The sequence below is a fragment of the Carcharodon carcharias genome, chromosome 15 (assembly GCF_017639515.1).
Source record: "Carcharodon carcharias isolate sCarCar2 chromosome 15, sCarCar2.pri, whole genome shotgun sequence".
NCBI classification, from domain to species: Eukaryota; Metazoa; Chordata; class Chondrichthyes; order Lamniformes; family Lamnidae; genus Carcharodon; species Carcharodon carcharias.
In genome coordinates this window covers 23,417,286-23,553,893 of record NC_054481.1, presented here as the reverse complement: position 1 = coordinate 23,553,893, position 136,608 = coordinate 23,417,286, and the positions used below count along the sequence as shown (strand labels likewise).

General features: G+C 40.8%; 2 protein-coding genes across 13 annotated transcripts; both read left to right on the top strand.

Moving 5' to 3' along the window:
- The first annotated feature begins 15,147 nt into the window (after positions 1-15,147).
- Positions 15,148-85,667, top strand: LOC121287889 (SUN domain-containing protein 1-like). 11 transcript variants are annotated; one of them, XM_041205909.1, is made up of 23 exons: positions 30,406-30,681; positions 37,797-37,887; positions 48,323-48,523; positions 50,208-50,404; positions 53,608-53,637; positions 53,749-53,943; positions 56,206-56,325; positions 56,840-56,923; positions 57,055-57,171; positions 57,373-57,471; positions 57,839-57,932; positions 58,063-58,121; positions 60,219-60,367; positions 60,453-60,758; positions 63,595-63,681; positions 68,319-68,362; positions 68,444-68,585; positions 68,769-69,020; positions 70,753-70,837; positions 78,463-78,578; positions 83,419-83,586; positions 84,099-84,191; positions 84,812-85,667. In XM_041205909.1, exons 1-23 carry the CDS (start codon positions 30,678-30,680, stop codon positions 84,926-84,928), a joined length of 2,850 nt encoding a protein of 949 aa, XP_041061843.1. In that variant the 5' UTR covers positions 30,406-30,677; the 3' UTR covers positions 84,929-85,667. The 11 variants fall into 11 exon arrangements, with proteins under 11 accessions (XP_041061847.1, XP_041061837.1, XP_041061843.1 ...); XM_041205912.1 differs by having other exon boundaries at positions 30,407-30,681; positions 60,453-60,713; XM_041205903.1 differs by having other exon boundaries at positions 30,405-30,681; positions 68,319-68,585.
- A 13,702-nt stretch (positions 85,668-99,369) lies between these two features.
- Positions 99,370-130,779, top strand: get4 (guided entry of tail-anchored proteins factor 4). Of its 2 annotated transcripts, none has more exons than XM_041207102.1 (9): positions 99,370-99,541; positions 109,223-109,301; positions 110,530-110,611; positions 113,398-113,547; positions 114,298-114,436; positions 116,560-116,700; positions 116,801-116,876; positions 123,028-123,100; positions 129,524-130,779. In XM_041207102.1, exons 1-9 carry the CDS (start codon positions 99,408-99,410, stop codon positions 129,613-129,615), a joined length of 966 nt encoding a protein of 321 aa, XP_041063036.1. In that variant the 5' UTR covers positions 99,370-99,407; the 3' UTR covers positions 129,616-130,779. The 2 variants fall into 2 exon arrangements, with proteins under 2 accessions (XP_041063036.1, XP_041063037.1); XM_041207103.1 differs by having other exon boundaries at positions 129,504-130,779.
- Positions 130,780-136,608: the final 5,829 nt, after the last annotated feature.

The following is a 136,608-nucleotide window of genomic DNA, read 5'->3' as shown; positions in this document are numbered from 1 at the left end:
GAGTGGGATATTAGGTAAATAGACAAAAGGACAAGATTGAAGTCAATGGAAAAGATTCTGAGAATCAAGTGCAGGATAAAATGGGTTACTGATTCAATAGGAGCCCATTACTCACTCCTATCTTGCCAATTTCACCCCACAAAACCTGGTTACAGTGAACTTCCATCAGCAACAAAATAAACAGAACTCCAGCCATGATTCAACCCTTTGTTCACAAGATAACTGTGGATGACAAAGGCCATCTAGTCCAGCTCATCTTACCTAATGCCTAATAGGAGCATGAGTAAGCCATTTGGCTACTTGAGCCTGCTGAGCCATTTGATAACGTTGCCTACATTATACCAGTAACTACAACTCAAAAATATTTAATTGGCTGCAAAGCAATGTGAGACATTGTGAAAGGTGCTGTGTATATGTAGGCTTTGCCTTTCTTTCATTACATCTGCATACAGTAGGTAGAGTAACTATGGCAATGGTGAAATTGGAGGTCCAATGCTCATTCTCTAAGGATAATTAATCACAGATCACTGAACTGATTTTAGGAAAGTGACTACAAAGAAATCACTACATTGACAAAACAATTAACTCTATAGCTAATATAACCTTACCATTCTGACATTTCTAGCGCAAACCCACAATACACCATAAATAGCACTTGCCTCTTTTATGCTAGTGACACTATCCCCAGGATTTTTCAATCAGACATTTACCAGCAGCTTCGGAAAAATGTAGATTGAATTGTTGACCTGAATTTTTCAGAGAAGATTTGTACTTAGGACATTAATTCAGTGCAGCCTTAACTCAAGAACTGGATTGTTTCCCCTTCCCCCAGAAACTGTCATACGAATTTGTGTGAATTTACACCCTGAAGTGGAAAAATGTAATGAATAAACAAGAAACTCCAACAGCAGAAAAAGTGACACCCTTACCCCACACCCAACCCCTCTAACATCCTTCAACCAATCCCCTACACCCCCAACCTTCCACCCGCCCCTCCAACGGCCCCCAGGCACCCCGACCCCTCCCCAACCTCCTCCACCTCTGCAACAGCCTCCAAAATCCCCCCACCCCTCCAACAGTCCCCAACCTCCGCCACCCCCCAATAGCCCCAGCCTTCCCCCATTTCTTCAATAGCCCTCAACCTCCTCCCCCCAATTTCTCCAATAGCCCTCAACCTCCCCCCCACCATTTCTCCAATGGCCCTCAACCTCCCTCCCCCTCCATTTCTTCAATAGCCCTCAACCTCCTCCCCCAACCCCACCATTTCTCCAGCAGCCCTCAACCTCCCCCCCCCCCCCACCATTTTTCCAGCAGCCCTCAACCTCCCCCGACCACCACCCCCGCCAACCCCCAGTATCCAGTTGACTCTTCAAAAAGAGATTTCACTTGCTATTTTTCAAGCAAGAACACTCTCAGTTGCTGCACTGCTGTTGTTGACTTTTGAGAAGATTCGTGGTTTTCTGGCGGGTTTTTCAAAAACAACCAGAACCACCAAAGCGGCCCTGAAGTTGGAAGCAGCAGCGCAGCGATTCAGTGACATTGACACCGAAGCTTTTAAAAAAGATCGGACGTCTCAGGATGACATTCAGAACGACAAGCCCGAGCCCCCTCCACAACCCCGCCTCTCCTGGGCACTGGCCCCGGGTTACAGCTCCCTTTCCAGTGACTTGAGTTCCTAATCCAAGCTAACACTTTAGTGCAGCACTGTTGGAGTTGTTCGGATCAAACAATAAACTACATCTGCACTCTGGTGGGTATGTGACAATATCTGAAGGACAGTAGAGTCCTGTCCGACCAATATTTATTTCTTTTGCTTGTTGAAGAACTGGACATTCTTTGGCTGTGCACAAAGGTTTTGTGTGTTTAAAGGGTGGAAACCTAATTTAACAACAGCTGCTTTTTGGCGAAGGGAAAATTGTGCTTCTCCCTCCAGCTTTTTCCCCTTCCCTTCCAAGGGTGCAGAGTGATGATGGCCACTAGCTGCCCTTTAACATGTCCCCTTCCACAGCCAGTAGTGTGGAGAGTCCTAAAAAGCAGGGATTGTTCTCCACAGAGCAGGGAAGGTCAAGGGGAGTTTTGATAGGCGTGCTCAGAATTATGAGGGGTTTTGATACAATAAATAAGGTGGAACTTTCCATTGGCTGAAGGGTCTGTAACTAGAGGGGACAGATTTAAAATAATTGGCAAAAATGACAGAGGTGAGGTGAGATTTTTTAATATAGTGTTGTGATCTCAAGGAGAACAGTAACTTTTAAAAAGACAATCCAACTCCCAGTTATTAACTGAAGAAATTACGCCACAGGGTTTCACATTTTAAAGAAAAAACTTTTACTGTAGAAGAGTTAAACAGAACAAGAGCTACTGTACTAATAGTACTATTGGCTGGATTTTACAGCCCCTTGCCAAAGGTGAGGGGGCTCGTAAAATAAAACAGGTAGCTTGCCCACACCCTTCCTGCCCACCCCCAACCTGTGTCTCATATTATGAACATACGAACATTGAGCAGCAGTAGGCCACTCGGCCTCTCAAGCCTGCTCCATCATTCAGTCAGATTGTGGCTGATCTGATTGTAACCTCCCACCCACCCCTGATAACCTTTCACCCCCTTGTTAATCAAGGATCTGTCTAGTTCTGCCTTAAAAATATTCAAAGACCCTGCTTCTACTGCCATTTTAGGAAGAGAGTTCCAAAGACACATGAACCTCTGAGAGAAAAAATTTCTCTCATCTCAGTCTTAAATGAGCGACCCCTTATTTTTAAACCATGACCCCTAGTTCTAGATTCTCCCACAAGAGGAAACATCCTCTCCAAATCCACCGTCTCAAGATCCCTCAGGATCTTAAAGGTTTCAATCAAGTCACCTCTTACTCTTTTAAACACCAGTGAATACAAGTTTAACCTGCCCAGCCTTTCCTTGTAAGACAACCCGCCCATTCCTGGTATTAGTCTAGTAAACCTTCTCTGAACTGCTAAGACATTTGCATCTTTCCTTAAATAAGGAGACCAATACTGTGCACAATACTCCAGATCTGGTCTCATCAATGCCTTGTACAACTGAAGTATAACCTCCCTACTTTAATATTCAATTCCCCTCACAATAAACGATAACATTCTATTAGCTTTCCTAATTACTTTCTATACCTGCAGACTAGCCTTTTGTGATTCATGCACTAGAACACCCAGATCCCTCTGAATCTCAGAGCTCTGCAATCCCACATCATTTAGATAAGGTGGAAGCAAGGCGGGTAGCCCAGCAGCTTTGACTGCATAGGGTGATTTTGGGCAGGAAGGGGGCCATACCTCTTTAGGTGGAGGGTGTCCCCTGTACCCATTGGAGGCACCACCTGCAAGATCATAGACCCCCTTTAAGCTTCCCCCTGCCCTCTGAAACACAGCACACCAAGCCCCTCTTCCCCATTTCCCTTGTTATGGTCTGCCAGGCAGGCCTGTCCAAGAATCCCAGATTTACCTGAAGCCCAGGATTCATGACATTTCTTCTCAGTGACTGCTTGTAATGTGGCGATTACTAAATTCTGGTGCTGCTGGGACTGTAGGGCTGCCAGCCAACAGATTGGCCTGACAACTGTCTAGGGCGGGACTTCCTCATGGGTGGGGGCTGAAGTCCCACTCTGGCTCAAAGCCAAGAAAGGACCACCTATTGTTTTTACACCTCTAACTCTAAACCCTTTAGGTAAACAGAGACCTTTCTTGGAATTGTATTTATCTTAGAGGTTTTTACTGGTGTCCCAAACCGTTGTCTCACATTGAAAACTGCAATCCCTAAACTAAAAGTTGTATTCCTACAAAATATGAACCGTGAAATTAGACATATTTGCAACAATAATGAGCTGTTATGATCTGAAATATGCTGCCCGAAAGGGTGGTGAAAGCAAGTTCAATCATAACTTTCAAGAGGGAATTGGATAAATACTTGAAAAGGGGGAAAAAATGCAGATCTTTGGGGAAAGAGCAAAGAGTGTATACGTAATTGAAGAGCTCTTTCAAAGAGTCAGCATATAGGTACAAAGGGCTGAGTGGCCTCCTTCTGTCCTATAAGATTCTATATTTGAGTTTCTATAGTGACAAACTGATATGGGAACATCTCAACTGATCTCAATATTGTCCTTATCCATCCAGAGTCATTGGATTAGCCATAAGCAGAGGGAACTTTGCCCATCTTTGCCCTCCCAGTCAGAAAGGCTAATTTGGGCATCTCGCCTACCACTCTGAGATCTGATCATTTATCAAATAGCAGGAGCTTTGCTACTCTGTACAAAACCAATCCACATTAGCCTAAGCAGTGAATTTAACAACTGAGTGAATGGGAAGTGAAAATATTTAATTTGACTGGAATCTGAAACTGTGGGAAATGTAATAAGATTACTAATTCAGGAATACAAATAGTCATTTGGTATTACAGAACTTGAGTATTGCTGAAAAAAGACATTTTGTCAAAGCTTTTTGTCTTGCACTCATCAGGCCAATCACAAGAATACCAATGTCAGGGGAAGCAACAACTTTATATTGTATGAAAAGAAGGTGCTGATTGGTTGGCAAGTGGACTCTGATTGGTAGTGGCATTGCCATGGAGAATGCACCATTTAATGGTGACTGACAGTTAACACCAAGAATTGTTTGAAATTTAAACCAGGCAGCTTAACTCTGGTCAAGGCATTGCCCAGAGGAACGAACCAGTGAATGGCTGTCACTTATTTTGTTTAGCTGAAACAGATGCAATGTGTGCACATGTTCTTTCTGTTTACAAAAAACAGGGCCCTAAGTACACGCAAATGCCCCACACTGTCAGCCTGACTTACAATCTTAAATTGGCTGTCAGCGTAATTTTTAGCACAATGAGCATTATTTAGCAAATGTCCAATGACAGAATCACATCTAATGTTGGATGCTATGTTTTGAGTTTTGCAAGCACGAGCTGGTTGGGTAAGGTCAGTACCCTGCCTGTTGCGAACAGCAGCTGGGACATGCTGTTTGATACAATCTGTCTGTCTTTGGGACATACAGCCTACATACCTAGCATCACACTGGCACTGAAATTCACATACCACATTACTCATTTGTGTGATAGGCAGAACATCTTTTTTGGCTTGACAGCAGCATCCTGTTAGTGGCAAATAACACTCATGTTCCTACTGCAGAGTAGCAGCGTGAAACAGGTAACTTCAACTGTTGCTCAAATTTTTGAGATACCAGGGTAATTTGAGGTAGACTGGGCACTTTTCAGGGCCAAAATTAACAGCCTTACGCCCGTTCATGAGTTTGCGAGATATGCAGCATGAAATGATCTGATCAGGGTAGCCATTATCCTGCAGGATGCCTTTGATGCGCCTTATTTCAGCGTCATCATTTGCATGGTGAGCAAATGGCTTGGGCCCTATTTATGAGGTTGCTGATAAGACTAATTTTATAGCCTGTGGAACCGTCAGAATCCCCAGCGTGTATATTGACCAGTGAAGGTAGGCTTGCGGTAGAGAACCCCCTGACAGATTTCTCAACTAGTACGTCAAGGAAGGGGAGTTCATTTGACTGCTCCATTTCAACGGTGAATTTAAGTGCAGGATGGAGCCCATTAAGACATGCAAGGAAAATATTACAAGCTGCTATGGATCTAAATATAGCAAATGTATCATCCACATATTGAAAATATGCAAGGGGGTAGGAGAATAGGTGTCATTCCATCAAAGACATGTTTCTCATAGAATCCAACAAAGATGCTTGCAAGAGCTGGGTCTGGAGGGGATCCCATGGCAACACCATCTATTTGGGCATTCATAGTGTCGTTAAAGCTGAACTCAACTGTGCGAATCGCCGAGTTCATACTTTCAATGAATCCTAATTCACACAATGGTGGCGGATTTAGATCACCTTGATATAGTGCTGCAGCGCAAATATCTATGGCTTCCTTAAGTGGAACATTGGTAAATAGGCTAGCAATGTCGAATGAGCACATGGACAGAGCATTGTTATCGATATGTAAGTCCTGTGTGGTCATTGTAAATGTGAAGGAATCCTTTACTGTATATTAGGAAAAGTTGCTGAAAACTGGCTATAACAGTTCACCCAGCTATTTGGCTAATTTGTACAAAACTGGTCATAGATAAGAAAGGGTGTAAAGGGGCATCACTTTTGTGTGCCTTGTGCAGTCCATTCATACATGGACGCAGTGAGCCGTGAGGACAAACTGTGTCATACACATCACGCAGCAGCTCATCGCCCTGACACAAGTCCAGTACATCTCATGCCAGCAAGACCTGGACAACATCCAGGCTTGGGCTGATAAGTGGCAAGTAACATTCATGCCACACAAGTGCCAGGCAATGACCATCTCTAAGAAGAGAGAATCTAACCATCACCCATGACATTCAATGGCATTACCATCACTGAATCCCCCAGTATCAATATCCTGGAGGTTACCATTGACCAGAAACTGAACTGGAATAGCCATATAAATACTGTGGCTACAGGAGCAGATCAGAGGCTAGGGATCCTGTGGTGAGTAACTCACCTGCTGCCTCCTCAAATTCTGTCCATCATCTGCAAAGCACAAGTCAGGAGTGTGATGGAATATTCCCCACTTTCCTGGATGAGTGCAGCTCCAACAAAACTCAAGAAGCTCAACACCATCCAGGACAAAGCAGCTCACTTCATTGGCACCCCCTCCACAAACATTCACTCACTCCACTGTCGAACAGTGGCAGCAGTGTGTACCATCTACAAGGTGCACTGCAAAAATTCACCAAGGCTCCTTAGGCAGCACCTTCCAAACCCATGACCACTACCATCTAGAAGGACAAGGTTAGCAGATTCATGGAACCACCACCTGGAAGTTCCCCTCCAAGTCACTCACCATCCTGACTTGGAAATATATCGCCATTCCTTCACTATTGCTGGGTCAAAATCCCGCAATCCCTCCCTAAAGCACTGTGGGTATACCTGCACCACAAGGACAGCAGTTCAAGAAGGCAGCTCACCACCATCTTCTCAAGGGCAATTAGAGATGGGCAATAAATGCTGGCCTAACCAGCAATGCCTACATCCCGTAAATTAATGAAAAAAAGCTCCTCTGACATTGGTATTCTTGCGATTGTCCTGACGAGTGCAAGACAAAAAGCTTTGACAAAATGTCTTATTTCAGCAATAATGTAAATATGTCGTTCCTATGCATAACATCAGACTCCCAAACCAACTACTCCACTCAGAGTCTGGTTGTGACAGGAGACTCCCAGGAGGACAGTGGAAACGCTTTAAGGATGTCCTCAAAGCATGCCTGAAGAGATCAAACATCCCACCTGACTAATCAGAGTCCCTAGCTTGTGACCAACCAAAATAGAGAAGTTTCATTCAGGAAGGCAGCGAACATATCCAGAGACTTTGTTGAGAACATGCAGAGGCAGATTCTGCAGACCAGGCATTGGACTTGTCAGCTATACTGGAGTCCATTGAACCGGAATGGAAGCAAGTCTTCCTTGATCCCTAGGGATTGCCTAAGAAGAAGGAGGTGATATGATTATAACTATCTAATTTAATCAGAAATATTTGTGATTTATGAAGTAATTGCAATTTAATTTTGTCACATACAATTTCCATTGCATACCCAATGATATAAAAAGTCCGATTCTGACATGAGGTTAAGTTTTGATTTGCATTGGTAACTGAATATTGCTTTGACTGTTTGTAAAAAGTGCTGGAATATAGCCCAGATGATGACAGGCTTGTCTGGAGGACAATGCAACAGTTGATTCAATTGTTGGCAAGTTTCTCTTTCCCGCCAGTGGTAGGTTCCAGATTTTTTGTTGTTGTAGATTGATTTGACTTGAAGTGTTATTCTCTCATGTAATTTGAACACTGGCGCTTATTGTTCAAAGACATGTCACAGGGGTAGTGTATCACATGTGAAAGGCAGAAAAACATTAAGGAGTTGAAAGAACAAGAGCCGTTGGCCATATGTAATTAGCTTGCTTTCCCGTCCGCAGCCACACCCTGTTCCCTTACAATTTACTGCTTACTCCTCGGATTAAAGTATCTAAGAGCAGCCCCGGCTGACTCAACCTCTAATGGAGCCCCGCCTTCTATTTTTGGCATCTTTGCCTGATGGTGCTGTGGAATCAGGAACTCAGTGTGAGTAATCAGAAGTTCAGCCTCCTAACAGCAGCCCTTCTAACGTTGCGTTGTCTGGGCCTGGTCACATTTTAAACTGTCAGTCTAATTCCATGGAGTGTGTTGCTATTTCCTAACTGCTAAAGATCAGTTTCCCTCAACTAAAAATGACTTTTGTTTCCTTTTTTGGAGGCTCAGATAGAAAGCTGCTGCTTTTAATTTCAAAGTTATCAATAGTTGTGATGAAGGATCCATAGATGCTGCCTGACATGCAGCGTGTTTCCAGCATTTTCTTTCTGCTACCATCCAATCATGTAATCAAAAGCAGTGATATTCCCTCCCCCGCATTCTTTGGCTATCTAGATAACTATGCAATTTGTTTTTTTTCTCCCCGTTTATCTTCATCTTCTTATATTTTCATCTTTCTTATCTAATCCAGACTAATATTCCCAGTGCACCACTGAGGGAGTGCTGCACTGTCAAGTGCCATCTGTCAGATGAGACACTAAATTTAGGCCCCATCTGCCCTTTCAGGTGAATGTAACCGATCCCACAGAACAATTTAAAAGAAGAGCCGGGGAGTTATCCCTGGTGTCTGGGCCAATATTTATCCCACAACCAACATCACAAAAGCAGATTATTTGGTCATTATGACTTTGCTGTTTGTGGGAGCTTGCTGTGCAATAACTGATTGCCGCATTTCCCACATTGCAACCGTGAAAACCATTTTAAAAAGTACCTCAGAGGCTTTTAAAAATATTTGTTCATGGGATGTGGGAATCGCTGGCTAGGCCAGCATTTATTGCCCATCCATAATTGCTCTTGAGAAGCAGTTTGCCTTGAGAAGCTGCAAAGCACTTTGGCAAGTCCTCACGTTGTCAAAGGTGCTACACATTAGCAAAGTGACGAAAGATGTTATTGGTGGGGCTTTCAAAAGGGCCTATCACTAACCTGCTCACCAGCTCTCAGTTTGGGTTCTGCCAGGGTTACTCTGCTCCAGACCTCATTGCAGCCTTGGTCCAAAGAAGGACAAAAGAGTTAAACTCAAGAGTTGAGGTGACTGCCCTTGACATCAAGGCAGCATTTTTCAAGTGTGGCATTAAGGAGCCCTAATAAAATTGAAATCAGTGGGAATCATGGAGAAATTCGCCACTGACTGGAGTCATACCTACCACAATGGAAGTTGGTTGTGGTTGTTGGAGGTCAGTCATCTCAGTCCCAGAACATTGCTGCAGGAGTTCCTCAGGATAGAGCCCTAGGCCCAACCATCTTCAGCTGCTTCATCAATGACCTTCCCTCACTATAATGTCAGAAGTGGAGATGTTCGCTGATAGTTGCACACTGTTGGGTTCCATTTGCAACTCCTCAGATACTGAAGCAGTCCATGTCCACATGCAGCAAAACCTTCAAGCAGCTTTCAGGCTTGAGCTGATAATTGGCAAGTAACATTGGCTTCCATCTTTGGGACAGTGTATAAAATTATGAGGGGCATAGATAGGGTAGACAGGTATCCTTGGTGGAGGGATCAATAACCAGGGGGCATAGATTTAAGGTAAGGGGCAGAAGGTTTAGAGGGGATGTGAGGAAGAATTTTTTTCACCCAGAGGGTGGTGGGAATCTGGAACTCACCGCCTGAAAGGGTGACAGAGGCAGAAACCCTCATAACATTTAAGAAGTATTTGGATGTGCACTTGCAGTGCCATGGCATACAAGGCTATGACCTAGTGTTGGAAAATGGGATTAGAACAGTTAGGTACTTGTTTGACTGGCACAGACTTGATGGGCTGAAAGGCCTTTTTCTGTGCTGTAGGCCTCTATGACTCTAACATTGCCTGACGCTTATGTGGCATTAATGACCATTGCTAACAAGATAGGATCTAATCATTTCCCTTTGACATTCAACAGCGTTATTGTTCCAAGATTAGTATTATCATTATCATTATTATCTAGAACATGGGGACGCAGTCTCAGAATAAGAGGCAGGCAATTTAGGACTGACAGAGGAGGAATTCATTCAGAGGGTGGTGAATCTTTGGAATTAAACAACCCAGAGAGCTGTGGAGGCTCAGTCATTGAGAATATTTAAGACAGAGATTGATAGATTTCTAGAAACTAAAGATATCAAGGGATATGGTGGTAGTGCATGAAATTGGCGGTGAGGTAGAAGATTGTCCATGGTCTAGTTGAATGGTGGAGCAGACTGGAGGGCCCGAATGGTTTACTTCTGCTCCTATTTTGTTTGGCTCTATGTTCCTATCCCACACCATCAATATCCTGAGGGGGTTACCATCGAACAGAAACTTAACTGAGCCAGCCACATAAATACTGTGGCTGCAACAGCAGGTCAGAGTCTGAGAATTTTGTGGCGAGTAACTCACCTCTGGACTCCCCAAAGCCTGTCCACCATCTACAAGGCACGAATCAGGAGTGTGATGGAATATTCTCCACTTGCCTGTTTAGCTGCAGCTCCAACAATATTCGACACCATCCAGGACAAAACAGCCCCCTTGATTGGCACCCCATCCACAAACATTCACTGCCTCCACCACCGATGCACAGTGGCAGCAGGATGCACCATCAACAAGATGCACTGCAGCAACTTGCAAGGTAGTTTTGACAACACCTTCCAAACCTGTAACCTCTAGCACCTAAAAGAACAAAAGTAGCAGGTACATTGGAATACTTTCACCTGCAAGTTCCCCTCCAAGTTGTACACCATCCTGTCTTGCAACTATATTGTTGTTCCTCCACTATCATTGGATCAAAACCCTGGAACTCCCTCTCTAACAGTTCTGTGGATGTACCTATACCACATGGCCTGCAGCAATTCAAGAAGGGCAGCTCCACCACCACCTTCTCAGGGGGAATTAGGAATAGGCAATAAATGCTGGGTTTGCCAGCAATGACCACATTCTATGAATGAATAAATATATACATGAATACATGTTCTTTCTTTCTGTCGCTTGGTAGTACAGAACTTGAATATTGCTGAAAAGAGAGACATGTTGCTGAAGCTTTTCATCCTGTACTCATTAAGACAAATGCACGAATGCCAAATTTCAAATGTTCACAGCAATTTATACTGCAGGAGAAAAGGGTGCTGATTGGTTGGCAAGTTGTCTCAGTTTGGCCGAGGTGTTACCATTACGAAAGTAATGGGGAAATATAGGCTTCTGGAGAGCTTAGCAGTGGGTAGCATTCTAACGACTTGAGTTCGAAGGTCCCACTCCAGGGACTTGAGCACAAAAATCTAGGTTTACACTCCACAGTAGTCCTGAGGGAGTGCTCCAGTGTCAGGGGGTGCTGTTTTGGATGAGCTGTTACACTGTCACACAACAGACGTGTGAGCAAAGTTCTAGCTCATGGAATAAAAGGTAGAGTAGGCACTTGGATAAGAAATTGGCTGAGTAACAGAAAACAAAGAGTAGTGGTTAATGGATGTTTTTCAGATTGGAGGGAGGTTTGTAGTGGAGTTCCCCAGGGGTCAGTGTTGGGAACCTTACTCCTCCTGATATATATTAATGCCCTAGTGTTCAGGACATGATTTCAAAATTTGCAGATGATACGAAGATTTGAAACATTGTAATCTGTGATGAGGATCATCTTGAACTTCAAAAGGACATAGATGTGTTGGTGGATCGGGCAGACAAATGGCAGAAGAAGTTCAGTGCACAGAAGTGTGAGGTGATTCATTTTGGCAGGGAGAATATGGAGAGACAGTATAAAGTAAAGTGAAAAACTCTAAAGGAGGTGCAGGAACAGAGGGACCTTGGTATATATGTACATAAGTCATTGAAGATGCCAGGGCATATTAAGAGAGAAGTTAATAAAGCATATAGTATCTTAGGCTTTATTAATAGGGACATTGAGTACTGTAAGGAACATAACTTTTTATTTCTGTTGGACTGTTGTAAAGAACATACCTTTTTATTTTCTGTTGGATTGTGGATGAAAATTACAATGGCTGCAGTTTGAAAGGCATGTTCACTGGAACAGGATGAGCAATATATACAATACTGCAGTCCTGGAACAGTGTGCCATGAAAGACAGGCTGGTGCTGGAAAGGAGTCCTGGACCTGACAACAACATTTTAATTGGTTCCTGACCAGGTGACTAGGGTTTGTGTGAGAAGCAGTGCAGCAGAAAGCTCCTAGCCTGAAAGGAACAAGATCTACAACCTCTTTTTCCTGTGTGTGGAAGATTCTAGTAATTCCACAATAATAGCTAACTGAATTTTTCTCCTCATTTATCTATAACCTGCTCTTTGAAAACCCTTGTCAAGAAGCAAAGGGGAAAATCACTGTTAGAGACATTGAAAGGCAGGTGCTCAACCAGTGAACTAAATACTGAAAGTGCTAGAAGACCACCTCATGTCATGATCAAGAACTGAAAGGAATTTGGAAGACATTGATCAAAATCAACCCATTGAATCCTGTACTCTGGAATTGGTGCTATTGAACTGTTTTATCCCATCCTTAAAATCCATGATTTGTGTATCTTATGTGTTGTGTGTGTGTGTGTATAGGGATTTAAGAAGGGGGTAGAATTTAAGTTATAATGTTAGAAATTAGCAGTTCATATTTCTTTCTTTTGCCACTAGTTAATGACCGTTTGTTCAATAAACAGTCATTTACTTATTAGGTTTACAAACCTGGTGCTTGTATTCTGTTACCCTAAACTAAAGAGTTAGGTAGAATTGAGGCAATCTGGTAGTTTGATCAAACTTTTGTTGCAGCTCGGGGAACAGTGGGGCTTGATATTACAGCGCACTATCCCCAGTCAGTTGTGACAGTACGAGAGTAAGGGTAATGTTGAACTTGTATAAGACGCTAGTTAGGCCTCATCTGGAGTACTGTGTCCTGTTCTGGGCACCATACTTGAGGATGGATGTGAAGACATTGGAGAGAGTACGCAGGAGATTCACAAGAATGGTTCCAGGGATAAAGAACTGTAGCTGTGAGGATAGATTGGAGAGGTTAGGACTGTTTTCCTTGGAGAAAAGAGAGGAGACTTGATAGAGGTACTCATATTCTGAGGGGCATTGACAGGGTAAATAGTAAGAAACAGTTCCCACTCAAGGAAGCATCAAGAACTAGAGGGCACAGATTCAAAGTAATTGGCAAAAGAAGTAAATGTAATGTGAGAGAAAAAAACTCACTCAGAGTGGTTGGAATCTGGAACAAACTTTCTGAGAGGGTGGTGGAGGTAGGTTCTATTGAGGTATTCAAAAGGCAATTGGATGGCCATCTGAAAAGAGAGAATGTACAAGGTTATAGGGATAAGGCAGCGGAGTCGGACTAGGTGGAATGGTCTTTCAGAGAGCCAGTGCAGACTCGATGGGCCAAATGACCTTCAGCACTGTAAAGATTCTGTGATTCTGTGACCCTCTACCCTCTCAAGTGGATGTTAAAGACTCCATGGTGTTATTTTGAAGAAGGGTGGGGTAGGGGCGGTGGGCTTGGGTTATCTTAGTCCAATATATCCCTCAATCAACATCACAACAAATGATCTGGTTCTTATCACATTGCTGCTTGTAGAAGTTCGCTGTGCGCAAATTGTTTGTTGTGCTTCCTACATAAAACTGCAACATTTCAAAAGTACTTAATTGGCTGTAAAGCACTTTGGGACGCCCTGAGGTTGTAAAACGTGAAAGATTTAAGGCCAACCTTCATTCCCTACCCGCAGTAGAAATCTCAGTGCATGCACTAGTCTAACCGCAGACCAAAAAAGCCTCTCACATGTTGACCTGAATTCAGCCGCCTGATCTTTCTATTTTGGGTGAGAGAATCTCACGGTCATAAAAAAACCGAAATTCCTCAATAAATGTTATGATGTGTGCGTTTTTTTAACAAAAAGGGGAACACTCTTAACATCTGCACAATGACTAAAACATTTAAAAATAAACCATTTTGAGACAGCAACCACTGAACTGGTGTCAGTAGGTTGCTGGGCAACAGAATATTTCGCCAATGAGGTTGAAGCTGTGTTTGCTGATTTGATGCTGATTTAAGATCGTGTCTCTGAGCCCGTTGCGTTTGATTGATAATCTATAACGAGGGCGGGGTGGAGAAGAAGTTGCTGTCAGTCAGCAATCAGCATTTTTTTTACAACTTTCCATTGCAACTTTGCACTAAATGGAGTAAATATATAAATTTGCAGATCATTGTGTTGTCAAATCAGCTCCCCGAGCATTATAATGAACGTTTTCCGCCTGAAAAATATTCTATTCTAGTTAAAGGCAAACGTACTGCAGAAAATGTAACAATTAAAAATTACCCCCAAAAGGAGTAAATATTGCTAAATTCTGCCTTTGTTTTGTCTGAAGCATTCAACCTTTTCCAGTATGTAGTGAAACGTCATGCTTTATGTCCTGGAGTTGCAGAAACCAATTTTCTCCCTCCGGCAAGTTTGCAGCAACATCTGTAAATACTGGAAACTGCAGCTCCCCGCAGCAACATCTGCAAACTGCAAAGAGGGGGTGGGATTTCTGCAACTTCCCCGCAGCAACATCTGCAAATACCGGGGGAGGGGGAGGAAGCGGATGCTGCAAATCCCTACAGCAACATCTGTAAGCGCCGGAAACTTGTAACACCCTCGACAACATCTGTAATTGCAGCTCCCCGCAGCAACATCTGCAAATTGCAAAGAAAGGGGTGGGATTTCGGCAACTTCCCCGCAGCAACATATGCAAATACCGGGGGGGGGGGGAGAGAGGATGCTGCAAATCCCTACAGCAACATCTGTAAGCGCCGGAAACTTGCAGCACCCTCGGCAACATCTGTAACTGCAGCTCCCCGCAGCAACATTTGTAAAAGCCGCGGTGGCTCTGTTATCGTTGCTACCTCCCGGGGAGTCTATTTCCATATCCGTCCTGTCTCTCGATGGTTGGCATGTCGCTGCTGTTCCCGGGCTCCGATGATTGACAGCTGCCGCCCCCTCCCCCTCCCCCTCCCACCCCCACCCCTCCGCCGCATCCTCCCGGCGGGCTCCGAGGGTTGGTAACTGGTCCCGCCCTCGCCACGTGCGCGCGCGACCACGTGAGCGACGTGAGGGCTCGAGCGGGAACTTTTCAAGCGGGGCGACCGAGCCGGAGGGACAGGGGCTGGCGGTGAGCAGTGAGTGAAGCTACTCCTCGGGCAGGTAGGGCCCAGGGATGGAGGGAGTTGGTGTGGGCGGCTCGCTCTCATCTGCAGTCGGGTGTCAGCGGACACTGGATGCGGTCTGCGCGGTGGCGGGGGGCGTCAAGAAGCGGAGCGGCAGCTTCTTGGGATTGGGGGGGGGGGGGGTGCGGTCAGTGACTCCGGCCCCGGGGCCTCGGTGGTTGTCAGCGCCCCCCGCCCTCCCCCCCCTCCCATCTCCCCAACCCCCAGCATCCCGCCGGGGAAGAGCAGGACTGCGGTCTCTCCTCTTCCCCACGATCGGTCCTTCCATCCATCCCCCCGGTTAGTTTGACAGTGAGTGAGATACTGGGCACTCGACTCATATTAACCATCTTTATAACGTGTTCAAAAATGCCTTTTCACAGCTTAGCCCTCTGTCGTTTTTTAACTTGGTCTTCTGCAACTTTGGTTTAATGTGCTGTTGTCAATGGGGAATTGCTTTGCGGGTGGGCACTGCCAGCTACTGGGTATGTAAACTCCAGCAGATTATTGTGGCTGATCAATAGTTGCCAAAAAGCTACTTTAGCAAAGTTTTTTTTAAAAACTTGTTTGCCATTGTGTGAACTGTAAACACGTACTTATTTCAGATTTCCAGGACTCCGCTCTTGCATTTATACAGAGTGCCTTTCACAGCCTCTGGACTTTCCAAGAGCTTCACAGCCAGTGAAATACTTCTGAAGTTACTGATGTAATATAACACTTGACTTTAAAGTATTCCTTGTAGACAACTTGCCAGCCCATTCTTGGGATTTAGCTGAAACTTGCCACTTGTACCTTGTTTCTTGATTGCCCCTCACTATTTTTCTATACTCCTTGCTGCTTAGCATGCAGCTTGAATTGTGGCTCAGTTGAAATTGGGGTTTGTCTCTTCTGCCATTGCATTTCTGCAGCATCTGCCTGGAGGGTTATTGAGTAACCGCTCTTTATTGTCAAAGATGACTCTGAATGTAAGTGTTAAATATGTTTCTACATTGGGTTGCAAAGACCAGTGTAAGATTGGCAGTGGCTTCTGATGAATAATTAAATTTGAAATTAAAAGGGATGGATAGTGACTAGTCTGATTTGTGTGTGTGTTTTTTTAAAAATCAATATCTAAGATCAATACTGTACTGGAATTGCACTGAAGAGGAGACCACCACTATGGTTGTGGTTCCTTTGGGAATTGATGCTGATTAATTGTGAACGGAAGTTCTGTTTAATGCACCCACTACTTAAAAATGTTTTAAATTTGTGAATATTCTTTGGAATGACCTACATAAAGCCAATCAAACTTATGGGGAAAATGTTGCCAGTGCTCTGTGAAGCAGCCCTCATCCAAATTTTCTCTGTGGGAGGCTGGTAGAATTTAGGATCATAACAGCAAGCTTTGTTTTCATTGCTTTGAGTTAAATTTGTGGAATAATCCATTGAATCAGTGTGCTGTGCAAATGGTTATGTGATATATAAGTGAAAAGAAATGTGTTGAAGTGGATGGTATAATGTATACAGGGTATAGTTGTTATATTGCAAGCTAATTTCTCCATGTTTGTTGTGAAGTGCAGACCTAAAGTGTTGTAGCTAATGGAAATTTCTCAATCAAATAAAGCTGTTCCTAATGCTTGGAAGGGCAGTACTGTAAGTGATCTAAGTAGTTTAAACCTTCTATATATTATATATCCAGTGATGTTCCAGATTATTTATTGTTAAACTTGCAAGTTAAGTGGACTAGTTGTCCTAGTGGTTTAGAAACCTTTTTTTATGATTCCAGGCCAGAGTTTTATTCCAGCCTAGACTGTCAGGAGGAACATCTCCCTCTACCCTCAGCCAGCTGTTAGTGTCTTTCAAGAAATAATTTTGGAGCAGCCTGACCAAGTTCTTAGACCCCAAGCTAGAAAACACACTGACATAATAAAGATAGCTATTGTGGACAATGGTAAATCTGGCACTAACATGTTTGTGGCAGCAAACATGCTAAACATCCAAAAAAATTGACACACAGCCAAACAAAAGATGTCAGAAGCAATAATCAAAAACCCGGCTCTGAGCAGCAAAGGGATTTATTGGATCCTTGCTTTTCCTGATTATATATTGATGTTCTAGATTTTGGTGTATAGTTTCAAAGTTTGCAGATGATACAAAACTTGGAAGCATTGTGAACTGTGAGGAGGACAGTAGAATTTCAAAAAGACATAGACAAGTTGTTGGACTGGGCATATAGGTAGCAGATGAAGTTCAGTGCAGAGAAGTGTGAGGTTACTTATTTTGTTAGAAAGAACATGGAAAGACACTATTAAAAAAAAAAGGGGGACAATTCTTAAGGGTGTGCAGGAGCAGAGAGACCTGGTGTATATCTGTATAGATCATTAAAAGTAGCAGGATAGGTGGAGAGAGCAGTTAATAAAGCATACGGTATCCTAAGTTTTATTAATAGGGGCACAGAGTACAAGTGCAAGGAGATTATGCTGAACTTGTATAGGACACGAGTTAGACCTCAGCTGGAGTATTGTGTACAGTTCTGGGTGCCACACGTTAGGAAGGATGTGAATGCATTGGAGTGCAAAAGAGCTTTACAAAATGATCCCAGGGATGAGAAATTTCAATTATGAAGATAAATTGGAGAGGTTGGACTGTCCTCCTTGGAGAGGAGAAGGCTCAGAGGAGATTTGAGTGAGATATTCAAAATCATGAGGGGGCTGGATCGAGTAAATAGGGAGAAACTGTTCCTGCTCGTAAAAGGATCGAGAACGAGAGGGCACAGAGTTAGTGATTTGCCTAAGAAGCAAGTGCAATGTGAGGAAAAAGTTTTTTCACACAGCAAGTGGTTTGGGCCTGGAAGCACTGCTGGAAGTGTGGCGGAAGCAGGTTCAATCAAGGCTTTTCAAGAGGGCATCAGGCGATTGTTTCTATTCAAATAATGTGCAGGGTTACAGGGAAAAGACAGGAGAATGGCACAGTCATAATGGTCATTCGGAGAGCTGCTGCAGACATGATGGGCTGAATGGCTTTCTTCTGCACTTAACAATTCTGTGATTTTGGAAATTCCAGAGCATGGGATCTGGGTAGCTGAAGACAAGGCTGCTGATAGGAGGGGGTGGAGATGGATTAATGATGAGCAGGAACATCATAACATCCGGATCTGCCTCTTCCCCACCTCACTTTATCTGCAGCTGAAATCCTCAGCCATGCTCTTGTCATTTCTAAACTTGACTATTTCGATGATCTCCAGGATGACCCCTCATCTTGCACCATCCAAAAACTTGAGCTCATCCAAAACTTTGTCTGTATTATGACTCTCAATATATCCCATTCACCTGCTGGTCTTCATTAGATCCCAATCTTGGCAATGGCTCAATCTTAGTATTCTTATCCTTGTGTTCAGATCCCTCTGTGGCATCAGCCCTCCTCATCCCTGTAACCTCCTCCAGCCCTAAAACCCTCCAAGATCTCTGTACTCCTCCAATTTTCCACATCTTGATTACGTAACTCCATTGTTGGTGGCCATGCCATCAGGTGTCTGGGCCCTAAATTCTGCAATTCCCTTGTTAAGCTTCTCTGCCTCTCTCCTTTAAGATGCTCCTTAAAACATACCTCAAGGATTAAGTTTTTGGTGGCCACTCCTGATAAATCCTTTTGTGGCTTGGTGTCAAATTTTGTTAATGCTCCAGTGAATTGCCGTAGGATATTTGAATATGTTAAATGTGTAATATAAATGCAAGTTGTTCCAAAATTGGTTGAAAGTTATTGCTGTTAATGCTTTTTTTTGTTCTGTTCTGTGCTTGATGTTTGGACATTGTTGTTTGGATGGCAGGTGCTGATGAATGTATTATGATTAATCTGCTTTGTAAGTAGAACCCAATGAGATGTTTGCGTGTTGCTTGTTAATGTTGCTCCAGTATTGGAGTCAGTAAGCAAGATGGACAATTGCAGGGCCTACCAATAAATAGGGGAGAAAACTAGAAATTCTGTAAATCTGAAACGAGCAATGGTGGAAATGCACAGTAGAGCCATATACATCTGGAAAGAAAAGAGTGGTTAACACTTTGGGTGCATGTACTCTCCCTGTATACCTTAGAATGGATCACTGTTGGGCGAGCCTGCTGTAAGCTGTGAGTTGCTGATGACAGTGAATCATGCCTTTTGCTGTTGTGACCACTCTGGGTGTATGAGTTCTGCTCCACCCATGTAAATTTTTAAAGCTCTAAGTGTGCAGACAGGACTGTTAATTTGCTCAAATCATTTCCAGAAAAAATGTAAGGACTCTTTTTGTGTAGTCTTTAAACATGTCCCCCATTTTAGTTTGCTTTTATTTTTAAGAAAGGGATTTCTGATGGCGTAATTCCAGCCTTAAACAATCCTGGTTTGGTTTCAGGAAATTAATTTTGATGATTTCTGAACTGAAGCAGTGTAGTACCAGATGTATGTAATGCCAAGTTGCTTCATTTGCATGTGCAATGTAATGGGCCATCCTTGAGGGAGTGTAGTTTAGCTGGAGGGTCAGATGATAACTGACTTGAAATAACAAACATGAATTGAAGCTGTTGACATGTTTGTAACAAAAGCAGTTGGCTTCTTTGCAACAAGGTGATTTAATTACTGGCCCTGGAATGTCAGCTACACTTGTTAATAATGTTTTTAATTTTCTACTCAATGTTGCACTTTTTAAAAAATTGAATAAATTCCAAAGATTATTTCTTGGTAAATTCAATAAAAGTTGAGCTCTTCAGAAGCCAAAATAATTTTCCATGGGCGTTGTCGCTCTGTTAACAATAGGGAGAGAACCACACTATGAATCATAGTAGTACGTAACTGGAGAAAAAAATGTTTTAACTGCTCCAAGGCTGTGGGAGGCATACCGTCCCTGCCTAGGGTATAATCATCAAAATGGGAGCAGTACAAATTTTACTGGCTAAAGGATGTATGAAATGCAGTCACGTCTACCTGTGGACTTGAAATCTAAACATGGAATTCCTTCTAAATCCACATTGTAAATATATATAACAGTTGATAAAATGTCAGATTTCCATGACTTTAAGCCATGAACCTTTGTGTGGATTGATGTGAGAGTTGTTACTCTTGGCTTTATTTTTTCCCTTTCATATGGAGGATGCTATTATGAATATGATTTACTCAATAGCAGCTGCTGGTTTGTTCAATTAGTTCTTTAACCATATGATTATATTCCTTTTAAAACTCACTGACCTAGGAAAAGCTTTTTCTTGGGAGATGCAGAGAACTAGCATTTTTTTCTGGTGGAAGTATTATACTTGGCAAATGTGAACTTTCTTGGAAAAAGTGTTGTTCTGTTTTTAAAGTTTGACAGGGTTTTGCAGTTTATTTCACACTTTGTTTGTTCCTCCCTCCCAGAAGGGAACAAATTGGAACGTGCAGCTGAATTGTTTTGTATGAACTTGAGAAAGATGAGGACTAATTAAAATACCATCAACTATGAGATGGTGAATGGAGTAATAGTGTCTACTAGATGCTTGTTTGAAAGCAATAGACGATCTATGAGCTGTCTTAGAGTAGACGGTGACATCTGTTGCAGTTACGTTTTCAGTTGTGCCTGGCAGGTCATGTTTAATTTTGGCTGCTGCTCACTCATGAGTCTAGTTTTACAGTACTACAATGAAAACCAGTATGTTTGCCAAAAGGTGAACCTGGACTGTGGCAGATAATTTCATTTTAGTGCACATATATTGTTGGACTGGAATAAAAATTAAAGTATCCACTGACTTGGTCAGTATTTAATTTATAACATGTGCAGTTGTCAGCCATTGATTTCCAGCTTCCTGAATATTCTCTGCAGGTACTGGCGGATGCAATTGCAGCTGCAAGTTCATATTGGCAGAAGACTTAAACACTCTCCAAGAAGATGGTTTTAGCTTTATCATAAGTGGCAAACCTGTAAGATTGGGTGGTGGATGAAATTGAAACTAAATTGATCAGCATCTCCTGTCTGAAAGAGCAATTTCACTTTTGAATATGTAAAAAAAAAGTTAAATCTCTGAGGTATCGAAATATCATGGTAGAATTACAGAAATCTCTTAGATGACATCTAACATCAGTTTATTATAACAATGTCAGAAATCCGGTTCTACTTGCCCAAGCAGACGCTTTGCAGGATTGAATTAGTGTTTTTGTGTGGCACAGGCCTATGAGAGTCAGGAGCAAAACCTTGCCACTGTAAGGGGCCAGGAGGTATCTGCTCTCCAGTTTCATAACAAGCCCAGCATCAGAGAGAGAGCAGCAAGTTGTCTGTTTTCTTAGCTCCAGAGGACTTTTTAAAAAAAATTATGTAATCTCTGGGTCTCAGCTACTGTGCATAAAATAAAATGTTTAGAAGTAAAGTGTTGTATCTCAGAATGGTGGCACAGCTTTGTGTCTGTGGTTCCCTGCAAAGGGATTTACAATTGCTGTTTCCATGAAGCAGCGATCAGACATTTCTTCAGTGCTACAGCAGTGTTAGTCAGCACTTGTGCAACTCCTTGTTTGCTGAGGAAAAATGTTGATGGGGCCCTTGGGGAAAATTACTTGCACATGCTTTGAGTTAGGCAGTGGTATGTGGAATACAAGAAAAATGCAACAGATAACCTCCCTTCAGCAATTGCAGAAGGGAAGTTAACGAAATTCAGACTTTGTTGCAAAGGACCCCATGAAAATAGCTTTGAGAAATTGGAGCAATAGGCTAAAATATGTGATTGTGCATAATGGTGAATCATTCCCGAAACCTTTGAGAAGTTTGAACATGTTACTAACCAGCTTTTTGAAATGAGTTGTTTAGTACTTGTTTTCTTATGCCCAGGTAAATTTAAAAAAAAATATGAACACATCACTTCACTGCATCAAGCAATTCTTTTGTCAGATCTACATTCTCAATGTAGATTTCAGCTAAAACTTTCATGCAACATATAGTGAGTAAAGCCAACATGTTCTCATTTGATTTATCAGCCAGCTATGCTGCGCTCTAATAAAATATGCAAGACCCCAAGTCAAAGCCCTGATTTACAATTTTAAATACAGGCGATTTCCCTGTTTCTTTCAACAGCTAACACTAGCCTGAAATGAGTTTACAAAACTTGTGAAATGTTTTTCAGTCAATAGCACAGTATTAGAAAAGACCTTGTGTACAAAAACAGGAGTCTTTAATTTGAACTGTTAATCAACCACAAGCTTAGCCTTTCTGTGTTCGACAGGTAAAATCTCTAAATCTGGCTGCTATTCAAACCTGACTAACTAGAAATCATTTAACTCTTAGCACTGAACTTCAATGAGCGCTTTCTGCTAGAACCATAGAAAAGTTACGATGCAGAAAGAGACCATTCAGCCTTTCATGCCTGCACCCACCAAAAAGTGAAAAAAGAAACTAGCTGCCTATTTTAATCCCACTTTCCAGCACCTGGTCCGTAGCCTTGCAGTAACATTACTTCAGATGCTGGAAGATTTATAATTTTTGCTTTTTGCCCTCTAAGCTAGTGGCTGGTAAACCGTGTAATTTTTAATTCACGAATGAGCATCTGAATCAATGAGAGATTGTAATCATCTGTATAATTGTGCTTTAGAACAGTTTTCCCCCTAGCAAACTCTCAAGCTGAAGCAATTTGCAAATCCTTCTTCAATATGATCAGTGTTGACACAGTCTGAGAAGTCGAGGCAGGTTTATTTATAATTTGCTGATACAAAAATAGGTGGGAGGACATGTTGTGATGAGGACATAAGGAATCTGCAAGGGGATATAGATAGGTTGAGTGAGTGGGCAAAAACTTGGCAGATGAGTTTAATGTAGGAAATTGTGAGGTCATGCACTTTGTTAGGAAGAATCAAAAGGCAGACTATTATTTAAATGGAGAGGGACTCCAAAAAAAGTGCAGCACAGATAGATATGGGTGTTTAAAAACAAAAAACTGCGGATGCTGGAAATCCAAAACAAAAATAAAAATACCTGGAAAAACTCAGCATTCCTGACAGCATCTGCGGAGAGGAACGTAGTTAATGTTTTGAGTCCGTATGGCTCTTTAGCAGAATTGTTCTGTTGAAGAGTCATATGGACTTAAAATGTTAACTGTGTTCCTCTCTGCAGATGCTGTCAGACCTGCTGAGTTTTTCCAGGTATTTTTATTTTTGGATATGGGTGTTCTTGTGCATGAAACACAAAAAGTTAGCATGCAGGTACAGCAAGTAATTAAGAAGGCAAATGGAATTTTGGCCTGTATTCCTAGGGGGTTGGAGTTTAAAAATAGGGAAGTCTTGTTACAAATGTACAGGGTGTTGGTGAGGCTGCACTTGGAGTACTGTGTACAGTTTTGGTCCCCGTATTTAAGAAAGGATATACTGGCATTGGAGGCAGTTCAAAAGAGATTCACTAGGCTGATTCCTGGGATGAAGGGGTTGACTTATCAAGAACGGCTTTACTAGCCATTTATTCATTAGAGTTTAGAAGAATGAGTGGTGATCTTTTTGAAACGTACAAGATTCTGAGGCAGCTTGACAAGGTAGATGTTGAGAAGATGCTTCCACTAGTTGGGGGAATCTCAAACTAAGGGACATAGTTACAGAATAAGGGGACACTCATTTAAAACAGAGATGCGAAGGAATTTCTCCTCCTGAGGGTAATGAATGTTTGGAATTCTCTACCCCAGAGAGCTGTGGAGGCTAGATCACTGAAAGTATTTAAGGAGGAGATAAAGTTTTTTGAAATATTGGAGTTAAGGGCTATGAGGAGCTGGCATGAAAGAGGAGTTGAGGCCTGGGGCAAATCAGCCATGATCTTATTGAATGGTGGGGTAGGCTTGAGGAGCCAAATGGCCTACTCCTGCTCCGATTTCTTAAGTTCAATATCATTTACGTGAACATGCATGGAAAGTGTACCTTGTTTTCTTTGAGTTCTTGCATCATTCTGATTCATTTAGTTCAGATTGCATTAGTGATTTACTCAATATCCCCTCTGCTGAATAGGAAATAGTAGGTCTGAAAATGACCGGGAAACACTGAAACCCTTTATAGGTATTACTACCCCCTCCCCAAGTTCCAAGTTTAGTTTCACAAATGCATAAGAAACTTAAAATCAACTGGTGCTATTTTTAGTCTCCGTATTACAAAGCTTTATAATTACAATGGCTAAGTATTTAGTGCGTGAATCTTGTTGAATGAAATTAAAGTTCTTGGCAAATGAAATGGTTGAAGAAATCCTGCTGCACAATGGCTCCAGCTAGTTAAGATCAGCCATGTGTAATTATATTCTAGAAAGAAGCTGATGTCTTTGGGGAAGAAGTTTGAAGAATATTGTCAGTTGTGGGGAAGAGAGAAAAATGACAGGATATCAGTTAGATGTGATATAGCAGTATAACTAATTTTAGGGAAGTGTTGGATGGTAAATTTTAGATCCTTCTCATTTATATGTAAACATGTAAGTTGAAGAGATTTAATGTTAATGTCGGTGGAGCTCATTTTGAGACCACAAATGTTAAATTACAAACCCTTCCACAATCTTGTCATCACAGCCTGTGGTTTAAATAGTATTTACTTTTCTGTGTACATGTGTTGATCATTGCTGCACCATTTTTTTCTTACTGGTGTTTACAACAAATTTTGGGAAGACTGATAAAATCCAGAAATTTAACATAATGTGAATCAACTTGGAGATTCATTCCAATGCCACTCTTGGCATTGGGAAGTATCGAAGTCTCTCCCTGTCCTGCCCCTCCCCCTCTTTATACAGATACAATAATCAAATCACTTAATTTTGCATAAATATGCACTTCACATTGAAAACTGATCAAAGCTGATGCTGTTAGAGGTGAATGCCAACAATTTTTAAAATATGTGGCACTGTGGGTTTTTTTGTTCCTCTTGGGTATTTTGACATTCACTGCATGAGCAATTCAGAGGCCCAGGCTAATGCTCTGGGGACACCAGTTCAAGTCCCACCATGGCAGCTGGTGGAATTTGAATTCAATTAATAAATCTGGAATTAGAAGCTAGTCTCAGTAATGATAATGAAACCATTGTCAATTGGTGTAAAAATCCATCTGGTTTGCTAATGCCCTTTGGGGAGGAAATCTGCCATCCTCTGGTCTGGCCTCCATGTGACTCCAGACCCACAACAATATGGTTGACACTTAACTGGCCTCTGAAATAGTCCTGGCAAGCCACTCAGTTGTATCAAACCGCTACAGAAAAGTCAATAAGGAACGAAACCTGATGGATCACCCGGCATTGGCCTAAGCACTGGAAAAGACAACAGCACACCCAGCAAAGTCCTCCTGACTAACATCTGGGGGCTTGTACCAAAATTGGGTAAGCTATCCTACAGGCTAGTCAAGCAATATCCTGACATAGTCATAATCACAGAATCATACTTTACAGACACTGTCCCATACACCACCATTACCATCCCTGGGTATATCCTGTCCCAGCAGCAGGACAGACCCACCCAGCAGAGGTGGTGGCACCCAGCTGTGGTGCACAGTTGGGAGGGAGTTACTCTGGAAGTCCTCAACATTGACTCCGGATCTCATGAAGTCTCACGGCATCAGGTCAAATATGGCAAGGAAATCTCCTGTGGATTGCCACCTGCTGCCCCTCTCAGCAGATGAATTGGTACTCTTCCATATTGAACACCAGTTGGAGGAAGCACTGAGGGTGGCAGGGGCACAATGTACTCTGGGTGGAGAAGTTCAATGTCCATCACCATGAGTGGCTCTGTAACACCACTATTGGCAGAGCTCTAAAGGGCATATCATCTGCAAGACTGGTCTGTGGCAGGTGGTGAGGGAAAAACCTATTCACCTCATCCTCACCAATCGACCTGCCACTGTCCAGTATTGGTAGGGTGACCACCTGATGTCCTAGTGGAGGTGAAGTCCTGTCTTCATATTTGAGGACACCCTCCATTGTGTTGTTGTGCTACCACGGTGCTAAATGGGATAGATTTTGAACAGACCTAACAATTCAAAACTGGGCATCCATGATGTGCTGTGGGCCATTGACAGCAGCAGAATTGTACTTGACCACAACCTGTAACCTCATGGCCCAGCATATCCCCCACTCTACCATTACCACCAAGCCAGGGGATCAACCCTGGTTCAATGAAGAGTGCAGGTGGGCATGCCTGGAACAGCATCAGGCATACCTAAAAATGAGGTGTCAACCTGCTGAAGCTACAATACAACTACTTGCATGCCAAACAACAGAAACAACATGTGATGGAGTTACGTGATCCCACCGCCAATTGATCAGATCTAAGCTCTGCCACATCCAGTTGTGAATGATGGTGGACAATTAAACAACTCACTTGAGGAGGAGCTCCATAAATATCCTCATCCTCAATGACGGGGTGGCTCAGCATATCAGTGCAAAAGACAAGGCTAAAGCATTTTCGACAATCTTCAGCTAGAAGTACCGAGTGGATGATCCATCTCTGCCTTCTTAGATGCCATCTCCAACCAATTCTATTCACTCCACATGATATCAATAAACAGCTGAAGACACTGGATACTGCAAAGGTTATAGGCCTTGACAACATTCCAGCAATAGTACTGAATCCTGTATTCCAGAACTTGCTGAACCCCTATCTAAGCTGTTCCATTATAGCTATAATACTGGCATCTAGCTGGCAATGTGGAAAATTGCCCAGGTATGTCCTGTACACACCACAAAAGCAGGACACATCCAACACAGCCAATTACCACCCTATCAGTCGACTCTAGGTCATCAAGAGAGTAATGAAAAGTGTCATTGATAATGTGATCAAGTGGCACTTACTCAGCAATAATCTGCTCACTGATCCTTAGTTTGGGTTTTGCCAGGATCACTCAGCTTTTGACCTCATTGCAGCCTTGGTCCAAACACTGACAAAAGAGCTGGATTCTTGAGGTGACATGAGAGTGACTGTCCTTAACATCACATTCGGTGAAATGCCGCCTTGGCATCGTCGAGCTCTATCGAAGCTTGAATTAATGTGAATCTGGGGGAGAAAATGCCACTGGTTGGAATCATACCTAGCACAAAAGAAGATGGTTGTGGTTGTTGTCAGTCACACATCTCATTCCCAGGACATCGCTGCAGTAGTTCCTCTGGGTAATGTCATAGGTCCACCATCTTCACCACTCATCAATGACCTTCCTTCCTTTATAAGGTCAGAAGCGGGGATGTGCAATCATCAACCAACAATTTTCACCATTTGCGACGACTCGGATGTTGTTCCCATAAGCAGCCTGACCGGGACAACATTCAGGCTTTGGCTGACAAGTGAGAAGTAACATTTGCGCCATACAATTGCCAGGCAATGACCATCTCCAACAAGAGAATCCAACTGTCTCCCTATGACATTCAATGGCATTACCATCACTGAAACCACCACTACCAACATCCTGGAACATACCATAGACCAGAAACTGAACTGGACCAGCCATATAAACACTGGCTACAAGAGCCGGTCAGAAGCTGGGAATTTTGCAGAGAGTAACTCACCTCCTGACTCCCAAAAGCCTGTCCACCATCTACAAGGCACAATTCAGGAGTATGATGGAATACTGTCCGCTTGCCTGGATGAGTGCAGCTCCAACAACACCAGCTTGACACCATCCAGGACAAAGCAGCCTGCTTGGCACCTCATCCACTACCTTCAATATTTGCTACCTCCACTATCAACATACGGTGGCAGCATTGTGTACCACCTACAAGATGCTCTGCAGCAACTCATCAAGGGTCCTTCAACACCACTTTCCAAACCCATGACCTCTACTGCCTAAAAGGACAAAGACAACAGGCGCATAGGGATACCACTGTCTGCCAGTGCCCCTCCAAGCCACATAACATCCTGACTTGGAACTTTATTGCTGGGTCTAAATCTTGGAACTCCTTTCTTAACAGGGTGTACCTCATCACATGGACTTAAGAAGTTGAAGAAGATAGCTCACCACACCTTCTCAAGGGAAACTAGGGATAGGCAATAAATGCTGCCTAGCCAGTGATGCCCACACTCTGAAAGAATTTTTTAATAAGTATAAATTTGAGGTGGCAGTTGACCTGATGTTGTGTTCTGCCTGTTTGTTACCGCATCAGTTACCTGGAAGTGGCAGATGGCCTGATGTTGCGTTCTGCCAGTTTGTTACTGCATCAGTTACCTGGAGGTGCACAGAGTGCTCAATAAACTACCTCCCCAAAAGATACATGGAAGTTGTCATCTTGGCACTTGGTGTCCTTGTGATGAGAGTCGTAGCTCCATGTTCCGTTGTGACTTGAAATTGCATGACTTTGCCACACAGCGGCAGAACTTCCTGCACACTTTTCTGATGTGCTTTTCTGAATTAATTCTAAAGTTTTGGCTCCTTTTGTGAAGAGTGTGTGTTCGGGTACTGAGCACTATCAGGACATTTGGTCAAGTGCCATTTTTCAGTCATCACCTGACTATGTAGGCTAGCTGACTGGGGGAGGTGTTGGGCCATCACAGCTGAGCCTGATCTTGTCCTTAATCAGTCATATGCTCCTTTTCAGCAGAGATGGCTGGAGAACAATGGGGATCCTTGGCTAGTTGTTTTTACCCCCTGTGTGCTAGGGCTATTTGTAGCCACTCCCACCACTGGCTGAATGAGATCTGCTAAATTAGGGCATTGAACTGAAAATGATTTTGCTTGGTATTGCTCAACTTTTTTATTGAATCAGCTCACTGGAACTGTCAAAAGAAGTGGGAGCCCTTTAAATTCTTCAATGATCTGAGTGGGCCCAAGTAGCAGGCAGCAAACATTAAAGAATGGAAAGCAGTATTAATGAAAAACGTAAACAGTTTACACAATAACTCTTTAAAGCCTTTGTATGTAATGTGGAGAGATCACTTGAATAGTAATCTTGAATTCTTTTTCAAATTTGATCTTTAAAATCCTTTTAAAATAAATTAACACAATAGTCTGCCTTTGTGTTTATTGTATGCAAAACTGGAATTTCTTATCTCAATTTCAACTGAACTTTGTTATTCTTTTGTAATCTCAAATTAGACAATAGGAGTTAAGTAGCTTGTTTACACTTATATTATCACTACTGTTCAGCATTATAAATGCCTGGGTCACGGTTTGCTCAATTGTTTGTGGCTTTAGAAAAAAAGAAATTCAGATTCAGCCTCACGGGCATATAATTTGAACATCACTAATTCGCAATGCATGTGGTCTTTTGCAGGGGTCTGCTCTTTTGGTGCTGTTACTTAGTGCAGGGTCTCTGGCTGTCTTAGTCCTACCCTCAAATTCCCTACCTAAAGCTCACCACTTTTATACTTAGCCCTCTAAACTTATCCTTTTGATCAATCCATGTTAGATCTTCTAACTCTCCCTCTGTCTTATTGTCTATTTGTTTATGGGGGTGGGACAGGAATGAAAATAAGGCATTTTGGTATATTTTTAATGCACCTTAATGTTGCTATAATTTGATTTGGCATATGGAACTTGTACATGTGTACACCAGTCCCAAGTGATATATTTGGATAAGCCAATGAAGATAACATTTGATTGTTTTGCTTAGTGTATCATCTTAAATCGTGAATACTGTGGTGAAAAATGGTTAAAACGTTAAATTTACAAGCATGTCGATAAGCATGCCTTAAATACCATTCCAAAGCTGGAAGAAAACAAACCATAGCATCACCAACAGTACCTTATGTAAACATTGATTCTAAAAGTACCTAGTAAAAGTCTGTTTATACAATATACTGCATATTTAAATATTAGGCATTCAGCAATAACTTGCATTTATATGGTGCCATTAATGTAGAAAACCATTCTGAGCCATTTCAATTACAAGTTAAATTCCCATTTGTCTAAATGTATTTTTTTAAAACTGTTCTCAAATATACAAGTTCCTGGTGATATTATCTAATCCATGAACGTGATTACCATGTCTAGAAAAGACATTAAATCTCTAAGCTTCTACTACTTAGCAGTGCAGTACAACAGTTAAGTGGTTGACATTCCCAATGCAGCAAGTACTGTAATCCTGTTCCTGCTTTTCCTTTCTCCCCCCTCTCATTCAGTTCCGTCTATTGCAATAGGTTGGAATCTGAACGAGTTTTAATTGCCTTTGCAGTTGGCTGAAGTGCAGCTGCAGTGGCCAATAGCTTTAAAGGTTGTTTCTGATTGACAGTATTAATTGTTAGTAGGTGGACCAGATTCATAATCCTTCATGCTTTGTGGAAACAGGGAGGCCATTTTGGAATACTGTGTTGTTGACTAAGAAATACATCGGCAAGTTGTGGAAGTTTGCCTGCCGTCAGTCGGCATTAATCACTGTTTAAAACGGTGGAGTACAACAATGTGTTGAATGAAAATAAACCTCTGTGTCTAAAGATGTAAAACAGATCTGTGAATGTAGGAAACTTGGATTTGCTGCCGTTTTGGATTTGCATCAGGAGGTTATGCTGACAGATTCCGTGAATGCTGCATGGGCAAGTCATTCCGATGAAAGCTGGCTTACTATAGTTTACATAGGGTTTAAATATTTTTACATGCCCTAGATTTAATAAGTTAATGACAAATATAATATGGTTGTAATTTGCTTGTGTGTTCTGGGCCTAACTTGATTTATACTTGCTGCATGCTGCTTGATGTAGTAGACAAATCTGCCTAACTGAACAAAGTTCTAGCTCTGCATGAGCAAATTTTAATTTGTCTTCTCTCTGTTGATGTTTATCTTCAATGTAGATAATTTGCTGTGTGTGTTTTTATTCATTACAATCTGATGTACTGTGTTCAGCCTGTTTTTAATTACCTTAACATTTGACCTCACTAGATGTTTAGAATGAAAATGGGGTTAAAATTTATTCTTGATTGTGTATTTGGCTGGAGAAACCTTTGATGATTGTTTTCTTAAAATCCTTCTGTGTTCAACCTGTGTAAAATAGCAACTGGAAGCTTCTGACAATTCAGAGCTTGGGAATATGGTGAAGGATGCTGCCGTGGGGTCACAGCAGTAAAGATAATGTTAAAATATTGTTTAGACTTGTGATGGTTTTTCCTATTTAATTGGGTATAAAATGTTTCCTTTTTTTGGAATGCATGCTAATGTCAGACTTTTTAAGGATAATAATATAACATCTTTACTAACATCCATTAAATTGAATTTCTGAAACACTGTCTAGCAATGGCCAATTTTATTCCTATTGTAAGTCTGCTCAAGGTTTTTTTTTGCTATTTGCTTAACGCTAAACAAGAGAAGCAATAGTGGGCTAACACGTTACATTACTGTTGTGAATGAATGTTTATCGGTCATCCCAGGTTTCCTGTTCGTTGCTCGTAAATCAACTTTGGGATTTGATCAAGCAATAACATGTGCTGGTGATGGAAAATTGTTCTGATAAACTGTCATGACTACCACTAGGACAGTGAGATACTGGGAAAACATTGATACGTTTAAGAGGTCAGGAAAGGTCCACTTGAAGTGCTGATTTTTAAAAATATAAATGAGGTTCTAATGTTGTAAATAACTTTTTAAGAAAGACAATCTTTAAAGGAATACAGTTGAGCTCTGAATACTGCCGAATGCAACAATTAATGATATAACTATGCTGTACGCAGTGAAAGATGCATTTATTGTTGTGTACAAATGGAATTGTTGGATTTAAATAATAGTGATCAAATAGAACACCAATATAGGATCAGTACCTCAACTGTTGGTGGCACAAGTGACATATTCAATGTTGATAGCTGCACTCTTGCACTCTCCGAGAGAGAGAGGTGATGTCTCTGGTTCCTGTTCATGCTTCAGTTCTGAAACCATTGCTAAAGTGGATTAAAATGACTCCCTCTGACATTTCACTCTTTGTAGGGAAACCACTGGCTGAGACTGGGAATTCCAGCAATTGAAGATGGAATCTGCATCTGTCCCACTGTGGCACTGTCTGGTGCTTGACTAAATTGCCCTAGGGTTGCCAAACTTCCCACATTGTCCTGGCATCTCATGGAATTGAAGATCGTGAACTCCTGCAAATAATCTGGCAGAAAAATGGGCAAAAAAACTTTGTATTTTAATTTCCTTTTGGACATTCTGATACCAAAATATTGGAGCTAGGGAGGAAGAAAGGTTGTTTGACTGAGTTAGGATTCATCCAATCTGTTAGAGTCTGTTTGCTTTCTAATTGCCAGAGGAAGATTTTTTCCAAAAGTATACTTTTATTCATAAAATTTGTATAACTGCATTACAGAACATTTCAAATCGAATAGGACAGTGCAATAAAATTCAACTTTTCTCCATATATCCTGTTCCACTCTGAGGTTGCTCAATACTTTTGATATTTGTGAAAGGAATACAGCCCGGGAGCAAAGCATTTCAAGTTGAATATTACTGAGTGAAATAGCATAAACAGCATATTCCACTCTTGAGATGTTTCACTACAAGCCGTGGGAAGATGATATGCTGCCAGGATGGATGTGTTGGCCAATAGCAGCAGGAGAATGGGGGCTAGTCAGTGGGAGGATGTGATGAAAACTACCGAACTACATTGTAACCAATGTTGATAACCCTGCTATGCTTGGGACTGTCCCATGGTATGAAGTCTCCCCCCACCCCACCCCTCCTGTTTGTGTAGAGCATTATAACCAAATGTGTCTGCATTTAAAAGAAAATAAACAAACAACTGGTGGCAACTTACACAATTGTGCTACAGAATGATGGGATGTGGCATAATTTGGCCAAATGATAAATTCCTCATCTCATTTGAATTGCTGTGGAAGGGCTTTCCCCCAGATATGACACAAATCACTGTAAGAATATCTGTTTGTACTGCAGTGGTATAAACCTGAAATCTGGTTGCATGTTCATCATCTTGGCTGTGGAATTGTACGAGTTAGAGAGGTAGAGGAAACAGGAAAAAAGTTCAGGATTCTGAACTCAACACTTGGAAATTCTTAAATTATGAAAGAAAGAGAGTACTTTTTCCCTGGCCATTTGCTACATTGAGCAAGCCCATGTCATTAACAGCAAATGAAACTTTGTCTGATGGGATATATATTTTTCCGGTGACTACCTTTCACTGCTGATAATACATACATACGAATTAAGAGCGGGAGTAGGTCACTCGGCCCCTGGAGCCTGCTCTGCCATTCAATAAGATCATGGCTGATCTGACTGTAACCTTAACCCCACATTCCTGCCTACCCCCGATAACCTTTCACCCCCTTGTTAATCAAGTATCCATCTAACTCTGCCTTTAAAAATATTCAAAGACTCTGATTCCACCGTCTTTTGAGGAAGAGCGTTCCAAAGACACTTAACCCTCAGAAAAAAATTTCTCCTCATCTGTCTTAAATGAGCGACCCCTTTAATTTTAAACAGTGACCTTTAGTTCTAGATTGTCCCACAAGAGGAAACATCCTCTCCACTTCCACTCTGTCAAGACCCCTCAGGATCTTAGAGGTTTCAATTAAGTTGCCTCTTACTGTTCTAAATTCAAGCCTAACCTGTCCAGCCTTTCTTCGCAAGTACAATTTAAGATAAACCAGTGTTTAACTGTTCAGCTTTAGACTCGATTAACGACAAATGTAGATTGCCCTTGTGATTTGTGCTTTCAGTTGAGTTTTTCTATTTGGCTTAACAAATTTATCTCAAATACACAATTTCTAGTAGGAGTGGACGTTTTTACATTTCCTGCATTTTGGAAACCAGATTCTAAAAGGAGATTGAAATAGAAGCTGTACCTGACAGCCTGGTTTTATTTTGAAAGTAATGAGGGCGGATCCCTGATAGAAATTAAATTTCAGCATATATAACCATTGCTGGCCAATGAAATCATGTGATGCCACTAGAGGCTAGCATTACAGCAATGTTTTCTTTGGGTGTGTCTGATTTGAAAACATCCTCGGAGGAGGACATTCTGGTACAATTTACCTTGCAGTGTGGGTTTAAGTCATTAGATTTAATAATAGTAGCTGGTGAGAATGATGAACGTCACATGAAGGGGGGTCTTTTTTAATTGAACTTTGGGGTAGTTCTCATGATAGATTAATAGTTGACTGAATCCGGAATGGAAGGGTTGGACTGGATAATCTTGAGCCTGGTCCTAATGAAATTTCAGTAAATATTACATCAAAATGAATATTATTTTCCAGTACTTCAGGCAATGTTGTACATATTGGCAGGAGAATAATTAATTCTATTTGAATGCAGTTAAATTCCGTTTAAATTAAAGCTGGTAATTTAACATCCTTGTGGATAGGCAGAATGTTGCATGTCATAATCTAGGACATAACTCGTCAACTATTTTTTTAAAGTCTCAAGCAAGTTTAATATTTAACAATAAATGACTTTAAAAAATGCAACATCCAAAGCCAGATGCATAAGAGAATGCAGATACAAGTTGCTATTCTGCGTCAACACAAGGTCAGCCCAACCACTCGCTGCTCTTTAAGTGAGAGGAGGGAAAACCCACAAACAGTCGTGCGCACATGTCCCTGACCTTGGCTGTCCATGCTCTGCTTGATATTCACTTGCTAATACTTTTATTCAGAATTTTAGGTTGTGGCCTCTTCTAACCTATCATAGGTTTGTGGTGGCTGATTTGGTTCCAACTTTAAATGCTATAAACCTGAAAACTAGAAACTCTGTAATTTTTTTAAGGATTTTCCTAATAGAACGGTTAGCTTTTTTAATAAAAATGGAGTTACATGGTGCTCTCAAAATATTTTATGTATTGTTTCATTTGCGACCACCTCTCTCTCCTATTTGGTAATTCGCTTTGTGGAAGATTGGGTTTTTTTTCTTTCGGAGAGCAGGGAACTCTTGATGTTGGGCCCTGCAGCTGCAAGCTGGAAGACATTCAGGATCATGTTAATTGCATTTACATAGCACTTCAATGTAGAAATACATCACGAGGTGCTTCAGCAGTGTAATCCCACATGCATATGGTGGCAGAAGTAAATAAAAATGCAGTCCAGAAGCTTGTGGGACTTAGGGAGGACCTTTTAAGGGGAGGGGTTTAGGAACGTTATTTTAGAATTGGGCTGTGGGGTTTAAAGGCACAGCTGTCCATAATGGGGTGAAGGGAGGGGGCTTGTACACAAAGCCACTGTTAGAAGAATTAGAAAAACTGAGGGGGTGTTATCAGACTGCTGGAGCTATGATTTGGGCAGTGGTGAGGCCATGAAGGGCTTAAGTTTGACAATTTAAAAATGGAAACGTTGAAAGACTGAATCAATGTAGGCTAGTGATGGATGAGTGGAACAAGCTACAGAGTTCGGATAAGTGAAAGATGCGAGGCTTGGGCAGGGGAACTTTGAAGTAGTGATGTCTGGCGATGACGAAGCCATGGAAGAGAGATTTATCGAAGATAGGCTGATGCAGGTGTAATGTTATTGAGGTGAAAGGCCATCTTTGTGATGGAAAGGATGTGAGGTTGGAGAGCTCAGCTTGGGTACCAACTTTATTAGTAATATAAACATATTGCTTGGCCTCTGCTAGCTAGGTGCCAGATTTCACCTCACTTCTTGAATGCTTTATTCAAAAAGTGCAAAAGCACTCTACCTCTCTCATACATCTCAAAACTAGTCCACATCAAAGCACCCAGACTAGTTGGCTTTAATCCAATTAAGACACCCACAGACTAAACCTCTATTTTAAAAGAAAATATTTTCCAATAATATATACATTAAAAGCTTCACGATAGTAGCTGAGGTTGCAGATAGCTTGGGTGAAGCTGAAATAGGGACAAGAAGGGAATCAGTGGCAAGGGTAGAGAGTTTGTGACAGAAGTTGTGCCTCATCCAAGACTGAACCTCAAGCAAGCAGTCTGATAACATGGTGGTGCTGGGACTGAGGGAGGTGATGTATAATTGGAAGCTTACTCCGTGTCATGGTGACAAGTCAGAAGCAGCTATTAGATGAGGATTGATCCTTAGGAAAGACTGGGAAGTAGTGGTGTGAAGAAGCCATTGCAGGAGATGCTCTGATCACAATTTGAATGAGAAGATTGGAACTAAACGAGGTCAATGACACTGGTATAATACTGATTCCCTTAGGTTGGAATTTTCTGCGTGGGAAATGGTTCTGGTTCACTGTATTTATTTACAGGGGACGGCTGGGTTGTCAGCAGCAGTTTTTGGTTCTTGTGTGAAACACCATTCCCCTACACAGAAGGGACCAGCTTCCAGAGATTTGCCACATTGTTGCAGTAATTACTAGGTGCATGAGAGCAACCTAGATGATTTGCCTGCAATAAAGATAACAGAAAATGCCCTAAATACCCAGCAGGTCATGTAGCATCTTTGGAGAGGCCGTCAGCCTAAAATGCTAAGAGATGTGCCAGGTTTTAAGAGGCAGAGACAAGTGACTTGTCTTCACTTCGATTTATTCTCCCTCAAAGAAGTTATTTCAGAAATCGGTCTTTGTTATTGAAAGTTTTTTTTGCCTGGGTTCTTTAATGTTAGATGGAGTATTTACAAGCTTGTGTTGTCCAGGAAATGTTCTGTGGTCATGAAAGGATTGTGTGAGATCTATAGTTAATAGGATACTTAAAGCATCAGACTCGACCTTTCCTTAATTCTCACCTAACGCTCCTCTAAAATGGTGTTGATTCAGAATGTTTTTGTACTTGGCAGCAGAGCATAAAACTAAACCTGAATTATTTAGACAATTTAACCTAAAAAGTGGAGGTGATGAAATGAGTAAATAAGGTGCTTCATATTGCCTCATCACAACTGCAGGGTAAACCTGCTTGGCTAGTCCATTAAGCAGTCTTTTTAAAATCCTGATTTCTGCTTAAGATTCAGACTCTAGAACAACAATAATAACTCAGTGGCCATTTCCCTTGAGTTACCAAACCCTAGAAAGACTAATAGCTATGCAAGAGGTGCCCATAAAAGCAGCAATGCTACCGGCTCTGGGCCTATTGAGCCTTTCCTATTTTTGGAATAATAGAAATGCTCCAGATGCATTTACCACTAAGTTTTAAGCCTGACATGAGATAAGAATCATGAGATTAAGCCTCCTTTATGGTAGCCCAGATTGTGATCTTCCCAACCGTAACGTATTTTCTTTTTAACCTCCTATGGAATTTGGCAATAGCATGGTTATTCTTAATGTAGTTGATGCTAGTATAAATGCTTTTATTCATGTAAATAATAACAAATATATTGCTCACAAGTTAAAAGCAGAATTTTGATAGACTGAAATCTCAAGAGTTTGTGATCTCCCTGGGCTTACTGTCTTTGTAGTTCCTATGGACTTCAGTTGATGAAACTGATGTAGATAGATCTACCTGAGTGCAGTATGCTTCACACTATAAGTAGGGAACTCTTCAATTGTCACGATTCCTTTATATCTTTAACTTTTTAGGGGGTTACTTGGAGGAAAAGATGTAAAACACTCAAAGCTTTCAACCATCCAGACCCCAGCTTATCCATGCAGATATTCCCAAGAATACTGTAGTAATTTAACCAGTGCATTTTACCATTTTGATTTCTTGTATCAGAAACAGGTTGAACACGTGGATTTTTATATTTTGGTAAACTGAAATGTACATGGTCTTGTGTTGCTTGGAAGTATTGCATCATGTTATTATTCACCTTGCAGTAGAACAATTGAGCATGGATTTTTCTCGACTGCACACATATGCTCCTCCTCAATATGTGCCAGAGAACACTGGCTATACCTATGCACTCAGGTGAGATTCTTCCAGCTAAGGTGCATGGTGTTTGCTGTAAATGGTCTGAAGCTGTGCTTCTTTTGACTTGAATGTTTGATAGTTATAAACATTTGCGGTAATTTAAATGTATTCTAGAGGATGAGAGCGATACACTGACTTATGTTTGGAGTATTCAGTCAACAAACTGAAATATCCTAAATTGTTGATGGTTGTAAATATTTTCCTAACTAGAGAATAGAAAAACATTTTAACCATTCTTATTTTGTGTTTAGAGCATATTTTAATCTTACTGCCTAGCTACAGAGGAAAGCTTCATAAAATAAATAGAAAATTGTGATTGTACAGTGTGATTGTGTCCAAATTGGACTTAATTTGAAAATGTAGGACTATGTATTGAGCATCCCTATAATAGAAAAGTGAGCATTCAAATGCTAGTCTAAATGCATCTGTTTTGGAGTGTACTTTTTGCTTTTCTAGAAGAGTGTGAGAAAACCAACACATGCTTGATTTTGTAACTTGAACTGACCTTGAGTTCAAACTGGATATCTTCATTAATCTTATTCATCATTGTTCTGACTTGCCCCCCTCTTGTAAATCCTGCTTGCCTCTATTTTTCTGATTAAGGAAATTAATTTGTATTATGTTGCTTTATGTTTGTGTAACAAAAGTTGGTACATCATTGAATGTGCTGCCAGATTTCTCTTGATTTTTGTTAACTATTTCATATGTGCAGGCTTCTGAGAATTATAACTGTAAAAGTATGTTAACTTGCCATCTGCACAGTGTGTAAGCAGTTTTCTCTGCCGTTTTGAGATTCTGACAGTGCATTTGTTTATTTTCATTACCATATTATACTGACCTACTTTAATCCTTTTTCAAGATCTTGGTCGTCAAGAGTTTCAGTAATTGGCATTATATCTGTGTAAGGATCCTCTACCCTGATAATCGTATCTTAAAACTTCAGTTGTTTGTTCAGTCTCTCCTAACTCTGTATTCGTTGACTTGAGCAATGCAAGTTACGGAATTTGGGATGGGTAAGCACATTCAGAAACAAGCCTGTTAACACAAACACTGCTTTATGTTTCTGGTTATTGCTTTTGGTCAAGAATGAAGAGATCTGGCAAGAGTATCCCAGTTGTCTTGTGAGAGTGCTTATGGTGTGCATGTTTACAAGAAGATAGCAGCTGTCATTTCTTCTTTGGATTTGTGCTTCTAGTGTTGCACCTAACACTGTCAATATTTGTTTAGTGTGGGGAGAATGAAGACAGGCAGATGCACATTACAAGTGTATGACGAGTTAATGGAGAAAGCAGACTGTCGTGTATTCAGAAAAACCTTTGAGCTGATAATTAGCTTTTGAAATAAAGTAATCCTACAGGGTGAGACTAGGGTTTCCAGCGGGTTAAAATTTACACAAGAACCACTGTCCTCAATTCAAAATTTGAACAGTGAATTGCCTTGTGTCAATTTGTATTGCCATAGTGAATCTAAGACTCCGTAACATAAGGAAGGCAGAACAGCTTTCAGTTTCAAATGCTGTTGCTACCCTTTTTTAAATAAAATGTTTTAAGTGATATTTTAGTTTGGCAAAGAGAAAGTAGAAGGCAAAATTTGAATTTCATTGTAGTTTGACAACTCTATGAAGTCATTATTGTAGATAACTAATATAGTGGAGAAACTAATATGTGCTGTACCTGGATAAAAGCAAAAATACTGTGGATGCTGGAAATCTGAAACAAAAACAGAAAATGCTGGAAAAACTCAGCAGGTCTAGCAGCATCTGTGGAGAGAGAAACAGTTAACGTTTCGAGTTCATATGACCCTTCAGACCTGAAGAGAAGCGGAAATGTGATAAAATTTATATTGTTAAAGGGGGTTGGGGCAGGTGGAGCTGGATAGATTGCCAGCGATAGTGGGGACAAAGGAGGGATTGACAAAGATGTCATGAACTAAAGGACAAGAAGAGTCATACGTACTCAACGTTAACTTTTTTTCTTTCCACAGAGGCTATCAGACCTGCTGAGTTTTTCCAGCATTTTCTATTTTTTGTTTGATTTCCAGCATCCACAGTATTTCTTGCTTTTATCAGTGTTAATGGTAGCGGTTAGTGCTAAAAAAAGATGCTGATAGTGGTATAAAGGTAAGAAAGCAGACTGTGATAACAAGGGTAGCATTGTGTGAAAGAACATCATGGACCAGGTAACAGATGGCCTTGTAGGGGATAGGGTGGGGGGAGGGGGCAGTGGTGGTGGGGGGGAAAAAGGATAGAAAATGGGATAGAAAGGGGGATAAAAAGGGATTAAAAACACAGATAAATGAATAAAAATAAAAATAGATGGATGTAGGGGATTTTTAAAAAAAGGGGTGAGGATGGAGGAGAGAGTTCATGGTCTGAAGTTGTTGAACTCAATGTTAAGTCCAGAACGCTGTAAGGTGCATAATTGGAAGATGAGGTGCTGTTCCTCCAGTTTGCGTTGGGCTTCTCAGCAACATTACAGCAGGCCAAGGACGGACATGTGGGTATGAGAGCAGGATGATGCGTTGAAATGGCAAGTGACAGGAAGGTCTGGGTCATGCTTGCGGACAGACCGGAGGTGTTCTGCAAAGCAGTCACCCAGTCTGTGTTTGGTCTCCCCGGTGTAGAGGAGACCGCATTGGGAGCAGCGGATGCAGTAGACCAAATTGAAGGAGATGCAAGTGAAATGCTGCTTCACTTGAAAGGAATGTTTGGGCCCTTGGACGGTGAGGAGGGGGGAGGTAAATGGGCAGGTGTTGCACTTTCTGCGATTGCATGGGAAGGGGATGAGATGTTGGGGATGATGGAGGAGTGGACCAGGGTGTCTTGGAGGGAACGGTCCCTTTGGAATGCCGACAAGGGGGGGTGGTGAAGGGAAGATGTGTTTGGTGGTGGCATCATGCTGGAGTTGGCGGAAATGGGCAGAGGATGATCCTTTGAATGTGGAGGCTGGTGGGGTGACAAGGGGGACCCTATCATTGATCTAGGAGGGAGAGGAACGTGTGAGGGCAGAGGTGCGGGAAATGGGTCGGACACGGCTGAGGTCCCTGTCGACCACAGTTGGGGAGAGGCGGGGGGAACCTCGGTGAAGGAAGACATGTCAGAAGCACTGTTTTGGAAAGTGGCATCATTGGAACAGATGTGATGTGCTGTACCTGACATGGGACTAGGTGAGTTGATGACACTAGGTAGAGTCAGAAGAAGTTCTCCCAACTGTATTAAAAACAGCCATCTTTGCAAAATTCACCTTAAGCTCATTTATTTGCTAATTGGGAAGGATTTTGTTTAATTGCTTGGGTTAGCAGTGAAGAAGCTGTTCTATTAGTAATGTTGTATCCCGGATACAAAAATGAAAATGAATTATTGCAGGTGCCAGTACATACTCAAACTAAAACAAAAGCAAAATGCTGTGGATGCTGGAAATCTAAATAAAACAGTGACAGAAAAATCTAGCAGGTCAGACAGCACCTGTGGAGAAAGAAACCACACCAACGTCTCAAGTCGAATGTGACTTCTTCGGAATGAAGAACACTTCCTGTTTTTACTTCAAATGAATTTATAGTTTGAGTATGAAGGCGAATCACAAGTTTTTTTGATAGCCAGGGTATTGTCTCTCTGACACCAATATTAAGCATATCTCATTAAATTCGATATTAATAATTGATTGCTTGGTCCACCATGACCACAGCAAGGTACTAATTAGCTCAACCTGCTATCAGTCAGGTGGGACAGGATACTTTCGGAATCCTGATCGATAGGGAAGCTATTCAATTCAGACAGCCTGTGATTTGACATCTTTAGGATTGTTCCCTAAAATTGTAGGGTCGCTTGACAGCACTAAGGGAGACAAGGCCAGCTCTGTAACTATAAGCTTCTGATTTATTGGATTTTATTTCTCTCAGCCCACCAGTAAATCTGAAACCTGCATGGGTGCCAACGAGTTAGAGGACTCCTTGGTAATTGAGGTCCCAGTTTCTATCCTGAATTTTAAAAAATTCTCATCATCCTGTTTAAATCCACTCAAAGCCTCACCCTCTTGCTCAATTATGTCCTACAGCATCACGGTTTCAACCCCACCCCCAATCCCCCAACTTTGTTCCTCTGACTCCAGCCTCTTGTGCATCCTGTTATGACCTACTCAGAGACCGATAACATTTTTTCTTAAAAATAAATTTGAATTTCCGGTTAGTAGCTGAAAGGACAATGCAACAAAAGTTCACATTTTAAGACTTTTACTGTAACAAAAGGCTCGGGGGACTATTGACTAAACACAACCTTTGTAAGGCAATTTGAATACTTCCTTTTTTTATAGCACAACTGAAAAAACATACTTTTTGGTGTACTTAAAATGAATATCTAATTCATAGTTCATGTTAATATTTTAGAGGTAAAATTTAATCTTCCCAGAATTAAACTTTAACTGTAGAAAATGGGATATTACGACTAAAGCAGCTTGGAATCTATTACACTTAACACTTTGGGGTCATGTTGACTTAAGGGATTAACAGTTAGAGGGGTTAACAGCTATAAAACAGCAGGTGGGCTCACTTAGCTGGAGAGAGTGATGCCTACATAGCTTGCAAAGAAGTACAGTGCAGAAAGATGTTTTGTTTTGGGAGTTAAAAATAAATTAGTTTGGAAGCATTGTGATCCCTGAAAGGTACATCATCATGAAGATGGGTGGAACTTGAGAAGGTTCCCTGAGTGTTCTGCAGCAGGGGAAGAGGCTATACTGAAAGGGTGCTTAGGGTTCGAAGAAGCCCTGGGAGCAATTGGTGCAGCTGAAGGTTCTAGTTTGGACCATGCAGGCTTGTTGTCAGGCAGACGACAGGATAGATCGCCTTCATTTTATCTTAAAGAGACAGTCCCAAAACATTACATTTATGAGATTTATAAGATTGTTAACAGCCTTCAACTTTCCTTTATTGGTGGTCCTGTGTTCTAGAATTCCTGCCTTTAAAACCCTTCACCTGACGACCTGGAGCTCTTTTTAAGCCCCTGATTAAAACTCCTCACAGAACTTCTGATCACCCTGGCCAATAGTTAACCATACAAGTGGTTGAGGGATGTTTATCTCATTGTTGCTTGAGGGTTGAGCCCACATGCCAAGCCTTGAACACACACATTGTAATCCAAGATTGTGCAACATGTCCACTGGCCACAATCCTGTCCGCTATTCCTCTCTATCCAGCCCATGGACTTGCTAATCAAAATACAGGTAAGTATTTCTCTCCTACGTTTGCTGCTGATAGGCTCACCGTTGATTGAAGGAGCAGCGTGAAGTTGAGTGACCGTGATGCATTCTTTCTCTCTTGTCCTCTTGTGTAGGCGCTGGCTCCCTAAAGGAGCACGGATCAAGATGATGGAGGGGGCTGGGAGGCCACAAGGAGCAGCAGTTGCGGTAACAGGACATTTGGAGTCTCTAACAGGACAGAGTGAGGAAGTGCATCTTGGCACCTTCACAGCTGCCCCAAATTCCTAATGTCCAAACATCCTGGACGGGGAATGAATATGTGTGTGAAATCTGAGCCTGGGAGTGAGCTAGACACACGCTCCATTCCTCCCCCTCCCGCCCCAAAAACCTAGCCACAAAGCAGGCCAGGAGAGGAGGAAAACCCAGGTCAAACAGCAACCTGCTTCCAAAGCACCCCCCACCCCCCCCCCCCCAAAAAAAACCTTTCGTATGAATTCTGCTGAGGCCAGCTTGGAGTATGTGTCACCAGAGGCAAACACAAGGTCAGAGTAAAACCCTAACTCCTGAGCTTGGCCTGATCCCCACCCCATCTCTGGTGCCCAGGCCTAGGGCCTATTCTGTCTCTCTAGCTCTGCTTCTTAAGTAAAAAGGCAAAGGCTTTATTGGTTAGCTCTGCTACTTGGCACTTTTTTAATGGGTAGTTTTATTATTGCTCTTAAAATTATCAATTTAAATTTATCAATTTTGTTGCTTTGTCATTGATTTTTTTAAAAATCCATCTTTAATGTTGTGCCAAACCTTATCTTTCTGAAATTTGCTCATTGGCCCCTTGTGTGGAAAAAAAATTGAAATGTTGCCCCTCATGCAAGAAGGTTGGACAACCCTGATGTGATCTGACTTTTTGATAGGATCGTATGTGACCACCGAAATTTTTCACCCTAATCAAAGTGACGGCGGTCCTTCCTGCGACCCAACACTACCAAAACAGATTAAGTGAAATAAACAAATCATTTATTCCATTACTGTTTCTGGGACTTGGTACAAATCAACTGCTGCATTTGGCTACCAAACAACTTTGACTGTACTTGACTTGTTTTTAGTGACTTTGAAGTATTGATTGTGTTACACCCTTGTTCAAAAAAAGTGTAAGGATACGTCCGGCAACTACAGGCCAATCAGTTTAAGACAATTTGATTGGCTTGCAACTTTCGAGTCCCTGCAGCGACAGGAGTTGCAGTGGACAGAAGATGAAGTGCATAAGGACAACTGAGACAAAGTCTAGGCACTGGAGGCCCAGGTAAGTGTTCCAGGGTAGGGAAGGTCAGGGCGGGCATGTGTGAAGGGGGAGATCGGGTGAGACGCCAGGGGTAGAGGGAGGTCCGGAGGCCATTGGAACTTGGCGGGGGGTGGGGGGCAACTTAAGAGGGCTTCTGATGGAGGCACCACCTTGCCCGAGATCTAAGTCCGTTGATTTTCGGCCTTCCCCCTTGCAAGGCCAATCGTCCTGCCAGCCTAAAAATTGAAGCTGGGTGGGAAACAGCCCTTTGGCCACTTAAGGGCCTCAATTCGGGCAAGGGTGGGCTTTCCATCTGAGGCCTTGCCCGTCCCAGAATAGAATTACTGCATGGTCGGGATGGGCCAGAATCTTATTCCTTCAATTTATGCGCACGCACCGCACCCCCCTCCCCCCAAAACTCCAGCTGCCTGAAAACCTGCTGGAAGGGGAGCACAAAATTCAGGCCCTGGAAAAGTTTACATGAAAAAAAGAAATAATACTTCCTGGAATATATTGCATTGCCTCTAGGATACATAGGCCTCCAATCTTGAAGCAAAATTCAATTCAAGAATTGTCATCTGTAAAAGCTGTATGCAGAGAAGAATTGAGATTTGCAGAATTTACATTCATAAAGAATTTAGGTTAACCCAGTGTCATTACATAAGTCATTTTTCTTCAGTTGGTAATTTCATCCTGTTGGATGAAATGTCTTCTAATTGAGAGTACTGCGTATCATTAATGCTATAAACGGATGCATTACTTGCTCATAAACTGTATTTAATTTGTTGACACTACTTGCTACTTTTACTTCCTCCTCTCCAGCTCTGTGGTTGGTTGGCTAGATTTCCATTGAGATACTGTTGGCTGCCACCTGTAGATTTTTAAGTGAAAGACTTGGATGGTAGATGGGCCAGCAGTTGATTTCACCCCTGCTTATGTTGGGATTTATTTTGATTTCTGCCTTTCTAATCCTGTGCAGCTTTTTTTCTTTCCAACCTATTCACCAGTGAGCTGTCTTTCTGTACTTTTTGTTGTTACACTTGCTCCATTTTGAATTGCTGTCTTGTAGAGAAGAGCATATAGTGCAGAAACAAGTGAGGGGCTCAGAAAAATTGAGAAAATGAAAATTGGGGAAATAAAAAAAAAACGAGATTCTTTGGTAGTAAGGAAAGAAGGGAAGAAAAATTTGAATTAAACTGCACCACCTTGTACTTTAAAGGGACAGGCACATAAACTTAATCTGGAATTTATACTGCTTGTTCACACAAACAATTTGTGTCTTTTTTGATGGAAGTGTGTCCTATTATCTGCTTATTAGTCTGAGATCTTCAATGAAACACCTCACACACCTTAGTGCCCCTCTGATAATAGAATCCCTTGTGTGAAGTGACATTTAAATAACTTGTGGACTTGACCGAAGACGACTTGTATGTTTCATACACAAATGGGTTTGAGCTTTCATTGATTCACAGGAATACCCATGTGGTGTTCTGTTCATTTGTGTAACGGTGATGTAATGTTTAAAATGGGAACAGCATATAAACTACGATTTGAGCAGTTTTTCAGGTTTCTGTGGATATTGCAGAAGTTGTGTAATAAAATAAGCTCTCCGGTTTTGGGTTGGAGATTTGATGTTTCAGATGATTTGTTGACAGTCAGCTATGCTGTTGAAATACAATAGAATGTGCAGTTTAGTTGTAGCACCATTATTAACTAAATTTATTTAAATTTTGCTATGCTTATGTTTTGTAATTTAACTATTTGAAGTAGTGTGTGACAGCAGCATGTGGAGCCTTTTCAGAAACTGCAGCTTCTAATGATGAAAAACAGTTCTGTGCAGAATTGTTGCTGTTTGTTATTGGTTTAGAGACCACAGCTATATGTAAGCTAAAAGACAGTTCTCTGCTAAAAAGGTAGCTTAAACACCTGCATAGAACTACTTTGCTCAAGCTAATAAACTTTGAATGTTTAGCTGAGAGCTTTTTCAAAATACTACAAAAAGGCTATGCTTCATCTTTTAAAATGCCATGATAAGTAACGTGGCACAGAGTAAAATCAGTAAAGTGTCAAACTTGTTTTTAAAAAGTGTTAAAAGAAATTTCTACTATAAGTAAGGGGATCTCTCAGCAGTTGGGGAAATTAGAAATTTTCCCCAAAAAGCTGCTGCGGGTAGCTCAGTTGAAGACTCCAAACCTGAGATTGATAGGTTTTTGGTAGACAAACCAGTAGGTGTTACGTACCCAAGACAGTTGGGTTACTATATGGATCAGCCATGAACAGGCTTGCGGAAGCTGAATAATAGCAGCAGCACTGCTGTTCCTATGTTCCACCAGTATTCCAGTCAGTTCAATCCATGTTCTGGAGTTCTGTAATTTTGGCATTACTGCAAAGTGGAAACTGATTTTAGATGTTCTCAAATTATTGCATAACTGCAAAAGGTTGCATCCAAAACATTTCATCAAACTTTGTAAGGGAGCTCTTACAAAACTTGAGCAATCCTCAGCTGTTTTAACCAGTTGGTGTTCAGCTCATATGTTGTTACTAATGGCTCAATTCAGTGCCTTGTATTCTTTGTTTGTTTGGCACGAGCACAAATCTGCCACTCTATTCCCCACCAACAGTGTGAATAGAATTAATACTGTTTTCTGTAATCCCCCATCATGAAAGGGCATCTTGTTCTGCTTAAGTTTCATTGGGATGAATTTGGAGGCCAGGCTAATGAAGCCCACTGTGAATTTTCCTCATCTGTCTCCTTGTTATCATCATTGTATTTGTCAACTATTCATAATTTGTTTTGCATTAATTATAAGGCACAAAAGAGTCTTGATAATAGTGCTTAAATCGTTAAGAGGCATGTACTGCTGAATTTAGAATATTGGATGCATACAAGAGAAAACCCAAAACTTGTTAAAAGTGCCCTATTTTTCCATGGACTATTATTATAATGTTTTTCCTGCTTCATATAAACTTGTAGTAGAATGTTACAGTCTCTGGTAATTTGAATCTTTTTTATGTATGTTATACCTTTTTTGCTTTCTGCTGCTTCATTCTTTCTCTTGTTCCCCCCGCCCCCCCCAACCGAGAAAAGTGTTTGAACCTTGACAAAAGTTCAGTGACACAATGAGATTTACTGGGCATAGATGGTTCTAAGTTGCACGTTTTATCCCTGTAACGTTCTGTATCGCTCTTGGTTTGCCTCCGAGTGAAGTCAAGATACAGGATAAGGAACCAAAGACATGTGAACTGAGATGGCTCTCAAGGCCCCCTCCCCCACCCCCAAAGCAGTTGGTTGCAGAGCATGGTTGGGAAAGATGTAGGCAAACTATTTGCGTCAGTTTGAGCGGTGGGAAGAACATGAGGAAGAAAAAAAAATTGAAGTAACTCTGTTCCATGCTAAAATGTTTGGAAGTGTTTTTATTTTCTTTGCAAATGGCATTTAGTGCAATAACCTGCAAGTTCATAACCTCTGTATTTTGAACCCTAAAAGATTAACATCACAGGAGGATGCCAAAATGCATGACTTTGTAAAAGTTTGAGTTTTTATGACTGTTGTTGTTGATGATCTTTGCTAATCTAAGCACTGTCTTCTTTTTTACAATGGTGCTTTAACACTGAATCTTTGCATATTCTTGAAACTGGAATTTTCACATCAGTAATTTTGATTATCTATAAAATTGAAGATAAAAGATCTAGAACAGCAACTACCAGATTGTGTTTTTAAACTTATGGTAGTTTGAATTAATGATCTGAGATTGCCAAGTCCACATTACCTCAACCTGCATGTTATGTATTGCACGATTTTAGTGGAAACTGCATTAATGACTGGTTAACTGTTCTCAGAACAATGTGCAAATTCTTTAAAACTGAAACCAGAGCATGAACAAGTCAGTACATTACTATTCTTCAGTATTAATGTTTAATTGCTAAGTGCATGTGTGAAATATTCACAGAGTATATTTTATTACAGTTCCAGCTACTCAACAGAGGCAGTGGATTTTGAAAGTACACATCAGTTGCATCCGGTATACGACTCGCCAAGAATGTCACGACGCAGATTGCGTCCTGTTAGCAATGAGTTTTATTCCGCAGAGAGTGTGCACAATGAGAGCATTGGGAGCAACCATTCTTTCACGGGAAGTCTCTTGTCCTACAAGGAATCTTCATCCAGGTAGGTCTGTTTATTTATTGAGAGAAGGGGACAACGATTAGACTGACACTGATCGGTGGTGTGAATGTCACTGGTCACTTAAGTGCCAGGCAGTGACCATCTCCAACAACGAATCTAACCATTTCCTCATCACCTTAAATGGCATTACCAATGCTGATTCCCTCACAGTCACATCCTGGTGTTACCATTGACCAGAGACTTAACTAAACCAGCAGGTTAGAGGCTGGGAATTCTGTGGTGAATAACTCATTGCCTGAATCCCCAAAGCCTGTCCACCATCTACAAGGCAAAAGTCAGGAGTGTGATGGAATACCTTTCCAGGTGTCTGGGAATGCAGCTCCAACAATACTCAAGAAGCTAAGCACCGTTCAAGACAAAGCAGCTTGCTTTATTTATTGGCACCCCATCCACCAGCTTAAACATTATCCTCCACCACCTGTGTACCATGACACCAATGTGTAACATCTATAAGATGTACTGCAGCAACTTTCCAAGGCTCCTTCAGCAGCAGTTTCCAAACTTGCGGCTTCTATCACCTAGGACAAGGGCAAGGACACAGACACTTGAGAATGCCATCAGCTACAAGTTCCCCTCCAAGTCACACACCATCCTGACTTAGAAATATATCACCTTTCCTTCACTGGGACTCCCTCTCAAGCATTGTGGGTTTACATTACATTGCCTGCAGCAGTTCAGGAAGCTGGCTCACCACCACCCCTCCAGGGAAGTTGGGGATGGACAATAAATGCTGGTAATAACGCTCATATCGCAACAAACCAAAAAAAAATGATGCTGAGCAGATCTCTTCACCAATCCACACTGCAACCCTCTTCCCCCAACAACTGGCATCAAAAATTCTTTTTTGAAGATTTCATCTTTCTCCTTGATTTTCTTTTTCTTTTTCCTCTTCTACCCCAAAATCAATAAAACACCTGCCAACTGAATCAGATCACTTCAGTGCCTGATTCAGATTCATGGTTATGATTCAATCCTTTGGTTTCCCTCAAGCACTTGAGATAAAAGAAACTCTGAAAATGAAACAGAAAATGTTAAAGCACAACAGTTGTGAACATTTGAAGGTTTTTTTTAAAAAAAGTAACTTAATAGGCAGAGGCTCCTCATCAGAAAATATGTGATGCAGATGCTGCTTCTTACACCTGATGCTGACTTACACAATCTTCCAGCCTGGGATTGGGAAATGGAGGTGACCTGATTCAAATGTCACTTAAAGTCATGATGTGTGCCCACAGAATGTGTAAGTTTCTGGCAAGATTGCACCATTTTGGGGCTTACTGAGAGACACTATTGATGTATTATTTCTATTAATTGTGCTACTGAAATAAATGAAAAATTAGACAAGATCATGAGCTGTGTATGTTTGCATAACATCAATTCATGATGTTACCAATGGGAAGTGTTTGGTTATCATTGGGTTTTCCTCTCTTTTGAAGTTTCAAGTCGACCAGAGACCTGGTTCAAGACCTCTGCTCTTTTTGCTGTTGGTTTCCAGGTGTGTGAAGGCAGCCTTGGGGTTGACCATTCTCCTTCGCCTGATGTTTTCCAAAGTGGGTGTAATTGGAATCTCCCATGTGCTACCGTTTGCCTGAACTCTACTGTGACACAGTGCTATTGTGCAAAACATTAAAATTAGCTGAAGATATTTTAACATAGCTTTCTCTTCCAGAAACAAGCAACAACAGAAACACAAAAGTGCAAGCAAGCAAACTGTTTCTGTGTCTCATACTCCAAGGAAATCCATGGTTGAGTCCTCGGTTTCCAGTCACAGCAGTATCCTAAGCTATGGGACAGACACATCAATGATGTCCACAGTACTGGATGAGTCTTCAATTCGAGAAAAAACAGAATTAGGCCATTTCTGGGGTAAGCAGGATAAAGTGCAAGCTGTTAAATTGGTTATAAAAATAGCTTATGATTTGCTTCAATTTGTTTGCAAGTTGGAAGTTTAGAGAATTAAATAACTTCAGTTTAACTTGGGGCAATTTATTTCCCTGGAGATTGTTGAAGGTTGAGTTGGGGACTGAGAATGTTTGTTTGAAAACAAATCTGATCCAGTTCTGCTTAATATTTTCAGAATTATCAACTTCATTTGAATTTTTCTGTCACAGTATCTGTCCACGAAAGGGCTATGCTGTTTCATTTTTGTCTGCAAATCCTAACTGTGAAAGAACATTTCAGAAATGGCTCATAAAATGTTCTTGAGTTTTACTGAAGCATCTCCTATTCCTTCAACCAGGAGATGTTTCAGAAGCTACCTCTTTACTATAATCACAACTCTTGTTAGCTTCTTTCTCCAGCTGACTTTGTAGCATTGTGGTCCTCTTTTTAAAAAAAGTGCTTAACACAAACTCCTTCACATGCTTCATTACTGATTTGAAATAGAATTTCATGATATTGATGAACCATGATTCCCCTTTTTCCCTATGTGAGCAATGCTTTTTCACTTCATCTTGTGAAATCTCTGTTCCAACACTGTAGCACTCCAGCACTGGGCTTGAAATTGTCTTATGGTTGTAATTTGCATATACCCAGTTGACTGACTTTTATGAGCCTTGCCAGGAATGTTTTGACTTTTTTGAATAGGAGCTTGGGTGTGATTAAAATCCAATCTGGAACCGTAAAATCTGTTTCTGGTTTCACTAGCAAAAACTAATCACCAGCTTAGCAGTTAAAATTTAAACTCATTTTCACTTTAATGCATTTAGCCATTTTTACATTCTGAATGAGCAAAACTTCTTTTGAATGAGGAAATGCTCCCTCAAACATCATGTCAAGTATGAATTTGGTGTTTTACTAGACACTTGGGTTAGTTGAGATAAGAGTCTGATAGCCTTGAAAATTAACTAATGCTTGTGTAAAACAGTGGAAATTTGTGAATCCTAACTGAAAACACACACACACACACACACACACACACACACACACACACACACACACACACACACACACACATCATTCTGGTGTATAAAAGGCTCGACATTAGATTTAATGTAGACAAAATGCCCAATTTTAAAATCCGTTAACACTTGGAGTGTCACAAACATTAACAAAGGAAACAAGCGATGTTTGAAGATAAATGCTCAATTTTAAAATCCGTTAACACGTGGAGTGTCACAAACATTAACAAAGGAAACAAGCGATGTTTGAAGATATTATCTTAAAACCACCAAGCACGTTCTTTTAGGAAACCACTTCGACCGCAGAAAGGGAAGCAAGGGCAAAAGAAAACAGCTTTAAAACTGCTCAATATTTCTTGGTGTGCTGTTCAAACAAAACCGCCCTTGAGGAGCAAATTTCAAATTGATTTCAGCAGATCTAAGCCTCCACCACCAATATATTTGAGTTTGCATGGAGAACCCTGCATTTAAATTCATTCTGGCAAATTCTTACACTTCCTGCACTTCAAAATGTATAGACAGCCAAAAAAAGTTGCACGCGTGCTGTCTTTCAAGTGAGGGATACTGTTTATTTTTGATGGAAAAAGAGAGGAAATAACTTGAAATACACTACCTGAGCGTGGGGAAAAAAACTTCCTGAAAACTGTCATCATTGCTCTGGTACTTTATGGCCCATAACGTCTGAGCTCCCCAATGTTGGATTTTGGGGGGAGGGGGTGCCCCAAAAATGCGCTGGGGAACCCTTCTGTGAAGTTCCCAGGTAAGGGTTTGCACGGCAATTGCCCAGAAGTGCACACTTCCCCTGGGCAATTGCGCTGTGCTGGGAACCATCTGAAAATGTAGTTTAAATTGCAAACTTTAGATGGTTCTGCTGGGGTTATACCAGTGATTACTTAGAAAAAGTGAGAAGAATTAAAACCTCTTCTAACTTCTGAGTAACTATTGTAAGTCTTTCGATGTAGGCCCTAAGCAGCTCTGTCAGCATAATTTTCAACACCAAGTAAGTAGGTATTTCTTTCCACGAGCCAGCACTTTCCAACGCTAGTCGGAGGTTATGGCCCTATGTCTTGTGTCTGCGTTTCTTTGAATAATGCTTAACTTTTGAAACTGGATATGAAATGTGGTCCAATCCTGAGGTTGTGTCAAGCCCTAGCTGTATTGTTTTACTGTCTTCTCCCAAATGTGATTTAATATACTTGAGGTGAGTGTACCTGAATGTTAATCAGAAACTTAGTTATATCAAGTGATTTGATCAATAGCAACACATTTAGTAGTTGTAAATCTTAAAATGCCTTTTTTTTGTATTAATCATTCTTTATAAATGAGTAAATGCACTATCCAGCATAGAAATGTTATACAAAGTCCCACATTTGATTCTTGAATCTTTACTGAGTAAACAAAGGGGTGCGACAACTGATCCCAATTCATTTTGAGCCAAAGGGTGAAAAATTAGCTTTGGTTTTGACTGCTAATAGCTATTCACTGATCTCTGCTGGAAAGTGGGTTTATGTGGGTGATGGGTGAGAACTAGTTTATACTCTGTTACCTTATGGATGAATAGCCTTTTACAATTTGCTGCCTAAACTCGTGTGAAGGACAGCTTGAGAACAGGTGTGAAAGGAATGAGGGTGCTTGTGAAATTGTGCCCCGCATAAGCTCAGGAAATGGTGGGGTGAGAGTGAATTTGTATAAAAGAACATTGATTTCCATTTTTAATGTGTTACTTGTGGCGGAAGTTTATTCAGTGATTTGTTAGTCATTTGCTTCATAATGCAATGGAACAGGATCAGTTGCAGTTAAAAGAAGAATTTGCATTTATACAGTGCCTTTCATGACCTCGCGATGCCCCATGGCACTTTACAGCCAATGAAGAACCTTTTGAAATGTTGTCACTGCTGTTGTGCAGCTGGTTGCTTTTTAATAATGATTTTTATAGCTATTTGAATTAAATGTTTTTCTTAAGCAGCATAAATGAGCACTAAAACTTCTAGGTGTTACTGCTGGCACTGGAGTGAACCCTCTTTGTTCGAGTGTTTGACCTGAAGTATCTATGCTGAAGGGTATTTGCTTTGCTTCCATCCACTGATGTTGACGTTGCTTGAGATAAGTTAGCTAATTACAGTGCATTTGAGCAATATATAAAAAAAATTGTTTTTTTTTTTTACACAGGTCTAGATGATGAGGATGGTGATAGCAAAGGTAAAGGAATCTTCAGCTGTTAAGACTCATTTGACATATTAAAATACTACACCTAATTTCTTTGGTTAGTGCTGGTGTCAAAAATCCAAGTCCCTCTCCTTTGTTATTAAGGAGGAAATACAACTTTAATCCGAGCAAATGGAGACATAGTGACAGGAGAAATGCAGACGGCCTTGTTCAATGGTTACACCTGTAACGACTGCAGCATTCTTTCTGAACGAAAAGATGTTCTGACTGCATACTGTGCCTCCCAAGCACCTTCTTCAACCGTGTACTCCAGGAGCAAAAACAAAAAAGACAAGTCAAGTAAGTGACTGGCATATAGAAGATTCCCATTTGTAGCATAAAAACACTGCTCGGGTGAAACTAAGCCACATGAAATGGTGGCTGCAGGACCCCAGGGCTGTTGGGGTGACAATCCAGTTGGGAATCTCACTTCTTGCTATGTACTTGCAGACATCGTATAAGATAGGGTCGACTTACCTGTGATTATCGTTGCCCTGTCAGTGGTAAAATACATTGTGGTCATTCAGACAAAACTCAGCCCTGGCTGGAGTATTGTCTGATCCTGGGCCATCACACATTAGGAAGGCTTTGGCAAAGTAAAGGAGAGATTTACCACATTGGTCCCAGGGATAAGGGAGTACAAATATATGGATAGATTGGAGAAACTGGGTTTTTTCTTTCTGGAGCTGAGAAGGCCAAGAGGAAATTTGATGGTGTTTAAAATTATGAAGGGTTTCGCTAGAAACAGTAGGTAACAAAAGAGCACCAGTTAAAAGTAATTGGGGAAAAAAATCAGCAGCAACATGAGGATGATAACCTCTTTACTGAATGGGTAGTTTGAATCTGGAATGCACTGCCTGATAGTGGTGGATAAATATCCAAAAGTAGCTTTCAAAAGGGAACTGGATAAATACTTGAAGGAGAAAAAAATTGCAGGGTTATTGGGAAAGAGTGAAGGAGTGAAACTAACTGAATTGCTCTTTGAAAGAGCGGGCTTAGATTCTGGGCTGAATAGCAACCCTCTGCTGTACTGTTCTATGGGCAGGGTAGTGGGGTTTACCACCCCAGCTGCTGAAAAAGTTGTGAAACCTGCCCCTGTTTTGGTGGGCTGCACCTATTTAGGGAACAGTGGCCACTGCTGGGACTGTATCCAGAGACCAGGAAAAGGGGCCCATGAAGGAGGCACCCCTGTCTTCCTACCTGAGGCTTAATTGGCCACTTAAGGACCTCTGTTAGCGTGAGGCTGTGCGGGCTGCTGAATGCCTTGTCTTCCACCCATTAAATCATGGCCAAGATTAGGGTGGGTAGGTAGCTGGTGGGAAAGGCACCCACAGAATTTTTTGGGCCCCACCCCTGCCTGCAAATCTACCCAGAGGGGCTGTAAAATTCTGCCTTAAGGTTCTGTTTCATAATTTTGTTTAAAAAAAAATGCTTGAGTGAAGTACCATAGGACCATAGATTTGATCATTCATTCTTCTTTCATGAGATGTGGGTATCGCTAGTTAGGCCAGCATTTATTGCCCATCCTGAACTGTCCTTTAGAAGCTGGTGGTGAGCCGCAGCCTTGAACCGCTGCAGTCCATGTGGTGTAGGTACACTCACAATGCTGTTCGGAAGGGAGTTCCAGAATTTTGACCCAGTGACCCACTCATTCTTAATCTATGATTAAAGCTCAAGTTGGTACTTTCACTGGCAATGGATAGAAAAGAGGGACTGTATGCAGAAGAGAAATCTCTGTACGGAGGAGTGGAGGCTTGAAATTCTTGACTTTTATGGATGGGGGATCCAGGAAGCTGGCAACCTGAAATGTGTTCCTATTTATAGGGAAGGGATCTTGGAAGATAGGTTTCCCTGAACTGTATGCACTTGCCCTTTGGGCATGTGGTATTATCAAGGCTCAGGAGCAAACTTCCTTAGTCAAAGAATTGCATGAAAAGGGGGAATATGAAATTGAAGGAAAAGAACAAATCTAATTCCTGGTTTTATTTGGGTCCAACAATAAATGTACAATTTAAGTCTACATGGTGCATCTCATTGCTTATATTGAATTGTTGTTTTGAAAAATGCAGTACACCCTAAAATACCTGAATGTTAATGTTTGGAATTCTGGGCTTGTGCCGAATAGCTTACAAGTTTGTTGGCTGTTCCTGTATGTGAAGGTGGCAATCCTTTTTTGTACTACTGGGAGGGAGTGAGTAATTAATCTGCAGTTCAGTAAAAAAAAAATCAAGGTACGTAAATTAATAAAGCATTCATTTATAGATGAGGCGGCAGACCTGAGAAACTATAATTGAGCATAGACAGTGCTGTGTAATTTTGTGAAATTAAGAATTATTACTGAAATAATTATGTATTTTGTTTAATTCTAATAAGTGTTCTGATGGCTTGAATTCAATTTTACCAAAATTTAATCTTCATGGTTTAATCAGCAAATTTTAATCCCTTAAACATCTGATTTTGCAGTAGGATCTGCTCCAGGGTTTAACAGCCCCTACATAAGTGTCATGAACGTAATATTTGGATTTAAAAAAAAATTGGTTGCATTTGCTTGCTTTTTTTCAGGAGTGCAGTTATTCATGAATCACACACTCCAGTTGGCAAAGTATACTGTATCAACTGCAGCCGCATGGTTTTTGCAGCTATATCAAACACTTTTGTTGAAGACTGGTTTTTACTCCAAAGGTATCTAACTGTGTGGGGTGAAACATGGGCTTGCATGTTCTTAACTCTGTTGCTGCCTAGTAGAGCCCATTACTTTTTTTTGTATTCCCCTGTTGTAGAAAGTTTTTGCCACTTTATTAATTTTCAGTGTAAGATTACTGGTTGTGGTCTCTTCAGGTGCTTTTTGTAAAAAGCATATCCAAAATATTTAAAATTCTTCTAATCATTGCGGTGGTATGTGCATGGCATGGAATATCTTTTCTATAATAGATCACTTTCACTTGTTTTGGAGGGTTTGACCAAAGCCAGCAAAATGAGCTGTGAATGGGTATCTAAAATTTAAATGGCTTTGTGCTTGTTTATTTCAGTAAACTCTTAATTGCTTTTGCTTATTTGCATGTATAAGCAGCGTAGTCCTGGCTACATGCAAATGTAGTAACTTCACTACTCATTGGTTTGACAAGTCGAGATTTTTCTCTGCAGAGTATTTTTTCCATCTGAGAAAGACAGCTAAGGATCAGTTTCTGTGTTGCAGCCCATTCAAGTTACTGTGGAAGAATGAATGTAAAAGAGTTGATTACTGGGGATGGACACCTGAATATAAATGGGGAATCTTTGTGTAAGTATTTTGGTTTGATACCTGCTGTTGCCACTTCATTCCACAGTTGCTTGTGGGGCAAAATGCACTTGACCACAAATTGGGTTCACTTTGATCACTCCACTAATGTATTGTACTGCCACAACCAACAGGTGATGACTGTAAGGGGATGAAACACGATACATATAAATCCACAGAGGTGGGGTCCACAAAGTACATGAAGTTTACACAAGTCACGCGGACCATCTGGCTGGTCTTTGCTTATGCAGGTTGATTTTTAGACTTCTATTTCATCCTCGTGCTTTGACAAAATTGTGAAAAATGGTGATATTTGATGCTGTTACAACATGTTTGGGATATTTGGTGCATTAACTATTGTTCAGTATATTTAGTAAAATAAAAGCTACACCAAAAATACGTTGCCTGAACATACAAAGTTGATGTACTGCAGATCTGTTTTTTATTTGTAGGCTCTTTGTTGCTGCAAGTGATGCAGGCTGCTGGTGCTGTTGCCTGGTTTGTATCCAGGAAGGTCTTGTCTATTCTGTGGTTGGCCATTGTATCTCCAGGTTATTTAATTTTTTATTTTAATTTTTGTTCTGCATCTGTTCCACCTATTAATTTTTGCACACTTGGCCCTCTAGAGCTGGTGTTTATTGTGGCTGTCTATTTGGTGGTAGACCATTGCAAGCTTAGATTTCACCCCAAGTCCTGCGCATCCAGCAATGGCTTCAGTAGTATTAACCCTGGCTTAATTTTCTTCAATGTCATGTACTTGCACTCTGGATTCATGCATTTGCTTTTCCTATTTTCTCAGATTTATAGTTGGGCTAGTTCACACAGCATGTTTTTCATTGGATTTTCACCTACTTCTCAGGGTGAGCACCTGAATTTGTAATCATCCATCAATCTTGTGCATTTGTATTTTTTTTTCAGGAAAGGCTGCTTCTGGAGCTTTCTGGTGGCTTGGGACTGGATGGTATCAGCTGATCACTTTAATGTCCCTTCTTGATGTATTTTTGCTCACTAGGTATGTTCAGCTGATGTCAGTTGATTTCAGTTTGTTTAGCAATGAAAATATAATGCTTGAATTTATTATAGGTTGCAGAATTTGTTGGATATAATCTGGTTTGGCAATTATTGTTTGTCTTTGCATCCAGGTGTCTGTCCAGATTGCTCAGATGGTTATTCCTGTTGATCCCACTTCTGTTTTTATTTGGTAAGCAAACACCTACAAGTTTGAATCTGTGGTCCTGATAGAAAGTGTTATGTGATGCGCTGGAGTATGGTGAAGATGCCTATTTGGCTGGACTAACAAACTGCCAAAGCAACATTGTATATGAAAGCTGGTTTGTGATTTGGAAGGACTTGAAAGCATACCTGTTTGTTTTATTTTAGGATGACTGTTGCATGTTGCAAGACTGATACTGAAGTGTGACATTTCCATTCCCAACCCAACACAACATTGCTGTGCTTCAAGTTCAAATTAAAGTGTACACCAAACTCAATGCTCCCCTCTGATTTTGTACCTCTGGCAACCATTATAAATGAATGAATATGTTGTCCCGTCTCCTTTTCAAATGCCACCTGTGGGTCCCAATTATTGGTTTGGAGAGGGATGTACTTCATCTTGAAATCCCACTAAGTGGCCTTAGAATATGGCACAAGAAAGAAACGGCTAGGCCTGCGAGAGAAAGACCTTTACCCCTTTAGACAAATTGCAAGCTTGGATCTGTTCTTCTACCTCTAAATGCTCAATATTGAGCCAACCCCCAAAAGAGCAACTCTACCTCCACCCAAAGTGGCTCACAAGTCGACATATGACACACAGATCATACTCGTGTTCAACTTGACAAAGTTCCCAGAAGGTCTGAAAGAGGACTTGAGGTAAAATTGAATCCTGTTGTTCATCTACCACAGGCACAGTATTCCTTGACCAGGTAGAAGCTTTGTGAAGTTCCCCTGGGAAGCTCGCCCATTTCACTGCTCCATTGTGCAAAAACATCCTGCTTATGAAGCGTACAACACTATATGCATATGCTACCTTCTGGCAACCTCTTGGAGCAAGGAGGACACTTTCCACTGAGTACAGCCTGTGGCAAGAACCAGCGCGTGGAGTCCTGTAACGTGGGGAGGCTCTTGTGCCCCCACTCATACAGCCTGCCATAGATGAATGTGGCCATCAAGTCCTGGAGTGGGATTTGAACAAAGAGCTTTTGGGCTCGGGGCAGGAATGCTACCCACTGCGCCACAAGACCTCCTATGCCGCTATACCAACAAACTCGCTATCTATGTTTATTCATGAAAGAAAACTAATTCCATAAGTATATATTGAGTATAAAATTTTCAATTTTTCTTTCAAAAAGAAACCAATTTAGGCAAATTAAACACACTAATGGATGGAGAACAAAGACCATATGCAAATCAAAACACAATTGAGAACTTGCAGTGGGAGGGTTTATAATGTGTTCTGAGTCAACTGGGTCAGAACAGAAGACTGCTTACAAGTTTTTTTAAAAAAAAGCTAAACTTTTTGCACTTCAAATAATAACCGCCAACCCTACGCATGCATTCCTTTCCATTACCTTTATTGAATGCAAGTTTAAATGACTACATTTAAATATATTGAATTACAATTGGTATCCAAATGGTTCATTTGTCAGTGTCCTGAAAGAAATTACATTATTTTTTGTTGTGGTGTTTGTTAGTCAGGTTCCCAAATCCTATTGGTTTTGATTCTCTTGTCCTCCCACATCATGACAACAACTTGCATATATGTAACAGTTTTTAAACATGAGATAAGCATCCCACTCCTCTTTCACTTGTGTGCAGAAAGATATGACTGCATATACCCCTTTATGTATGTGATGGTTGACGAGACTCCTTTATTGGTAGTAGAGTGTCATCTACTGGATTGTATAAATATGTGTTCTGTGGATAATCTGGTAAATCATTGAAAAAGGTAGGGGAAATAGTGCAATTAAATTCTTGTTAAATACTCAATGACTAAATTGTTTTTGTCTACATAAAGTCTAAAAATAAGCAGTCTGAATTTGCCCTGATGCAAGTTATTTAAAAATATGATGTTTCAAAAGGACCAGGAGAACATGTGAAAGAAGAATGCAGAAAAACTTGTGATAGCTCAATGCATTTAATAGTACTAAAGATCTTGACAGAAACAACAGCTCTCCAATTCCTATTTGTAGCAAGTCTTTGCTTATCAAACTTATTGCAAATAAACTGAATATTGTGACTTTTTTTTTCTTCTTCCACCCCCCCCCCCCCAATAAAAATATCATTCCTCTTCTTTCTTTAGCTGGCCTGTGGTACTTTGGTCTGGCAGGCTTGTGGTCATTGTTACCAGTCCTTAATGGGACAGCAGTACAAACAGCACAGGGCTCAAAAGAAACTGTACCAACTATCCGGACAAATGGGGAGATTCCTGGTTCTCTGCCACTTCCACGGGTAATGCTTCCAGTATAAATATCTTTGTGCAGCATGGTTTGAGGCCTAAAGGGCAACTTTGTCACCATGTAACTATCTGTTTCAGAGTACTGGACACTCGTTCGATTGGAGTCGTGTGACAGAGTTAGAAAAGCAGATTGCCGTGCTCAGTGACCAGTGTTCTCAGAGCTCCCTTGCTTCAGATGAGCGTTACAGTCAGCTTGCCAGTTTGTTACAGAAACTACAGGAACAAATCGGGCAGATGAACGATAAAGAAGCAATCGTGGTCCTCATCAGAAACTTGATCAGACAGCACTCAAATGTGCTGCAGGAAGAGATGAAACAGGAAGGAACTGATGTTCTCCAGGTAAACTGCTGGAGTCCAAAACTTCGAGAAAAAGCAACAGCTGAGGTGACCAAATACGTCATCAACTATGCAGATGTTGGGCACGTCAGTGTTGCAGCAGCTTTGGAATACTAACTTTTTTTCATTTGAGTTTAATGTGTTAAACATTTCTTAATTCATGCATAAGTTGTCCACATACTTGCAACTAGCTTTTAGCAGGTGTGAATTCTAATTGTAACCTTGGCTACGGGGTAGTATAACTACCTTAAATTATGGTTTTACAACTCTGTCTCTGGGAGCAGTTTTCTCCTACTGCCAGGTTTAAAGCATATAAAAACTTGAGTTGATATTCTTAGCTATGGTTTTGATTTTGAAGCGCTTTACATATCTACACGTACTTGAATTTGTGTGCAGATCAGTGATTGAGCGTGTTTGCTATTTTTGGGGGCTGTATCATCATTTGCATGGCTGTATGTCAGTATTCGTGCTTGGTGCAAGGTGATACTAAGTGCAGCTACCTCACTTGCTTGGGAGGGCTGTACCACAGTTAAAAGTGTTTATGTGCACGAGCACATTTTGTCTTCCTTTTTAAAAATTCTCCGTTGTCAGGAAAGCATTATTAACAGGCACAAGTCCTATGATTTTTATATTGAGTGATGTCAAATGTTCCTCAAGTGAAGCAAGAACGACATGTAACTTGAGTTTATAATGGGGATTGGTGATAACATTTCAGATATTCCACTGCATTTGTTAATGCCACTGAGATCAAGTGTTAAGATCAAGTCTGTCTTGAAATTACCTGAGGGTGATCATTGGTGCTGTTGCTCTGCAAATGCCACATTTCTGGGGAAATAAACATTTTAGCCTTCCTATAGAAAGGATATGACTTAAGGTGCCTGGGTGTTTTGAGCTTTCTAACAAGAAGCAAGCTGCTCTTTGGTTGATGAAAGTGAGCAGCTCAGTACTTTTTTCAGGCAAATGTGCAACTGGAGCTGACCTGGTTAAGTAAGAACTGAAAATTTTGTACATATGCTTAATTGTCTGTCACAACTATGGGCAGAATTTTTGCCGTCTGCGAGCAGGGGGCGGGGCCTGCTCGCCGACATGTAAAATGACGCAGGATGACATCAGGCGGAACCCCCGACGTCATCTTGCCCCACTTAAGTTTTCAGGAAGGTGGGCCTGCAGCAAAATCAGCTGCGGGCCCGCCGACCCTGTCAGTGGCCAATTGAGGCCATTGACAGGATCGTTTATACAGTTAAAGGACCTGCCCGTCCAACCTTAAGGTTGGCAGGTAGGCCAGGAGCCCCGGCAGCAAATAGAAAAAACATGAAACCTCATCCGCTGGCGGGATGAGGTTTCGTGCAGGGTTTCAAAAATTTTAATAAAGTTATTGTGTAAATTATGAACATGCCCCATCTCATATGACATTGTCACATGAGGGGGACATGTTAGGGAATTTTTTTTTTCTATTTTTCAACGTGTAAGCAATCTCCCTGAGGCAGCACTTAACCTCAGGGAGATGTGTGCTCTTTCGTGCGCATGCGTGAAAGAGCGCACTTTCGCTTTTGGGGAACCTCCCCCCTTCTCACTGGGCGTCATGCTGGGCGGGCCTTAATTGGCCCACCCACATAAAATGGCAGCGGGGCCCGCTTCTCAGGCGGAGATCGGCTCCCCACCCGACAGGTAGAAAATTCTGCCCCATGAATAGAGATAACATGGAATCCTTCAATTAACAACAGTGGAGGTGCATTCAAAGCAACTTATTCCATCATTGGAACCCAGCAGCCTTAAATGTCCAAGCTAATTCCATAAATCCCCCTGTTACAGACAGAGTCCATATCAAAGCTTTTGTGTTTTGAAACACTCAAAACTATTAAAATGGGACTGCACTCACTGTCAGGGGCAAAACAGAATGTTATCTCTGATATGTTGAGGCCCTTTTTTGCCTCCAGTGCTTCAGAGGCTTCAGAAGTTGCATTTGCCATGGTCACTTGACATAGTCACAATGTAAATTGGCTCCATAGCATTTGTATTTTCACATTTGCATATGACATGACAACCCAACCAAAATTGCCTTTTGTATCTGCCAATTGATCTAGTTCAGAAGCTTTCAATCCAATGTAGGCTACTTAAATATTCTCACCAAATGAAATGAATAGCCACCTAGGTTTAAATCCAAATGATGCATTTCAAATGCAATGATCCTTGAACAGCAGTAATCTCTAATAAAACACATGGCAGGGCAGGCAGCATATATGGGAGAAAGAGTTTAAAATTTCAGGTCAATGACCCCTGATTGCAGAGGAAATTGCCTCTTGAATGTTTCTCTAACCATCCCCCCCCCCCCCCCCCCAACAAATAAAGCCGTATTCCTCGCCATACACCTGTAAACAAATCATGTGTGGACAGCTGGTAACTTGCTAAAGTTTGGCAAAAAATTATTACATTTCCACTCTTGTTCATTTTGCATTAAAAAGTACTATCCAAATAACTTAATCAGTGTGTATGCTGACCATTTTACAAACATAGATGTATGCTACAAATCTCAAGATTGGTTTCGGTTGAGCCACTTGGATCTGCTGGATGTTATTCCTTCAGGTTACCAACCCTAACCTCTTTATTCTGCAGCAGTGTGATAACTTATATTGTTTGCATTTATAGCTGTGCGATTTAGCAGTTGAGCTTTCTCCCAGAGAACTCGTGGAAAAAACAATTGTTATTACAGGCTATGGTGTCAGCTCCTTTATGTAGTCTCACCTTGCAGAGAGGCAGTGAAAAGTTTCGGGATTACTTATTGTTTTACATATGTTTATCTTCTTGATAATCTTCATGTACAGCTGTCAGTTAACCACTTTCAATAGACATATTTTGAATATATTTCTCTTTCTTCCCTCTCTAGAATCAGTTTATGGCTTTACATCAGAAGCATGAATTCCGAATCGCTGAACTGGAGTTTCTGCTTAAGAGTTTGTCTAACAGATCAGAGGTATGGTAACATTGTAATTATTCATCTGCTAGCTTAATATTTAACACAACTGAGAATTGTAGAATATTTAGCTACTTGCTACTGGGAAGCCTCTATTGGATGGTGTTTGTGCATAGGAATCTTTGAATAGTTAGAAACTGATATTCTTGTGTTTGAGCCAGCCAGCAAAAAATAAACCCTGAATAATACGGTTAGATAAACAGCAAATCTCGAGTTTAAAATATTACTCAGTCATTTAAGCTTCACCCTCTGGTGGTTCATGATGTCATTTAAACCTTTTTTAATGCTCTGCAATGCAGCGTAGCTTCTGCAACATAATTGCAGTTTCATGGACTTCACTCATTTTCAACTCCCTTGCTAGTTGAGTGGGTAAGTACACTTCTATTCAATTGTTGCAATCCAGGCAACTTGGATGTGTTTGAGCCAGAGTTAATGGTGATTAATTTCAGTACAAGGGTGACAATAGAAGGAACTGTCCTGAGGAGAGGAGTGTCAAAATTGGAGAAAGTTCATGTCTTGGGACTAACATCAATCTGATTTTTATGTGGTTAATCTTGTAAGTTATAGCTTTGGTACTGTAATGAGTCCTTAGACCTTTAGCTGAATGAAGTGAGTTGTTGAATGAAAAATTAAGTTGATTATAGGTGATTGAAATGCCAGCTATCGGCATTGCATTGCACTTAAGATTGCAGACTAGAAAGTTGCAATAAAGGCACATTTCCCCATAAGGTGGGAAAACTCATACCTCATGCATTAGATACCTATATCTGTTTTACACAGAGGCCAGCATGGAGTCATGTCATTAACAAGAGCTGGCTGTAAATGCTCATTTAAAGAGATTACTTGGTGCACTGCTTGTTACATGTATGACAATTGTTAGGTTAGTAGTGGCTTATGACTGTTGTAAAGAGCCTGATTTATTTATATATGCTGCAGCACTTAAGGAAGAGCCTTACTATGGAGATGATGTGTTTACAATGGTTTTCAAAAACAGTATTCATTGAGAAATTGAGAGCAGCATGGGTGTGTTTTAAACTGGAGGCTAGATGTTTTACTGAGAACTTTTCTGACCTTGAGTATCCAGATGTTTTACTAAAGTAAATTTTATTTTCACTATTTACACTGCAGAACGGGTGTGTGTGCTCGTTTGGATGCAGTTTGGAAGAAACGATTGTATAATTGCATTACTGCAAGTTAGTTCAGTCTGGGCATCTTCATCCTGAGGGTTAGGTTTGGGGAAAAAGAGAAACTTAAACAAATGCTCACTTTTCAAATGATCATCAGAAATATGCACGCTGGCATGATCTTAGCTGGGTGTGTTGATGCTCATAGAGAAGCTACAAGTGTACAAAGTTCATATCTGTTATTTGCCAAAAAAAGTGCTTGGGTGTGAAAATTGTGGTTAACTACACAATCGATGCACAATAAAGCTGTTTGAAATGATGGTGTTCTATTACCAGTAACAAAGCCACGTATAAGGTATAATTATCTGTATAATGTCCTGCATGTGATGCTTTAACTGTTTGAGCTCTAAGACATTTTAGTTTGCTAAATACACATCTGTCTGTCCATGCTCATTCTCAGTGAGAACCGTTAAATTGTTTTTTCTGTTCTGTTGTTGAGTTCATGAAATCAGCTAAAAGTGATTCTTGGGCAGAGATACCAACACAGTTCTGAAAGTTTAACTAAGCTTTTAACTTCTAAAGTTAACAGAGCAACAAAAAAATAGCAACTGCAGATACATTGTGTATTATTTTACACTTCAATTTTCTTCCCACATGCACACCAGTTATTGTTGGAAATGCATTTTACTCTTTTTAATGGTAAAAAATTGTTTTGCAAAAGTAGTAAAATTGTACATTGTCAAAACACCAGAAATAGGAGTAAGCCACATGGCCTCTCAGACCTGCCCTGTCATTCAATAAGATTGTGGCTCATATGATCTTTGCCTTAACTCCATTTTCTTGCCTGTCCCCCATAACCCTTGACTCCCCTGTATTTCAAAAATCTGTCTATCTCAGCCTTAAATATATTCAATGATTCAGACTCCACAGCTCCGTGGAGTAGAGAATTCCAAAGACTCATATCCCTCTGAGAACAATTTCCTCCTCATCTCCATCTTAAATGGACACCTTATTCTGGAATTATGCCCCTTAGTCTTTGATTTCTCCCAGGAGAGGAAACATCCTCTCAGTATCAATCCTGTCAGGCTCCCTTCAGAATCTAGTATGCTTCAATAAGATTGTATCTCCTAAACTTCACTGAGTATAGGCCCGACCTGTTCAACCTTTCTTCCTCAAGACAACTGCTTCATCAAAACAATCAACTGAGAGAACCTTCCCTAAACTGCCTCTGCCGCAAGTATATCCCTCCATCAAAAAGAAAGCAAAACTGTACACAGTACTCTGGGTGTGGTCTCACCAATACATCATACTGTCTAAGCTTAGAAACTGTTATCAGATTAATGATATTTTTGAAAGTGCTTCTGAACTTTATGATCCCGAAAGGTCCGAGGAATACTTTGGTACAAAATTTCAACATTCGGGGTCCGGATGCAACATTCAAGTGGTTCTTTTATTATGCAAACGCTGGGCAGTCCAAGTGTTTCTCCACCGAGGTTCAAATGAGCACAGTTTATATATTTTTTCCTATCAGTTACAACTTAATAGTATTAGTTAGACACAGTGATCCCCCTGGTGTGCTGATAATTGTGTTCTTGTACAATGCAATGTAGTGACTGGGTATTGTCCTTTTGGAGACAGCAAAGAATGTATGTTTGTCCTATACAAAAGGTTTACGGGGGCTGACTGGATGTGGTTCGAGGCCGTCAGACGGTGTGAAATGGCCTTCCCCATTTATTAATTGAGTTATCCTGTGTCCTTGTATGTGTGTCTCCTATTTCCTAATTGCAAATTTGCAGCTGAGCCCTTTGTACAAGTTTTTAGCTTTCATAAAAGCAAAGTACTGCGGATGCTGGAAATCTGATGTAAGGCAGTGATTTGTCTGTGTATGCTTTGGTGCCTTAGCTGCTGGTCCTGGCTGGCACTTTAAAATAAATCCAAATTTTCTGCACCTTCAACCCCAACATATCACTTAGTGGGGGAGAATGCGCTGACTTAAAAAAGAGTGTTTACCCCAATAGCTTCACATTGCCCCCTAGGCCTAATGTAATTTTTATCATCATTTGCTGGAACCATGGCTCCTCCACCAAACAGGGTTTGGGATAGGAGGGTCATTTGAAATGAAATACCTACTTTAGTTGCAGTACTCACTGGCACATGTTTATTTAAAATTTGCATACTTCAAAGTTTCTTCCTCTTGCTTTCTTTCTCTCCTGCACCTTTGCCCAACCCCACACCCCCAAACAAATTTGAGTAATTGCCCTGCAAAATCCTTTGTATTCCAATGACTTCATTTTGACAAGCTGGTGTGCATGGTGATGTCTTCTTTGCACAGTAATTACTGGCTTCAGTGTTACTGAAGCTTTCCTGAACAGAAGTTTTATTGTTATGCATGATGGAAAGCTTGTGTGTCTGGCTCGCCACCTGCTGTGACCATGATTTCAATAACTTGTATCAGCTTTCAATGGGTGATTATTCAGGTTGATGGAGCAGGTTAGTGATAAGGTGCTGATCTGTAACCATGATTTCTCACACATCCAAGTACTAAATATCAATTTCCACAGCCTTTTTGTAGGTCTTGAGCTGCAGTTAAAATGGGCAGCTGTGCTTCTGTAACTCATCAGGTGGAAAAGATAGGTTTGGCCAAGTGTGGGTGTGAAGGACATATGGCACAGCTATATAAGTTCCAGAAGAATTTGGAAATCAAGCCATCCCAGCACAAGGATAAGAGGGACAATAGTTAGTGACTGATCCGTTAAACAGTAGTGTATAGCTTGGTGAAATTCAGGGGAAGGGATTTATTTTTTTGATTTGGACATTAATCATGCATGTGTAATAATGTTAACCATAGTTGGGTGTGTATAAAATACATCTTTGTATAAAATCCTGCACCACAAGATTTTATATAAAGATGTATTTTTGTGCCGACTAAGCACAAGCTTTTACCAGACCTTTTGAGAGAGCTATCAGGTTTGTCCCGCCCACCCCTGTTCTTTACCCACAGCACAGCAGTTTTATCCAATTCCCTTTTGAAAGAGCTATTGAACTGCTTCCACTGCCCTTTCAGACAGTGCATTCCTCACCACCATAATACTATTGCTGTGTTTTGAAAATAACTCCTCATCTCACCTCTGACTGTTTAGCCCATGAATTTAAATCTGTCTCTTCTGATCACCAGCCCTTCTCCCAGTGAAACAGAGTAAATAAGGAGAAACTATCAAAAATGTTCATAGTTTGAGCACTTATTAAATCTCCCCTTAATCTCTGGGAACAAACTAAATTTCTCTAGTTTCTCCACAAAATGGAAGTGCCTTGTAACTAATACTAATTTAGTAAGTCCACTTAAATTCCTCAATTCCTAGTCCTTTGAATATTACATCCCAATGTAATGGGCAAATTAATCATTGGAAGGTAAACTTGAATAAGCTATATATTATGGTCGGTTAAGAATGTTATTTTTGACTCAAAGCAGTTTCTCTGCATGTAAGTAATTTTCCTTTTTCTCTCAAACTACAGGAAGTTTACAAAGAGGTTGAAATTGCCAAGGCCAGCACTCTGAGGTATGATGCACCATATTCCTTTCATCGAGTATGTTGTAATTCTCATTGGATACTATTTCCAGTTTCTTTTTCTTTCTCAAGCAATGAAAATGAGGAACAGTACCAGCACCTCATCTCTGAACTCAAGAGACTGGATATGGAATTGTCCACAGTCAAATCAGAATTGTCAAATATGCAAGAGCTAAAGGCATCCTGTGCAAAGATTGATGGGATACAGGGAAATGTAAGCATAATTTTTTTCTCTCATTTTTGTAAAAATATTTGAATATTTTGCAGTTGTGCTACAAAACTTGCTGTTCACTATTGGATAAGTTCATTTATAGTGACAGTGGCCAGAACAATCATCCCAGCAAAATCTGCAAGGTTTCTGTACACAAAATTGCCGTTTGCTGTTCTGCTTTTCAAGGTTAACAATCAGGTCAGAGAATTGGTCAACTTACTGGTTTTTGGAAACAAACAAACTTCATCCGAGTCCTTCAAGGAATGGCTGTCCTCACAGTTTGCCAACCAAACTGAACTCCACGTCCTGTTAAAAAATTTGGAAATGAAGATCCTGAAAAATCTTACTCAACATTGGATTGAAACAAAAAAGCTGCCAGATGCACAGGTAGCTGCATGTGCAGTCATGAGTGCTGGGATAAGTGGCATTTCAGAGGAGGTGAGTACCGTTTAGATTGTTACTCCTGTACCTTCACCTCACACACTGCCTCTTTTTCTTTATGAAAAAGGACTTTGTTCTGCTCCATAAGTTTGTCATTGTGGCATCACTGTTCACGTAACATTTCTTGACGTGGTGCTTGGTCTATGGGCTAAGGTGCTCCAAACCAACATTCTTCTCCCTGATCAACACAACAGAACTTCTCCCACTATGTATAGAGAATAGACACTTCCCAATCCACTTAGAAATATATTTGGCTCTCTTTCCTGTTTAGTACGCACCTGTGCCACCCCCCAAAGTATTTAGAAGCTATTAAAACATCTTTGGCATCAGTAATGTCTGTGGAAGCACCAAGAGGCTTTGTGTAGTGTTTAACTATTCCTCAACTTCCTCCTGCGCGCACTCAATCTGTTGTCAATACTGCTTTATTTTGCTTCCAAAATGTTAGTTGTCCTCTCACCCTCTGCTGCCAAATCCCCATTCTTTTGTTACTTAGAGGCTTGATTTTTCTCTCAGGCAGTCCTTGTTGACCTCCCCTGCACAAACTAAAGGATACAAAATACTTTGATCCTTGTCTTGGGCTCATGTCCCCCATCAACTCTGTCCCTACAAAACTACAGCAGCTCTTAACATACAAATAAATGGAACTCCAGATCCTCATTTTCACCTTCAAATCGTTCCGTAGCCTTGCCTCCATCTGTGATCTCCAGCAGTATGAGTCTGCAAGTACCCTTCACTTTGACATTGACCTACACCTTGATCCCCACTCTCTTCACTCCACTCTGTGACCACTCATTCACCTGCAGTGCTTCACCCTCTAGAATTTCTTCCAACAACTCTGAATTTTAAAATTTGCATTCTTGTTTCCAAATCCCTCCATGAGTTAGTCTTTCCTATCTTTGACCTCCTCCATCTTTACAACCCTACAAGATATCAGTGGTCCTACAATTCTGGCCTCTTGAGCATTCCCGATTTTAATCGGTCCATCATTGGCAGCTATGCCTTCTAGGCCATTGACTCTGGAATTCCCTCCATAAACCCTGTGCTTCTCCACACCTCTTTTCCTTTAAGATGGCCCTGACCAATCTCTTGTCACCTGCCTTAATATCTCCTTATGTGACTCTGAGTCTGTTTTTGTTAACACTCCTGTAAAGTGCCCTGGGGGATGTTTCACTACATTACTTCAAGTTGTTGTTGCCCTATCAAATTTCACCAGTCGGTGAAGCTTTGTGTTCAGTTTTTAAACTGAGCATTTTGCAAATCATGCAACCTTAAAACATTGCCCAATTTTTGACATGTTGCTGGCATGTCAAGGATTTTGTTAGACACTGGGTTTGAATTTAAGATTGTATTATGAGTTGTTGGTGTGTAATTACTAACACAACTCAATGTTGCTGAGCTATCATTGTATTTTGTACTGAAGAAAGTTCTTTAAAATGCACTTGTGCTGTAACAAGTTGTTTAGAAATTTATATTCGTGGTCCACATGAACATTTGTGTGCACGTCCTTTTGTACTTAAAACATTCCGTCTGCTTCTTTGAATTTTTTTCAAGGGTTAAGTGCTGGAGGGAATGGATGCGTTTGTATCTAGCTTGATGTACTTTGTTAGTAGCCATCATTAGTATGTCTTAAGAAAAATTAATATTACTTATAATTCTATAAATATACAGTTTTTCAGCCCTTAAGTTTTTTATTTTTATTTTCCATCATGTCTGGTTATCTGCTGTCCAGCAAGTGCATATCATAGTGGACAATGCTTTGAAACTGTACAGTGAAGATAAAACTGGAATGGTGGATTTTGCTTTAGAATCTGGAGGTAAGTAGTTGCAGTTTTCCTTTGGGGGTGGGGAGAGGAGTGAAGTGGGAAATAATTTGGAAACATACAAATTCATATGAACAGAAATATATATTAAAGCACTTGATACCGATATTATCAGAGAGCAACAGTGGGACCTATAAAAAGTCAGGCATAAAAAATATTTCAATCTGCTTTCATTTTCCATTTTCTGTGCAATAAGTAGGTGCTTCAGTTTGTGTTTTGAGTTAAGGAAATTGGTGATCTCTAGGTTTCTCCAGTGCAAATGAACTTTTGATCTATATTGGAAAGGATAATGGGTGAAACAGAAATTGGTCGTCTTGTTGAACAGTCTAATGTAGATAGCATCAAGGTTTATTTGAAGCAATGATTTGGCTGCTCTACCCCTTTTAAAATCTGTCTTTGCAGGAGTGTTTATTGAGGGATGCAGCAATCTATTTGTTGGATTTGTGATATGCCACCAAACCCTTTTAAATATATTTTCTACATATTTAATTAAAATTAATAGTGATCAAGCAAAGAAATTAATTACTGAAGTTCAGTGTATCTGAACATGCAAATTAAAAAGTCAGGTGTGTTATTTTTTATAACAACCTTATGGTTTCTGGATGCAGAGCAGAGTTCTGTATCTGAATGGCAAATTCTGTATGCCCTGTCTCTGACCATGTGCCTGAACAGTAGATTATACAGTTACATAAGGTATCAAGATGAGTTGCATGCCAACATTTTTGATGGGTGCTTATTTACAGCCCACGTTTCTTGGAAATTTCAACCTCCACCTTTCCAGATCAAATGGTGCTTCCCACTTAAACTTGATTACAGTAGCGTACAGAAATTTCTCATTACAGAAATCCATACAGTTCACGTTTTCTGGGCTTGTACACACTTCTTATGATGAATGAACTATTAAATCGATATACGAAGGCTCAAAGTGACATGACCAATTTGCATGATTGTCACCTACAAAACCCACACACAGAATAGACCATTTTCTTCTGATTTGAAGAAATTAACAGTCCAAAAACTTTAATGAAACAATACTGTTCAATAAATGCTTGTCAAAGTATACAATCTTTTGAAATTGGAATTGAAGCCAGTAAATCCACTCACTCTTTTGTGCCAGACTCCTTGGATAAAGCTTGCTGTGCTTCTGCAGTGATTTAAATTGGACAAAGGACTAAACTGCTTGTTGTGGTTTGATATTTTAAATAATTTATTTGGGAACTCTTCTGGAAAGGTGATCTGTCTCAGCAAAAGATTTTGATGCATCACTTGGATTCCATTCAATCTCTACAACCATACAATCTTTCTATGAAAGCAAATGATTTGTCATCAGATGTAACTCAATCAATCTAGTAATTCGACCTGTACACAGGATGGGGCTTGAGCATTGCGAAAAGAGACCAGATTGCATGTATAGTGTTCGTTAATCTATTTGGAGAAGTCCCGATCATAAATGGTGACAGCAGCAATAAGTTGAGTGTGTTGCGGGTATTTCCTGTGGTGCCACTTAACAGGTCACACTGCTGTATGACACCTGTTCAGCAGGTTTTAACTTCCCCAAGTGGTACATTTAGATCTCTCTTTTAAATTTAGATGTTTTGAATAGGGACTCCCATGATTCCAAAGGTTGCGAATTAATGAGTCCAACAGGAAATGGAAGTAGCTGCAAATATATTCAGCTGAGAACATTTTTTAAAAACACTGTTCTGGAAGAATTATCTTTGCTGTTCAAAGATCATGTGACTGAAATTTGCACTCTGTTGGGGACAGAAGTATCCAGGAGTAATTGAGCCAGTAACACTATTTGAGTCAGTAACTTGGCAATTCTATGATATGGGGCCTTCCACAAGCCGCCAGAGCATGTTGTAAGATAAATGTGTGTAGTCGTTTGATAGTACAGAGCTTGAGTATTGCTGAAAAAAAAGAGACTTTTTCTTTGGTCAAAGCTTTTCATCTTGCACTCATCTGGACAATTCACATGAAATGGATTTCAGTAAGGCCTTTGACAAGGTCCCTCATGGCAGACTGGTACAGAAGGTAAAGTCGCATGGCATCAGAGGTGAGCTGGCAAGATGGATACAGAATTGGCTTGGTCATAGAAGACAGAGGGTAGCAGTGGAAGGGTGCTTTTCTGAATGGAGAGCTGTGAATAGTAGTGTTCAGCAGGGATCAGTGCTGGGACCTTTGCTGTTTGTAGTATATGAAAATGATTTGGAGGAAAATGTAACTGGGCTAATTAGTAAGTTTGCAGATGACACTAAGGTTGGAGGAGTTGCAGATAGTGAAGAGGATTGTCAAAGGATACAACGGGATATAGATCGGTTAGAGACTTGGGCGGAGAAATGGCAGATGGAGTTTAATCCGGACAAATGCGAGGTAATGCATTTTGGAAGGTCTAATACAGGCAGGAATTATACAGTAAATGGCAGAACCCTTAAGCGCATTGATGGGCAGAGGGATTTGGGTGTACAGGTCCACAGGTCACTGAAAGTGGCAACGCAGGTAGATAAGGTAGTCAGGAAGGCATGTGGCATGCTTGCCTTCATCAGCAGGGGTATTGAGTATAAAAGCTGGAAAGTCGTGCTGCAGCTGTATAGAACCTTGGTTAGGCCACACTTGGATTATTGCGTGGAATCCTGGTCACCACATTGCCAGAAGGATAGGGAGGTGTTGGGAGAGGGTGCAGAGGATGTTTACCAGGATGCTGCCTGGTCTGGAGGTTATTATCTATGAGGAGAGGTTGGAGAAAATCGGATTGTTCTCACTAGAGCGACGGAGATTGAGGGGCGACTTGATAGAAGGTTACAAAATTGAGTGGCATGGACAGAGTAGATAGTCAGAAGTTTTTTTCCCAGGGTGAAAGACTCAATTACTAGGGGACATGGATTTAAGGTGAGAGGAGAAAACTATAGAGGAGATGTGCAGAGCAAGTTTTTTACGCAGAGGGTAGTGAGTGTCTAGAATTCGCTGCCAGAGGAGGTGGTGGAAGCAGGTACGATGGTGGTGTTCAAGAGGCAGCTTGACAAGTACATGAATAGGATGGGAATAGAGGGATACGGACCCCGGAAGTGCAAAATGTCTTAGTTTGACAGGCAATATGATCGGCACAAGCTTGAAGGGCCGACGGGCCTGTTCCTGTGCTGTACTTTTCTTGGTTCTTTGAAAATACCATTATCAGGGGACACACCATATTTATATTGTATGAGAAGAGAGTGTTAATTGGTTGGCAAGTGGACTGTGATTGGTAGAGGCATTACCATGGAGAATACACCTGTTGATGGTGACTGACAGTTAACTGCCAAGCATTATTTGAAATTTAAACCAGGCAACTTGACACTGGTCAGGATGTTGCCCTGGGGAATGAACTAGCGAAGAGAGAATCCAACCATTGGCCCTTGATGTTCAATAGCATTACCATCACTGAATCCCCCACTTTCAACATCCTGGGGGTTACCATTGATCAGAAAGTGAACTGGACTAGCCATATAAATACTGTGGCTACAACAGCAGGTCAGAGGCTAGGAATCCTATGACAAGCAACTCACCTCCTGACTCCCCAAAGCCTGTCCACCATCTACAAGGCACAAGCCAGGAGTGTGATGGAATACACCCCACTTGCCTGGATGAGTGCAGCTCCCATAATACTCAAGAAGCTGGACACTGTTCAGGACAAAACAACCTGTTTGGCACCGCATCCACAAACATTCACTCCCTCCACCACCGATGCACAATAGCAGCAGTGTACCATCTACAAGATGCACTGCAGGAATTCACCAAGGCTGCTTAGACAGCACCTTCCAAACCCACGACTACTACTACCTAGAAGGACAAGGGAAGCAGATAGGTGAGAACACCACCACCTGGAAGTTCCCCTCCAAGTAACTCACCATCCTGACTTGGAAATATATCGCCGTTCTTTCACTGTCACTGGGTCAAAATCCTGGAACTTCCTTCCTAACAGCACCGTGGACATACCCACACCATATGGATTGCAGCGGTTCAAAGAAGGCAGCTCACCACCACCTTCTCAAGAGTAATTAGGGATGGGCAATAAATGCTGGCCCAGACAGCAAAGCTCACACCCCGTGAATGAATTTTAAAAAAAATGTCTGTCATTTATTTTGTTTAGCTGAAACAGGCGCAATGTGTGTACATGTTCTTTCTTCCTGCAAAGTACAGGGGCCTGTCTGTGTATTAATATGTGTAGCTTCCAGTATGTGCCGATGAGCCACACTGCGAGCCTGACTGACAATCTTTAATTGGTTGTCAGTGCAATTCTTAGCACACTGAGCATTATTTAGCAAATGTTGTCCAATTGCGGAATCACATCTAACGTTGGACACTCTTTTGAGATTTGCAAGCACAGACTGTTTGGGTCCGGTCCATTCCTTGCCTGCTGTGAACAGTGAAAGGGATGTGCTGTTTGATACGACCTGTCAGTCTTTGGAATGTACGGCCTACGTATCTCTGGCATCACACTGGCACTGAAATTCACATGCCACATTACTCGTGTGATAGGCAGAATGTCTTTTTGGCTTGACGGCAGCATCCTGTTAATGGCAAAGACCACTCGTGTTGCTTCTGCATAGTAGCAGTGTGAAACAGCTAGCTGCATCTGTTGCTCAGATTTTTGAGATACCTTGCTCTTCCATGGTAATCTGAGGTAGACTGGGCACTTTTCAGGGTTGAAAGTGACGGCCTTAGGCTCTTTCATGGGTTTGCGCGATATACAGCATGAAATGATCCAATCAGGGTAGCCATTATCCCGCAGGAGGTCTTTGAGCCCTATTTCAACATCAAGCTTGCATGGTGAGCAAATAGCTCGGGCCCTATTTACAAGGTTGCCAATAAGGCCAATCTTATAGTGCATGGAACTGTAAGAATCCCTTATATTGACCAGTGACGACAGGCTTGCAGTAGACCATGGTAGAGAACCCCCTGGCAGATTTCTCAACTAGTACAACAAGGAAAGCGAGTTCATTTGACTCTTCCATTTCAAAGGTGAATTTGAACATCAGGTGGACCCCATTAAGACATGCAAGGAAATTACTATAAGCAGCTGCGGATTTAAATATAGCAAACGTATCATCCACATATTGGAAATATGCAAGGGGTAGGAGGTTGGGTGTCATTCCATCGAAGATACGTTTCTCATGGAACCCAACAAAGAGCTGGGCCTAGAGGGGATCCCATCTATTTGGGCATAAATGGTGTCATTAAAGCTGAACTCAACTGTGCAACTTGCTGAGTTCATATGCTTAATGGATACTGAATCACACAATAATGATGGGTCTAGATTGCCAAAGTATAGTGCTGCAGTGCAACTATCTATGGTTTCCTTAAGTGGAACATTGGTGAATAGGCTAGCAATGCCAAATGAGCACATGGACACATCATTGCTATCAATATGTCCTTATGGTCTTCACCATGTATATGGAAAAGTTGCTGAAAATTGACTAACAATTTGCCCAACCATTTGGCTAATTTCATGCTGTGCAGAACCAGTCATAGATGAGAGGGGGCGTAAAGGGACGTCATTTTTGTGAGTCTTGGGCACCCCATGCATACGCGGACACAGCAAGCTGTGAGGACGGGTCCTGGCATGTATATCATGTTGATCACTCTCTTGCACAAGTTTAGAAAGCATTTTTTAGCTTTCAAGCAAGGCTGTCCGGTCATGTTGAGTGGCAGGCCCAATGGATACGAATTTGGACCCGTCATTAAGAGTGGTGTGCATTTTGTTGGTGTAGTCATGCTTGTTAAGGATGATTATTCCTGTCCCTTTGTCAGGTTTACTGATGTGTATGTCAATGCTGGTCTTGAGGCCTCGCACCGCTTTAAGACATTCCTGTGCATTTAAAAATCAGACAGATCTTTCAGAATCCCAAAATATGTGTGTGCTAGATCAGCTAGGCGCACTTTCAAGGATTCAGTAATTGTCAGGTGGGCTCACCGTGTGGCGCATTTGCGTGTACTGGAAGCTACATATATTAATACCCTGTCCTTTGCAGACACACAATATCTACATACAGTGCATCTGTTTCCGCTAAACAAAATAAGTGACAGCCATTCATTGGTCATGACATTACGCTGGGTAATGAACCAATCAGTTGAGCTGCCTGGTTTAAATTTCAAACAGTGCTTGGCAATTAACTCAGTCACCATCAACTGGTGCATTCTCCATGGCAACACCTCTACCAGAGTCTACTTGCCAACCAATCAGCACCCTCTTCTCATGCAGTATAAATATGTTGTTTCCCTTGACATTGGTATGTTATTGCAAATTGTCCTGATGAGTGCAAGACAAAAAGCTTTGGCAAAAAAAAAGTCTCTTTTTCAACAATAAATGTTTGATATTTTGCTAACTAGCAGTGTGCCGTGGATCTGTATCATGTAGTCAGATTATAAATGGCCCAGCCATCATCCATTCAGAAGATATTTTCATATGAAAACTTAAAAATTGGATGGGTTAGAAATTGGTCTCTGATGGGCAAAAATGGGCAGTAATTGGCTGTTCCCTAGATGCAGCATATGATGTTTAGTTCCACTAAATGTACTAGGTGGATGATCTTGTTTGGAGGAGAAAATGGTTGGTACGAGGTGAATTTCTACCCCAGTGTTTGAACCATAAAAATCCTACCAGCTACTCTTAAAACAACTGAATAGTTCTCACCAAAAACGCAAAAGCCATCCTCTTTTGTGACTGGCATATTGCCTCTGAACAGCCTCACTATGCCCTTTGTCATGGTTTACCACATTAACCTTCTCCAGTGCCTCTTCTGTATTGTTCAAATCTGAATGCTTGTGTTGGGTTCCCCTCATCTATCCGATCATCTCCAGCAATGGCCTCTATTCCACCTTCTGTGCCATTATCTCGAGTCCTCCAAAGATTTACCACCCTCCTAAATTCCCCCCGATTGCATCCATCTCCAATGTTCCTTGCCAATATCATCCTTAGGCATAGGGTTAGCTACCATATATTTACCAACAACAACCAACTCTGCCTCTCCAACACCCCTTGAACTCCTCCACTGCCTCTGTTACATGAGTGCTTTCCCAATATGCAGTCTTTGAGCTGCAGTTTCCTCCAGTTAATATTGGAAAGACAGAAGCATCACCTTTGGCCCCAAAATTCATGCCCTTGCCATTGATTAACTTCCTGACCTGTGCATTGTATCGGGCTGAAAGGCAATGTTCCCAACTTCAGTGTCCTGTTTGAATCTGACCTGAACTTCTGAACCTACGTTGCCCATCTTTACCCAAAGCTTGTTCCATCTGCTACTAAAACCCTCATCCATGTCATTGTCACCTCCAGACCTACTATTCCAAAGCACTTCTGGCTCACTTCCCCTTCTAGACCCACTGTACACCTCTACTGATCCAAAACTCAGCTGCTGTGTCCTCTTTCCTTTGACTGATGCTAGATTTTCCACAATATTTCAGATTTGAAGCTGGCAGGTTGGGTGTGATGAGCCAACCCAGTTGGTCCATTTGAGATCTTTGGTGCTTCTTGGGGGGACAAGCAATAGTTTGGATAGATTGGAACTTTCAGATCCTTCCCAAAAAGCATCCATACTGTAGTGTTCCCCATCGATTTACTGCATCTGTCTTCATATTTCCAGGTGGCAGCATTTTGAGCACTCGTTGTTCTGAAACTTACGAAACTGCAACAGCTGTGATGAGCCTTTTTGGAGTTCCACTTTGGTATTTCTCCCAGTCTCCTAGAGTGGTAATTCAGGTGGGTAGATTATAAAGAAAGACTTGTGAATTATTTTCCAATGATTAGTGTAGGATGAATGACATTGGCAGCATATTGAGCTGAATAGCGTAGATAACCTTTTAATGGGAAGCCAGATACGCACATGGGTGTCATATGTAGATAGTATAAGATAAAGAAGTGTGGGAGGAGGTTCATGTGGAGTGTAAACATCAGCACCCTCCATTGTGGCTGAATGACTTGTTTCTGTGCTGTAAATTGTTTGTAATGCTCCCAAATGAGCTCTTGCCTCAACTGACCAATAGCAGAGTTGATAAATACAAAGAGTAGCAGCTCCTAATATGTACTTGTGTGAGACCATAGTGCTCTAACTGGTATTTCTTTTAAAACCTCCTTTATCCTCATTAAATGTCTTTTAAAATGGTTTCCAAAGAATGAGAAACCATCATCCTCCTGGAGTTTTGATTCTATGCTCTGTTCATCTTGTGTAAGATTCCTTTCGAGGAGGGTAATTTCTCAGTTTTCCTTGCAAAACGGCAAAAAAATTGCACTACCCTGGAATGTCTAATTAAAACAAACAAATTTCAGCTGGATCCAGTAGAACCATACATCAGTTGATAGGAAAGTTTTTTTTTGTTGGAGCATAAAACAAAATTGATCCTGTCAATGTTATAATGAACCTTCCTGCTCCAAAGTGCTTTTTAAAAAGAAATTGGAACACATGTATCTAATTATTTTCTATCCAACTGATCCATGGTTTTTTTTTGTATTGGGGAATCTTTCTACTTCAAAATAATTTGTTCCTAAAGTTAATTGTTTATAACGTTATCAATCCATTTATTTACTCGAGTAAGCGCAAGTTTCTTGGTTGAAGCCACTTTGTTGTGTGGCAATTTAAAAAGGTATTTTTTTGAGAGAGGATTTATTTTCAGACAAAAGGCCACTGAAGCCAGTGGAAGAAGCAAGTTTACCGGATCAGCAGCACCAGAACCAAGCTCGTTCTACAGAATCGGGATCTTATCAATGTGTATTCATTCTGGGTTTAATTACTTGCCTTTGTAACTCTTTCGAGTACAAACCCATTTCCATCTGTTTCAGATGAAGTTACATTGTTTCATAGTTTGCCATTGTGAGATTTGAACTCTTGATCTTGGGGTTACAAATACTTGCCTTTGTAGTATTACATAGAACTTGCATTACAGAAACAGGCCATTCTGCCCAACTGGTTCATGCTGGTATTTATGCTCCAAACGAACCTCCTCCCACCTGTCTTCATCGCTACTTGTCTGCATATCCTTAAATTCCTTTCTCCCTCGTGTCCATCTATCTTCCCCTTCAAATGCATCAATGCTATCCACCTCAAAGTACACTTACAATTATTCAACAGAGGTATTTTTATATAATCCTACTAATGACTGCAGTGGGTGCACAACTAATTACAGAGCATTACAAACCCAGGCCCAGAGAAGACTTCGATATCCATTCCCAAAAATCTCCCTGAAATTTGTCCTGAACATCATAAACAGGGGCAGGAGTGGACCATATGACCTCTCTCCAGCCTGCCCCATTATTCAGTACGATCATACTGATCTTTGGCTTTAACTCCACTTTCCCCACCCACTATCCCATATCCCTTGATTCCTTCAGACCAAAAATTGTGTACATCTCAGCCTTAAAGATATTCAACAATGAATGTCCACAATCACCTGGGGTAGAGAATTCCAAAGATTCATATTCGTTTGAGTAAAGAAATTTCTCCTCATCTCAGTCCTAAATGATTGGCCCCTTATCCTGATACTGTGTCTCCGTGTTTTAGATTCCCCAACCAGGGGAAGGAACCTTTTCAGTGTCTGCCCTGTCAAATTCTCTCAGAATCTTGCATGTTTCAATGAGATCACCTCTTATTCTTCTAAGTTCCAGAGAGTAAACCCAGTTTACTCCTCATCAAGCAACAACTGCTCTGTGTAAGGAATTGTGAATGGCAAATAAGCATTCTAAAGTATCTTGGGGGCTTTATTTTACTGAGTGATCCTTTGCTTACCTGAGTTTTCTCACTATCAATTTTTTTTTTCTTTTGTGTACACAATCTCTTAGTCATTTTATTAATAGTATAACTAATTATTCCCTGTTAGCATTTGTCCCCAAACTAGCAGCATCCTTTTCGACTCCAATATTTGTGCACTTGTTCCCCCTGGTGGTGGAACCCATGAATGTGCTTCAGTTTTATTTTCTCCACAGCCCGAGATGATTTTCAAGCTATGCTTTTTACATGCAGCTTTGCATTGCGGGGTAACTGGGTCCTGCATAAGAAGAACATGATGACTTAATGTGGTTTTGAAAATACAATTGCTCTATATTTTGTATATAACGAGAGGGAAACGGGAAAAATATATTAAAACCCACTTACACTCGGTTATTATTCACATCATTGTAAGTGCTTAGTTTTCCTATTGCTGGTGATTTTTGATTCCGTGATACTTGGATTCTTCAAGTGTAGACTTGTTGAATTCGGTTTGCTAGGAGGATCATTGGCGTCCCCAGTGTAGGCCGGGTACTGACGGGTGGCACAACAAGAAAGCTAACCTATTGGCACCCAAGGTGAGCTTAAATAATTCCAACTAGTCACTGACAAGGCTATTGCTTCACTCTGCGACGAAATAAACAGTGCACGATACACATAGTGATGATTTTAACGCCACAATAAAGGAACTAATGAGCGTGTATGCTGGATCATTGCCATGGAGCTCTCTAATTCGAAGCTGATACCTTTCTGCTGCCCCTTTTGGTTAATGTTTAGGTAAAGGAATAAGCTACTGAGCTAGATTTAAACTGTGTGAGAGAATCTGTGGTGCAGTAGGGAGTACCCTTGCCTCTTGAGTTGCAAGGTTCCAGTTTCAAGTCCCACACGAGAGATTGAGCATAAAAGTCAAGGCTGACACTCCGGTGCATTGCTGAGAGTGCAGCACCATCTTTCGGACGAAACATTAAACCTGCCTGCTTGGGTGGATGTCATTATCTCATGGCACCACTTTAAAGAGCAGGGGAGCTATCCCCAGTGTCATGGCCAATATTTATTTCTCAATCAGCATCATAGATTATCTGCTCATTATCATATTGTTGTTTGTGGAAGCTTGCTTTGTGAAAATTTAATGCAGTGTTTCCTATATTACAGTGACTACACTTCAAAGGTACTTAATTGGTTGTAAATTTCTTGAGACACCTGATGTTCATGAAAAGTGCTAGAGTCTGCTTAACTTCTCTGATTTACCTTTTCAGATGGTGCATCTTGGCCGCAGTTTGAAAACTGCAGCAGCACAACCTCGCTTCTGTATTTCCCTTCCAAACATACAGATGCATTCCCTTTGTCTGTTGAACTCCATCATAACTGATTAGTGCTTCATATCTAATGTGGCAAAGATTTCAGGTCCAACTCCACCACCAGCTATGTAACGGAAATGCTTTGCAAAGCAATTGCCTGTAATCCCTGTTTGTTTTTCACCTTGTTTTACAAGGTTTCTGCATAAAAGTATGGCAGTTCAATTTTAAGAACTTTTGCTCAAGGCAGTTTGATGTCCTGTTGCTGCCCATTCTCTCTTTTTTTAAGTGTAACTGCATGTGCGATAATTATAAATGTTGTGTGAGTTGACGTGTACCCTTTTTTTTAAAAGGGCTTCTGTAGTTTACCTCAGCCTCAATCCTAAAAGTTGTTTAAACCTGAACACTTACTAGTGTTAATATCACCTGCTTCCTGTTTAGCGCTCTAGAATTCCTGGCTGGAGCCAGCTTGGAATTAGGCATTTTGTGTAGCGATCTTCCAGTTGTGATGTAAAATTCAGGTCCAAGGATATGGTAAAGAAACAACGACCACAATCCTTGTTAAATTTCTCCCCTTCCTTCCGCCTCCATTTTTCTTCCCTCTTCACCCTTCTCCCCTAGAGGCTCCAACTTGGAGCAATTCCACAGGTGTAAACAGTTTTCTGGTTGAGTGGCCATTCACTTTTGAATCTAGGCAGAGACCATCAATGGTCTATTTGTGCAGGACTTATAGTCTAGTCTAGCTCAGTCCTATCCTGGCCCAAAATAAATAACACACTTTCCAGCTGGGGTAATTGCATAGCAGTTGGGAATAGAATTAGCCAAGAGTTCCATCACCACCTGGGCAATGAGCCCAGTTGCACTGTCTCCACTCCTGCCCCAGCTGAGATTGTCTAACTTGGCATAGAAGTGTGACTTTCCTGGTCTGGGTGTCTCCGTATCACACACGTGATGGCTTTACCTCCCGAGCCATCTGGAGAACAGCTGTCTCCATTCATAAATGCCACGGGAGTGGAACCTTTTATGATGTTGCAGCAGAAGGAATGTTATGCAAAATATATTCCCAGACTGTTTTGTGTAACAAAACTCTTCAACCAACCATTGCAGAACATAAAACTGAGTAACAAGGGGCGACTTGAGACACTCCAATAAATGTCAGGTATCTCCCTATAGGGTAATTCGGATTATGGCTAGCTAAAATTTTGTGTTATAAAAACAGTGTCACTGAAATGTGGCATGGAAATTTGACTTGTGCTGAGATTTTTGCAAGGCTACAGGGAAAAGGCAGGGGAGTGGCACGAGGTGAATTACCCCTTCAGAGGGCCAGCACAAACATGATGGGCCGAATTGCTCCTCCTGTGCTGTAACCATTCTGGGATTCCATGAGATGAGTTGATGGAACATTACAGAATTCTCATAACTTGTGTGAAAACCTAGGACCTGAAAGTTGAAAAATTTAAGAAATTGTGAATCTGAAGTTTGCAGTGGTTTTGAGGGGAGCATTGAGTGGAATATTTTATAATGTTTCTTATTCCTGTTCTCACAGCCAGATGTACACCCTGGAAACTGCTGGGCATTCAAAGGATCCCAGGGGTATCTGGTTATTCGCCTTTCTGTGGAGATCCATCCTTCTGCTTTCACTCTGGAGCATGTACCAAAGTCTCTCTCACCAGCTGGCAATATCAGCAGCGCACCAAAGGACTTTAACGTTTATGTAAGTGTAAGCAAATGATCATTCGAGAATAAGGGGATGGAAAGCATTGCTCAGCTGAAGTGGTCTCATATCAGCTATGTCCACTTGTGAAGAATGACCAAGTATTAGGTTGACAATTGGAGAGGTACCCAGGTCTGTTGGAAGCACATGCATACCTAGTGTTAGATCTGCATTTTGGTTTTAAGTGGCTTATGTACTAACAACTTAAACTTCACTTAGAAACAATATATCTATGGAATATAAAAGCAAAATACTGCAGATGCTGGAAACCTGAAATAAAAACAAAGTGCTGGAAATACTCAGGCCCGGCAGGATCTGTGGAGAGAAAAATGGTTAAGGTTTCGAGTCGAATATGACTCTGCAGGGAAAGTTAATTCTGATTTCTCTCTCATTTATAGAATATTCTTTAGGAAAAAAAGTTACAAGTCGGCCTTGATGGCAGCATTTTAAGAGGGTTTTTATGTATGGATTTTTCCAAGTAACAAGAACCTGTCTTGTGCATTCCTGTTCAGGGCCTTGATGATGAGTACCAAGAAGAAGGCACAATTTTTGGAAAATACACATACAATCAAGATGGAGAGGCGATACAGACTTTCCCTGTCAGGGTAACTTAGTTTCAATTTTTAATTTTTTTAATTGCCAGTTTAATGCTTTTAAATGTTTTAATATTTTCAGGAAGTAGTTCAGATTTTTGTACGATGGTTTTGCATTTGCATTTTATGTTCAATTTATGATTTATCCCGGTGCTTTGATGTGTGAAAATTGTAGCCAGTATATTGCAGGTCATTGGGAATCTTTTTACCCCATTTCAGTGCTGACTGACCATTACGGAATATTGTTTCGGTGCAGGCATAAAATGTAATCAGATAACTATTTGCAAGATAAAAACAAACCAAATTAATTTGTCTCAAGTCTTCAGCTGTCTAGGCCCAAAGCTCTGGAGAATTCTAAACTCTTCTAAACTCCTCCTTTGACACAGTTTTTCGTCGCCCTGTCCTAATATCTCATTATGTGTCTCATTGAACAGATTTTCTGATAACACTTCTGTGAAGTGCCTTGGAATGTTTTTTTACTACATTAAAGATGCTATGTAAATACAAGTTGTTAATTCATGAGTGAAATGATTCAAGGAGTGCAATCAGATAATAATTGGGAATTTGAGTATGTAATAATTCCTCTCTCTTCTGTTTTTGTTCTCCCCCCAACCTCCGCCTCCAAATCTTAGGAGGAAAGCTTGAAGAGCTACCAAATAATTGAACTCCGAATATTCTCCAACTGGGGTCACCCAGAGTACACATGTCTCTATCGGTTCAGAGTGCACGGCAACCCTAGGAAGCAATGAAACATGGACTGCACTAATTTGTAAAAAATGTAAATACTGGAAAAACTGGGAATAATTCTGGACACTGGAATTTGTTCTTGGGGACTTGTGGCATGAATAACGTGTACTGCTGAATCGCCTACTATCAGATGCTTTAAGAACACTGCCAGCTGAACGGTTAATGGCTTTGTCACCTTTTTAGAGAACGTTTGTCTTGTTTTTATTTTGGTGAACGTCTGGGTGTGTTTGCTTCGTGCAACAGGAATATCGAATGCCTTTCCTCTTGGAAAAAGTGGAAAGAAATTGATGTACAGAGTATTTTATTGGACATTGGATAATGTTTATTTGTATATTGCACAACAGTCCTTGTATTTGTAAAGAGAATACTTCAAGTATAAACTTATATTAACCGATGTAATCCATATATTTAACTATTGACATTAAACCTGTGGCCTATGTAGAAAGACTGGAAATGAAATGCACTCGTATATTTCAAACTATGATATGAAACAAGGCATATTTCCTCCTGTAAAGCAAATTTAGGGATTTTGGGGAAGGGACTTTGTGAATAACTATTTATTTTTCAAGAGCAACATAGGACTTTGTGCAATGTATTTTTGTAAATTTTTTCACACTGTCTTGAAGTGTTTTTATTTCCTTGGCTGTCGCTGAATTGACAATGCTGTTCAGATGTTTAAATAAAGAATTTAATTTTTTGAGAGGCTGCATGTAATTGAGACATAATAAAGGGTAAACTTTCTTTTGTGTAACATTTGTATTTAGATATGATAAATTTCCAAAAGTTGGAGCTTTTTAAATGTGGGACTGTGTAAATTGAGGTCCAGTTTTAGGATAAACTGGTCAGTAAATAGCTTGAGTTATGATCTGGAATGTACTATCTGAAAGGATGGTAGAAGCATATTCGATCAGAATTTCAAAAGGAAATTGGATATATACTTTAAAAAAAGAAAAGTTGCAAGGCTATGAGGAAAGAGCAGGGTCGTGGGACTAATTGGATTGCCCTTTGAATGCTGGTACAAGCCCAGTGGGCTGACTAACCACCTGTGCTGTATCATTCTGCAATTGCGGAGTTATCTTCTGACCCATCACGCACAAGAAAGCTTGAAGGTTCAGAAGAGAAAACATGGTTGGAGCATCCGTACATCTTTCAAAGTGCATCAGAAATGCCACTCCCTTTGATAAATTTTGGTAGGATTCATGCAATCAGCCACAGAATGGAGTAAGGGGCAGTGGTTATACAGCACAAATGGTATATGGGCACAAAGAAAAAAATGGGTAAATTATGGGGTTCATAGGAAATAATTACAATCTGGTAAAAGCAAAAAACTGCGGATGCTGGAAATCCAAAACACAAATACGTGGAAAAACTCAGCAGGTCTGGCAGCATCTGCGGAGAGGGACACAGTTAACATTTCGAGTCCGTATGACTCTTCAACAGAACTAAGTTAAAATAGGAAAGAGGCTTATATTTCACCTCTTTTCTATTTTTCCTTAGTTCTGTTGAAGAGTCATACGGACTAGAAATGTTAACTGTGTTCCTCTCCGCAGATGCTGCCAGACCTGCCAATTACTATCCAGCCCTTTTTAAATACTTCTCACATCTTGGGATGTTGTGCCGTAAAAAGCAATGTACTCCTATGTATGTATTGACTGTAGCAATTGGTTAGTTATCCACTGATGAATGCACTGTGAAAACTGCCAATGCAGAATGGGTAATAATAGTGACTACTGCAGTCAAAACCTTACTGTTGCAAAGCAGTGGTAACCAAGTATTATCTAATCCTTCAATTCATAAAAAATTACTAACTTTCACCTCATAAAACACTGATTCTGAGGTATGATCCCATGGATACTGGCAATCTCCTGGTACCCCAGCCAAGCGGCTGTTCTTCATGTGGAGAGACTGGATAAGCTGACATTGTTATCCTTTAGAGCAGAGAAGTTAAGGGGAGATTTGAGAAGTATTCAAAATTTGAGGGTGTAAATAAGGAGAAACTGTTTCCATGAAGTAGAACCAGTGAGATTGGCTAAAGAATCAGAGATGAGATTTTTTTTTCACTTAACTGTTTATGATCCTGAATGCACCACATGAGAGGGAAGCAAAAGCAGATTAACATTCAGAAGGCAATTGGACATTTAGGGGAAAAACTTTGCAGGGCTGTGGGGCAAGAGTGGGCGTGTGGGGTGGGTGGAATGTGTGGCTAATTGGATGTCTCTTATTAGAGAGCAGGCATGGCGGGGGGGGGGTGGGGGGGGGGGGGGGTGGGCTGAATGGCCACCTCCTGTGCTGAGAGACTCTGTATCAACTAGAATGGGGAAAGGCACTGTAGCTACGCAGCACAAATGGAAACGAGCTTTGACATTTTGAACAACCTGAACAGCTTGGGATATAACCTAGCACCTTGTGTGGCTTATTGCTACACCAGGTGATGCCTTACATGCAAACATCACTAGAGCTCAATTTTAATCATGGGTTTGAACTAATTCTGTTGTTCAATGTTAAAACCAGCCAGATGGACCAGCAGTTATTTTGGGATTTATACATTCCTGTGTTTGAAACATTTTTATTGAAAGTTAATTTTCACAGCAACTGTTATGAGGAAATTTCTTTATTAAAATGCATGCTGTCCTGTTTGATTTCTACAGAAGTTCATTGGGACCTGATTAAAGGTTTGAGACTAAAGTTTTGACTAGTTATGATTTATTGCATACTGTTTAAATGGTAGCATGGCCGAACTTTTACTGTCTGTTTTATTGTGACTGTTGCAGTTGTTGGGATACTTAATTACTTCAACAAACATGATCCTTTCTTGCCTAAGATTTGTACAAGAATATGCAAAGCTCCAAATAAGCTATTATTGCTGATCAGTTGATTGTAAATTCTCACTAGTGAGATGCATTTAAAAGCTATTTGATATGAACAGTTTCCTGCTAGCAAAACTTGCGAGTTGTGGTAAAGTCATGCAGCACAAGCACAGAGGCAAAAGGAGCACAGCATTTTCATCCTGGGCCTTCACTGACCATTAGATGCAATGGTGAAAAGTTGGTGTTCCTACTTGAGAGGAAATGGAGTACCTGCCCCGACAAACCTTTCCTGCAAGATCTGCAACATGCTTGTAAAATCTTCATGGAAGCAAAAAGAATTTACACATTCCAATGGCTTCAGCTGTGAGGTGAAACATTTTGGTATTCCTTATTTTGGAATGCACCATGATCTTCCCGTGCCTTGTTGGGGAGATGCCACACAAATCGGCGGGTGAGACATCTTATTCACATGTGTTTCCAAACCTCTGTTTAGAGCAGTTTTTATGGTAAGCATTTGGCAGGAAACAATGCATGGCAATTTTTCCTGCGGTGTGGTGTGGGGGTGGTTGTGGTAGAGGGTGTGGTTGATGAGCAGCAAGTTTTCCATTTTCAAATCTGGTTAATCAAGTCCAAGTCACTTGTGTCCTTGAGCAGTTGGTGAAAGCTGACAGCCCAAGTAAATCAGTCTGAAATATAAACTATTAAATATTAACTGTTTCTCTCGCCACAGGTGCTACCAAACCTGAGTTTTTCCAGCACTTTTTTAAAAAAAAAATTCAGATCTCCAGCAGCTGCAATATTTTTGCTTTTAATCAGCAGTCTTTTTTTGTGATGATGTGTTGCCTGAAGGAAAGCACTGCAGTCAAAATGTCCAGTTGACAGAAGTCTTGTAAACAATCCTCGTAGAACTGGCTGCTGTGATCACTTCCTTTATTGGTTATTGTCTGGACTGTAACGTGTACTGCCACCTACTGGACTGGGAGCATATCTCCCACTGCTGAGCACATTGAAACAAGAAACTTAAAATATTCACAGACTCTATATTTTCAACTTGCGACATTAGAACCCACTGCAGGACAGGAAAAAACGAGAAAAAATAGCAATGCTGTGTTCATGGAGTATTGTGTTGAGATTTAACAGCCTGCAAAATGTTCAAAAATAGTACAAACTACAATCTGTATTAAACAAAAACAGAAAAATGCTGGAACTCAGCAGGTCTAGCAGCAACAGTGGTGGGAGAAATGGTTAACGTTTTGAGTCTGTATGACTCTTCAGAGACACAACGTTAACTCTGTTTCTCTCTCCACCGATGCTGCTGGACCTGCTGAGTTTTTCCAGCATTTTTCTGTTATTTCAGATTTCCTGCATCTGCAGTATTTTTGCTTTTATGCTACAGACTATATTGTTGCCTGACAAATTTCTGCTCCTGTTGTGGTTTTATTTTCAATTTTTTTAAATAAGGAAGCAGTTTCAAAAAATTTTCTCTAACCATTAGTTATTCTCTGATGGTTTGACCAGCCTTTCTACCCTTAATGTTTGTGTCTGCATTTGGGATACTTGGAATTCGGTATTATTTGGGAGTGAACTGATAGCTTCAGAATGTCCAATCATATGAAAGGGCTTTCATAGACACAGACAAGAAACAAAACAAAAAGCAGTAAAATAAAAAAAAATACTTTTTCTCTTTCTGCATTGTGAAAATTGAGATTGAGACCATACATATTGGTTCAAAATCCTCAAACTCCCTGACAGCACTGTGGGTCTACCTACACTTCATGGACTTCAGTAATTCAAGAAGGCAGCTTGTCACCACCTTCGAGGGCAGTTAGGGATGGGCAATAAATGCTGGCTTAGCCAAGGACATCCGCATCTTGTGAAACAATTAGAAAAGTGTAGGAGCTAAAAAATTAAATCTAAATTTAACAGCACTTCATAATTTTTTTTCACAGCCAGTTCTGTTCATCAATTTTTATTAATCATCACTATTAAAAACTCAATTTCACCTGATTGAATAAGGTGTAACTTTATAAGGGGTTTCAAATGACAATGTGGGAGCAGGAAAGCTAAAATTCTTGGTGATATCATGAATGTTGTTAGGGGAGTGGGAGGCATCATAGCGCAGCATGTATTGGAGCCTTGTGTGACAGATCATAACTTCAGGAATTCTGTGCTAATCTGCACATGCCCATCATGCTTAAGTTGGGGTCAGTTTGAGGGGTGAGGACGGTGAAAGCTGACAGTTGTTTTGGATTTGCAGGCTCAGGAGTGAAGCAAAATTTAATTCCCTTGGCAGTCTACTGGAGCGTCTGGTAGGCATTCAAGAATTAGTCCTAACTGCACTACTACTAATGAAATAAATCACTTTGTATACGGGTAAGCTTTTTGTGAATGAGGGCTGTGACTTTTGGAGTAGAACATGCCTCTCAGATCTGTGTCACACTCAGCTGGTACTGGTACACCCAATAACACCCAAACGTAATGAGCCTTGATTGATTGTGGAAGGGACATAACCCAGTCTTTCACTTTGTAGAATCTATCTGGTGTTCAATTTGCATCTTCATGCTCGTGACCTTAGAATACAATGGAAAATGTGGAAGGCCAACTATGAAATTTGAGATACGTGCATCTTATTGCACCTCACTGCAGCCTATTTTAGTAAAGGTTAAACTTATTTGTACAAAATCTCCATGTGTAAAATCTCCATATGGATGGTCAGACCCAGGCCTGGGAAAGCAGGGATGAAATCTTTAGGGAACATTTCTCTTGAACTTCTTTCCCTCGGAGACTCCTCGATAACTTTCTTCGATAACCGACAGCAACTTTTTGCTCTGTACTGAGAAAGTTAATGTCTCTCCCCTTTTATTAGCACTATTCTAATTGCAAGTATAATTAAGTATATGAATTTCAGCATTTTATTATTTTAGTATTTCAAGTCAGATTTCCCTACTGTTTCCAAACCCACTCTCCTCCCTGGGCCCAGGCACACTTAAGATATAAACTTGATCTAATGTTCTGGATATCTATAGCAGAAATTCCCTAATGGATAAACCAAATGGATTTTGTATTAAACTCATTTTTTTTGCCGGATGTTTCTGGGTCCTTCCTCTCCTTGGGGCTGCAATTCTGCAGGTGTTGGAAATTGTGCTCTCATCATTACTCACACATGAAGCTTGGCAGTGAATGTTAGACAGTTTAACTGCGGGGGTGGCTGAATCAGCATTGTAGCTGAGCCCAACCCTCTCCTCACCTGTCCTTAGAGGTTTGTTTCCTGTGTGGGCTTTGCTGGGAAAAGACAACCTAACTTTTAACTGGTGCAGAGATCAATAAGCCCTACCTCTGAACTGGTTGAGTCAGCTAACCACCGATTAATCCTAGTATCGTCATCTCTCTAGCCTCTCTTAGTGAGTACTGTGGTCAAGTAGAAAGCTATAGTGTGGTTCTCTTAGGTCAAAGACACGTCCAGCTTCAAGATTGTAGATACTGGATTCCTGAAGATTGTAATGCTTCAGCTTAGTGCCAAATCTCTAACCCACCTCAACTTTGAAACAAAGTGAAGTTTACAAAGGGACTTTTTTTTTTGGAAAGATATACTTTATTTATAAAATATCTGAAGGAACCTTACAAAACATTTCAGAATGGCCATCACATTCAAGTTTTCCACATAGATCATGAGGTGCTACAATACAATCAATGAACATTACAAACAGTGCAATGGTATTTGTTATCTACATAGATCATGTTGCAGTCTGAGGTGCTTCAATACAATTGTGATACATGTAATATTAACTGCATACATTCAATGTGAATCATACAACCCAAGGGGTCTATACAATTCCCAGCCCCCTGGTGCACCATGGTTGAAAAGTCTAGACAGTGACCTTTCCCCATTGTGCCTTTGCGGCAGCTGCCCCAAGCTTTAGTGCGTCCCTCAGCACATAGTCCTGGACCTTGGAACGTGCCAGTCTGCAACACTCAGTCAGGGACAACTCTTTGCGCTGGAAGACCAACAAGTTTCGTGCAGACCAAAGAGTGTCTTTCACTGAGTGGAAGACCCTCCAGTTGCGTTGATGTTTGTCTCGGTGTGTGTCCCTGGGAACAGCCCATACAGCACAGAGTCCTGTATCACAGAACTGCTTGGGATGAACCTCGACAGAAACCACTGCATCTCTCTCCAGATCTTTGCAAAGGCACATTCCACAAGGAGGTGAACAACGGTCTCTTCCCAACCACAGCCACCTTGAGGGCAGTGTGTGGAGGGGGCGATACTCCTGGTGGTGTAGGAAAGATCTGATTGGGAGGGCCTAATTGTTAAGAATTAAAGATACCTTCCTAAAGCAGTGTTCCGTATATGCTGAGAAGACAGTGGGAATCCTCAGTATCTTGCTCAACCTCCTAGGTTTGATCATGGGAGACCTCTACTGAAATGGTTAAAGCATCACAGCTATTGGCCTAGATCTTCCAGTCAGCTGTCCCTGCCTGCAAAGATTTTCCCGACTCGACACCACTGCCCATGTCTTCCAGTCTCGGCTGACACAGAAATGGGCTGAACGCTATCTCCCTTCTAATTCCAGCAAGCAGACTAGAGTCGGTGGGGGGGATGGGGGGAGGCTACGGCACTAGCTACTGTGTTTATGTAACTTTTGAAAGGTCCAGTCTTCTAATGAATAAGTGTGGGTTAGCAAATGGGTGAGTGAATGAATTGGTAGGTGAGTGGGTAGTCAGGTTGTGGGGGTATTAGGGTCTTAGTGGATAGTCAGGTTGGGCGGTATTAGGGTGTGGTCAGAGGGGGTAACCAGTTTTTGGAAGGATAATTGGTCGGGGCTAGTTGAGTTGGGTGCTTGGGGTAGTTGAGTCTAGTTGGGGGTGGTTGGGAATGTATTTGGGTGGTGGGGGGGGGGTGTTCAGGGGAGTAGTCAGGGGTTGGGGAAGGTAGTCCGGTGGGTTTGGGGGGTGGGTGGTATTGATTGTGGAATTAACCAGCTGTTAGACCAGTTTTTAAACAAACAGTCTTAACATTTCCAGGGTAAGTATGCAGCTAAGTCCCCTATATCTGGCCCAAGTCTCCACTCTCACCTCAGGGTCGGAGACATTCATGGAGGCTCCTGGACAGCAGGGCTGACCCATTGGAAGTTAAAACTTCCCAGGCAATTCCCACATTATGTCTGTGCGTCGGGACTCCAGCAGGGTCCTGATGCACATCTCCCAACATACGCGAAATCTCCGACAACCTGGAGACAGGAAGATTTGGGCCATTAATTGGAGCGAAGGTATTTTTGGTAATATCGAAGCAATACATGTATCTCTATTCAGAAATTTGTAAGGTCTACCCAAGTCAATGCTGAGCATTATTTCGATGTGCCCTGCAACTCAGGAGGAGTATAAATGACCAGTGCTCCAGACTGATTCTGAAGGGTGCCAATGAAAATGGATACACACCAGTAACATGATCTCAGATCTTTCAAGATTTAAGAGCCTGGGAATAGGAACAAAGGAAATAGGAAGAGTAGGCCATTCAGCCCCTCAAGCCTGTTCTGCCATTCAACTAGAGCATAGCTGACCTTCTACCTCAATGCCTTTTTCAGCACTGTCCCCATATCCCTTTGTCTTTAATAACTAGAAATCTATCGAGCTCTGTCTTGAACATACTCAATGACCGAGTCTCCACAGCCCTCTGGGGTAGAGAATTCCAAAGATTCACCACCCTTAGTGAAGAAATCCCTCCTCCTCTCAGTTCTAAATTTCCTACCCCTTATTCTGAGATGGCGTCACCTGCTTCCCGACTCAGCCAACCAGGGGAAACATCCTGCATCTATCCTGCTGAGCCCTGTGAGAATTTTGTAAGCTTCAATGAGATCACTTCATTATATCATCCTGTGACCTTACTGTTATTGTTTACGCTTTCTTAAAAATCTCAATGAAAACCTTTTTATCAATGGGGGTTTAGGTGAAGAGGAAAAGAAATGGTGCTTTATGGCACTAAGACAGTTTGTTCATCTCACACTCACTGCTGACAAATATCTTCAAGCAGAATCTTGTTTTTGTGTTCCCCATAAAGAGTGTTTTTCTCAGCTTCAACACAAAGTACAGTATGTGGAATCTCCTGATGGAGGGAAAAGTTGCACACTAGGACAAAGACATAATCTGTTGAGGGCTATAGTATAGAGCTTGGGCTATGTGTCTTTATAAAACCCTGATATGGTAGCCCCATTAGTTTTAACCACACAGATGATGAGAGAACTGAGCAACACTAATGAAGAACCAGGGGTTATGCAACCCTCTTCTCAAGCTTTCATTCTGTATTGTGAATGTACTGACCACTGTTTTTGTCATCAAGACACATTAGATTTTGTAGATCTGTATTTTTGATGTCCGTTTCATCAATAAAACTCATCATGGATTCAATTAACTGCATTTAAAAAGCACATTTATTATGGTAAAACATCCCAAGGTGTTTCATGGGAGCGTTAGCAGACGAATTTGACACAGTCACATCTAGAGTTAGGTCTTAAACAAAGAGGTAGGCTTTAAGGAATGTCTTAAAAGAGGGGAGAAGGGCGGAAATTCCCGGGACTTGGGCAGCTGCAGGCATGACGCCGATGGTCAGACGAAGAAAATCAGAGATGTGCAAAAGGCCGGAATTGATATCGTATTCCTAACTTTCAAGAGAGACTTCAGTCGATGCAGACTCTTGAAAATTGACTTTAAAAACAGGGTCAGAATGTTGCCCTAGTTGGTCACTGACGGTCAGGTGACCTTCTGTGATTTCTGCACAAAGGATTAACTCATGTCTGAACATGTTTCCAGAAAGTTCTTACAATGTAAGTGACCATGGGTGGAGCACCCTCCCTTGAAAAGACATTCATAACGTGAAACCACTTGTGAGATTACACCTCTCATTGACTAGATGTTTATTGAAACTCAAAATCAATAGCTCTCCCAGACGGAGTGGCTGGGGTTTTCCGGCCCTGCCTGCGGCCGGGATCTTACAGTCCCACCGAAAGTCAATGGATTTTTGGTTGCCGGCCGCCACAGCGGAAAATCCCGGCCAGTGTCTGCCAGCTCAACCCTTGACAGATGAAAGGTGTAGAGAAACCAGTTATCACAAGCAGTTGTGAACAACCATTAAAATGCCATTAGCAGTGGCTTCTAACCTTGAATCAGTCATGTCAACAATGGAGGTATTTATCAAGGTGGGGTGTCACATGACTGAAACTGACTTCAGATCACAAATTATTTTACTCCCAGAACCGAGGAATGACAGTCAGTCTGCAAATCAGCAGGACAAGAGGGACCATCCTCCAGCAAGAAGAATAAAACTTTGCCTGAACAACCAGTCAACCCAGGCAGTGAGGGAGAGGGAGGGCTAACGTGTCTTCCTCTGCAAGACTCAACTCCACAGAAACTTGGCCACAGAGGCTTTTAACCTCCATTTGTCTTCCGAGGATCAGAAGGAACTCACTAGGCCTGCAAAACTTCCCATCCTAAAGGATGATTTCAAATCCATCTTCACTTGTGGGTATGTCTGTGTGCATGACCAAGTGAATGTGTTTCACTGTGTTTACTTTCCAGGGTGTTGTGTGAATAAACATTATCCTTACTTTTGATTTAGACTTACCTAAAAGCCTGCTTCATGTTTATTGCTGACAATCACAACACAAAAGTTTAAAAACACTCCCTCTAAAACACAAATAATAAAAACACCTGGAAAAACTCAGCAGGAGGAACAGCACCTATCTTCCAACTAGGCACTTTACAGCCTTCCGGACTGAATATTGAGTTCCACAATTTTAGATCATGAACTCTCTCCTCCATCCCCACCCCCTTTCCGATTCCCCCCCTTTTTTTTCCAATAACTTCCCACCTATTTCCATTATTTTTAAATGTATTTCCATCCATTATTTTATCTCTACCTTTTAGCCTTTTTCGATTCTTTCACCCCACCCCCATTAGGGCTATCTGTACCTTGCTCGTCCTGCTTTCTACCCTTAATTAGCACATTCCTTAGATAATATCACCACCTTCAACACCTCTTTGTCCTTTTGTCTATGACATCTTTTGGCTATCTCCACCTATCAATGGCCCTCTATCCAGCTCTACTTGTCCCACCCCCCCACCTTAAACCAGCTTATATTTCACCTCTCTTCTACTTTTACTTAGTTCTGTTGAAGAGTCATACGGACTCGAAATGTTAGCTGTGTTCCTCTCCGCAGATGCTGCCAGACCTGCTGAGTTTTTCCAGGTAATTTTATTTTTGTTTTGGATTTCCAGCATCTGCAGTTTTTTGCTTTTTTCCCTCTAAAACACATCCTGTCGCAGACAATCGAGAGGGGAGGAAGAAAGGGGAAGAGTTATCCCACCACGTCTTTAAAGCTGCTGGTCAGCTATTTTTAGGTCGACAAAGGAAAAGAAAGACTTACATTTATATAGCACCTTTCGCAGTCACTGGATGTCCCAAAGTGCTTTATGCCAATGCCAATAGAGTAATTTTGAGGTTTAGACACTATTTAAATAAAGAAAACACAGCAACCGTTTTGTGCATAGCATGCTCCCAAAGGCAACAATGTGATCGTGACTAGCTGATCCATTTTTATCATGTTAGTTGAGAGATAAATACTGGCCAGGACACAGGAAATAAACCACCCCCCCCCCACACCCCACTGCTCTTCTTTGAAATATTATCTTTTAAATCCACCCGAGGGAGCAGATGGGGCCTTGATTTAATGCCTCATCTGAAAAACAGTATCTCCAACAGTGCAGTACTCTCCTCACTACTGCATTGGAGCGGTAGCCTTGATGTTGATGTTCAGGTCTGCGGAGGGGATTTGCAAAGAACCAGAAGATGGTGCCTCAGCAACTTTAGGAAAGAATAAAGTCGGAGACAAAAAAGTGGCTTTTTGAAGAACTAAAAGAAACGGGTGTATTGCAAATAAATTGCACGCACAGAGATAGCGTCACAGTCTTCTGGACCCAACACTGGGTTCAACAATTTCAGACTGGAATCTCTGGCCCCACATTTTGTCTGCTTTTCTTTGCAAGTGCTGGCTTTAACTCTATTTCTCTTATTTTGTTTTGCTTTTGGACATTAGCTGTTCATTATTCTACCATTCACTATATATATTATATACACATCAGTATGTGGAACTCTCTTCCCCAGAGAGCAGTGGAAGCTGGGTCATTGAATTTATTTAAACCAGAGTTAGGCAGATTTTTGATACACAAGGGAGTCAAAAGTTATGGGGGCAGACGGCAAAGTGGAGCTGAGACCGCAACCAGATAGCCACAAATTTACTGAATGGCAGAACAAGCTTGAAGGGCCAAATGGCCTACTCCTGCTCCAAAGTCCTAAGTTCCATTGCTACTCCCTTTGGCTCTGCCCCACCACTCTTTTGTCATTTAATGTCTCCTGTCTTATCACAGATCTTCCCTTTTTGTTCTTTCTTTCCTCCTTCAGGGAAGAATCTTACCTACATCTACCGTGTCTATCCCTTTAAGTATTTTGTAGGTTTCAATGAGATCACCTCTCATTCTTCGAAACTCTAGAGAATACAGGCCCAGTTTCACCAATCTCTCTTCATAAGACAGTCCCGCCATCCCAGGAACAAGTCTGGTGAGCCTTCGTTGTACTCCCTCTATGGCAATAAATTCCTTCCTAAGGTAAGGGGACCAAAACTGCACACAGTACTCCAGGTGCGGTCTAACCAAGGTTCTATAAAATTGAAGAAAGACTTTGCTACTCCTGTACTCAAATCCTCTTGCGATAAAGTCTAACATACCATTAGCCTTCCTAATTGCTTGCTGCATCTGCATGTTAGCTTTCATTGACTTATTGATGAGAACACCCAGGTCCCTTTGTACATCTACATTTACTAATCTCTTACCACCCCAGCCGCCCCCATTTCACCTACTTCAGCTAGTGGAGATGGTGGATGCATTTGTGATCATCTTCCAAAATTCTATAGATTCTGGAATGGTTCCTGTAGATTGGAAGGTAGCAAATGTCACCTCACTATTTGAGATAGGAAGGATAGAGAAAACAGGGAACTAAAGACCTGTTAGCCTTACATCAGTAGTAGGGAAAATGCTAGAATCTCAAGGATGTGATAAATGGACACTTGGATAACAATGACCTGTTTGGGCATGATCAACATGGATTTATGAATGGGAAATCATGTTTGACATACCTGTTGGAGTTTTTTGAAGATGTTACTAAGGGGAGTCGGTGGAACTAGTATACTTGGATTTTCAGAAGGCTTTTGATAAAGTCAGGATAAACAGGAGGTTGGTGAGCAAAGTTAAAGCACATGGAATAGGAGGTAATATACAGGCATAAATTAAGGATTGGTTAACAGACACACCACAGAGGGTAGGAAGAAATGGATCATTCTTGTGTTGGCAGGCTGGTGGCAGGTGGGGTACCGCAAGGAGCAGTACTTGGGCGCCAGCTGTTTACAATATATATCAATGATTGGGATGTGGGGACCAAATGTAATATTTCCAAGTTCGCGGATGACTCAAAGCGAGATGGGAATGTGTGCTGTGTGGAAAATGCAAAATGGCTTAAAGGGGATTTGGACAGACTTATTGAGAGGGCAAGAACATGGCAGATGAAATATAATGTGGAAAAATGTGAGGTTATACACGTTGGTAAGAGGAACAGATGTGCAGGGTACTCCTTAAATGCTAAGAGATTAGTAAGTGTAGATGTACAAAGGGACCTGGGTGTTCTCATCAATAAGTCACTGAAAGCTAACATGCAGGTGCAGCAAGCAATTAGGAAGGCTAATGGTATGTTAGACTTTATCACAAGAGGATTTGAGTACAGGAGTAGCAAAATCTTTCTTCAATTGTATGGAACCTTGGTTAGACCGCACCTGGAGTACTGTGTGCAGTTTTGGTCCCCTTACCTTAGGAAGGAATTTATTGCCATAGAGGGAGTGTAACGAAGGTTCACCGGACTTGTTCCGGGGATGGCAGGACAGTCTAATGAAGAGAGATTGGTGAAACTGGGCCTGTATTCTCTAGAGTTTCGAAGAATGAGAGGTGATCTTATTGAAACCTACAAAATACTTAAAGGGTAGATGCAGGTAAGATGTTTCCCCTGGTTGGAGAGTCTAGAACTAGGGGGACACAATTTCAAAATAAGGGGGAAGCCACTTAGGACCGAGACGAGGGGAAATTTATTTACTCAGAGGGTTGTGGAGCTTTGCAATTCTCTGCCCCAGGGGATTGTGGAAGCTCAATCGCTGAGTATGTTTAAAGCAGAGACTGGAAGATTTCTAAATCCCAGTGACATAAAGGGATATGGGGATAGTATGAGGGGTGAAGGCATTGAAGTGGATGATCAGCCATGATCATACTGAATAGCAGAGCAGGCTTGATGGGCTGAATGGCCTCCTCCTGCTCCTATGTTCAAAACCTATTATGTTTCTAACTATTCCCCGTCCTCTTGAAAGGTCACCAACCTCAAACGTTTCTCTTTCCTTGAATATTTGAAGCCTTTTCTGTTTTGAAGTCAGATGCTCAGCGGCGGCAGTATTTTGCCTCCGGAGAGCGCCCCTTGCCGTTTTGAAGTTGGCGGTCTGGCGCCTTGTGGTGAGTGAGGGACGCCGTAGCGATGACGTCAAACGCAGCGCGCAAAAGCCGCTGCCCCTTTGACCTTTGGCTGCGAGCAGCAATGGCGGACAGCGAGCTGCCGAAGTGCTGCAGGAACCGGGGCGGAGTCCAGCGGGTGGAGAGCAAGCTCCGGGCCAGCGTGGAGAAGGGCGACTATTATGAGGCGCATCAGATGTACAGGACGCTTTTCTTCCGGTGAGGAGTGAGGGGGTGTGTGTGTGTGTGTGGGTGGGGACGGCGACGGGGAGGGCGGCTCCGGCAGACCAACCCTTTCTCCCTTCCGCCCCCCCCCCCCCCCCCCCCCCCCCCGCCGGTCGCACCTCCGGCGGTTTCCAGATCCTTCTCTCCCAGGCCCCCGCGAGCGGAGCGACAACCGAATCTGCTGGTAGCGGCAGCGGTCCATCCCACTCTGCAGCGGCGCGCTGATTGGTCCAGGGGGTGCGGATGGTCCATTGTGACGCGCGGCTTGTGAGTGGCCAAGCCTCTTGCCAGTCAGGGGATTGACAGCATGCTGAGTGGGGGAGGGGAGGGGAGAGCATTGAGAGCCAGGGCACAGCACAGGCGTTATATCAAGGCAGAAAATGCTGCAAATACTTCGGAGAAAGTTAGAGAGGCAGGGAAAGGCAACGAAAGGTGATGGGCTGGAAAGGAGGAGAGATTGAATGACAAAATGGCGCAAGGCAAAAGGAGGTGGTCAGGGGACATATAAAGGAACAAAAGATTTGTCCAGAGGAGGTGTAACTGGTAAAGGCAGAATCGTCATCAACTTCTGTGTAAATGTAAAATATTGAAGTTGCTGGAAATCTGAAATAAAAAAGGAAAATATCACAAGAGAGAAAAGGTTGGAGAGAGGAAGTTAATGTTGCAGGTTGACGACCTGTCAAAACTGGAAAAAGTTAGAAATGTAATGGGATTTAGGCAAGTACAGAGTTGGGGAAAGGAAAAGCAAAAGGGTAGATCTATGATAGGGTAGAATGCAACAGTGATTAAATGACAAAAGGGTGATGGTTTAAGATAAAAGGGGTGGGGAACGAGACAAGTGAAGAGATAAAAGACGGGTCCAGAGGAAGTGTAAATGGAAAAAGCAATATCATCACTGACGTCTATACAAAAACTATTGCAGATGCTGGAAACTTAAAACAAAAACAGAAAATGCTGCAGATACTCAGCAGGCCAGGCAGCATCTGTGGAGAGAGAAATGTTTTGTGTCGAGGCCTTTCATTTCAACAGAACTCTGTTCAGGATGCTGTGTTGAAAGGTCACGGACATAAAATGTTAACTCCCTTTCTCTCACCACAGATGCTACCTGATCTGCTGAATATTTCCAGCATTTTCTGTTAAGCCGCCAAGAGCTACCAACGACAAAAGAGGGCAGAAGTTAAGATGTGAAATTGTTGAACTCAGTGTTGAGTCTGAAAGGTCGGAAAGTATCTAATTGAAAGATGAGGCGCTGTTCCTTAGACTTCTTTTGATCTTCATTGGAACAAATGTAGGAGGCCAAGGACAGATCTGTCAGTGTGCGTGTGGGGTGGCGAATTAAAATGCAGGTGATCAGAAGGCTCGGGTTATGCTTCTAGGCTGAATGGAGGTGTTCCACAAAGTGGTCACCCATTCTGCGTTTGGTCTCCCCAGTGTAGACGGGACCACATCGTGAGCAGCGAATACAGTATACTAAATTGAAAGAAACAGTTACATTGCCATTGCACCTAAAAGGAGTGTTGAGGCCCTGGACAGTGAGAAGGGAGAAACTAAAAGGGCAGCTGTTGCTTTTCCTTTCCTTGCATGGAAAGGTGCTTTTAGCAAGGAAGGGGGATGATTAAGGAGTGAAACAGGACATGGCAGAGGCAACAGCATCCCTTCAGAATGGAGAAAGGGAGGGGGGGATGTGTTTGTTGGTGGCATCATGTATGAGGTGGCGGAAATGGCTGAGGATGATCGGTTGTGTGTGGAGGTTGGTGTGTTGGAAGGTGAAGTCAAGGGGAGCTCTATCGTGGTTCTTGGAGGAAGGGGAACAGTGAAAACAAGTGCAAGAAATGGAACAGACACAGTTGAGGGCCCTATCAAACATGGTGGAGGGGAATCCGAGGGAAAAGGAAGACACATTGGAAGCAGCGCTGTGGAAGGTGCCATTGCCAGAACAGATGTAACATTGAAACTGGGTGAATGGAATAGAGTCCTTATAGAAAGCTGGATGGGAGGAACTGTGGTCAAAGTAGCTGTGGGAGTCATTGCATTTATAGTGGATGGCAGTCAATGACCTTTCCAAAGAAATGGAGACAGGGAACTTGAGCCACAGTTGGGAAACCAACCTTGTGAAGGTGAGGAAAGAGTGGAAATTGGAAGCAAAGTCAAAATTTTCAGGCTTGGGATAAAGGCCAAAATGACATTGAAAGATCAGAGTACTGGAAGAAGGGATGAGGAAGGGAACTTGACTAAGGCTGGAACAAACAAGACAGGCATAGCTGGGACCCCTATGGGTTCCCATTGCAACATCTTTTATTTGTAGAAAGTGAGCGGAATTAAAGGAGAAGTTGTTCAATGTGTGAACAAGCTCAGCCAGGCCGAGGAGGGTGATGATGGACGGGGACTGGTTAAATCTCTGTTCAAGGAAGAAGCAGAGAACCCATAGACTGTCCTGGTGGAGGATGGAGTTGTAGCAATATTGCACGTAGATAGTGAAAAGGGGGCCAGGAAATTGGAAACTGGGATAAAGTGGTGGAGCATCTCAGAAGAGTCGTGGATGTAGGTAGGAAGGGACTGGACAAGGAGAGGAGTAATGGAGTTGAGATAGGAAAAAATCGGCTCCATGGGGCAAAAAAAGGCTGAAATGGTGGATTTACCAGGGCAGTTCTGTTTGTGGGCCATGGATACGAGGTAGAAGTAGGCTGTGCAGAGTTGGAGAACTATGAGGTTGGAAGCAATGGAGGGACGATCTCCAGAGGAGATGGGATCGATGATTGTTTGATAGTGGGGTCATGATGCAGAGGAAGGTTGGAGGAAATGCCAGAGAGTTGGCATTTAACCTCCGCAAGGAAGAAGCCGGTTTACCAGACAACAAGCTTCAGTGACCAAATAGCCTCCTCCTATGGTCTGTTATTCTGTGAACAACAGGGTGCTCCATGGGCTTTGATATAAACACTACCGGCAGTTGGAAAGGAATTTCATCTCCCAACAGTATTTGATTTTAACTTAAGGAAGAAAAGAAATCAGAGACCATATTACAGTAACAGGCCATTTGGTCCAACTAGTCCAGTTAATAAGGCATATGGATCATGGGCTTTATCAATAGAAGAACAGAATACAAAAGCAAGGAAGTTATGGTAAGCTTTTATGAAACACTGGTTTGGCCTCAACTGGAGTATTGTGTCCAATTCTGGGCACCAGACTTTAGGGAAGATGTGAAGACTACAGAGAGAGTGCAGAAAAAATTACAAGAATGGTTCCCAGGTTGAGTGACTTCAGTTACTTGGCTAGATTGGAGAAGCTGAGGATGTTCTCCTGAGATAAGAGAAGCTTGAGAAGAGGTTTGATAGATTCAGGATCATGAGGGGTCTTAAACAAAAACAGAATTACCTGGAAAAACTCAGCCGGTCTGGCAGCATCGGCGGAGAAGAAAAGAGTTGACGTTTCGAGTCCTCATGACCCTTCGACAGAACTTGCGTTCGAGTCCAAGAAAGAGTTGAAATATAAGCTGGTTAAGGTGTTTTTCCAGGTAATTCTGTTTTTGTTTTGGATTTCCAGCATCCGCAGTTTTTTTTTTGTTTTTATCATGAGGGGTCTTGTCAGAATAGATACGGACAAATGGTTTCTGTTGGCAGAGTGGTTGAGAATCAGAGGACACCAATTTCTGATGAATGACAAAAGAACCAGGGGCAACAAGAGGATAAGCTTTTTTACCCAGCGAGTAATTAGGATCTGGAGTGCACTGCCTGAGAGTATAGTGGAGGCAGATTTTATCATGGCTTTCAAAATGGAATTGACTAATTATCCAAATAGAAGAATTTGCAAGGCTACAGGGAAAAGGCAGGGAACCGGGACTGGATGAGTTGCTCTTGCAGAGAGGCAGCATGGACACATTGGGCTGAATGTCTTTGTTCTGTGCTGTAACTAATCTAAGATATGAGTATGCTCTGACGAGTTTTCTCCTAGCCCTACATCATCTAACCCTGTCAATTTTCTCCTTCCCCTTAAATCTGTAGGTTTATCTCACCTACGAGCTCCACATTCTTATCGTTCTTCTTCAATTTTTTATTGATTTACTTGTGACTATGTTCTATTTATGGCTCTTCAGTTTGGTCTGTGCTCACAAATGGAAACATATTCTCTACATCTATCCTATCAGTTCCCTTCATAATCTTAAAGACCTCTACCAGGCCACCCCTTTAGCCTTTTTTCTGGAGGAAAATATTGTATAGGATACAGAACTGAGCATTCAATCTCTATTAAAATGTCACCTGAGTGGGCCCAGCTTTATGTACAGTAGAAAAAGAATCTGTTGCTTTTCAAAGCAGCAGTTCTGTTGAAGGGTCATGAGGACTCGAAACGTCAACTCTTTTCTTCTCCGCCGATGCTGCCAGATCTGCTGAGTTTTTCCAGGTAATTCTGTTTTTGTTTAGCAAATGCACCTGGTTCAGTGTCAGTTACTTCCTGCTACCACTCCGTGACTGTGAAGTTTGAGGTCCATCTCTGAGGCTTCTAGTAGCACACCTTTCTACGTGTCGTTAGATTTCATGGATTGAAGTTCAGTTCACTGTATGATCAATAATGGAAACAAAATCAATTTCTAACCTTTAAACCCAACAAGCTTGGGGACTGTTTGCCATGCCCTATGGAGGTTAACTTTACCAGGAGGGAAGTTAAAAATGGGATGCAGGAATCACTGTGATTGTGATTTATTCAAGAACAGCAAAGGTCAAGGAGCAGTGTAACATGGTCACCTGTCAGTAAATGGCACTTAAGTATGTGTGCCTAAAGAAGTATGTTTCATATTATTGGGGAGGGATAGGTAAAATATGGAGCTTTAGCTTTTAGAAGTAGCTTCTTCATGCATAATCAATCGATGGTTACATTTCAGTGTTCTGGGATGAATTTAGATCATACCAGATGTTGCCCCAACAAATTATTCAATATATATTGTTAGGCTCTTTTCAATACTGTTTTCCTGTGCAATAGGCTGATAATGGTTTCCTTAAATTGACTGCAACTCCTGTGATCTGAACCATGTGATTTTCCTTCTTTGCCATGCAGAGTTCTATTTATCCATTTGGAATAAATATTTTTTATAGTAATGAAATATATAGAGAATGCTTAATAGGGAGCATTACAATGCATTTTATTCATTGAAGACCATCTTATTCAAGTTATAAATACTTACAAAATAGTTGAGTAAATTTTGTATTCTGTAAGTAAGTTTAGCTTTATAATCATGTGATTTTGTAAAACAAGCTTTTTTTCAATTGTCTTAAAATGTATGAACATTAGGCCTTATGTTAAATGGTAGCATTCAACAGCTAAAAATATGAGCAATTGGCCAGATATCAAGTGTTGCACCGTGCCCTTAAGTAAACATTTTCTTTTTCCATTATTTAAACTGTAAACTTAGTCTAAGCAATTGCTGCAGTATTTGGCTAACTATTTCCTGTGTAAAGTTGTTCAACTGAACTTCAGTACTGTGCTGATTAAATCTTGGAATTGTGAATGGCTATGCGCTGGAGGAAGAGTTAAATGCTTTAAATGTCTTTAAGTGCCTCCTTAAGAAATAAATCTCCATACTCAGCAACAACCAGGTTATTAAAAAATACTGCTATGTGACAGTTCTAATTTATGTGAAGAGCCTAAACTAGCAGTTGTAGATCAAATTGGTTAAAATTTGACAAGCAATAATTGGTAAAAATGCTGTGCAAGTTGATCAGAATTTCTTCATAATGCACACTATATGAGTTTGCAGTTTTAAAGATGTTGGTTTGAGATATTGAATTTGACTGAATCTGCCACTTTATTACAGTACTTCACAACATTTATGAATGTTTCTGCAGCATCCTTTGGTTTGGTGCAATATGAAACTGAAATGCATGTACCCACAGACAAGGAGAAGATCACTGAAACATGTGAAATCTGAAAATTCATTGGATTTGTTTGACAATTGTGAAATCTTGGCTCTATGAATGAATTTAATGTTTATCACAAAACCAGCCTAGTGGTTAATAAGCTTCTATTTTAAAAGGATGGGTTGCTGTTACATTGTGACCAGTGGTGGGATTTTAAAAGTACAGCATTCTGTGTAGTATTGATGGTGGTTACCATGGTGCTGAGACTTCAGGATCTGTTGTGACATATGTGCACAGGAAGATACTGTTTTTCAGGCATACAGCATGTTGCAAGGAGTGTAAGAGATATTTTCAGATTTGTGTAATATTTTTAACTTCACTGTTGTGAAGAATCATTAGGAACTGTGGAAGTGACTTATGAGTGTATAATTAAGGAAGAAAACATGTTCTTGAGTTGTAACTCAGAATTGTACATAACTAATGCAAGATATTTTGTTGTCTGGTTGCTGTTGTACCCAGTGAAATGCAAAGTAAGTTTAGTAGATTACTGTTTAAGCAGGCCACTTGTCTACCTTTAATCCAGATAGTTTGTGTGTGTATTATCACATATGTGTGGTTTTAAAATTTATGACATCAAATTGTACACAGAGTTCAATGGTTGTAACTGGCCCTATATAGTCTTTTTAAACATAGTCTGGACCTTCCATCTGTGAGGAGGACAAGGGATTGTGTTGGGTGTCATAACTGAAAAGTCACAATGAATATTTTTCTGGAGAACAATAAATGACTCAGAATATGTTCCAAATTGTACAATTTAGTGACTCAAATGATGTTTAGATATCACCGCAGTTCAGGCTCAACCCTTCCTCCCATATCTTTCTTGGCCAGGAGAAGCTGTATGTTTATTTATCTCGATTCTTCCCCAGTGTCATTTTTGGAATTCAGTGTAAAGAAGCTGGGTTGCTTTGGCTACTGGTTGATTATTTTGTCAGTATCTTAAATTTTAAAAATCTCATAATTGTTTATAATTACCCAATAAAGTTGCCAGTTTTCTCCTTTTGTTGCATGCTGTTGTGCCATGCTTAACCGGCTTTGCATTTGACTACGGGAATGAAAAGTACTTACAAAATTATGTGACGACATCAGGAATGTTGGTGATGTCAGCTAACAGCAAAATCATTTCACTAAAGAGATTTCAAAATTGGGTTACAAAAGGTCAACAATTACTTTCTAATTGTACAGTCTCAGATCAATGTAGAAAACTGATTTAAAATCAGTGGCTCAAATCATACAAATGCAAGAAAATGTTGGTATCTCATTTTAGTCCCCTTTTATACGATCATATCTTTCCTTCATTTTAATACTTTCCAGATCTTTAAGCCTCCTATTTTGGTCATTTTGAACAGATCAAATTTAACCATGGCTAAAACATCATTGGATTAATGAGAAATAATTTATAAGTGTCCTGGTTTTTTGACCTTTTTGACTCCGATTATACTTTTCAGACGCTTAGCTCTTTTAGGACAGATTTGAAAAGAAAAATATTGTAAAACAACAAAATATGATTGGGAGTAGGAAATATGTTCAAGGCTTTAACATTCTCTTGGATTGCTGTCAAATCCAGCTTTGCTGTAATAGATTATGCCTTATTTGGGCTGCAACTCTGTCTCTCTCTGGCGGACAGGATTTGCTCATGGTTATATAATATGACCTAAAAATGATTCTCCTCTCACTCGATTTTTCCCATTACAATCTCTACCAAAATCTTTCAGTGGTTAGTTATGTGAAAGATGTCAATAAAGCACTGCTTCTGTGGAGAGAAGCAACTTTAATGTTTTAGGCATTGCCTTCTTCAGAACCAGGAAATAATGCAGATGAGCAGCTTCTAAGAGTGGAGGGGAGAAAAAAAACCTTGTTACATGGGATTAAAAAAAGATAAACTGAAGTAATTAATGGAAAACAGGAGATGGCTAACTTAACAGAAGTGATAATAGCAAGAGATGAAAGGAGGTATGAAGAGAGAAATTAGTGAAATAAAAGATGGATATGTGACAGTGGGAAAAAAAGACAGCAGTGGCGCAGACCATCCCGCCATCAATGTACCGATGGAGGACCCTTCTCTTGCCTTGAATTGTAGATGCTGCACCTGGTTTTTTGAGTTTCTATTACAGATATCACGCACCTTTATTATTTTGTGCTTTAATAGATGTCTGTGTTGGGGGACCGAAGCACTTGCACTTTTAGCATCCAATGTTAGCACCAAACACGTAACCATTTAGGTTAGAGCTCCCATTACAGTTTTGTAGTACTCTTGGTCCTGATCTCCACATTGCTTTTCCAATTGCACAGGGTGACCTTTCTTTTCCCCATTCTAGGCATTGACGTCTTAGGCTTTGGATGTGAAGTTTGGTATTTTAATTCGTTGTGCTACATAACATGTAACTTTTAATCAGTATGGATGTAAAGTAATATCTGTTCACTTACACTTAGGAAATCAGAATTTCAAATGAAATTTCAGAAATTTGTGTTATTTTAGATCTCTTGTGTGTAACAAAATTATAGGAAGTCTAAAATTGCCTTGGCTGAAATTATCCAACTCAGCACAGAATAGGGATCACACTTTCCTGGTCTGTATTGCTCAGATACACGCATTCCTAAGCCAGATGAAACATTGGCAGTGTTATATTTCGAAGGTTCAGTCCAGTTCCCAGTGACTGTGGATCCAGAATGTAATAGGGCATTATATTTTGGTACCATCTGATGCTGAATTGCACCGTTACTCAAAGGAGATTATCAAGAAAACCATGTTTTTCTGTCAAATTGAAGAATTTACACTGATATAGCCAAATAGCCCACCAGCATCACTGTCAAAGATAGTAAATGAAGCATATTGTACCTTTGAATGAGTGTGATGTATTGGGCTAGTGTGAAGTGGGCTTTACTGTGACCCATTCAGTACCTGATGTCGGATTGCTCAGTACAGGCACCTAATGTCCACAAGTAGAAAAGTGCTCCACCTCCCTGTACTGAGTGGAGACTTTCACCCGACTCAACGTGTCAAACGTGCACACCTATTTTAATAATTGTATGTGCTATCCATGTAATAGTGCCCTTTAGAAAAGAACTTTAAAATGTTACTTTAAAATTACAGGAAAGTTCAAAGATGTATTGTTTCATCAGCAGTACTGTATATCAAATTTAAGTTAAATTTCAGCAGCGAATTGATATTTGTTCCCTGCTTGTGTAAGTATTTTCAGTGACATGTATATTGAAACTTTCCGTAGTGCAGTATGATCTTTTCCAAGACACACTACAGATTATGAAGTTTTAAGAATGTTTGTTTCTAACATACTACATTTCCAGACATCAGTCACATGTTCCCATCCCATTTGAATGAAGTTTTAGGAGGATTCTTGCTTTAAAATGTCTTATCATGGAGGTTACATTTCCTAAAGATCTTTATTTGCATTCTATCATATAAAACTGGTCACATTTTTTCTATTTTGTAAAGTTTCCTCACGCTACCTTTACCCCATTGTGCCAAATAATAAATACTGATCTCTGAGGTAATTGTATCTTATTTTCAAAAATGCAGGTTTCCCCAGTGATTACATTCTGGTGATTCAAAAAGCTTTAATGTATTCTGATTGAATAAGGATTGTAATACAATACTTAATTTACATTGTTAAGTATGTGCAGGAACTCTTTAGTTGGTGAAAGTGTGAGCATTGCTGGAGGTGACCTTCAGCTGTCTCTGAAGTCATTGTTTTTAGAATGTAAGTAGTATGTTAATTTCTACTTCCAAAAATAATGCTTGCCTTTTTTCCAGGTATATGTCACAAAGTAAACATGCTGAAGCTAGAGAACTTATGTATTCTGGAGCGTTGCTGTTCTTCAGTTACAGCCAGGTAATCTCCGTTTTCAAAAAATTTTTAAATTCGTAATTCTTGGCTGTTTTGACAACACACAAAATATTATGCTAACAATTATCTGTTCTTTTGGTTGAAAATTATTATTTATTCAGGAGTTAATGTGATGCTGTATAAATGCAAACACTTTCCTTCTCATTTTGTCCTTCATTTTAAACTTTGGCAATGACCAAAGTATTCAATTCTATTGAGTCATTTTAGTGAATAGTTTATTTGGCAAGGCACCCTGAAGGTTCATAACATCTGAGATTTTTTTATTCGTTCTTGGAATGTGGGTATTGCCAGCAAGACCAGCATTTATTGCCCATCTCTAATTACCCTTGAGAAGGTGGTGGTGAGTGCTGCCTTGAAACGCTACAGTCCATGTTCTGTTAGGGAGGGAGTTCCAGGATTTTGACCCAGTGACAGTAAAGGAACAGCGATACATTTTCTAGTCAGGATGGTGAGTGACTTGGTGGGGAACTTGCAGGTGGTGATGTTCCCGTGCATCTGCTGCCTTTATCCTTCTAGGTGGTAGAGATTGTGGGTTTAGAAGGTGCTGTGGAATGAGCATTAATCAGTTGCTGCAGTGCATCTTGTCGATGGTACACACTGTTGCCACTGTGTGCTGGTGGTAAGAGTGAATGTATAAGGTGGTGGATAGGGTCTCAATCAAGGGGGCTGCTTTGTCTTGGATGATGTTGAGCTTCTTGAGTGTTGTTGGAGCTGCAGTCATCCAGGCTAGTGGAGAGCATTCTATCACACGGAATGCAGTGACTTTTGCCTTGTAGATGGTGAACAGGCTTTGGAGAGTTAGGTGGGTTACTCACTGCAGAAATTCCTAGTCTCTGACCTGTTCTTGTAGCCACAGTATTTATATGGCTGATCTGGTTAAGATTTTGGTCACTGGTAGCCCTCCAGGATGTTGAAAGTCAAGGGGAGATGGTTAGATTCTCTCTTCTTTAGAAGGTCATTACCTGGCACTTGCGTAGAGTGGATGTCTCTTGCCACTTATCAGCCAAAGCCTGAATGTTGTCCATGTCTTGCTGCATGCAGGCAAGGACAGCCTCAGTGTCTGAGAACTTTCAAATAGTGCTAAACACTGTGCAATTATCAGCGAACATTCCCACAGATGCCAGGAATCTGTTTTATTGTCCATTGGTGTTTACTTTCTGAAGATGAAAGTTTTCTCCCAAGATATTAATTTGCTCTTGTTTTCTTGGTACAGCTAAACAGTGCTGCTGATTTATCTATGCTAGTTTTAGAGTCCTTGGAAAAGTCCGAAGCAAAGGTTGCTGATGAACTCTTAGGTATGTAACTTGTTGACATTCTCCCTTTTCTGCTGTTCCAACGTTTCTGCAGATATTCGAATAATGAAATATGATTAATATTAGCTTCATGGCAGAAATAGAAAAAAATGAACTTGGTATGCCATCTTTACAATGAGTTATATTTATTTTGTGTTTTGAACTTTGGCCTAGTTACTATTAGCTGAGCTCCTTAGTTAATGAGGAAATAAGCATTTCTGCATGTGGAGAGATTAATGTAGCACAAGAAATAATTCAGAGGCAAATTGGCATTATTAACAGACAATGCAAATATCTTGCCAGTTGCTCAGTTAGAAATTGAGTGCTTGGTGTGTTGAAGCATTTGGATCAAGGAGGTCCAAGGTTAAGCCATTGGTCTATACTAAAATTGTTGTTTACAGCAAGGCTCTTAATGGGACACTATAATTGGTTGCTGTAGAGGTTAAGGATAGTCAAGTCAGCTTAAAGTCCTGAGACTTGCTGATAGGAAGTGGATGTCAGTTAGAACTGGATTTGGGTTGGCAGATTCCGTTCCATCTCTGCTAACAAGCTTTCTGTGAGCATTGAGATTTTATGACATGACTGCATTGCAAACAGAAATAAAAAAATGGTGTGGAAGAAATGAGACACCTGAAAAATGAACACATGCGGCAGAGATTTTGCAATTTTTCTTGATGTATTTTGTTTCAGTAACATTACATATAATATTTATTGTTCAGAAATTACCAGGAAAACTCTTAAAGGGATACAGTTGAAAAGTTCAGATTCAGATAGTGAATTGCTGGATGTTGATTAAATACAGTGATTTATTTTTGTTTTCTTTTTTATTCCAAACCTGCAAGCTTGTTTTATTTGTGAGAAAGCTGATTGTGTTTGATAAAAAGTAAGGATTGTTATTATGGTTTGTAGCTGTGTGCCATGTACCTCTCGCTGGGTGGTGTATTGCTGCGCCTTAGTTTTGGTGCCTGCTGCACTTAATGAATTTGCAGGAGACTGACCATTCCTGATTTGTACTTTAACTGATTGCCTTTCTCAAAGCAAGCTTGTGGTGTTTTAACAGAAAACTAAATGACCGTCAAATTGGTCAATGTCCTTTCAGATTTCACCATTGTTTCTCTTGGTACCACCCTGTCTCATTTTTGCCTGGTAGATTGTGTTTAAAAAAAAATACACAATATATTGCGGGTCGGTTAGCATCTGTAAATAGAAAGGGTAGGTTCATGTCTGGAATGTAACTTAGGCAGTTCTAGTGGAAGGGTAACTTCAGAATGTTAACTCGCCTGTTCCCTTTATAGATGCTGTTGGCTGAGAATTTCTAGCATTTTCATATTTTGCTTCTGGTTTCTAGTATTTCTATCTGATTATAGGATACTTGTACTTGCAAATAAAAAAATGTCAATTTGTCCATACGAGCTGCCCAAACAACCAGTTCTGCACCAATGTGAACAAGCTACGCATCCGGCCGCAGGTCCTGTGTTAACGTTGATGCAAGGAACTTGCCCTTTTCTATATTGAACATTATCCCTGCCCCATAGAAAGTAACAGAAAATACTGCAAATGTACAGCAGGATCATCAGCATCTGAAAGAGAACTATATGGTTTGATGTTTTGTGATTAAAAAGTATTACAGATATTTATATTTAATGGAGATGCAAATCAGCATGGTGAACCTTTATAAAACACTGCCAGGAGAGTTGGATTAGCTGAGTAGCTCTTACTGAGAGCTGGCATGGCCTTACGGGCCAAATGGCCTCCACCTGTGCTGTAATAATTCTATGGTTCAAGGATGAGCCGTTCCGACTGGATTTGATTGCTGAACCCGTCTTTCATTGTAAACAAGGATTAAGGCAAAATATTAGGATCACCTGACGTTGGGGCTGGGCATTATTTGTGTTTGCAATTCTGAATTCAGCAGCAGTACATTGGCATGTTAGCAACTTCCATGGGCTGGTGCTGTATAACATAACGTAGTACAAAACTGGGCTTAAAGAATGTCTTGCTAAATTACAATAAGTTTAATTCTAAGAATATACTGATGACTCCTGAAGAACTGTACTAAAGCTTCCATATCTTCCTTTAGACGTGCCACTTTTTACTGAAACTCTTTATGCTTAGCCACTTTTTTGATGCTTGTAATCTCACTCCTTCAGGTTGGCCATTAGACAACTTTTATTATACGCAGTACAAACTTTGTTACTGTTTTTAGTCTTTAGTGATGCACACAAAGGACTTCTTTTTCTCACAGATGTTTTTTGAATTATGTGGAGTTAATGCCTCAGATCTGTCCAGTTAGTGTAACTATCTAGAGATTTTAAAAATCTATTTGCCCACCAGGTAATACGTAAATAATGTGAAAAAAAAATTAGGCATCATTTCACAGTATTTTATTGCTTTCTGCAAACTGAATAGCTAGACTGGTACAATACAGGCTAGTTTGGCTGTAGAAGCACTTAAATTGTCCTTTTCCAAAATCTTTGAAATTGTTTATTCCCATACTTCATGTCAGATAATGAAAACGTTGCCAAGCCTCCATTAAAGCTGAAGCAAATTTCTTCCTTCGTTTCTGCAACACCAAATACTGGTTTTTGAAAATGTTTATAGATACTGGCATGTTTTAGATCCTAATGCATAACTGCATTTCCTCTTCCAAAGGTTGGATGATTTACTTGATTCATGTGTTTTTTACCAGAGTACATGACATGACTTAAAGCTATTTTATCTTAATTCCAGGCACCCATCGGAATTTAGTAAAACAGTTGCAAAACTTATTAACGTTTCATGTCTTTCAGAAAATCTTGGTAAACTTTTTAGTCTAATGGATCCAAATTCTCCTGAGAGAGCAGCATTTGTATCCAGAGCACTGAAGTGGTCCAGTGGAGGTTCGGCAAAACTTGGCCATCCGAAAATACACCAACTGCTGGCAGTCACACTGTGGAAAGGTAAGACTAGGGTAGGCGAAATCAATATCCAAAGCTGCAGTTATGCTGCTATTTTGTGATGATCTGGAGTGATTTAAGATGACAGTATAACATATGTCAGGTTTTCATCTGACGCCCAAGCAACGAGGCAGCCTGGCCAGGAGCCAGCGCACACTGCTCGCCCTTCATACCAACAGGGTGTAACTCCCAACTCATATGAAGCTAGGTTTAAAAGTTGTTTGTAATCTGATTGACCTCAAGCACTTTACTATAAATTTAATCTTTAGCCATTTTAATGTTTTGAGAAAGTGGATGCTGCTGTCCACACTTGCCACCCTTCACAAAAATAGTCATATATGTTGTGCATAAATTGTTTGGTTCATTCATAATGCTGATCATTGTACGTTGTTTTTCTCTCAATAAGTGGATAAGAATTTTGGACTCTTGTTGCAGTATAGAAATACTTCTATTAGATACAATTAAAAAATATATTAGTACCAAAGTAATGACGAAATTAGTTGCCATCCATTCTACTGACAAAATTAAGTCCCATATATGGTTGAGTTAATGGACTTAATGATTTGATCAGATTCTAATAGTGCTCAACTATTTGCATTTATTTATAGTGTGCTTAGACAATCAGTGAACGTGCTTCAAATAGAAACAGGAAATTTATGGCACAGAAGAACATTCAGTCCATCATATTTGCGCCAGCAAATTATTTTGTCAGTTTCATTGCTTACCTACTATGATTTTACATTTTTTTTTTAGAGCAAAACTATAGTGAATCTCGGTATCACTTCCTGCATTCAGCAGATGGGGAAGGTTGCGCAAATATGTTAGTAGAATATTCTGCATCAAAGGGTTACCGGAATGAAGTGGACATGTTTGTGGCTCAGGCGGTCTTACAGTAAGTACTGAGTAAACAAACAAATGTGTAAATTTATTGGTTGCTCTCTTTATAGTGTAATAATAGCTCTACCTAATTGCATTATATTGTTAGATGATCCTAGCTGAGTCTGATGCACCTGGATTTCTATTGAGAGTTTTTCTTTGTATTCAAGTCCATTTTGAGCAGTACACCAGGCTGAAAGTGGCTTGATGTGCAAGCCTTTTATCTTTTAGCCAGATCCACAAGGGAGAATGAAGTGAGAAAAAGTTGTTCTGTACACCATAATTGAACTAATTTCTTCTGCAGAGTTCTTTTACTAGGCACTTGGAAACAGCAACAAAACAAAAATGCATGTTGACTCACAACATTATACAACCTTCATGCACTTCGGAAATTGTGTGTTTTGGAGTTTTAAAAAGGCATTCCTTAAATATGTTTAGAAAGATTAATTCAGTAAAAATCTTTTATTAGTATTTCTGGATATATATCTATTTTTTGTCATAGTTTGAAATTCTTCACTCAAGGGTGCCTTTTTAGTTATATCTTACATTTTTGGAAAAATTTGTAACAAAAAACATGGTAATCATGGCATAGGTCTTTGTAGTTTTACTTGCCTTTCACCTGTACAGTTTAGAAAATATCATAGCAATAAAGTACACTGAGCTTCTGCTGCAAAAAAAAGTAAAGTACTCTGTGTGTGTTTTAAACCAAAGTCCTTGGATCAAAGGAGTAATTTGATTCCATTTTGATTGGTGCCCTTTGGACAGTATCCCAGTAAGAGTTGACCTGTTCAAGAAAGGGGTAGAGGAAATGGGGAAAAGCTTTTTAAATGGCATTTTCAAATGAATGAAGTACTACCTGTTTTGAGTGCCACATAAAAAGCATACAATAAAAATAGAGCCATGCTGTTGATGCTTTTCGTCTTGCCCTCAGCAGGACAGATTCGTGAGAATATCAGTAGCAAAGAGAACAACAATTTATACTGCATGAGAAGAGAGTGCTATTGGTTGGCAAGTGGACTCTGATTGGTAGAGGCGTTGCCATGGAAAATTCACTAGGGAACAGTTAACTGCCAAGTTTTTGTTCAGAGTCAACCTGCCTGGTTTGAATTTAGTCAAGGCATTGCCCTGAGGAAAGAACCAAGGAATGGCTGTCCCCCAAGCTTCTTTTCAGTTGAAAAAGGTTGAATGCGTGGACATGCTCATTCTGTCTGCAAAAGATAGGGCCCTGTGTGTGAACATATGTATGTGATTATATTCACACACAATGAAAAATATGCCCCTCGCCTCCTCCAATCAAAGTTTTAGATTCATATGTAACCCTGTGCAATATACTGGTAGGTCAGTTTTACTTAAATCAGAGCAGTAAATTTGACTGGTAATTATTTTCAGCATGCTCATCTAGCTGTTGTTTATAGCGTTAATATTCTGTGACTTTGGAATGTAGAATATTTTTTCGTTTCGAAGAGAAAATAACATTTACACATTTGCAGATATCCCAAATCAAACCGTGTTTATTTTTACATTTTTGAGTCGAGTTGCAATTCTTTTCTGGCCATTAAAGAGTTAAGAAGAGATCTCACTTTTTGTAGTATGTAGTTGAATCAAATATTAGAATAAAATAAAGAATTGCATTGCAAAGAAATTGCATTTCTGTAGCACCTTTCACAACCTCAGGATGTCCAAAAGAACTTTACAGCAAAGGTGAACTTTGAAATGCATATACTGTTTTAACCACAATTTAATAAACAGATAATCTGTTTTTGTGATGGTGATTGAAAGATAAATATTGGCTGCGACACTGGGGGTTCTTCCCCTGCCCCTCTTCAAGGTAATGCAATGGGATCTTTTGCTTCTGCCTGAGGGGTCAGAAAGGGCCTCAATTTAACATTTCATCCAAAAGATAGCACTTCCAATAGTTCAACGTTCACTCAGTACTTCACTGGAGTGTCAGTCTTGATTTTATTGCTCAGGTCCTGGCTACCAACTGAGCCACAGATGGCACTCTATGAAAGTGATATGCTGCCTGGGTCTGTGTGTTGCACATTTGTGGTTTCCTTTACATTTTGTTGTTATTAGAGATTATTATTACAGATGAGTATAAATACCATTTCTGAATATGGATCTGATTTTTTTTTTCAGATTTCTTTGCTTAAAAAATAAAAATACTGCATCATTGGTCTTTACAACTTACACAGAAAAGCATCCCTCTATAGAAAAGGGACCTCCATTTATACAGCCCTTGTTAAACTTTATCTGGTTCTTATTACTTGCTGTTGAGGGGTAGGTATTTCTTTTTATAAAAAAAGTTTATTGGTATTTGTTTAAAATAAAGTTAAAACTCTCCCAACGTTATAATTATTGTACTTGTTTTTTGCTGAAGGGGGAAACTAACCGTTTTTACAGTGTTATGTGAACAGTATCAGCCATCTTTAAAGAGAGACCCAATGTACATTGAGGTGAGTTACTTATTCCTCTGCTGCATTAGTTGGGTGGAACCAAGATTCATGTTTTAATTTGTTTTGCATAAATTATTTAGATGTGAATGGAAAGCAAAATTTAGAAAGTCTGAGCTTGTGCCTGCATGTCTCAAGCCATACCGTAAATAGCCACTTTAGAAAATGCCCTAAGAGAAAAGTGAGAGAATGTTTTAGTGTATTGTCAGTTAAATGATCAGCTTCCAAGATTTATAAAAATATATTTCCACTCCCCTTCACCAATGTCTGTCTGTACTACAACAAAAATGGAAGAATTTACCTTATATGTTCATCATAGGAACTGCGGTGTGGTTGCTGAGTTCCTCAACAAATTCAAAGCCAGTTTTTGGACAAATTGCTTGTTTGCAGGAACTAAAATGCAGATAACCATGTAGCTTGTGTACTGTTGGGACTGATGTTCTTATCTCCTCAGGACTCATCCCCTCACAAATGGATATTCGCCTCCTATGGTATGCCTCAAGAGAAAAGAGAAAATCAGGCATCCCTAATCCTCCTCATACTCTTAGCTTTTCCAGGATATAGTGAAATAATGACTACGATATAATTTTCTTTCAGCCCTGCAGCAGTTTATTTTATGTGACACAAGTTTTGCTTCATATAAGAACTTGATCATTTTTAATGACAGATAAAGCTCAATCTCTTTATCTGAGAGATACCCAACTTCTTATGATAGCCCTCCAACCTTTCAGTCTAGAAGTGCATTATGTGTTAGAATTTCCAAACTAAGGTAGTATAGTGCAGAGCAAGGTGTCTTTCTAAAACACACTGCATAGTGAATGACATGACCTTGAGTTTCTGTTTTGAAATCTCAAGATCAGTTGCTTTTACATATGCTTTTATCACTTCCACCTCCCAAAGAGATTTTCATTGATAATGCCATTTCTCAAAATGCACTAAAGTCATCACATAATAGGTGCGTGATTACAGAGGGGCATATGAGGCCTACTTTTCTAACCTTTAGCCATGAATGGTGTCTGTTTCCAGAGTGCAAAGATCAGAAAAATGACAAGAGACCCCTTTACAGACCCTGTTCTGGAATTTCCAAAAAGGTAGCGGGGAATGTATGTGCGCAGGGGAAAATGGAGCAGTGACTGCAGTAGGGGCAAGCCTTAGAGATGTGCTGTACCTGTCTGAGGCATGGCCTCATTTTAACTAAATCAATTAGCTGCTGCATTTCATATGGCATAGGTAAAGACCAAAGAATAGATTGTTTGTGTGATTGGGCCTAATTCTTTTTAATTTTGCTGTCTCCACTAATTATAGGCCAATACCCATCCAGCACCAGATGCCAGAATTTTTGTTTCTGTCCTTCCCCCATTTCACCATGCTATTTTGTGGAGCACCAACTTTCAGTGTAATTTAACGTTTTGTGTTTGCAGACCAGAGAAACAAATGAAGAAAGCCAGTTTCTTGCCCTGCAATGTAAAGGTCTTCACAAACATTTTTAAACAGTGAGTTGTTAGGATCTGGAATGTGCCGCCCGAGGGCAGTGGCATTAGATTCAGCAGTAACTTTCAAATGGATTTGGATATATACTTGAAAAGGAAACATTTGCAGGACTATGGAGAAAGAGCACACAAGTGGGAGTGGATAGCCCTTTCAAAGAGCTGGCATAGGCACAGTGGGCCGAATGGCTTTCTGTGTTCTGTGGCTCTATTTACGCAGACAATTCCACCCATCTCTCACTGCAAGCTATTTGAAGCTGGTAAAATCGAAAGTTGGGCCACAATATCAATGGGGGAAAAGCATAATAAAGAGGATTAGGAAGCCCTTATTTCCTCTTTCTCCCATTCACACATTTCAGGCTGCAAAGGGAAGCAAATGCCCATTTGCGTATGGAGGAGTCACTCTATTTGAATGAGGACTGTAAGGTGGTAAGTAAGCTTTAATATAACTAGTGAATAGCAATTGCATTTTCTGCGTATAGATACATGGGAATTTTCATCATACATCTTGATAGAAACTCTTGTTAGGCTGAAATTGTTGCCCTAGGATTGTAATTTTGTTAATGCAGTGTTGTGGGCACGAGTCGTTTTTAGAACCTGTTTATGATGTGTTTAAGATGTTCTCATGCGTTGCTCAAGAAGGAAATCTTCCTTCATAATGGCTATACGTTCATAAAGATAAGATCAGAGCTCGATAGGAGGCCAGTGATAGGTGGAGGCCAAGAAGAGACTGCCAAAGATGTCATAGACAAAAGGACAAAGGGGTATTGACAGTGGTGATATTACCTGAAGGATGTGCTAATGGAGACATTAAGGGAAGCAAATTAGTGGCAGATGGCCCTAGTGCAGGTGGGGTGGGGGTAAGGGATTGAAATGGGCTAAAAGGTGGAGATGAAACAATAGATCGAAATACATTTAAAAATAGGAGAGAACAGAAAAACATATAGTTGTAAAAAACTCATTGACGCCAATGCCCATCCAGGACACCCCACCCCTGCCCATCCCGTCTTTCAATCCCAGCCCCAGCCATGTATTCACCATACCCTCTGACCTTCCCCTCTCTGTTGCTGAATGTTGTGTGCTCAGCAAAGGACTCAGTTTCATACCCTTACGCCCTCACCTCAATGAATTTCAGGCTCGGCACAATGCTAAACTCTTCTTCCACCGCCTTTGTCTCTGTGCTCACTTCTTTGCGCAGGAGTCCTCTCCTCGTTCAACGGATCCTTTTACCTGCCTCCAATATTTTCCCTCCACCTGGACCCCTCCATTTTTACTTGCTCTTGATCTTTTCATTGAGAACTGTCAGCGTGACATCAGTCATCTCAATTTCTCTGCTCCTCTCACCCACTCTAACCTGTCTCTTTCTGAACTTACTGCACTCCATTCTCTCAGGTCCAACCCTGACTTTGTCATCAAACCTGCTGACAAGGGTGGTGCTGTTGTTGTCTGGCGCACTGACCTCTACCTTGCAGAGGTTGAATGTAAACTCGCAGACACTTCCTCCTACCTCCCCCTGGACCATGACCCCACCACTGAACATCAAGCCATTGTTTCCAGGACTGTCACTGACCTCCTCCTCTGGAGATCTTCCCTGCACAGCTTCCAACCTCATAGTCTCCCAACCTCGGACAGCCCGCTTCTACCTCCTTCACAAAATCCACAAACAGGACTGTCCTGGCAGAACGAGCATGTCAGCCTGTTCCTACCCCACGGAACTCATTTCTTGCTATCTTGACTCCATTCTCTCTCCCCTTGTCCAGTCTCTTCCCACCTACATCCGCAATTCCTCTCATGCCCTACATCATATCAACAATTTCCAGTACCCTGGCCCCAACTGCCTCCTCTTCACCATGGACATCCAATCCCTCTACACCTCCATCCCCCACCAGGATGGTCTGAGGGCTCTCCGCTTCTTCCTCGAACAGAGGCCCGAACAATCCCCATCCACCACTACTCTCCTCCGTCTGGCTGAACTTGTTCTCCCACTGAACAATTTCTCCTTAAACTCGTATCACTTCCTCCAAATAAAAGGTGTGGCTTTGGGTACCCGCATGGGCCCCAGTTATGCCTGTCTCTTTATGGGTTATGTGGAAGATTCCTTTTTCCAGTCCAGTCAGGCCCCCTCCCATAACTATTTCTCTGGTACATCGATGACTGCTTTGGTGCTGCTTCATGCTCTCATCTGGATCTGGAAAAATTTATTAATTTTGCTTCCAATTTCCACCCCTCCATCATTTTCATGTGGTCCATCACTGACACTTCCCTTCCTTGACCTCTCAGTCTCAATTTCTGGTGATAGGCTGTCCACCAATATCCATTACAAGCCTACCGACTCCCACAGCTACCTCGACCACAGCTCCTTACACCCCACTTCCTGTAAGGACTCCATCCCATTCTCTCAGTTCCTTCGCCTCCGTCGCATCTGTTCTGATGATGTTACCTTCACAAACAGTTCCTCTGACATGTCCTCCTTCTTCCTTAACCAAGGTTTTCCACCCACGGTGGCTGACAGGGCCCTTAACCATGTTCAGCCCATTTCCCGCGAGTCCGCCCTCACGCCTTCTCCTCCCTCCCAGAACCATGATAGGGCCCCCATTGTCCTCACTTATCACCCCGCCAGCCTCCGCGTTCAAAGGATCATCCTCCGCCAACTCCAGCATGATGCCACCACCAAACTCATCTTTCCTTCACCCCTCCCCCCGGGGGCTTTCCGCAAGGATCGTTCCCTCAGGGACACCTGGCCCACTCCTCCACCACCCCCTCCACCTCAACCCCCTCCCACAGCACCTTCCCATGCAATTGCAGAAGGTACAACACCTGCTCCTTTACTTCCCCCCTCATCACCGTCCAAGGACCCAAACACTCCTTTCAAGTGAAGCAACACTTCACTTGCACTTCCCTCAATTTAGTCTACTGCATTCGTCGCTCCCAATGCGGTCTCCTCTACATTGGAGAGACCAAATGCAGACTGGGTGACCGCTTTGCGGAACACCTTCGGTCTGTCCGGAAGCATGACCCAGACCTCCCTGTTGCTTGCCATTTCAACACACCACCCTGCTGTCATGCCCACATGTCCGTTCTTGGCCTGCTGCAATGTTCCAGTGAAGCTCAATGCAAATTGGAGGAACAGCACCTCATCTTCCGACTAGGCACTTTACAGTCTTCCGGACTTAATATTGAGTTCAACAATTTCAGATCATGAACTCTGTCCTCCATCCCCACCCCCTTTCCGATCCCCCTTTTTCCAATAATGTATCATTTTTTTACAACTATATTTTTTTCTTTTCCCATCTATTTTTAATGTTATTTCAATCTATTGTTTCATCTCCACCTTTTAGCCCATTTCGATCCCTTCCCCCAACCCACCCATACTAGGGCCATCTGCCACTAGCATGCTTCCCTTAATGTCCCCATTAGCACATCCTTTAGATAATATCATCACCGTCAACACCCCTTTGTCCTTATATCTATGACATCTTTGGCAGTCTCTTCTTGGCCTCCATGTATCACTGGCCCCCTATCGAGCTCTCCTGTCCCACCCCCTTCTACCAGCTTATATTTCATCTCATTTCTATATGTCTTAAACTTAGTTTATTGATTTGCCAAAACTAAAGAAAACTTTAACAAAACTTTTTCCTTAAGTATTTTTTAATGGATTAAGCTTCTGTACATATAAGTTGATAAGCTGAGTGTGTGATTTTGGTGACAATATTTGAATAAATAAAGCATATGGGCAATCAAAAACTTAGGTTGCACAAGATAACTTTACATCAGCTGACCTTTATTTTATGAGGTCTTATTATAGCTAAATAAGGTAACATTAAAATTATCTTGGCATACTCAACTATTTAGTTAAATGGAATTCTAGACATAACTGAAATGAAGCCATGATTATAAATTACCCTGTAATGATAAATTTCTAATGAGTTATGGAAACTGTGTGGGGGAGCAGAGAGGCAGTGAATTAACAAAAGTTGCAAAACTGCTGGGTAGAAATTAAAAACGCTACTGAGATACAGGGTGGATGTGAAGTGTTTCAGGTGTGGTTGCATATTAAGTTTGAATTACTGCTAGGAGAATTTGTGACATTCGAGGGGCCCTTGGTGTGGATTGTTTTTATTACAATAAAAGATATTTTGTAACTGTAAGGAACTGAAATGTGGCTTTCACTGTACTTTTATTGTAACTATACATTATGCAACTTTTATTCATATAGCATATAAGTTAAAAGCAGTATATACTCAATTTTGTGCCAAACATGTTGACATTTGACTAGATTATTATCCAGTGAAGATTGGCTGCAAGTGAACACCAACTGAAATGCTAAATAATTTACAGTAGAACAAAGCATAGCACTTTTAAAACACATTAAATCAGATTAAAATTAATTTGCAGAGTTTTGATTTTTCCAGTGTCCAAAGTTCCATACAGTGTTGGGCAGGAAACCCTTGACACAGATCAAATTGTATATATAAAAATTGTATATTGTGTTAATTAGTACAAAACTTTAACCACCAGGATAGCATTACTGTAATAAATTTGTGAAAGGGTTCATTTGAGAGAATCTCCATTTAAGTAGCTCCTGATTACTAATGATTTTTGTTTTCTTTCCTTTGTTTATTAGATTAAGTCTTAAGCTTTTAATTTTGTACTATTTTTAATTCTAGTATCTAGATCGAATAGGTCAGATTTTCTTTGGAGTTGCACCGAGACAGACATCCTCGTACGGGGGATTATTAGGTAAGTTAAGCATGGAGCCACTTACATTGATTAATTTCTTCCATTGTTGTTTAATCCACCTGCATTCAACATGGATATGGACAACTACAACTCCTATTTAGTGAGGTGTAGACAGTGTCGTTAAGAAAACAAATCACATATGGATGCCTGTTATTAAGGTCATTATGCCTATGAACTGCAACCTATTGGAACAACAAAAGGTTTTGCGTATATTTCTTTTTGAATTTTGAGCTCTTTAAGGTTGAAGGATATTACTGCCCATTTGCATTTCAGAGAAACACTGTTAGCGTTAAGCTCTAACAGATCAGATGTGGTTAAGTGGAGCTGAACTCCCATCTAATCAGATCCAGCAGTTCAACCTCAGTACTGCACCAGTGTTACTTTTTTTTTCTTATACCAGTCATCCTGTGGCACTCTGTGCCGAGTGTCATAAAGGTTTTGAGTTGGGTTTGTATTCCTTTGAGTTTTGAAGTTTAAGTGATGATCTAATTGCAATTTTTAAAATGATAACGGAATTGAATAGCGTAGATACAGAGAAACTGTTTGGGAATCCAGAACAAGAGGATGCAATGTTAAAATTAGAACTGGGCCATTTAGAATTTAAATTAGGAAGCATTTTTTCCATACACCAGTACTGGAAATATCTATTCCGGCTGTGGATGCCAGGTCAATTGAAATTTTCATGGCAGAAGTTAATAGATCTTTGTTAAGTAAAGTTATCAAGGGATCTGGAACAAAGATAGGTAATTGTAGTAGAGATACAGATCAACCATCATCTAATTGAATGGCAGAATAGGCTTGAGGGATTGAAAGGTCTGCAGTGTTCCCATGTTTGCTCAAGTTATTTTGTAACAAGGATAGAGAGGAGCCTATAATTCCATCAGTTTAGAGTGGATTTCAACAATCTGTAATACCTGTCCCCTCCCACATTCCCATGTAATTTTTAAAATTATATTTTCTTTGTTCTTGGATGTGGGTAACATTTTCCAAAGCCCATGTTTATTGCCCATCCTACTTGCCCTGAGCAGGTGGTATTGGGCCTTTTTCTTGAACCGCTGCAACCCTTATGGTGATGGTGTTTCTACAGACGTGTTAGGTTGGGAATATTGACCTACCCGGTATGAAGGAACAGTCCTATATGTTCAAGTCAGGATGGCGTGTGACTTGGAGGAAACTTGGAGATGAGGGAAGAGAGGTGCTCTTGAAGTAACCTTGGTGACTTGCTGCAATGCACCCTGCATACAGTGTACACTGCAGCCCCTATAATAGAAGGATTGGACAGTTCAGCCCAGTGACAGCAGCACTGATGAAGCAGACTCCAGGCAAGTGGAGAGCATGCCCATCACACCCCTGACTTGTGCCTTGTAAATGGTGCCCAGGCTTTGGGGAGTCAGGGGGTGAGTCACTCGCCATAGAATTCCCTCTGACCTCCTCTTATAGCCACAGTATTTATATTGCTGGCCCAGTTCAGTTTCTGATCAACGGTAACCCCGAGGATGTTGATAATTGGGGATTCAGCGATGGTAATGCCATTCAATGTCATAGGGAGGTGGTTGGATTCTCTCTTGTTGGATATGATCATTGCCTGGTGCATGTGTGGAATGAATGTTACTTGCCACTTATCAGCCCAAGCCTGAATGTTGCCCAGGTCTTGCTGCAAATGGGCATAGACTCTTCCAGTATCTGAGTCATTGCGAATGGTGCTCAACATTGTGCTATCATCAGCAAACATCCTCACTTCTGTCCTTATGATGGGAGGGATGGTCATTGATGAAGCAGTTGAAGATGGTTGCACCTAGGACACTACCTAGGAACTCCTACAGTGATGTCCTGGGGCTGAGATGATTGATCTCCAACAACCACAACCACCTTCCTTTGTGCTAGCTATGACTCCACCCAATGGAGAGTTTTCCCTCTTATTCCCATTGACTCCAGTTTTGCTAAGGCCCCTTGATGCTACACTTGCTCAGATACTGTCTTGATGTCAAGGGCAGTCACTCTAATCTCACCTTTTGAGTTAAGTTCTTTTGTCCATGTTTGGACCAAGGCCATACTGAGCTCAGGAGCTGAGTGGTCCTGACAGAACCCAAACTGAGCGTCATTGAGCAGTTTATTGCTGAGTAATTGCTGCTTGATAGCACTGTTGATGACACCTTCCAATAAAGAGGCACTAATGGAGAGACATGGGAACTTTGGGATGCACAAAAGTTCAGAATTGGAGTAACTTCAGAGAGTTGTAGGGTTGGAGAATTGCGGAGATAGAAGGGCAAGCTTATGAAGGGATTTAAACATGTGGATGAGAATTTTAAACATAAGTTGGGGAGAAAAGGAACCAATGTAGGTCAAGAGCACAGAAGTTGAATGGTGAGTGAAACTTGGATAGGGCACAAGCAACAGAGGTTTGGATGAGCTGAAATGTATGCAGGGCGGAAGATGGCAACCAGGCAAGCATAGGAATAGTCAAATCTGGAGGTGGCAAATGCATGAATGAAGATTTTAGTAGTAGATAGGCTGAGGCAGCATGCTGATGGGTGGTGGAAGTAAGCAATCTTTGTGATGGGGATGAAATTACAAACCAGCTGGTTCAGCCTGAGATGGTGCCTGGGGAGAGGGTTAGAATTGGTGGCAAGGTGAAAGTCAGTCACAAGGGCTGAAATTGATTATATTGATTTTTCCAGTGTTTAACTGAAGGAAATTGCAGTGCATTCAAGACTGTAATGTTGGACAAGTGGGCTGACAACACTGAGGCAGTGATTTCAAAAGAAGATATGCATTTTGAAACAATGCATGGATTTTGTTAATATCGGAAGTTTTAATTTATGGGATGTGGGCGTCGCTGGCTAGGTCAGCATTTATTGTCCATCCCAAATTGCCCCTGAGAAGGTGGTGGTGAGCTGCCGCCTTGAACAGCTACAGTCCATGTGGTGTAGGTACACCCACAGTGCTGTTAGGGAGTTCCAGGATTTTGACCCAGCGACAGTGAAGGAACGGCAATATATTTCCAAGTAAGGATGGTGAGTGGCTTAGAGATGAAGGAGTATGATATATTGAGTCTGTTATAATGGTGCAGTTTTTGATTGGTTGTCAAATGTAGCATAGTTACTGTAGTACTTTTGTGATTAAAAAATCTACCAGTTTATCTTTCTCCTTTCTGATGGTGTTCTTGTATCTCACTTATCTCAGATTCCATGGATTTGACTGTTGTGTTGGTGGAGGGAAGGAATGGTGGGGGGATGGAGTAGGTGGTCAAGAAGTGGCTCAGGCCAGGGCAGGCAGACAATAATTGAAAAATTATTAAATGTAAGAATTACACGTTTTATCTTGCATTGTATGGATGCTATAAATGTGACGGACTTGCCCAGGGGAGTACTGCATCCTTCAAATTTAAATATTCAAAAAGCATCGAGGGAAGAATCTCTGCCAAATTGAGGTTAGTTGGATTGAAAGAGTTCCTGGAGGTCCGGTTGACTGCTGATCACTATATAAACCAGGTTTGACGTTGTATGGGTTACAAACAGGAGTGATGTGAGACCAGTCCCCCAACAAATCTCTGAGTGTTGGCTAACACTCCCAAATTAGTGTCATTGCAAAGCTCAAATTCCTTCACCTTAATACTAGATTGGAAATTTGTATATACCCTTAGAGAATGTTACGAACTAGTTGCCAACAATAGTCAAGGCATTCCAAAACTGAAAACTGGCTACATTTATAATAAGAATTAAATGTATCAGCATTTTTAATGTGATTTTATTTATTTCTGCTCCTTTCCCCTATCTTTCTTCTCTTTTATATTAAAAAATGAATTCATTTGAACTGAATCTAGATAGGTATGGGATAAAACATTAATAAACAATGTAAATGATATTTGCAAATGGAACTAACATTCAGGTTAAGAGAAAATGTAAATATCATGAATTCAAATAAAGATAAGACTTTAAAGGACAAACTGTTACTTTTACGCAAGAGAGGTTGTGAATAGACTGCGTGTGGTTGAGGTATACTTTGCTAGGCAAAGATTATTAACACTGGTGTAAGAGAAACCTGACTACAAGCAGAACATTGAAAAGACATTGATCTAAGATGCTGTGGAATAAGTGTAAAGATAATCCAATTGAGCTAAATGGGGCAATGGGCAGGGGGAGTGCTGATACTTTTGGTAAGGGATCATCAGTTGGAAGAAAACAGAAAGGAGAGAAGTAGAAGAAACATGGAACAATTTGGTAATGAAATAGGTAACAAAATAATAACTGGCTATTGATTTGGGTGAATTTGATTAGTACCTGTGACAGCACTGAAGTACCAAAATTGTGGTGGTACAAGATTTGTGCCCATGATTATCCAACACTGTTGAGCTCCCTGCCTTATTCATGTCATTGTTGAGGAATGCTGAGAGTGGCCAGGTACTACTCCACAGGAGGAAAAGAAAGGCTGTCTGTGGGTTCTTCTTGCACATCCCAGAACACCAATTTTTAGAGAGACAAATGCAAACACCTGGTACCAGAGAACCAGGCATTTTTTTGCTATTTGTGTAGTGATGGTATTGAAAGGGGCTTTGGATAAAATAGAATGGCCTGATGTGATTCGATGATCTTTTACCAAAAGGAAAAATAATTTAGGTGTGATTGTCTGACATCCACTGAATTTATTCAGCTAATGCAACACTGTTATCATCAAAGCTAATCAAGTACTAGAATGCATTTCAAGGGCACTTGGTTCTGTCAGTAAAGGTCATTTCCATTGAGCATAGCCATTTAGCAAGACTACATTTTGAATATTGAGCGGAGTTTTGAACACACTAAGGACATTGGTGAGGGTTCAAAGACAATTTCCCAAAAATGATTCCAGTACTTAAGAGTTCTTAAATGATGAATAGCTGACAGAATCAAACTTGTTTTTCATGGACTAAAGATTAAGGGATGCTGTGATCCAGTTCTTTAACATGCAGAAAGGTGTGGATATACTTGGTTGAAATGCTGCTGAAGGGTGTGACAGGTTGATTTTGTGTTCTTTGACTGTGTTGAGGATTTACTGTCACCTATGGAATGATGGATTGATAATCTGGTGTTTTTTGCAGTTACTTTTTAAAGTCTCAGAACCATATTGAAATTTTATCTTCGAAATGTTGCTTTTTTTATCAATCATCTGCAGAGAATTAAGGTGGAAAGTTGAGTCATCGCAAGTATGGATTGTACGTGTTTCATAAGATGAATTTAAACATATTGAATAGGCTTTTTGTTATTTCATCTGTCCCCATTAAGAGGGTGACACTGCAGTGTCTGGCCAAGTGATCAAGTATGATGTATGTTTCTACCAGAATGTATATTTGGACACTACTAAAGGATTCCCTTCCCAAGGCAGATATTTTGCCCTTCTAATCAATCTCTTGACTGAGGTTGGAAAAGATTGCCCTCTGAGGACACACATTTACGAGCTGGATTTTGTTGGGGCAGTGGTGACCCCATGGAAAGCCAGGGCAACCCCTCTGCAGCCGTTTTGGGTAATCCCAACCAGAGTCTGTGGCAGTGAGGCAGCTAATAAGCTGCCATCATGGTTCCTGTCCTTTTAAGAGATAAGAGCCTGCCTGCAAGAGCTGATACCAATCAGAGGGCTGACAGCTCTTCAGTACTAGTTGTGCCTCAGGGAATGGTGGACCCAGCTGGGACTGCACCCAGTCCAGGGAAGCAGCATGGACAATGCCCTCAGAAGTAGGTAAGTGGGGTCGGAGTCGTTGGGGTCAGACAGGCCAGCACTGGTGAGGGGTGTGAATTGGTAGGGGTGGTGTGGGGACTACCATTGCTGCTGGGCACCTCAGGGCCATAGATTGCTTAATCAGGAGAGCTTCCCTGACCCTAATTTGGCTATTTAAGGGCCTCAATTGGCCTTTGGGCAAAAAGACCATCCTCCAACTCCTCTGCCAGTGATAAAATTCCATGGTAGCGAGCACACAGATTTCCCTCCCCCACAATATTTTTCAGTCCCACCCAGTCTGCTACTGAGGACCCCATAAAATTTAGTCCGAACATATGTATGTAAACACTCATTTGCACATGTATGCACATACACACTCATTTTGCCATGCAGGACAGTTGGGAGTGCAAAAGAGAAGTGTTACAATGCCTTCGCTGGTGGGAGGGCATAATTACAACATGATAAATTTCCACTGGCAGTTTCCATTGTAATTGTGGACACTCGAGTTTATAGTGGAATTTGTCAACACTGGAAATGCATCCAGTTGTAAGATTTTTGATAGATTATAGATGCATCTATTAATGTAATAAATGGTTTGCACCATATGAACTTGAAGCAGTTTTGCCCTTCATCCAAAGGGAATTGGCATTATCAAATATTAGAGAAAAAAATCAGATGGACTACATTTTCTTTGCCAAGTATTGAACTTTTATAGTTTTTATATTCCCTTCGCAGGAAACCTTTTGAACAGCCTGATGGGTGCAGGAGAGGATGATGAGGTGGATGGTGAAGGACCAGAAGATGTTAATCCTATTGATCTTGACTAAGAAGAAAATTAACTTTCTGATCTAAAGGTCTAAAGACAATATTCCACTGAAATGTCTACAGAATGATCTGCTTATACAAGAAATAGAAACAGCTATACCATGGGACATTTTATATGACAGTTTCACATCTAAGCATCTGCAAAGGGCTCTCTTTCCCTTTCTACTGAAGGAGGTGCAAAGGATGTTTCCTATTGCTGTCTCTATTGGAAATGCTGTATTATTTATGTTCAGTAGATATTTCATGATTTAAAGAACAGGTTCCAATTGGCTGTGTGTTGACTGATGTAATAAGTTTTGTCTTTTTAGATTAATTTACATAAGATTTAAATACTTTACAGCTTTGTACTGGGAACTGGTACACATGGCACTACACAAGGATGGTCTCAACTGTATGATGTAAAACCATGCAAAAGATGCTCATCACAGGGTAAATTTTGCCAACAGGAGTCGAGACATCTCAAATTGCTAAAACTAGCTCTCGTTTAACACGTCAGAGCGGTTGTCAATAGGAACAAAAGAAAAGCTGTAGGGATCAGCAGCACTTAATTTAACTTATACAATTGGTGTAGCTGTTGCGCACAGATTACAAAAAAATCATGCACAAAAATGGGCTTAATTATTTCTGAACCAATAAACAACATTAAAGAAGATTGTTGTCACCCTGACTTTATTTGAGGTGGTAAATTATATTCTAATGTAAGTAAAATGCATACAGCTGCCACAAGAATGCTGTAAATACTTTGTTGGGGCTGGTTCTGCATGTTAAAGGTTTGCATGCCAGAAACTTGAATACTTTTTAAACATTGGCATTTCAAGTGCTGGAACTTGTTAAAGAAAATTTGCACAATGACTCCTTAATCAGGAACTGGGTTTGTATTGTAGTAAAATGCAAGGACCTGATTTAATTGGAGCCAGTAACACACACAATTTAGAGTAATTGTACATTATGCTTTATAGATCTGGTAACCATATCTAATTGTTTTTCCACCAAGCACTCTGTAATTCATGGCCTATGAAATGTTCACAAAGGTTAAATCTAAGGGGGATTAAATGGCAGCCTTTTAAACAATGGAAGATATTCCTCTTTAAGTGATATTTTTGTGCATAAGTTGGACTGTTGCTTTTTTAATACTTGTATTTATCATTAAAGAAAAATAATTAGTCTCCTTGTTTGATACAAAGCCAGAACTTTGCCTTGAGGTGGAATGTTTACAGTATTTAATATGATAAAACTTTTTTAACTACAGTTAAGTATTCACATGGGATATTAGCATGCAAAACACAGGGCACTCTGTAGTATGTTGTACATGAAATAAGAATCTGTAATATTTCCAAGATTGTTGCACTTAGCTTTTATTTTAAATTGACCATCTGACAAATTATTTGTTTCAAATGCATGAAGAAAAAGGCTTTGTTAATATGTATGACTAGTGTAGAATTAACACATCGTACAGGCGTACAGATCCAGTCTAGCTAGCTTCCACAGAAGCAGTTTCTGTCTGATGCTTCCATTCCCTCTTATTAAAAAGTGCCCTGTGCAAGCACTGTTGTGACAGCTAGATTTGTTCTGCAAATATTCAGCAGAGGGCACTAGAATTTGATTTTGACATACCATATATAACTCGTGTAAAAGTCAAATTTTTGAGACCAATTTTTTTAGGCCAAAAGTCATGGAGTTGACTTAGTTTTCGAGGCCTTCACATGCATGCTTGTTTTGGCCCAAGTGAAATCCAAAAAAAGACGATTGCAATGGAACAAAGTTAAAAACCAACAATGCTAAAGAATTCATATTAATTATCATCCATAATCTGATCACTTTAAATTTGAATAAATAAAAACAAAAAAATGCTTTTAAGTGTTTATTTGCTGGCACTCAATTAGATTAGTATTTATGCATTTACAATGAAATTGAGTCATTAACATCCCCGGGATTATACTTTGGTTCTGAAATTTTTGGGCTTTGATCCCTGAAAAACTAGGGTCAACTTATACATGAGATAAATGAAAAATTGGTTTATTAAGCCAAAATTGACAGGGTCATCATATATACTCGTGTAAAGATCAATCTCATATAAAAGATAGATACATCTTTGAGCACACCTACTAAATATGGAAATTCTTTTAACACGATTTTACAACTGAGCCTGAATGATTTTGTAGCTTATGGATTTATTCTACCATATTGATCTCTGTCAGAGCTAATCTGTGATTTAATATTTTTCTAAAAAACGGAATCAATTCTAAACTGTGAAGCTGGAAAATGCAGAAGCTGTCTTCAAACATACTCTTAATGGAAAAGTGGCAGCTTGATCCATTTGTTAACTGTAAACTTTGGATCGAATGTAGAATCATAGCCCAGAAGGAGGTCATTCAGTCCATTGTGCCTATGGCACCTCTTTCTGTGTGAAGATGCCCTGTTAGCATAGAATCTTGAGTTGTTACAGAAGGAAGCCATTCGACCTGTCATGCCTGTGTGGCTCTGTGTAACAGCAACTCAGCTAGTGCTATTCCCCACCTTACCCTTAGTCCTGCAATTTTTTTCTCTTTTGAAAGAAAAGATTGAATCTATCTCCACCACCCTCTCAGGCAGTGCATTCTAGATTCTAGCTACTTGCTGCATAAAAAGTTTTTTTTCTCTTATTGCCTTTGATTCTTTTGCCATTCACCTTAAATCAGTGTCCTCAGGCTCTTGATCCTTCTGCTAATGGAAATGATTTCTCCTTATCTATTATTCTATTTACTTAATAAGATTCATATAGAGTAAGATATCCAGCTTCCTTTAGACTACAAACCAACCATCTGCTGTGCCATCCTGATATGCTGCCAATCACAACCAGCAATACTGACCAGTGTCACCAGCAGCATTTTCCTAGGTTGCGGCTAGGGCTTATGGCATCTCATTGACTGCTGTGCTGTTTCTGATGCAATCAACCATTTAATCCTCCATTAACATCTCCCCACCATATTGTACTTCCATGCTACCATCCTCTCCTTGTAACATGCCTATCAAGTACATCCTACCAGAGACCCACTCATCACCTGGGAAATATGAGGTCAGTTTTCACTACACATGCTGATAAAACACACAGCTCTGTCTTCTGTTGACCTTAGGACTGCTGATGGTCTCTCCAACTCCATTTCTGATAGTAGTTCTGATTGAACCAAAACCCTCAAGCTGAAATAGAGCCATCTTCACATTGCTAACCTTGCCTTGCAGTCATGATTAAAAATTTCCCCTTTATATTTAGATTTTAGCGTAGCAAGAGAGTGTAATTCATCCGGTGGCGTGGGGAATGTGGGATGGTCAGAAATTGAATCAATTAGAGGAAGTAAAAAGTTGTGGATGGAGCTGCTTGAGAATGGAGAGGGGAATTAGTTATAAAACATTCATGCAAATGTATTCAAATCTGACAGCCAATTGAAATAAATAGCATTACAAGGGCACTAAACATTTTATTTTCAAATTTTACTTGAAAATTATGTTTTTTAAAAATCTGGAGAAATAGAGAAATTGTGTGTTGCTCATTTAATGAAAATGTTTACTGATTTATAATTATTACAGGATTCTGACTGCATGGTGTGCAGAACGTTTCAGTCACCTTAAAATATTGCATGAAGAGGAAACAGCTTGCACAGAGAAAGATAAGCCATCAAAGCATCTCATAACTTTTCAGATGGTTTGATGTTGATTTTTCTTGAGGTAAGTTGTAATTTCTAACCAGAGGTGGATTACATGCAATACTTGGTTCCATGACTACCATTTGCAGTCCAAATAAAGATCAGAAAGGGCTGTTGCAGTTTTCAGCAAAGGCAACGTGTATTCTGAAAGCCTGAATGAATACTACCATTGATAGTGTCTGTCTACAGCACAGAAAAAGGCCCTTCAGCCCATCAAGCCTGTGCCGGTCAAACAAGTACCTAACTATACTAATCCCATTTTCCAGCCCTAGGCCCATAGCTTTGTATGCCATGGCATCACAAGTGCACATCCAAATACTTCTAAATGTTACGAGGGTTTCTGCCTCTACTACCCTTTCAGGCAGTGACTTCCATATTCCCACCACCCTCGGTGAAAAAATTCTTCTTCACACCCCCTCTAAATCTCCTGCTCCTTACCTTAAATCTATGCCCCCCTGGTTATTGATCCCTCCACCAAGGGGAAAAGTTCCTTCCTGTCTATCTATGCCCCTCAATTTTATATACCTCAGTCATGTCCCCGCTCAATCTCCTCTGCTCCAGGGAAAATAACACCAGTCGAGCCAATCTCTCTTCATAACTAAAACTCTCCAACCCAGGCAACATCCTGGTAAAGCTCCTCTGCACTCTCTCCAGTGCAATCACATTCTTCCTATAATGCAGATTCCAGAACTGCATGCAATACTCTAGCTGTGGCCTAACCAGTCCTAAAGAGAGTGGGATTAACTAGTAGCCTTTTAAACACCTGAACAGTTGCTGAGCATTATGCTTCAATATCTCACTGCTTTGTTCCCTGAATACTCTTTTTTTTAAAAATAACCTTTCTACTAAATCTGCAGTTGTGCTGTATTATTCAATCAGAATAAACCGTAGGCCAGTTCACTGGAAACCCAAGGTCAACTTTTATATACCATTTAATTTTGGGGTTTATATTTTTTGTCAGGGCAAATGCTTCATGTTTGCTAAAGATAAGTGAGTAATCACAAGTATTTTTCTTGCCCACCATTCCCGTATACTGCCCCAGGAACCAAGTGAACACTATTCCAGAAGGCCCATTTGTTTCAATTGTAATTGCAGTGAAGATTTGCATTTTTATAGCGTCTGATCAGGTCATATCTCTGTTGTGTGAGCAAATTCAGCAATAATGGGCACAATAAAACTGCACATGAACAATGATGAGTTTTTTGTGGACATCACTGGCAAGGCCAACATTTATTGATCATCTCTAATTAACCTTGAGGAGATGGTGGTGAGCCACCTTCTTGAACAGCTGCAGCCCTTGTGGTGTAGGTACATCCAGTATTGTTTGAGAGGGAGTTCCAGGATTTTGACCCCATGACACTGAATGATGGTTTGTTTTGTCGCTCTGGGTGGTGGTTGAAGGTGGAATGATGGCCATAAAATCAGAAGACCCCACTGTTCTTTAAATAGTACCATTACATCAAACTCTATCTGTTCCATTGAATTTTAATTAACATGGTGAAACAGTCTTTGTCCTACATCAAATGGGAAAGACAGTGGAATTTGTATTTTATAGTACTACATAATTGTAAAACAACTATCAAGATGGAAAAATGAAACTTAGAAGTCTGTATATACATAGGGACTCCATGACCTCAGGATATTCCAAGCACTTCACGAGACAATGAAGTCACTGTTGTCATGTAGAGAACTGAATTTCTTTCTTAGAAAGAACTGAGATGGGACGTGGTTGGAGAGAAATTTAGCACATTGCTCTTTCACCGAGTACCTGTATTTGAATACAGCTCACACTGTTTGGAACTACATAGGAATTGCTAGATGAAAAAAAGACAGGATCATCTTAGTTCACCTTCTATCGTCCTGTTGTCACATGATACAACAATAATGGATTTGTTGACTAATTGACTAGCCATCAATGTCAATATTAGTCTACAACAGACCCAGATATGATTTGAGGACTTCCCGCCCCCAACAAAATATGGAAAATTTTGGGGAATTATAAGCCTAGTCACTTGTTCCTTCCAAGTGTGCTGCACCTACCATCAGTCATGTCTCAAATTACTCATATCTAAGGAGTTTGGTCAGTCTTGATTTAGCTTGTAGGGAGTGTGAGCTGTTAATCTGGAACAGTCTCATTTAGAAGGATGGTGAAATGACTGGTGTGTGAAGACACAATAAGAGTGCTGGAAATGCTGTCATTTTCAGTTAACATATGGGATATATTGTTGAGGCAGAGTGTCAAGGAGATTGTTGTAGATCTAGCCTGTGGTATATCCTTACTGGGTGCCTGATGCTAATGCTGAGTGACTGAAATGGGGAAGATTATTTAACATTCCCTTTCTCGATAAGCACAAAAAAAGCGGTTGATACTCTTACAAGAAAACTGACTATTTCTGCCTTATTCTTTTTAATTCATTTGTGGGAATTGGGTATCACTGGCAAGGCCAGTATGTATGATCTGTTCCTTGTTGCCCTTGAGAGGGTAGTGGTGAGCTGCATTCTTGAAGCACTGCAGTCTGTGTAGTGAAGGTGCTTCCACTAGATGGGGAATTCCAGAATTTTGATTCAGTGATGATGAAAGAATGGCAATTATATGTCTACATCAGGATGTGCACGACTTGAGAAGTGAAGCTGTTCTGTTAAGCATCTATTAAGCAACACATTTCACAAAAGACATATTTCAGTGATACTGAAAGCAGAATAACTTCTTGGAACACATAGTTCTGTTTTTACTACAGTGTCCTTTCTTTCAAAGACTTTCCATGCTGAAAAAGGAACAGTTAAAATTGATCTGAAGGAATAGCATGCAATTGCCACACTGCAACTCATTTCACTTGTGCAACACAATCAAGACCTTTTAATTGAAAGTATCAACATACAAAGTCTGGTCTGGGACATCATGATAACTTTTTAAGTATTTCATTTCAGCACCATTTTTCCACTGTACATTATGTATGATTTCCATAACTGCACACCATATTAAAATAAGACAAATGGAATGAACATGAACACATTTATGCTTCAGTTAATTCTATGCTTCATTTTACTCTTCCTCATAACCATCAGGATCTTAATTTTTGGTTATCCACTTGTTACTTTTTTGATACCATTCCTATTCAAGTATAATGCCTGCTTTCTTAAAACTTAGTGAGTAATAAGTTCTGCTCCTCTATAGCTACCAGTGCATACGTCATTTTAATTGTTAGCAGCATAACTTAATATTTCCAAAAAAACATATACAAGTTACCATAAGGACCAATTGCAAAAATCCCAATGACTACGAGAAAGAAGAAAGAAACAAAGTGCAGGTTATGT

Bases quoted from the DNA above. Each gene is read 5' to 3' on its own strand.
- get4 (XM_041207102.1), top strand. From the start codon at position 99,408: ATGGCGGACAGCGAGCTGCCGAAGTGCTGCAGGAACCGGGGCGGAGTC. The intron at 109,302-110,529 runs GTAATCTCCGTT...TTCTTGGTACAG, and splicing joins TGTTCTTCAGTTACAGCCAG to CTAAACAGTGCTGCTGATTT. The intron at 110,612-113,397 runs GTATGTAACTTG...CATGTCTTTCAG, and splicing joins GGTTGCTGATGAACTCTTAG to AAAATCTTGGTAAACTTTTT.
- LOC121287889 (XM_041205903.1), top strand. The intron at 60,368-60,452 runs GTAATGCTTCCA...TATCTGTTTCAG, and splicing joins GTTCTCTGCCACTTCCACGG to AGTACTGGACACTCGTTCGA. The intron at 69,021-70,752 runs GTGAGTACCGTT...TCTGCTGTCCAG, and splicing joins TAAGTGGCATTTCAGAGGAG to CAAGTGCATATCATAGTGGA.